The sequence below is a fragment of the Argopecten irradians genome, chromosome 7 (genome assembly GCF_041381155.1).
Source record: "Argopecten irradians isolate NY chromosome 7, Ai_NY, whole genome shotgun sequence".
NCBI lineage: Eukaryota > Metazoa > Mollusca > Bivalvia > Pectinida > Pectinidae > Argopecten > Argopecten irradians.
In genome coordinates this window covers 9,070,717-9,183,655 of record NC_091140.1, presented here as the reverse complement: position 1 = coordinate 9,183,655, position 112,939 = coordinate 9,070,717, and the positions used below count along the sequence as shown (strand labels likewise).

Sequence of the window (112,939 nt, the reverse complement as noted above, 5' to 3'; positions counted from 1 at the left end):
CAAAGTACGGAGCCCAATATAAGTTCAGCTGGACGACTGGTAAAGTTTCCTTACAAAACAAAGTACGGAGACTAATAGAAGTTCAGCTAGACGACTGGTAAAGTTTCCTTACAAAACAAAGTACGGAGACTAATAGAAGTTCAGCTGGACGACTGGTAAAGTTTGTTACAAAACAAAGTACGGAGACCAACAGAAGTTCAGCTAAACGACTGGTAAAGTTAATTACAAAACAAAGTACGGAGACCAATTGAAGTTCAGCTTGACGACTGGTAGAGTTTCCTAACAAAACAAAGTACGGAGACTAATAGAAGTTCAGCTGGACGACTGGTAAAGTTTCCTTACAAAACAAAGTACGGAGACTAATATAAGTTCAGCTGGACGACTGGTAAAGTTTCCTTACAAAACAAAGTACGGAGACTAATATAAGTTCAGCTGGACGACTGGTAAAGTTTCCTTACAAAACAAAGTACGGAGACTAATAGAAGTTCAGCTGGACGACTGGTAAAGTTTCCTTACAAAACAAAGTACGGAGACTAATAGAAGTTCAGCTGGACGACTGGTAAAGTTTCCTTACAAAACAAAGTACGGAGACTAATAGAAGTTCAGCTGGACGACTGGTAAAGTTTCCTTACAAAACAAAGTACGGAGACTAATAGAAGTTCAGCTGGACGACTGGTAAAGTTTCCTTACAAAACAAAGTACGGAGACTAATAGAAGTTCAGCTGGACGACTGGTAAAGTTTCCTTACAAAACAAAGTACGGAGACTAATAGAAGTTCAGCTGGACGACTGGTAAAGTTTCCTTACAAAACAAAGTACGGAGACTAATAGAAGTTCAGCTATACGACTGGTAAAGTTTCCTTACAAAACAACGCTCGGAGACTAAATGAAGTTCAGCTGGACGACTGGTAAAGTTTCCTTACAAAACAAAGTACGGAGACTAATAGAAGTTCAGCTGGACGACTGGTAAAGTTTCCTTACAAAACAAAGTACGGAGACTAATAGAAGTTCAGCTAGACGACTGGTAAAATTTCCTTACAAAACAAAGTACGGAGACTAATAGAAGTTCAGCTGGACGACTGGTAAAGTTTCCTTACAAAACAAAGTACGGAGACTAAAAGAAATTCAGCTGGACGACTGATAAAGTTCCCTTACAAAACAAAGTACGGAGCCCAATATAAGTTAAGCTGGACGACTGGTAAAGTTTCATACAAAACAAAGAACGGAGACTAATAGAAGTTCAGCTGGACGACTGGTAAAGTTTCCTTACAAAACAAAGTACGGAGACTAATAGAAGTTCAGCTAGACGACTGGTAAAGTTTCCTTACAAAATAAAGTACGGAGAATAATAGAAGTGCAGCTGGACGACTGGTAAAATTTCCTTACAAAACAAAGTTCGGAGACTAATAGAAGGTCAGCTGGACGACCGGTAAAGTTCCCTTACAAAACAATGTACGGAGACTAATAGAAGTTCAGCTAGACGACTGGTAAAGTTTCCTTACAAAACAAAGTACGGAGACTAATAGAAGTTCAGCTAGACGACTGGTAAAGTCTCCTTACAAAACAAAGTACGGAGCCCAATATAAGTTCAACTGCACGACTAGTAAAGTTCCTTACAAAACAAAGTACGGAGACCAATAGAAGTTCATCTAGACGACTGGTAAAGTTTCCTTACAAAACAAAGTACGGAGACCAATTGAAGTTCAGCTGAACGACTGGTAAAGTTTCCTTACAAAACAAAGTACGGAGACTAATAGAAGTTCAGCCAGACGACTGGTAAAGTCTCCTTACAAAACAAAGTACGGAGACTAATAGAAGTTCAGCTGGACGACTGGTAAAGTTTCCTTACAAAACAAAGTACGGAGACTAATAGAAGTTCAGCTAGACGACTGGTAAAGTTTCCTTACAAAACAAAGTACGGAGACTAATAGAAGTTCAGCTGGACGACTGGTAAAGTTTCCTTACAAAACAAAGTGCGGAGACTAATAGAAGGTCAGCTGGACGACTGGTAAAGTTTCCTTACAAAACAAAGTACGGAGACTAATAGAAGTTCAGCTGGACGACTGGAAAAGTTTCCTTACAAAACAAAGTACGGAGACTAATAGAAGTTCAGCTAGACGACTGGTAAAGTTTCCTTACAAAACAACGTTCGGAGACTAAAAGAAGTTCAGCTGGACGACTGGTAAAGTTTCCTTACAAAACAAAGTACGGAGACTAATAGAAGTTCAGCTAGACGACTGGTAAAGTTTCCTTACAAAACAACGTTCGGAGACTAATAGAAGTTCAGCTGGACGACTGGTAAAGTTTCCTTACAAAACAAAGTACGGAGACTAATATAAGTTCAGCTAGACGACTGGTAAAGTTTCCTTACAAAACAAAGTACGGAGACTAATAGAAGTTCAGCTAGACGACTGGTAAAGTTTCCTTACAAAACAACGTTCGGAGACTAAAAGAAGTTCAGCTGGACGACTGGTAAAGTTTCCTTACAAAACAAAGTACGGAGACTAATAGAAGTTCAGCTGGACGACTGGTAAAGTTTCCTTACAAAACAAAGTACGGAGACTAATAGAAGTTCAGCTGGACGACTGGTAAAGTTTCCTTACAAAACAAAGTACGGAGACTAATAGAAGTTCAGCTAGACGACTGGTAAAGTTTCCTTACAAAACAAAGTACGGAGACTAATATAAGTTCAGCTGGACGACTGGTAAAGTTCCCTTACATAACAAAGTAAGAAGTCTAATAGAAGTTCAGCTAGACGACTGGTAAAGTTTCCTTACAAAACAAAGTACGGAGACTAATAGAAGTTCAGTTGGAGGACTGATAAAGTTCGTTACAAAACAAAGTACGGAGACCAATAGAAGTTCAGCTAAACGACTGGAGAGTTTCCTTACAAAACAAAGTACGGAGCACAATATAAGTTCAGTTGGAGGACTGGTAAAGTTTCCTTACATAACAAAGTACGGAGACTAATAGAAGTTCAGCTAGACGACTGGTAAAGTTTCCTTACAAAACAAAGTACGGAGCACAATATAAGTTCAGTTGGAGGACTGGTAAAGTTTCCTTACATAACAAAGTACGGAGACTAATAGAAGTTCAGCTGGACGACTGGTAAAATTTCCTTACAAAACAAAGTACGGAGACCAATAGAAGTTCAGCTGGACGACTGGTAAAGTTTCCTTACAAAACAAAGTACGGAGACTAATAGAAGTTCAGCTGGAGGACTGGTAAAGTTTCCTTACAAAACAAAGTACGGAGACTAATAGAAGTTCAGCTGGACGACTGGTAAAGTTTCCTTACAAAACAAAGTACGGAGACTAATAGAAGTTCAGCTAGACGACTGGTAAAGTTTCCTTACAAAATAAAGTACGGAGACCAATAGAAGTTCAGCTGGACGACTGGTAATGTTTCCTTACAAAACAAAGTTCGGAGACTAAATAAATTCAGCTGGACGACTGGTAAAGTTTCCTTACAAAACAAAGTACGGAGCCTAATAGAAGTTCAGCTAGACGACTGGTAAAGTTTTCTTACAAAACAAAGTTCGGAGACCAATAGAAGTTCAGCTGGACGACTGGTAAAGTTTCCTTACATAACAAAGTACGGAGACCAATAGAAGTTCAGCTAGACGACTGTAGTTCCCTTACAAAACAAAGTTCGGAGACCAATAGAAGTTCAGCTGGACGACTGGTAAAGTTTCCTTACATAACAAAGTACGGAGACAAATAGAATCTTACATGGATCTGGCATGTTGACAGGGATATCTTCACTCTAGTAGAATATTTTGAATAAGAAACCAGAGACTTGTTTGATTCTTTTTATCCCATGCTTAAACGCAAATTGATGAATTCATGTTGGTTTCTATCAACCATTTCAGTGAACGCCATTGCATTGACGTGGCAACACGTCAAAATTAATTACGTCGTCGACAAGGAATGCTGCATGGTAGTCAAGTGTTGAGGGTACCGCAACAATCTTTGCTAAATCAAAAACAAAGTTTAAGAATAATGCGTAATTTATAATTTATTGAATTGTGTTTTAATCCATAATTATTTCTACATCAATTATGTACAAAACGTTGATGTATTTCCAGCTAAGTGGGACTGTATTGCACTATACATGTTACACCTCAATGTTCCCTTATACTGAATCTTGTAACATGATTAGGGTATAAAAAAGCACTTTTATCATTCAGTTGTCTGAAGAAATGACTTGCTCACCAAACAAAAGTGTAATTAAAGTATTTAGGGACCAGTAAAACACCATTCTTTATACATGGAACATTATTTTTGTATATTTACTTCATATAATGTTTTTCGTGATATATACCATATATAGTAATCATGCTGACGATATAAGACATGATTACATATTGCTTCCACGTCCATCAATAAAGCATACGCTTTGAAACAACCATTTATTGTCTATATACTGCTCTAACTAGTTTTGTAACAAACACATGTACTCAAATTCACTAATTGTTAAACATGAAAGATTTTTACTGCTTGGTGAAAATGGTCATACATAAATCCATAACTTTTGATTTAATGTACAAGGTTTATATGCGGACCTATTAAATATTTCTTTATTTTATAAATTATTATGAAATTTATTATAAATCCAATTAACTATACATTAAAGACAGGTGTTAAAGCATGCCTAGTTGATATTTTAACAAGTGCACTATAGACTATACGTCACAAACATTACCAAACATACTAAAAAGTCCATTTTAACTATCCAGCTTAGTTGTTGCCATAGCGATAAAGCTTTCATTTGTATTGCTGAAATTTGTATTAAATATACATACATATGTAACAGCTAAGGTTAATGGGAACAGGGTATAATGATATATACATAGACATGTGAATGTCATATTGATGTCATCAGAATTATAGCAGAATTATAGGTCATATTATGGAATATCTAGTCATTTTATGTATAAATATCTTCTATTGTCTAGTAGTAGTGATTGTAGCTTCTTTTATTCACATGAGAAAATCATATTGTTTTCCTACAAAATATATACATCACATTTTGTGAGAAAACAATATGGTTTTCTGACCCAACTGTAAAGACACATTATGATAGTTATACAGTAATACCTATGATGTATTAATTGAAAGTGATCAGATTTTATCAATGAGATTCTACAATCAGAAGGGATCAGATCAAAGTGACTGAGTTATCAATGATATTATGCCTGTAATAATATAACCTTATGGATTTGTGTCATACATTTATTATTATCAAAGCAAGCACCTTGCCTGGGAAAAAGTACAAGCGTATGAAAATAGAAGTCAATCCTGAATTGATTTCATCAGAAGTAAGCTTAAATGAAATCTCAATTCAGTCTTACATTTATTTATGAAATGGTTTCATTAAATATACGTACATATAATGTACATGAAAATTTGATAAAACACACACACACACACTACAAATATTTCACTACTGACAACCAGAATTTCTGGTTCAGACCAAATCTGATCCAGATTTAACAGCTAGGTATGTAAGATGGTACTTCTAAAACAATCCTTATAACTGGATAATACATACTAAAAGAATTTTTTTCCAACAAAATAAAAGGAGTTTTTAATTTCCTTCATGGCAACATGAGACATGTAATTATTATCTTTAGATTTGAAAATTTTATGTGTATTTATGTGCAAGTCCTGCTGAAATACTTACATCTTTGACTAAATCTTAAAGATTTGAAAAACACACCATGAAAAGTAAGATGAAATATTAAAAGTAATTTAAAGCTTGGTATTGAAATCCTATTCATCAAGATCTGGTATATATGTTTACTATCATAATTTCTATAATATCAAAATTATTAAAGAAATGTAATATATACTTGTTCTAAAAGTTTAAGGAAGACTATCATCATTTTACAAAACATGGCGTACAAAAACAATGGATATGATATATTGACTATAAAACGAGATAAAGAGGATTTAATCTCATTTTCCTATAGACTGTAGCTTGAGAGTGGCTACTTATAAGATTTATATTACTGGCCATTGGCCCTATAGTGGAGGTGTATTACACATGTCCTGAACAGACTGTTCAACACAAATTATCATACAAGTATCTAACTTCTGATATGAAAATGTGATTAAGATAGCATTTTATTTTGTTCTCATTTAAGTATAAAGAAGATTCCACATAAATATTCCATAAAACAATAAATAAACATTAGTTATATGTGGGCCATTTGAACACCTGAATTACTAAAGGTGTCATTGCTGACCTACATCATTACTGGTTATCAGGGTCTAAGGTTCTATAGTATGACATGGGGCTAGTGGATATTGTGGGTAAAAACAGTAGATTTGTTACAATTCGAATCCAACTTTGTTACTATGGCTAGGAACTGATAAGATTCATTCATGAACATGCATGCTAAGTCTTTCATTCATTCTTCTGCGTTTATGTAGCAAAATCTAGCAACTAGTAGATCAATGAATCTTTGAGCAGTACCACTGTCCTTATGACTGTGATCCCCCACCCCTAGTCAATGACTGTGATCCCCCACCCCTAGTCAATGACTGTGATCCCCCACCCATGACTGTGATCCCCCACCCCCTAGTCAATGACTGTGATCCCCCACCCCTAGTCAATGACTGTGATCCCCCACCCCCTAGTCAATGACTGTGATCCCCCACCCCCTAGTCAATGACTGTGATCCCCCACCCCCTAGTCAATGACTGTGATCCCCCACCCATGACTGTGATCCCCCACCCCCTAGTCAATGACTGTGATCCCCCACCCCTAGTCAATGACTGTGATCCCCCACCCATGACTGTGATCCCCCACCCCTAGTCAATGACTGTGATCCCCCACCCCTAGTCAATGACTGTGATCCCCCACCCATGACTGTGATCACCATGACTGTGATCCCCCACCCATCAATGACTGTGATCCCCCACCCCTAGTCAATGACTGTGATCCCCCACCCCTAGTCAATGACTGTGATCCCCCACCCCTAGTCAATGACTGTGATCCCCCACCCATGACTGTGATCCCCCACCCCTAGTCAATGACTGTGATCCCCCACCCATGACTGTGATCCCCCACCCCTAGTCAATGACTGTGATCCCCCACCCCTAGTCAATGACTGTGATCCCCCACCCCCTAGTCAATGACTGTGATCCCCCACCCCTAGTCAATGACTGTGATCCCCACCCTAGTCAATGACTGTGATCCCCCACCCCTAGTCAATGACTGTGATCCCCCACCCCTAGTCAATGACTGTGATCCCCACCCTGACTGTGATCCCCCCCACCCCTAGTCAATGACTGTGATCCCCCACCCATGACTGTGATCCCCCACCCCTAGTCAATGACTGTGATCCCCCCCCTAGTCAATGACTGTGATCCCCCACCCTAGTCATGACTGTGATCCCCCACCCTAGTCAATGACTGTGATCCCCCACCCCTAGTCAATGACTGTGATCCCCCACCCCTAGTCAATGACTGTGATCCCCCACCCCATGACGATCCCCCACAGACTGTGATCCCCACCCTAGTCAATGACTGTGATCCCCCACCCTAGTCAATGACTGTGATCCCCCACCCCTAGTCAATGACTGTGATCCCCCACCCTGACTGTGATCCCCACCCATGACTGTGATCCCCCACCCCTAGTCAATGACTGTGATCCCCACCCATGACTGTGATCCCCCACCCCTAGTCAATGACTGTGATCCCCCACCCCTAGTCAATGACTGTGATCCCCCACCCCTAGTCAATGACTGTGATCCCCCACCCATGACTGTGATCCCCCACCCATGACTGTGATCCCCCACCCCTAGTCAATGACTGTGATCCCCCACCCATGACTGTGATCCCCCACCCAGACTGTGATCCCCCACCCATGACTGTGATCCCCCACCCCTAGTCAATGACTGTGATCCCCCACCCATGACTGTGATCCCCACCCATGACTGTGATCCCCCACCCCCTAGTCAATGACTGTGATCCCCCACCCCTAGTCAATGACTGTGATCCCCCACCCATGACTGTGATCCCCCACCCCAGTCAATGACTGTGATCCCCCACCCCCTAGTCAATGACTGTGATCCCCCACCCCTAGTCAATGACTGTGATTCCCCACCCATGACTGTGATCCCCCACCCCCTAGTCAATGACTGTGATCCCCCACCCCCTAGTCAATGACTGTGATCCCCCACCCCCTAGTCAATGACTGTGATCCCCCACCCATGACTGTGATCCCCCACCCATGACTGTGATCCCCCACCCCTAGTCAATGACTGTGATCCCCCACCCCTAGTCAATGACTGTGATCCCCCACCCCTAGTCAATGACTGTGATCCCCCACCCCTAGTCAATGACTGTGATCCCCCACCCATGACTGTGATCCCCCACCCCAAGTCAATGACTGTGATCCCCCACCCCCTAGTCAATGAACACACAGGCCTGGTTAATACTGATTAACAGTCCTTGACCTTCACGTAAATCAACAATGTAAGCCCTGCAGTAGTAGTGTTAAGCTTGGCTGTGATGTGGAGCTGGTAGGTTACATAATGAACAAACCACATTCTGCTTATGAATGAACAGTCCTGCAGTTTCCATTCAGCAGTAGTGTGGGACAGTCTATCATTGTATTGTCCAGGTCCTACAGTCATTCCTGTCCAGCAACTTGTGGAGATTAATGAATCATTCTGCAGTGTTCATATAGTGGTGGCCAGTGACTGGTGGATCGGTGGCTGGAAACACCTCACATGTTCTACAGGAATACTGTCCGAGTCATTCGTCTTTAGGTATTTGTTCAACACAGCAAATATCTGATTGTTTAATATCTGGAATTTCCTTATCCTGTCCACCATCTTTTTCAGTTGCTGTAAAATATCAAAGATACTACTATGAAAACCAAAAAGTGATATCATTGTGTATCATAATTGTAATAACTGTATAAAGTAAGTAAATCCATAACACTTACACAACCAAACATCTAGAGATGCATTTCATTTGCATTTCGATTCAAACAAATGCAGCCAGCAAATTTTGGAAGATTTTAATGTGTTTTTTAAAGGCCCACTACCTTTCCGAAGCAAATTAAACAAGAGATCCCAGAGGGATCTTGGCGCCCACCAAAGAATGATCTATGTCTGACAACAGAAAGAGGGATCTTTTCCCTGCTTTTCAAACTTTTACTGCATACTATATAAATATATATGAAACTTGAGAAAGATCCTTCCAGTACTTTCTGAGATATGTAGCAGTAACTTCAAACTTCAATTATCAAAATCCAAGATGGCTACCTGTCGATCATCTTGCTGACCGAAAATGCACTAGACCCCTTGAGGAACCTGTACATGAAATTTGAGAAAGATCCCTTCAGTACTTTCTAAGAAATAGCGGTAACAAACTTTAATTATCAAAATCCAAGATGGCCGCCATTCGACCATCTTGTTGACCGATCTGTCTCAAAATGCAATATGCACAACTAGGGTCCTAGGGGAACCTACATATGAAATTTGAGAAAGATTCCTTCAGTACTTTCTGAGAAATAGCGGTAACAAACTTTAACTATCAAAATCCAAGATGGCCGCCAGTCGGCCATCTTGTTGACCGATCACTCCCAAAATGCAATATGCACAACTAGGGTTCAAGAGGAACCTACATATGAAATTTGAGAAAGATTCCTTCAGTACTTTCTGGGAAATAGCAGTAACAAACTTTAACTATCAAAATCCAAGATGGCCGCCGGTCGGCCATCTTGTTGACCGATCACTCCCAAAATGCAATATGCACAACTAGGGTTCAAGAGGAACCTACATATGAAATTTGAGAAAGATTCCTTCAGTACTTTCTGGGAAATAGCAGTAACAAACTCTAACTATCAAAATCCAAGATGGCCACCAGTCGGCCATCTTGTTGACTGATTGGTCCCAAAATGCAATATGCACAACCAAGGTCCTAGGGAAACTTACATATGAAATTTGAGAAAGATCCCTTCAGTACTTTCCTGAGAAATAGCAGTAACAAACTTTAACTATCAAAATCCAAGATGGCCGCCGGTCGGCCATCTTGTCGACCGATACACTCCCAAAATGCAATATGCACAACTAGGGTTCAAGAGAAACATGTATATGAAATTGGAGAGAGATCCCTTCAGTACTTTCTGAGAAATAGTGGTAACAAACTTTAACTATCAAAATCCAAGATGGCTGCCGGTCGGCCATCTTGTTGACTGATTGGTCCCAAAATGCAATATGCACAACTAGGGTCCTAGGGGAACCTACATATGAAATTTGAGAAAGATTTCTTCAGTACTTTCTGGGAAATAGCGGTAACAAACTTTAACTATCAAAATCCAAGATGGCTGCCGGTCGGCCATCTTGTTGACTGATTGGTCCCAAAATGCAATATGCACAACTAGGGTCCTAGGGGAACCTACATATGAAATTTGAGAAAGATACCTTCAGTACTTTCTGGAAAATTGCGGTAACAAACTTTAACTATCAAAATCCAAGATGGCCGCCGGTCGGCCATCTTGTTGACTGATTGGTCCCAAAATGCAATATGCACTACTAGGGTCCTAGGGGAACCTACATATGGAATTTGAGAAAGATTCCTTCAGTACTTTCTGAGAAATAGCGGTAACAAGAATTGTTAACGGACGGACGGACGGACGGAAGGACGGACGGACGGAAGGACGGACGGACGACGGACCACGGACGAAAGGCGATTTGAATAACCCACCATCTGATGATGGTGGGCTAAAAAAGTTTCTTAAAAACCTTAATAACATCAGAAAATATATGTCGAAGGCCTACGGAGGTTACAATGCCAAACATATGCAAGATTTCCTGCGTAATATAAGATAACGGTGGAGAGTCATTTTGCTGCTTTGCCGTCTGGAGCAGTGATTGCCAACTACCGCGCGGTATTTAGGACGACGGCGGGAAACATAGACGACCCGCGTTATGAAAATTATTATTTTATTTATTTTAATTAAATTGTTCAGAAGGTGATAATACGTGTAGTATTAACGGTAAGTTAATAACTTTTGCGACGCTACAAAATTATCGATCTCGTTTTACATTCCCATTTTAAAAATTAAAAGCTGTTTTGGAAAGGTAGTGGGCCTTTAATGGACACATTTGTCAATTGTTACCTATTAGGTAACATTTTGAGATGAAACAAACATCTTATACATGATGCCACTAAAATGTGAATTGTTTATTGAAGTTTGATACACTGTTAACAAACCAGAACTAAAACTGGAGACTCTTTAATTAATGTGATATTATGTGTACTAACAATTCCTTTGACATTTTCGTCCTTCATGTCCACCCGATTGACCTTGAGGATGTGGTAGCTGAAGTCGAGAGCCTCAAACCTTCTCTGCTGGTTAAGGAGGATAATGAGAGCACAACCTGCCCAGTTCAGACCCTCACCATACAACTCTCTGTAACAGTTCAATATTAATTACATAAAAACTTGTGTAATTTACTAATTTGTTGTGGTCAACGTAAATTTTAAGTTTGGGTGTGCTACAATGATATTGGAAGTTTCAAAATTTTATGGAAAAATTGTATAATTTAACAATGTTTACTGACATGTCTTTTGACATGTATTATAATAACTGCTAGGGAGAGGAAAGGTGGCTGTCCTTTATGTGTTCAGGGGAGAAACCTTATCTGAAAGACTAAAAGTTGGCTTGTATATGTGTATAAGGAACTATTATTTTCTGGATCCCCGGCATGTTTAACACTTGCTGGCCACACTTACTCAATAGTATACTCATTGTCTCCTACAGGGATACAGAAGACAAATTGTATGGCGCTCCACAGTCTGTGGAACTCTGTACATTCATCAATGTTCATCACACCGTTGGCTGGCTGCTGACCGATCCACAGCGGATCCTCTACAAAAGTCCGGATCCTGGTCAGTACAATCTCAAACATGGACAGACCACAGCAGAGTCTCTCCCTGGTCAACAGGTCACCTTCTGCGGCTATCTCACTTTGCTGTAACATGATAATATTAGGTTTTATTTATTTAGCACTAATAATATATATTTTATATAACCTAGCATCATTTTATGACCTTTATATTTTTTACTATTCTCCATTAGGACTGCATTTTTTAATTGATTTTACTTTACCTGCGATTGCCTAGTTTGGACATGACTGGTATCACCAGTACATACGTGACTATTGCCTAGTTTGGAGATGACTATTGCCTAGTTTGGAGATGACTGTATCACCAGTACATACCTGACTATTGCCTAGTTTGGAGATGACTATTGCCAAGTTCAGAGATGACTGGTATCACCAATACATACCTGACTATTGCCTAGTTTGGAGATGACTATTGCCAAGTTTGGAGATGACTGGTATCACCAGTACATACCTGACTATTGCCTAGTTTGGAGATGACTATTGCCTAGTTTGGAGATGACTGGTATCACCAGTACATACCTGACTATTGCCTAGTTTGGAGATGACTATTGCCTAGTTTGGAGATGACTGGTATCACCAGTACATACCTGACTATTGCCTAGTTTGGAGATGACTGGCACCACTTGGAGAGCAGCATACTTCGCCTCCAGTCTCTTCATCATCATCTTCAGTTCCTGTTCTTTCTCCTTTCTGTTATCACCCTCTGTAAAGTGATATGATATAGGTCACTACCAAACTATCTAACCCTTTAATGTACTGGTTGAAAATAGAAACTTTATTTATTTTACATCGATTACGAAACAAGTTATACAACTTATGAAAATTTCTCTCGATGGCCCGGATGTAAATGTGTGAGGGTCTTAGTGTGGGAGGAAACCGAAGTGCCCGGAGAAACCCCACGTGATAGGGCAAGTGACCCCTAACCTTTTCACGTCTGTGCTGGGGATCGAACCCCGGCCGGCTAGGTGAAAGGCGAGTGGCTTAACCACTACACCACCTGATCACTTATGTACTGGTTACTGTGTAAGTAGAATATAGGGGACATGGAAGTAATCCTGATCGTGAAGACAAAATATGTCAAAATAGGACAACATAAAAGAAACAGTCACATGATAAAGAAGAAAACAACAGAAAAAACAAGTATATTCATAAAGTTGAATGTGATAAAAACAAGTATATTCATAAAGTTGAATGTGATAAAACAAGTATATTCATAAAGTTGAATGTGATAAAACAAGTATATTCATAAAGTTGAATGTGATAAAAACAAGTATATTCATAAAGTTGAATGTGATAAAAACAAGTATATTCATAAAGTTGAATGTGATAAAAACAAGTATATTCATAAAGTTGAATGTGATAAAAACAAGTATATTCATAAAGTTGAATGTGATAAAACCTTTGGCAAGTGTACTTGTAGAATGTTAAGATGTCAGTATCCTTAGAAAATATTACCCTGGTCTCCCCTTGATTGTCTTAAATTGTTAGTAAAATGCAATGTCAATAACAGCTATCTTTTTTCTCTTTATCGACAGACAAGAAGTATCAACAAGCCTACCAAACAACATCTACATGACCAGAAGTCTTACCTTTTATTGGAATAAATGGTTTGGGTATGATGTTCTGAAACGGAGCTGCATGTTTCAAATCACACACCTCCTCTTGTGTCTGAAACAGTCAATGTAATCCTTTATAAATGCCCGTTTTATTTCTTTATTTGTAATCAATCCATCCCATAAGTCAGTATTGAAAGAGAATATTCTGAAAACATCTTTATACCCACTTAATTTTTTCCAGAAGTACAGTCAAACCTCAATGTATCGAAGTTGAAGGGACCGTCAGAAAAACTTCGAAACATCGAGACTTCGAATTATTCGTGGTTGAAATTAGACCAATGGTTTTTTTTACCATGACCAACTGTGGTAGTTGTATACATGTCGTCTCCGTTCCGTAAACTTTATAATCATTGTACCACAAGCAAAACAAAATAAAAACGAAGTATGCAATTAATCACATTTATTGCTATCGTTAGCAATTTTAGAATCTACAAAACGTAGATTGTAGATTCTAAAAGATCGATATTCTTGGTTTGATATAGGAGAAACTAATTGCTATCGTCAGCAGTACATACGTATATTATAAACAAGACTTACGTGTACTAGGCCTAACTCATGTACAAGTGTTCATTTGGTGACTATTTAAGCGATGGTTAATATTACGGAATGAATATAAAAAAGAAAACACGTTGTAAAAACGATACTAAAAAATAGGAACCGAAAGCGCTACAACACCTACAAAATACTTCGATTTAGAATGATCGATTTGCTCCAGTATTTATGCCAAAGTTGTGCAATGTAACCATTGAGTATGGGTTACTAATAATGTGGCTCGCTATTTACTGTTCCGTAAATTCTACAAACCGCTACCAATGGCGGCGGCGAACATAAAAAACGACTAACTGTATCTTTGCCATACTAATGATTTAATAACGCAGCTTGTAAAAACAAAGCACCGGGTATCGGCCTGATTAGTGATATTAATTATCTTGATGATATCAAGCTAGCAACACAAGCTGTCATAATCCCTAATGTCCGGCGAAGGGCAGTCGCGAGACAGCTAGGTGTGACAGCATGCCGCGGGGTATCGGCGAACACCTGATCTGTACAGGTAAATTTTTATTCGAATCATCGAGTGTCCGTTACCTATGATTCTATAACAAATGGTCCATGAAAAAAGTTCGATACATCGAGAAATTCAATTCATAAAACTTTGATTCATACATGGGTTAGTTAGTAATGTTATATAGTGAAGAAATTCGGGACCAGACAAAAAGTTCGATACAGCGAGAAATTTGATTCATCGAAGTTCGAATCATCGAGGTTTGACTGTATATATCAATATTAAATGTAATAAATCTAATTTCTCAAATGAATACATGTTGGTGAGATTTTTTTAGAAAATGTTTTAGTCAACATATTCTTTTCAAGCTAGCGGGTCATATCATACGTAGAACTGGAGAGGCAAACAATTAACTTCATGTTTCAAAGAATAACTAAATATGTATTAAAATCTATTCAAGAAATCAAACTCTCAATAATGTTTGGAAAACTGAAAGTTAGTATTAAAGAGGGTATGGAAATGAATCAATGTGAGTGGTAGACCTACATACCAGAGATTGTTCCACTAACATGCAGAAGAGAATAGCGTTGCCGACTTCGCGGAAACTCTGAAACACCTCGGTCCTCAGATCAGGGTACTGGATCAGGTCGTTTAGCTGGGCCTGGTAATACCCCATCACACCTGGGTCAACCAATTATTGAGTGATTAGTACCAGGTAGACAACACAATCAAAACAAAAGTATTTTCTGCTAACAAAACATGACAAATATTTCATCACTGAGACATATAACATCCTTATCAATAAAATACAGGATATCAACACCTAGATGAAATAAGGGTAAATATATTTGCATGCTCTCAAAATGACAAAATAATTAACTGAAATGCACAAATGATTTTACATCTGTATCAATTCAAGTTTTCTGTTCAGGTCTGCTTAAAGTCTTGTGGTGATTTATAACAGAGACTGATAACCACTAACCTGGTGATCCGTAGTCATATCGTAATAAACGACAAACATTTGGCATCACTCTCATCAAAGTCTTCACATATTCAAACAAGGTTCCCTTCAACTGTCAACATTACAAACCAAAGTGTTAAAAGATCATAAGTCATAGAACACTTATTTCTTTTTACTTTTTATTTGTTCCTAATACATTGTAATTAATTTTAGTTAAGATTAAAAATTCCAATTCTTTACTATTCATTTGTGCTTGTTCTTAATAATTAGTTTTAGTTAAAATCAAATATTTGTGTATCAAAATTTCTAATCATAAACATATTTACAGTTTTGCTTGTATAATACATATTAAATCAAATTTTAAAAAATAGTTCAAAAAAAAATATGCAATTTAAAAATCATTATATGTTCATTTATCTAAGAGTATAACAACTTGTCTTCCTGTATCATATTTCCAATTTTCTACGTACCAAAGCTTTGACTATCTTTAAAAGTTCTTCTATCACCACGGCGATGCCTTGATAGCCAATCAGACGGCAGATAGCCCTGAAATGTGGAGCACCAACAAATCCCTGGTACAGGTTGTAGATGGCACTGTAGGAAGTGGTCAAAGCCTGTCAGAATATAGAAAACACTTTATACAGCACACACTGTAGGAGGTGGTCAAAGCCTGTCAGAATATAGAAAACACATTATACAACACACACTGTAGGAGGTGGTCAAAGCCTGTCAGAATATAGAAAACACTTTATACAGCACACACTGTAGGAGGTGGTCAAAGCCTGTCAGAATATAGAAAACACTTTATACAGCACACACTGTAAGAGGTGGTCAAACCCTGTCAGAATATAGAAAACACTTTATACAGCACACACTGTAGGAGGTGGTCAAAGTCTGTCGGAATATAGAAAACACTTTATACAGCACACACTGTAGGAGGTGGTCACAGTCTGTCAGAATATAGAAAACACTTTATACAGCACACACTGTAGGAGGTAGTCAAAGCCTGTCAGAATATAGAAAACACTTTATACAGCACACACTGTAGAAGGTGGTCAAAGTCTGTCAGAATATAGAAAACACTTTATACAGCACACACTGTAGGAGGTGGTCAAAGTCTGTCAGAATATAGAAAACACTTTATACAGCACACACTGTAGAAGGTGGTCAAAGCCTGTCAGAATATAGAAAACACATTATACAACACACACTGTAGGAGGTGGTCAAAGCCTGTCAGAATATAGAAAACACTTTATACAGCACACACTGTAGGAGGTGGTCAAAGTCTGTCGGAATATAGAAAACACTTTATACAGCACACACTGTAGGAGGTGGTCAAAGTCTGTCGGAATATAGAAAACACTTTATACAGCACACACTGTAGGAGGTGGTCAAATCCTGTCAGAATATAGAAAACACTTTATACAGCACACACTGTAAGAGGTGGTCAAACCCTGCCAGAATATAGAAAACACTTTATACAGCACACACTGTAGGAGGTGGTCAAAGTCTGTCGGAATATAGAAAACACTTTATACAGCACACACTGTAGGAGGTGGTCAAAGTCTGTCAGAATATAGAAAACACTTTATACAGCACACACACTGTAGGAGGTGGTCAAAGCCTGTCAGAATATAGAAAACACTTTATACAGCACACACTGTAGGAGGTGGTCAAAGCCTGTCAGAATATAGAAAACACTTTATACAGCACACACTGTAGGAGGTGGTCAAAGTCTGTCAGAATATAGAAAACACTTTATACAGCACACACTGTAGGAGGTGGTCAAAGCCTGTCAGAATATAGAAAACACTTTATACAGCACACACTGTAGGAGGTGGTCAAAGCCTGTCAGAATATAGAAAACACATTATACAACACACACTGTAGGAGGTGGTCAAAGCCTGTCAGAATATAGAAAACACATTATACAACACACACTGTAGAAGGTGGCTAAAGCCTGTCAGAATATAGAAAACACTTTATACAGCACACACTGTAAGAGGTGGTCAAACCCTGTCAGAATATAGAAAACACTTTATACAGCACACAGAGTAGGAGGTGGTCAATTCCTGTCAGAATATTGAAAACACTTTATACAGCACACACTGTAGGAGGTGGTCAAAGCCTGTCAGAATATAGAAAACACTTTATACAGCACACACTGTAGGAGGTGGTCAAAGCCTGTCAGAATATAGAAAACACATTATACAACACACACTGTAGAAGGTGGCTAAAGTCTGTTAGAATATAGAAAACACTTTATACAGCACACACTGTAGGAGGTGGTCAATTCCTGTCAGAATATAGAAAACACTTTATACAGCACACACTGTAGGAGGTGGTCAAAGCCTGTCAGAATATAGAAAACACTTTATACAGCATACACTGTAGGAGGTGGTCAAAGCCTGTCAGAATATAGAAAACACTCTATACAGCACACACTGTAGAAGGTGGTCAAATCCTGTCAGAATATAGAAAACACTTTATACAGCACACACTGTAAGAGGTGGTCAAAGCCTGTCAGAATATAGAAAACACTTTATACAGCACACACTGTAGGAGGTGGTCAAAGTCTGTCAGAATATAGAAAAACACTTTATACAGCACACACTGTAGGAGGTGGTCAAAGTCTGTCAGAATATAGAAAACACTTTATACAGCACACACTGTAGGAGGTGGTCAAAGCCTGTCAGAATATAGAAAACACTTTATACAGCACACACTGTAGGAGGTGGTCAAAGTCTGTCAGTATATAGAAAACACTTTATACAGCACACACTGTAGGAGGTGGTCAAATCCTGTCAGAATATAGAAAACACTTTATACAGCACACACTGTAGGAGGTGGTCAAAGCCTGTCAGAATATAGAAAACACATTATACAACACACACTGTAGGAGGTAGTCAAAGCCTGTCAGAATATAGAAAACACATATACAACACACACTGTAGGAGGTGGTCAAAGTCTGTCAGAATATAGAAAACACTTATACAACACACACTGTAGGAGGTGGTCAAAGTCTGTCAAGAGTATAGAAAACACTTTATACAGCACACACTGTAGAAGGTGGTCAAAGCCTGTCAGAATATAGAAAACACTTTATACAGCACACACTGTAGGAGGTGGTCAAAGCCTGTCAGAATATAGAAAACACTTTATACAGCACACACTGTAGGAGGTGGTCAAAGCTGTCAGAATATAGAAAACACTTATACAGAAAAGCTGTCAGAATATAGAAAACACTTTATACAGCACACACTGTAGAGGTGGTCAAAGCCTGTCAGAATATAGAAAACACATTATACAACACACACTGTAGGAGGTGGTCAAAGCCTGTCAGAATATATAGAAAACACTTTATACAGCACACACTGTAGGAGGTGGTCAAAGTCTGTCAGAATATAGAAAACACTTTATACAGCACACACTGTAGGAGGTGGTCAAAGTCTGTCAGAATATAGAAAACACTTTATACAGCACACACTGTAGAAGGTGGTCAAAGCCTGTCAGAATATAGAAAACACTTTATACAGCACACACTGTAGGAGGTGGTCAAAGTCTGTCAGAATATAGAAAACACTTTATACAACACACACTGTAGGAGGTGGTCAAAGTCTGTCAGAATATAGAAAACACTTTATACAGCACACACTGTAGGAGGTGGTCAAAGCCTGTCAGAATATAGAAAACACTTTATACAGCACACACTGTAGGAGGTGGTCAAAGTCTGTCAGAATATAGAAAACACTTTATACAGCACACACTGTAGGAGGTGGTCAAAGTCTGTCAGAATATAGAAAACACTTTATACAGCACACACTGTAGGAGGTGGTCAAAGCCTGTCAGAATATAGAAAACACTTTATACAGCACACACTGTAGGAGGTGGTCAAAGTCTGTCAGAATATAGAAAACACTTTATACAGCACACACTGTAGGAGGTGGTCAAAGCTGTCAGAATATAGAAAACACTTTATACAGCACACACTGTAGGAGGTGGTCAAAGCCTGTCAGAATATAGAAAACACTTTATACAGCACACACTGTAGGAGGTGGTCAAAGTCTGTCAGAATATAGAAAACACTTTATACAGCACACACTGTAGGAGGTGGTCAAAGCTGTCAGAATATAGAAAACACTTTATACAGCACACACTGTAGGAGGTGGTCAAAGCTGTCAGAATATAGAAACACTTTATACAGCACACACTGTAGGAGGTGGTCAAAGTCTGTCAGAATATAGAAAACACTTTATACAGCACACACTGTAGGAGGTGGTCAAAGCCTGTCAGAATATAGAAAACACTTTATACAGCACACACTGTAGGAGGTGGTCAAAGTCTGTCAGAATATAGAAAACACTTTATACAGCACACACTGTAGGAGGTGGTCAAAGCCTGTCAGAATATAGAAAACACTTTATACAGCACACACTGTAGGAGGTGGTCAAAGCCTGTCAGAATATAGAAAACACTTTATACAGCACACACTGTAGGAGGTGGTCAAAGTCTGTCAGAATATAGAAAACACTTTATACAGCACACACTGTAGGAGGTGGTCAAAGCCTGTCAGAATATAGAAAACACTTTATACAGCACACACTGTAGGAGGTGGTCAAAGTCTGTCAGAATATAGAAAACACTTTATACAGCACACACTGTAGGAGGTGGTCAAAGCCTGTCAGAATATAGAAAACACTTTATACAGCACACACTGTAGGAGGTGGTCAAAGTCTGTCAGAATATAGAAAACACTTTATACAGCACACACTGTAGGAGGTGGTCAAAGCCTGTCAGAATATAGAAAACACTTTATACAACACACACTGTAGGAGGTGGTCAAAGTCTGTCAGAATATAGAAAACACTTTATACAGCACACACTGTAGGAGGTGGTCAAAGCCTGTCAGAATATAGAAAACACTTTATACAGCACACACTGTAGGAGGTGGTCAAAGCCTGTCAGAATATAGAAAACACTGTAGGAGGTGGTCAAAGTCTGTCAGAATATAGAAAACACTTTATACAACACACACTGTAGCAGGTGGTCAAAGCCTGTCAGAATATAGAAAACACTTTATACAGCACACACTGTCGAAGCCGGTCAAAGTCTGTCAGAATATAGAAAACACTTTATACAGCACACACTGTAGGAGGTGGTCAAAGTCTGTCAGAATATAGAAAACACTTTATACAGCACACACTGTAGCAGGTGGTCAAAGCCTGTCAGAATATAGAAAACACTTTATACAGCACACACTGTAGAAGGTGGTCAAAGCCTGTCAGAATATAGAAAACACTTTATACAGCACACACTGTAGGAGGTGGTCAAAGCCTGTCAGAATATAGAAAACACTTTATACAGCACACACTGTAGAAGGTGGTCAAAGCCTGTCAGAATATAGAAAACACTTTATACAGCACACACTGTAGGAGGTGGTCAAAGCCTGTCAGAATATAGAAAACACTTTATACAGCACACACTGTAGAAGGTGGTCAAAGCCTGTCAGAATATAGAAAACACTTTATACAGCACACACTGTAGAAGGTGGTCAAAGCCTGTCAGAATATAGAAAACACTTTATACAGCACACACACTGTAGGAGGTGGTCAAAGCCTGTCAGAATATAGAAAACACTTTATACAGCACACACTGTAGGAGGTGGTCAAAGTCTGTCAGAATATAGAAAACACTTTATACAGCACACACTGTAGGAGGTGGTCAAAGTCTGTCAGAATATAGAAAACACTTTATACAGCACACACTGTAGAGGTGGTCAAGTGTCAGAATATAGAAAACACTTAGGTGAAAGCCAGCACACACTGTAGGAGGTGGTCAAAGTCTGTCAGAATATAGAAAACACTTTATACAGCACACACTGTAGGAGGTGGTCAAAGTCTGTCAGAATATAGAAAACACTTTATACAGCACACACTGTAGGAGGTGGTCAAAGTCTGTCAGAATATAGAAAACACTTTATACAGCACACACTGTAGGAGGTGGTCAAAGTCTGTCAGAATATAGAAAACACTTTATACAGCACACACTGTAGGAGGTGGTCAAAGTCCTGTCAGAATATAGAAAACACACTTTATACAGCACACACTGTAGGAGGTGGTCAAAGTCTGTCAGAATATAGAAAACACTTTATACAGCACACACTGTAGGAGGTGGTCAAAGTCTGTCAGATATAGAAAACACTTTATACAGCACAACTGTAGAGGTGGTCAAAGCCTGTCAGAATATAGAAAACACTTTATACAGCACACACTGTAGGAGGTGGTCAAAGTCTGTCAGAATATAGAAAACACTTTATACAGCACACACTGTAGAAGGTGGTCAAAGCCTGTCAGAATATAGAAAACACTTTATACAGCACACACTGTAGGAGGTGGTCAAAGTCTGTCAGAATATAGAAAACACTTTATACAGCACACACTGTAGGAGGTGGTCAAAGTCTGTCAGAATATAGAAAACACTTTATACAGCACACACTGTAGGAGGTGGTCAAAGTCTGTCAGAATATAGAAAACACTTTATACAGCACACACTGTAGGAGGTGGTCAAAGCCTGTCAGAATATAGAAAACACTTTATACAGCACACACTGTAGGAGGTGGTCAAAGCCTGTCAGAATATAGAAAACACTTTATACAGCACACACTGTAGGAGGTGGTCAAAGTCTGTCAGAATATAGAAAACACTTTATACAGCACACACTGTAGGAGGTGGTGGTCAAAGTCTGTCAGAATATAGAAAACACTTTATACAGCACACACTGTAGGAGGTGGTCAAAGTCTGTCAGAATATAGAAAACACTTTATACAGCACACACTGTAGGAGGTGGTCAAAGTCTGTCAGAATATAGAAAACACTTTATACAGCACACACTGTAGGAGGTGGTCAAAGCCTGTCAGAATATAGAAAACACTTTATACAGCACACACTGTAGGAGGTGGTCAAAGCCTGTCAGAATATAGAAAACACATTATACAGCACACACTGTAGGAGGTGGTCAAAGCCTGTCAGAATATAGAAAACACTTTATACAGCACACACTGTGTAGGAGGTGGTCAAAGTCTGTCAGAATATAGAAAACACTTTATACAGCACACACTGTAGAAGGTGGTCAAAGCCTGTCAGAATATAGAAAACACTTTATACAGCACACACTGTAGGAGGTGGTCAAAGCCTGTCAGAATATAGAAAACACTTTATACAGCACACACTGTAGGAGGTGGTCAAAGCCTGTCAGAATATAGAAAACACTTTATACAGCACACACTGTAGGAGGTGGTCAAAGCCTGTCAGAATATAGAAAACACTTTATACAGCACACACTGTAGGAGGTGGTCAAAGTCTGTCAGAATATAGAAAACACTTTATACAGCACACACTGTAGGAGGTGGTCAAAGTCTGTCAGAATATAGAAAACACTTTATACAGCACACACTGTAGGAGGTGGTCAAAGCCTGTCAGAATATAGAAAACACTTTATACAGCACACACTGTAGGAGGTGGTCAAAGCCTGTCAGAATATAGAAAACACTTTATACAGCACACACTGTAGGAGGTGGTCAAATCCTGTCAGAATATAGAAAACACTTTATACAGCACACACTGTAGGAGGTGGTCAAAGCCTGTCAGAATATAGAAAACACTTTATACAGCACACACTGTAGGAGGTGGTCAAAGTCTGTCAGAATATAGAAAACACTTTATACAGCACACACTGTAGGAGGTGGTCAAAGCCTGTCAGAATATAGAAAACACTTTATACAGCACACACTGTAGGAGGTGGTCAAAGTCTGTCAGAATATAGAAAACACTTTATACAGCACACACTGTAGGAGGTGGTCAAAGCCTGTCAGAATATAGAAAACACTTTATACAGCACACACTGTAGGAGGTGGTCAAAGCCTGTCAGAATATAGAAAACACTTTATACAGCACACACTGTAGGAGGTGGTCAAAGTCTGTCAGAATATAGAAAACACTTTATACAGCACACACTGTAGGAGGTGGTCAAAGTCTGTCAGAATATAGAAAACACTTTATACAGCACACACTGTAGGAGGTGGTCCAAAGCCTGTCAGAATATAGAAAACACTTTTATACAGCACACACTGTAGGAGGTGGTCAAAGTCTGTCAGAATATAGAAAACACTTTATACAGCACACACTGTAGGAGGTGGTCAAAGCCTGTCAGAATATAGAAAACACTTTATACAGCACACACTGTAGGAGGTGGTCAAAGTCTGTCAGAATATAGAAAACACTTTATACAACACACACTGTAGGAGGTGGTCAAAGTCTGTCAGAATATAGAAAACACTTTATACAGCACACACTGTAGGAGGTGGTCAAAGCCTGTCAGAATATAGAAAACACTTTATACAGCACACACTGTAGGAGGTGGTCAAAGCCTGTCAGAATATAGAAAACACTTTATACAGCACACACTGTAGGAGGTGGTCAAAGTCTGTCAGAATATAGAAAACACTTTATACAGCACACACTGTAGGAGGTGGTCAAAGTCTGTCAGAATATAGAAAACACTTTATACAGCACACACTGTAGGAGGTGGTCAAAGCCTGTCAGAATATAGAAAACACTTTATACAGCACACACTGTAGGAGGTGGTCAAAGTCTGTCGGAATATAGAAAACACTTTATACAGCACACACTGTAGGAGGTGGTCAAAGTCTGTCAGAATATAGAAAACACTTTATACAGCACACACTGTAGGAGGTGGTCAAAGTCTGTCAGAATATAGAAAACACTTTATACAGCACACACTGTAGGAGGTGGTCAAAGCCTGTCAGAATATAGAAAACACTTTATACAACACACACTGTAGGAGGTGGTCAAAGTCTGTCAGAATATAGAAAACACTTTATACAGCACACACTGTAGGAGGTGGTCAAAGGTCAGAATATAGAAAACACTTTATACAGCACACACTGTCAGAAATATGAAAACACTTTATACAGCACACACTGTAGGAGGTGGTCAAAGTCTGTCAGAATATAGAAAACACTTTATACAGCACACACTGTAGGAGGTGGTCAAAGCCTGTCAGAATATAGAAAACACTTTATACAGCACACACTGTAGGAGGTGGTCAAAGTCTGTCAGAATATAGAAAACACTTTATACAGCACACACTGTAGGAGGTGGTCAAAGCCTGTCAGAATATAGAAAACACTTTATACAGCACACACTGTAGGAGGTGGTCAAAGTCTGTCAGAATATAGAAAACACTTTATACAGCACACACTGTAGGAGGTGGTCAAAGCCTGTCAGAATATAGAAAACACTTTATACAGCACACACTGTAGGAGGTGGTCAAAGTCTGTCAGAATATAGAAAACACTTTATACAGCACACACTGTAGGAGGTGGTCAAAGCCTGTCAGAATATAGAAAACACTTTATACAGCACACACTGTAGGAGGTGGTCAAAGTCTGTCAGAATATAGAAAACACTTTATACAGCACACACTGTAGGAGGTGGTCAAAGTCTGTCAGAATATAGAAAACACTTTATACAGCACACACTGTAGGAGGTGGTCAAAGCCTGTCAGAATATAGAAAACACTTTATACAGCACACACTGTAGGAGGTGGTCAAAGCCTGTCAGAATATAGAAAACACATTATACAGCACACACTGTAGGAGGTGGTCAAAGCCTGTCAGAATATAGAAAACACTTTATACAGCACACACTGTAGAAGGTGGTCAAAGCCTGTCAGAATATAGAAAACACTTTATACAGCACACACTGTAGGAGGTGGTCAAAGTCTGTCAGAATATAGAAAACACTTTATACAGCACACACTGTAGGAGGTGGTCAAAGTCTGTCAGAATATAGAAAACACTTTATACAGCACACACTGTAGGAGGTGGTCAAAGTCTGTCAGAATATAGAAAACACTTTATACAGCACACACTGTAGGAGGTGGTCAAAGTCTGTCAGAATATAGAAAACACTTTATACAGCACACACTGTAGGAGGTGGTCAAAGCCTGTCAGAATATAGAAAACACTTTATACAGCACACACTGTAGGAGGTGGTCAAAGTCTGTCAGAATATAGAAAACACTTTATACAGCACACACTGTAGGAGGTGGTCAAAGTCTGTCAGAATATAGAAAACACTTTATACAGCACACACTGTAGGAGGTGGTCAAAGCCTGTCAGAATATAGAAAACACTTTATACAGCACACACTGTAGCAGATGGTCAAAGCCTGTCAGAATATAAAAAACACTTTATACAGCACACACTGTAGAAGGTGGTCAAAGCCTGTCAGAACATAGAAAACACTTTATACAGCACACACTGTAGGAGGTGGTCAAAGCCTGTCAGAATATAGAAAACACTTTATACAGCACACACTGTAGGAGGTGGTCAAAGCCTGTCAGAATATAGAAAACACTTTATACAGCACACACTGTAGGAGGTGGTCAAAGCCTGTCAGAATATAGAAAACACTTTATACAGCACACACTGTAGGAGGTGGTCAAAGTCTGTCAGAATATAGAAAACACTTTATACAGCACACACTGTAGGAGGTGGTCAAAGTCTGTCAGAATATAGAAAACACTTTATACAGCACACACTGTAGGAGGTGGTCAAAGTCTGTCAGAATATAGAAAACACTTTATACAGCACACACTGTAGGAGGTGGTCAAAGTCTGTCAGAATATAGAAAACACTTTATACAGCACACACTGTAGGAGGTGGTCAAAGTCTGTCAGAATATAGAAAACACTTTATACAGCACACACTGTAGGAGGTGGTCAAAGTCTGTCAGAATATAGAAAACACTTTATACAGCACACACTGTAGGAGGTGGTCAAAGTCTGTCAGAATATAGAAAACACTTTATACAGCACACACTGTAGGAGGTGGTCAAAGTCTGTCAGAATATAGAAAACACTTTATACAGCACACACTGTAGGAGGTGGTCAAAGTCTGTCAGAATATAGAAAACACTTTATACAGCACACACTGTAGGAGGTGGTCAAAGCCTGTCAGAATATAGAAAACACTTTATACAGCACACACTGTAGGAGGTGGTCAAAGTCTGTCAGAATATAGAAAACACTTTATACAGCACACACTGTAGGAGGTGGTCAAAGCCTGTCAGAATATAGAAAACACTTTATACAGCACACACTGTAGGAGGTGGTCAAAGCTGTCAGAATATAGAAAACACTTTATACAGCACACACTGTAGGAGGTGGTCAAAGCCTGTCAGAATATAGAAAACACTTTATACAGCACACACACTGTAGGAGGTGGTCAAAGTCTGTCAGAATATAGAAAACACTTTATACAGCACACACTGTAGGAGGTGGTCAAAGTCTGTCAGAATATAGAAAACACTTTATACAGCACACACTGTAGGAGGTGGTCAAAGTCTGTCAGAATATAGAAAACACTTTATACAGCACACACACTGTAGGAGGTGGTCAAAGTCTGTCAGAATATAGAAAACACTTTATACAGCACACACTGTAGGAGGTGGTCAAAGTCTGTCAGAATATAGAAAACACTTTATACAGCACACACTGTAGGAGGTGGTCAAAGTCTGTCAGAATATAGAAAACACTTTATACAGCACACACTGTAGGAGGTGGTCAAAGTCTGTCAGAATATAGAAAACACTTTATACAGCACACACTGTAGGAGGTGGTCAAAGTCTGTCAGAATATAGAAAACACTTTATACAGCACACACTGTAGGAGGTGGTCAAAGTCTGTCAGAATATAGAAAACACTTTATACAGCACACACTGTAGGAGGTGGTCAAAGTCTGTCAGAATATAGAAAACACTTTATACAGCACACACTGTAGGAGGTGGTCAAAGCCTGTCAGAATATAGAAAACACATTATACACCACACACTGTAGGAGGTGGTCAAAGTCTGTCAGAATATAGAAAACACTTTATACAGCACACACTGTAGGAGGTGGTCAAAGCCTGTCAGAATATAGAAAACACTTTATACACCACACACTGTAGGAGGTGGTCAAAGTCTGTCAGAATATAGAAAACACTTTATACAGCACACACTGTAGGAGGTGGTCAAAGCCTGTCAGAATATAGAAAACACATTATACACCACACACTGTAGGAGGTGGTCAAAGTCTGTCAGAATATAGAAAACACTTTATACACCACACACTGTAGGAGTTGGTCAAAGCCTGTCAGAATATAGAAAACACTTAATACAGCACACACTGTAGGAGGTGGTCAAAGCCTGTCAGAATATAGAAAACACTTTATACACCACACACTGTAGGAGGTGGTCAAAGTCTGTCAGAATATAGAAAACACTTTATACAGCACACACTGTAGGAGGTGGTCAAAGTCTGTCAGAATATAGAAAACACTTTATACACACACACACACTGTAGGAGGTGGTCAAAGTCTGTCAGAATATAGAAAACACTTTATACAGCACACACTGTAGGAGGTGGTCAAAGTCTGTCAGAATATAGAAAACACTTATACACACACACTGTAGGAGGTGGACCAAATCAAAAACATGTCATTATGGCAACACTTACCCTTGGAATATATAGTAGTCACTTAAGGTGGTAGTTCACATTCAAATTTCTGTCGTTCAATATTTTCATATTGATTTATAAGACATACTGTAGGAGGCATGGTCAAAGTTTCGAGAATATAGAACCATCATTTTTACTAAATAAACACTTAAAGTGCCAAAGTAGTTCAGAATATAGAAACACATTAGTCTGTACTAAATCTGCCCTGTAAATGAAAATAATTAACAAAATGTTCTACGATATATATATTGTTTAATTGATGTGATATATATCAATCCTTTTTTGAAGAAAATGCTTTACTTCTCGTCATAATTAATTTCTAGTGATCATTTTTGGAGGAAATTAGGTAAAAAAGACGCAAGTAAATTACCTAAAATATTCTCACCAAAATGAAAATAAATCAAAATTGTGAAGTTCAATTTTTATAGAAAAATAACAGACAAAAAAGTGACAAAGTTGCTTTTAATCAGTCAATTTTCAAGTAAATTGAACCACAATTTGTCAAGATAGAGCATTTTTAGCACCAAAAAACCTTCATTTTTCATTGAAAAAGACGAGATTCACAATAGAGTTATCTCCCCTAATATGTATACTTTTTATACAATCACTGCAGAATTTTCTGTTACAATATAGCCTAGATGTCAATACTTTTAGTTTTAAAATCATTAACAATGTTTAATTAATATATATTTACCAGAAAATAGCAATTTAAGATTGATAGGATTATTTGTGTTGTTATTTTTCAAACTAATAAAATAATTTATTCATAAATTCGAACTTCAGAAAAGGGGGTATTAATCAAATCGCGGTCATTCAAATGCTTGAAGAGCTTGGGGCACTGTCATAACTCAAGCGTCTGTATGAAAAAATCATGATCTATCTCCCTTACCACGAGACTACATTCTTAAGCAATGATTTTACTGGGAAATTTCATTGAATTAATAGCAAAATTAATGTGTTAAAATGAGATTTTTCATTAAAGTCAATATTACAGACATATTTACCACCAAAAATGAAATAACTGGCTATAAAACATTGTCAAAAACGTTTTTATTGACAAAGTTTTTGACAATAAATAAATATGCTTGCTAGTATTTCTGAACAGCTGAAATACAAAATTTACCTTTGTACCCCAAATGTAATGTGGTGAAGCATTGGGAGGTTTCTCTCGCTGGCTTTCTGGACCGAATGGAAGCTTGGTCTTCACAAACCTACATAAACACAATATGGGATACAATTTTGTTGAAGTAATCAATGACTTTCTCTTATCTTTTTATATCTCTTGTATTGAAAATCTATCGTTCAAAGCCAAACCTATGCATTTTGACCTTACATATGAATATTGATTTGTTAATGATCACAACCTTAGCTTGACCTATCTACGACCTTATAACCTTACACTGACCTTGTCATGACCTTCCACTAACATTTTCTTATAACATAATGTTACTGAAACTTCAGATAAATTACCTAGCCATGACCTAACATTGACCTATCTATAACCCAATATTGACCTTGCCGTTAGCCTGCTTTGACCTTGCCCTATCTGTACCCTAACCCTATGATCTTGCCATCATCTTACCTGTTTGTGGCTGCGTTGTAACAGTAGTTAGGTAGGAAGTCGTAGTTAACCTCCCAGAACACGTGGAGAGTTGTACGACCGTATGGAGCTGACACATTGTGGTTGGCTTCTCTAAGCATGGCATCAAAGTCATTCAGTGTAAGATACTTGGCCAGCAATTTGTGTGTTAGTTTATTACACTCAATCAGGCCCTCCAGCTCCTGATGGGGAAAATAATAGTCAGATTAGTATTGTAGTTATATAAATAATAGTCAGTGATGTCTGATTTTAAAATATCCAAAAGATATTGTGATAATATAATTTGTTTTTCCTTCCATTAAACAAATCTATTAGAAATGGTCAAACAAGTGAAAATTAGTTACTGTAATATAATTTCCATTTGAATTCATATAATGATTAAACAGTTGTAATAATAAGCCTTACTTAAATCACAAACAACACTGAATCTTATTTTCTGAAAAGTTGTCTGAATTACATCTACATCATATTACTGAGTTACTCACCACAATACCCGTAATGTCACCTCCCTCAAACCTGGCGATGGCCACGTCTAGAGCTTTCTGTAATGCCGCGTTCACTCTCTGACCAATCAGCTTGTTCAGATCAATGAGACGCCCAAGGATCTACAAACACCACATATAAGAAATGTGTTAACTTTACAGAGTATGGAAACACACTGTTCTGTGATATCATTAGGCAAACCATACGATCTACTGTAAACCACTTATTGTCATGACACACACATTTTTGTGAAATTTCATAAGGAAGACTGAACGCAAATTCAAATATTACATGAATAATTGTACATTTGTATATGAAACCAGTAAAGTCATGCAGTAAATTCCCTTGATCGAGAATTTAAATATTCACGAATATGTCGACAATAAATGAAGACATCTGACTTACAGTAATCAGAATCACTGTGCATTATAGAAATGACTAATACATACCTGTACGTGTCTCTGTCTGAGTAGAGTCTGGTATCTGTTAGCTACAGGGTAATTTACTTTCACACCCATACTGGCACACTCGGAGCGGAACCGTTTATCAAGCATTATACTGAAACACGACATTTCACCTCATCATCTGGAGTTTATATTTGACACCTTCAATTAGGTATCTTTTACATAGGTGCAATTTAATCTTGACCTCAATTAAAGCTGAATTTCTCACTAAATTTTTAGCATTTGTTGGTGTCAGATTAATTTCTTAGTACATACTTAAATTACTTTGATTCAAACAATAGAACATGTATAACTGAAAGTTTTGTCAAGGTTTCGCTAACTTAGATTACATGGTCTGCTTCTTGTATGTGCATAGATTTGTCAAAACATGCTTATCATAAGCCTCAACTTGATTAAACCTTTCTTTTAGTAATTAATAATGAAAAAGAGTAGTATAGAGTAGAAGAGATCAATTATTTTTCGAGTTGATAAATCAAATTTAGCACTTTACCTTCCAGCCAGATGCTTGTAGTAGGCAAATATCTGGTCACTCAGTTTATACACAAACTGATCAAAACATAGATTCACCTGGAAGTAAAAGAAAAAACCACAGCTTTAACTTTTGATTTGTTTTTCAAAGAGAAAATAAGTATTTAATCAGAACCCAGATAAAAGGCAAAGAATTAAATCTAATCTTCTGAAATTGAATTGTCGCAATATGAGACTATAGAAAGACTTTAAGAGATTCCAAATACAAGGCAATAATTATTTATTTCATATTCTAAAGTTATCTTGAGAGTATCCAGAATGACTTAATTACCTCAGCCTCAACTTCATCGTAGAGGAACTGTTTGTGGAACTTGGTGAGAGCATAGTGGGCACTGTCGTTGTACAGGTCCAATGGGTAGAGGATGTATCTAGAAATGAACAGTAGTGTTATAGACACTCCTTAAATGTATGACTATGTTATTGCCTCCTGTTTTAATTTGTAGAGCATATTTTACACATTGATGGTCAATGGTAGGTGATCAAATTGATGGGGCAGTGATTTTGAAAATCTCCATATTGATTAAAGGCATTATGATTCCATCAAAAATCATAAACATGAAGTAAAACTTTTAATTCACTATCTCCTTTTATTCCAAATTTGACGACTATATCCTAGTATGTTTAGACCTCCTTTACAAAAATATTTAGGCAGTATATCATGTTGGATTTGACATAATTTGCCATTTAAATTCTGATGTTCATGAATCGACCTTTTATAGCTACATGCCCATGAGAATTATTTTACACAGTACTCAGAACAAGAAACATGATCAGACTTACTCCATCATTGATGGTTCTTTGGTCTCCAGTATGTGGTCAGTGAGCACCCACGGTAACGACATCTCTATAGGAAACTGTAACAATAAAACAATATTTCTATATCTCTATAGGAAACTGTAACAACAAAACCATATTTCTATCATTTATCCAATTTAATTTATACAATAAATGTCTGAATGGTTAAATTACTTCTACAGAAAACATGAGGATTAGACGAAAAAACTACCAGTTATAACTTACAAGGTAACTTGTAATCATATTACCTTGTCTATTAAATATTAGCTGTGTGTCAATAGTCATTTTGTAAGTAAACCACATGTGTACCTGTATCCGTTTGCCCATTGTCATCTCCAGGAAGAATTCTCTGTACCAGAGCTGGGACAGGTCACAGCATCGCTGGAGGGACTCTGTGAAACAGTAAATGATTCAGTCAAAACAATCCAAATAATCTCTTATACTATGTACTATAATCCAAATACTCTATTATACCATTCTCTATAATCCAAATACTCTATCATACCATGCACTATAATCCAAATACTCTATTATACCATGCACTATAATCCAAATACTCTATTATACCATGCACTATAATCCAAATACTCTATTATACCATTCTCTATAATCCAAATACTCTATCATACCATGCACTATAATCCAAATACTCTATTATACCATGCACTATAATCCAAATACTCTATTATACCATGCACTATAATCCAAATACTCTATTATACCATGCACTATAATCCAAATACTCTTTATACCATGCACTATAATCCAAATACTCTATTCTATATACCATGCACTATAATCCAAATACTCTATTATACCATGCACTATAATCCAAATACTCTATTATGCCATGCACTATAATCCAAATACTTTATTATACCATGCACTATAATCCAAATACTCTATTATACCATGCACTAAAATCCAAATACTCTATTATACCATGCACTATAATCCAAATACTCTATTATACCATGCACTATAATCCAAATACTCTATTATACCATGCACTATAATCCAAATACTCTATTATACCATACACTATAATCCAAATACTCTATTATACCATGCACTATAATCCAAATACTCTATTATACCATGCACTATTATCCAAATACTCTATTATACCATGCACTATAATCCAAATACTCTATTATACCATGCACTGTAATTAATTTCTTACAACTGTATCGGTCAGTATATATTTACATATTTGTTATGACAATATTTTGTACATTGAGAGAATGACTAACCATTGAAGTTGAGGAGGTAGTTCCAGAAGAAGGAAGTTTTGTGGAAGTTGTCGATAGTTAACAGATGCTGATAGTCTATATCCTTCCTCAAGGTCTTCTTTCCTCCACTCTTCTCAGCAATCAGGGACTCCAACATACCTCACCATGTAAGCTCATATATACATCTGTAACAGCAATGTCATAATGGATGTATATAACAGCTGTTATCGTAGAGAAAATGTGCATCGCGATATCGTCAAAATTTGACGATATCGTCACGATAATATCCGATTTTTGCCAAGTAAATATAAAAGGAATTTATGGAAATATAAGTCAGTTTGGGGGACCAATCATGAAAGTACAATATAATGTAATTTGTAAATAAATAAAGTGAAAATTCATCAAACAAACATTTATTGTTATACTTTAATTGACTTACAAGTCAATCAATGTCATGCAATGTTTTTGAACTGATGGGTTATACGACGATATGTAGATATAAGTTTTTTTAACGATATCGTCGTCTGTTCTCTACAATCGTGATATATCGCGATGCCGATATATGATAACAGCTCTATATATAACCAAACAAATAAATAATGGTATTATAGAAATCATATAAGGCCATAGAGATCAAATATCATTAAATAGGTCATTTAAAATAGAGGTCATCCCCAGTCACAGAAGTCAAACAATGTCATGAAGGGTACACTAATGTTACAGAGGTCATAACTACTTTACCAGGTAATTATATAGTATAATTTAGGTCAAACAAGATGGCCATAAAAGGGATAAAAGTCAAAACTGATATTTCAACTATTAAACTAATTTCACAAAACAAATCTGAGTTCAATTCTCATTTCCACTCTGAAACTGAATAGAAACAGCTGTTTGTAAGTTGTATATAACCGAGACCTAATGATTACCTGTGTTGTAGAGGGACCAACATTCCTCCTTGGGACTTTGATCATGAACCCCTCGTCTGGGTCCTTCTTGCCCTTGAGAGAGGGATCGTCCTGAGGTTCTGTTCCTCTAAACCAGTCCACACAGGTGTCTCGCACAGCCATAATTATTCTGTGTACACAAAGGAGTCACACATTCATATCTCAACTGTTGTACACATAGGAGTCACACATTTATATCTCAACTATTGTACACAAACGAGTCACACATTTATATCTCAACTATTGTACACAAACGAGTCACACATTTATATCTCAACTGTTGTACACAAACGAGTCACACATTTATATCTCAACTGTTGTACACAAAGGAGTCACACATTTATATCTCAACTATTGTACACAAACGAGTCACACATTTATATCTCAACTGTTGTACACAAAGGAGTCACACATTTATATCTCAACTATTGTACACAAACGAGTCACACATTTATATCTCAACTATTGTACACAAAAGGAGTTACACAATTATATCTCAACTATTGTACACAAAGGAGTCACACATTTATATCTCAACTATTGTACACAAAGGAGTCACACATTTATATCTCAACTATTGTACACAAGGAGTCACAATATCTCAACTATTGTACACAAAGGAGTCACACATTTATATCTCACCTATTGTACACAAACGAGTCACACATTTATATCTCACCTATTGTACACAAACGAGTCACACATTTATATCTCACCTATTGTACATAAACTTTAAAACACTTTGTACAGTTTTGTATTTCAATATAGATATATAAAGGTTATTGTAGCAAAAATTACTCATGATCACCATATCAACATGATACAAGCTAATGGAATTCTACATCTATAGAGAACCCTAAAGTTTTTCAGGAAATCAAACAAGCTTCGACGACTTCAAATCAATAAGTTTTGAATTCTATAGATAATGTACTCACACTTTGATGACGTCACTCTTTTTCTTGATGGATTTGCGGAGAGGATCTCTTAAGATAAGTTGTACAAAATCCTGAAACATGGTGATATTAACTAATCATTTGTTCATGTCTAATGCTAAAACAAGAAAATTTGGCACAACTTTCAACATTCATATACAATATGGTGCAACATTTTCAGGTTTTTTTACATGTTACATCACAGAACTATTTTTTCTTATTATGCCATGGACGATATTCTGAAAACAGCTGAAAATATGTCTGAATCTGTCATTTGTATTTTTCATATTCTTTATAAGATACATGGTATTATATAAAGTGGTAGCAATACATACTTGAAGCTCTGCGTATATGTGTCGTCGTATGGCGTCCATAAACACGGTTTCCATCCGAGCCATCAGGAGTTGTAGCCCCTTGATCATCGCTATTACTTCTATGATGGCAAACTTCTCGTCACTGTTGTAGTTATATCTGATTGACTGTAGACACAAGAATAATGTTCAGACATCAAAACTAGTCACCAAGAATGTCTAGTAAGAATCTTGTGAAAGCATGATGGATGAACTGTTTAAGTCATTAAATAGCTATTAGAATTATGCCAACACTGAAGAAACTTACCCGTTCATACTCCTCTGATGTCTGGGGACAGTCAGGATTCTGGTGGCTGTCTGTTGGGTGGAGCAACTTCCATGAATACTGAAACATTACACATAAATCACAATTATTGTCATTCTTTATAGAGAAAACAATGAATCTTAATGAAATCAGAGTTACCTCCCCTCGCCTGTGAAATGTGGCAAAATATTGTCAACATCAACAGATATATTCACTATATGATTTCATGGGAAACAGAAGTTGAGCAGCTGTAAGACTTGGTACTAACAATTACATTAACACTGGTATAAACACACAAATATATGTTTTTCATATCTCCATGACACACAAAATACCATTGTTGAGAAGTAACTGCAGATTTCCTCTCAGCTTTGATACTTACCAGCTCCATGACACACAAAATACCATTGTTGAGAAGTAACTGCAGATTTCCTCTCAGCTTTGATACTTACCAGCTCCATGACACACAAAATACCATTGTTGAGAAGTAACTGCAGATTTCCTCTCAGCTTTGATACTTACCAGCTCCATGACACACAAAATACCATTGTTGAGAAGTAACTGCAGATTTCCTCTCAGCTTTGATACTTACCAACTCCATGACTTGTTGTGTCCAGGCTGACATGAGGTGAAGGCCACGAAGGGCAAGGTCACTCAATTCCTTGTTCTCTGAATCAGGTCGCGGTGACTCGCGTGTTGTTGTAATAGCCTAGTGACATACAAATGTGTACAAAGCTATACATAACATGTTTCTTTTTTTTTCAGTTGATACAAGTTGAACATGCAGCACCTTAAATCAGTATGAAGAATAGTCAAATGAGATAATCACTACCTCTAACATTTCTTTATGTCACACACCTTTCCCTTAAGCACCCCTCCTAACCCCCACTCACTCTGTTCCTGCTTTACTCCTTTGAAACTATTATGACACACACATTGTCTGTTGTGCTTACAAAACATCAAGTTTATGGATGTCACGTTCAAAAGTAAGTGTGACAAGAAATATAGTCAAAATTTAAAGCAACTATTCACTTAATCCATAAACATATTTTGTTAATTTACTAATTGTTCTTTATCACAAAATTTTAGCCCTGACCCCTAATTACAGGGACCACAGTATTTACCTCGTTACTGTGTTTAGAGAGCTGGCTGATGTAGGCCATATGGTCCTCTCGGATCGCCTCCAGGTTAGCTAAGATGTTAGACTGAGGACTGGTGTGGCTTGACTCACAGAAGGTCCAGCGGGAGGCGTCGTAGTTACAGCTACCTTTGATGTACGTGTATGGGTTTATCTGCATGTCTCCATACAGAGGAACAACCTCCAGTTGCTGGAATTACAATGATAAATCTGATTTACTGGTATCTGATTATAAAAAAGTTTAGGTTATTAAATTCAGTTGCCATCCTCTTCGACTTCATTCATCAACTGATTTACAAAATCAATAGATTTAAGAAACGCTATTTCATTAAACAATGTTTTTGTTGAATGTTTGTTTATTTAAAGACATATTCTTAATAATTCCATTCAACTTCATTATCAAATATCAAAATATTTTCAAATAGATAATACTATAAAGCAATAGGATATAAATGTACCTAGTAATTAGATTGTTTTGAGAATCAAATATCTATTGACCTCTTAATCACTTTATACAGCTGTACATTAGAGATACAGACCTTAAGGATCTTGTCAATCTTGGAGATATTGATCCTCTTCCTTTGGTCCATCTTATAGATACTACAATCTGGCCTGTCCAGCAAGTAGATTCCGAACGCCATTACCTGATAATTCATCAACATATCTTTTCTGTGATATCCATGGGAACATGATGTGATGAGAGGATGTGACAGAACTAGGATGGATATGCGTAACTTTCATGATCAATGTAAATTCGTGAAAGTTCACAACTTTATATTAAACTCACTTGTAATAAGAATTTACTTCATTAACTTTTTAAATTAGTGAAAGTTAATCTCCCCCAACTCGTCTTAAAATGGAAACAGATTAATATAAGGTTTATAATTTGTTTCTGAATTCAATTCATGTCATACTGTTTCGATTGTGTACTGTTTATATGTTTATTAACGAAGGAATAAAAATGGAAATAGTAAAATTTAGAAGCTTCAAATAAAGTTGGTGTACAGTAGATGTCATCTGACCAATCAATTATTTTATCTATCATTAGTCAACAAAATATTTTCCAGTAATTATAACCTGAGCTTGACTATCAATCTAATAAATAACCGTCCCTTTATATAATTTCTTCACTGGACCTACCTTGACTAGCATGTACTTTTCACTGGGCTCCAGAAACAGGCGGTTCTCGTACATGTTCACACAAATGTTGATGATGTCGGCCAGGAGCTCCTCACAATTACCAGCTTCCAGCAGGGCCTCCTTCAACATCTCTCTGATCTTGTTCTGTGTGGCCAGGAACATGGACAGGTTCTGGGACTCCTGTAAGGCCTGGGGATCAGCCATCACTTTCAGAAACATGGCGGATCTGTATCACAGAAGATTAATTACTTTATTTTAAACAAAAGAATTTCTTCTTATTTATTCTACTGTTAATCAGATAATACTGTACATATTTTAGTGATAGATAATTTATATAATAAAATAAAGAATTCTGTGATTTTAATACCCAAATGGAAGATCTTATACTATATATATCTATAACAGTAATTTTCTATACTTTCTTTATCATTACATAACAGGTAATATATAATATTCTTTGTTTTTTTATGATGAACTTAATTAAGAGTGTCACAACAATAAATGAGATTGTAGTAAATACCTCTGCTGTGCATAATTCAGTTTTTCTATTAGTAACAATATTTATCAAACAATCATTCAAACAAAGAAATCAATATATATCTGGTGTCAGCTATGCCACCTACCTTCTATAGGCCGAGTAATCATTCCTGATACCAGCTTTCATGTTCTTCAGCTCGTCCAGTTCAGCGAACATGTTTATGAATTTTCCAAGTGTAACTAAGTAGGCCTCGGATACAAAATCGTTTCTCTTTTGGTTGTGTGAAAGTCGCTTCACCTCACTGCCAAACCTTTGTATAGCTCGTCTCTGTAAATAGGAGGATGAGATGACATTAATGGCTTACAAACTGTGATGACAGTCATGATCAGAGGACGAGATGACATTAATGGCTTACAAACTGTGATGACAGTCATGATCAGAGGACGAGATGACATTAATGGCTTACAAACTGTGATGACAGTCATGATCAGAGGACGAGATGACAATACTGGCTTACAAACTGTGATGACAGTCATGATCGGAGGATGAGATGACATTAATGGCTTACAAACTGTGATGACAGTCATGATCAGAGGACGAGATGACATTAATGGCTTACAAACTGTGATGACAGTCATGATCAGAGGACGAGATGACATTAATGGCTTACAAACTGTAATGACAGTCATGCTCGGAGGACGAGATGACATTAATGGCTTACAAACTATGATGACAGTCATGATCAGAGGACGAGATGACATTAATGGCTTACAAACTGTGATGACAGTCATGATCAGAGGACGAGATGACATTACTGGCTTACAAACTTTGATGACAGTCATGATCGGAGGATGAGATGACATTAATGGCTTACAAACTGTGATGACAGTCATGATCGGAGGATGAGATGACATTACTGGCTTACAAACTGTGATGACAGTCATGATCAGAGGATGAGATGACATTAATGGCTTACAAACTGTGATGACAGTCATGATCAGAGGACGAGATGACATTAATGGCTTACAAACTGTGATGACAGTCATGATCAGAGGACGAGATGACATTAATGGCTTACAAACTGTGATGACAGTCATGATCAGAGGACGAGATGACATTACTGGCTTACAAACTGTGATGACAGTCATGATCGGAGGACGAGATGACATTAATGGCTTACAAACTGTGATGACAGTCATGATCGGAGGATGAGATGACATTACTGGCTTACAAACTGTGATGACAGTCATGATCGGAGGATGAGATGACATTACTGGCTTACAAACTGTGATGACAGTCATGATCGGAGGATGAGATGACATTAATGGCTTACAAACTGTGATGACAGTCATGATCGGAGGATGAGATGACATTACTGGCTTACAAACTGTGATGACAGTCATGATCAGAGGATGAGATGACATTAATGGCTTACAAACTGTGATGACAGTCATGATCAGAGGACGAGATGACATTAATGGCTTACAAACTGTGATGACAGTCATGATCAGAGGACGAGATGACATTAATGGCTTACAAACTGTGATGACAGTCATGATCAGAGGACGAGATGACATTACTGGCTTACAAACTGTGATGACAGTCATGATCGGAGGACGAGATGACATTAATGGCTTACAAACTGTGATGACAGTCATGATCGGAGGATGAGATGACATTACTGGCTTACAAACTGTGATGACAGTCATGATCGGAGGATGAGATGACATTACTGGCTTACAAACTGTGATGACAGTCATGATCGGAGGATGAGATGACATTAATGGCTTACAAACTGTGATGACAGTCATGATCGGAGGACGAGATGACCTTAATGGCTTACAAACTGTGATGACAGTCATGATCAGAGGACGAGATGACATTAATGGCTTACAAACTGTGATGACAGTCATGATCGGAGGACGAGATGACATTAATGGCTTACAAACTGTGATGACAGTCATGATCGGAGGACGAGATGACATTAATGGCTTACAAACTGTGATGACAGTCATGATCGGAGGATGAGATGACATTAATGGCTTACAAACTGTGATGACAGACATGATCAGAGGATGAGATGACATTAGTGGCTTACAAACTGTGATGACAGTCATGATCAGAGGATGAGATGACATTAATGGCTTACAAACTGTCACCATGATAATTTATTGTATCAGTAAGGTTTCATATTAAAAGAAGGTTGTTTTAAATAAGGAAAACATAGTAAAAACAAAAATACTTCAATTCAAACATTAGTTTTGAGTTATATGGTAATCTGTGCTACTTTTCAATCCATTAGATAAAGTTGAGGTATCTAGCCAAGGCTGGGGAAATGTACTCGTCCGTTTGTCCAGATGAGTGGATTTGGCCATCGGACGAGTGAATATTGACATCACGCTTGTCCGTCAAATGAGTAAAATAAATCTGACACCGACTGTGACCTAGACCTTAATCATATTATCTAATGTGTGTCTAGTTTTTTTTGTAATGGTTTCTTAGAAATACAACGATGCATTGATAAACTTTTGCTTTCTGCATCATTCTTGGAAATCCTCGACTTTTGTTGTCATGCACATGCTTGTGTATAGCATTATAAAATGATTAACATAAGGTCTCTTGATGTCGTTATGAAGGGGCTACAGGTTTATCAATAACAAGATGTTGCAGTGAAATCTGCTTTTTTGCGATGTTCGCCAAAGCTTACATGAAAATAATGGAGTTAAAAATAAAATACCTACTACATTGGAAAGTTTAAGTTAAAATATCGACCTTTAAAAAGATGTCTTTTTTATAACACTGCCATACAAAATTAATTTCTAATTAAAATTTCATGTCGGTCTTCTTGTAGAAGTATCTGCTAGTCTTGTTATCCCGAATCAGCATCAATACAATTCTGAGAATCAACTGGATACACCTCAAACAGCTGTATGCTTATATATACAGTCACATATACTTATTTATCTGACAAATATTGTGGGCAAGTGACAATGACAAGATTTTCCGCGGCCCTGCTTCCCTTGAAACCAAATGTTATAAAGAGTAAATGAATGCCTTACCGTGAAGTACATGAGGTCCATCAGTTTGGAGACCTGTGGATCTAGTACTTCAACAGTCTTCTGGTAAATCTCAGTCCTGTTGGCCTGCTCATTACTCTTCACCTGCACACATCAATAATTAATAGCGACTTTAATTAATATGTTTATGGTTCTAGCTCATGTTTTATGATCAATGAAGTGAGAATTGAATTTTACAATAAAAGACGACCTTTACAGTAATATTCATACTTCCTATCTATTTCAGAAAAATATCTTGGCACACTTAGGCATTGAATAAATGAAGCTATGTCTATTGGCCAAGAGTTTCCGCCTGATGCGCCTATGCTATGGGTCATAAAATTTGTTGATGTTTTCACATTGTTTTAATCTTAATCGTCTGTCTTCATTGTATTGTAAAATGTTTGTATATACATTCTTGTACATGCAAGTATAAACCTAGATATACTAACCATCTGCTACAGGACTGGACTATATATATATACATGTAGCTAGTCTACAGGATCGTGTATACACAGAACTGGGGGGAGGAGGGATGTCACTGTATAGTGATTGTGTATGTTATATACACATATACACAGAAAGAGGTAGGGGAAGGGTTTAAGTCAGACTGGGCATATACAGTAAATCAAAATTTAACAGTACATTTGGTCCTAAAACAGCTTTTTGAGAATAAGAAGTGATAGATGTTGATCATTGCACAGAAATGTAAACATCACCAAACGATTCTTTTTCTCATAAAACAGCCAAGTCAACAAATCACTTTGTAATGGCAACATAATTTTCTTTTGTCTATACCAATGAGGTTTAATTTCTAACAATATGCACCTCAATGGCGACCCAATGCACTAGGTTATCAGTATAGCATAGCGTAGTACATGGGCCTCGGACAATACAATATACATCACCAGTAAAAACAGCATACAATCGGCTATAGCAAGATGATGGAGAGCATAAGCTTGTCTATTTATGTTAGGAAAGAAATATGTGTTACAAAATGAATGTTTTCAGTTTAATGATCTGCTAGCAGTTCATGTTATCTTAGCAAATGCTTTAGCAGTAAAGCTAGGAAAGCTAACATCAGATGAATGTTAAAGATAAATACACAGTTATCAACTTTTGTAGTAAAACAAAACAGTTTGAACATTTTAAAGGTAAGTAATGTGCAAAAATGTAAAAAATAATTCATACTTTAATTAATTAAATATTTTCATGGCAATATATAACAAAATATTAAATTACAGTACGCAATTTTACAAGCCAATTATTGAATGAATGTAAATCAAATTTGAACATCATAAATTGGGTTATTTCTGTGAAGTTATTTATTTTGTAGCCGATGATATTTCAGTGAGAAGGTGTTAAAGCAACGTAAAAGGAAACTTTCATACGATTGTAATAAACGGTTATAAGCATAAGTTTATGCAAAAATTCATAGGAACTCTTTGTCAGAAAACAAAAAATTAAGGGACAAATACAAAACAATGACAACTGAACTTCACTATCTAAATAATAACACTTAACATATGTTACCTTCCAGGGAAATACACATGCTGATTTTATATAAACTTAATAAAATAACTTGAAACTCTCAGTCTGGATTCCAAATACAAATATCATCACACAACATTAGTGTTGATAAAGTGTATTGTATTTGTTACGACATGAAAAGGAGTGCATGGACAACAAAGCATACACTTAAACTATGACTGCTAAAAATCTAGAAGTTTGTCACTTAACTTTTACACTTCACAATTCTCTAATGAATTTCAGCAAGGAAGCAATTGATTTATTTTGAAAATTTAAAAACTCTTGAGTAATAAAATTCATTTTATCTAACTTTTCAAACATTTACAGGTACATCTGTCTTTAACGTAATATGACAAACACGTTTCCTGGTTGTTCGACCCTTACAATCTACCTGTTTAAGCTCAAGGAAGCCGGAGTTTGTGTCATAGTTTAAATGTGTTTTGCACAAAAAATAACCCAATTTACAATAAGGGGTTCATAACCTAAAGTTGAGAGCAAAGATACCCACTGGTGTATATTCACCCAGAAGAAAATTGTACTGAAAATTAAAATCAACATTTTGTAAATCTTTTCACCCTAACATTAAAGATGAGTCACTGTCTCTGTTCACAGCCTATTATTACTCTCTTAAAAAATATCAATAACAAAGTTTGCAGCAATTACTGTGGCTATAACAGGTTTTTTTGTGAGATGCAAAAACATACATTATTTCTAAAATGCTGACCAATCCCAATACTAATAGAGATGGTACAAAGATCTTAATCATTCAAATGTTCCGAAGGATAAAAATAATTTGATAAGGAAATAATTATTTAACTACTTTTAGCATATTACGGTAACAACCAGACATCATTTTGTGTACAGATACGGAAAAAATTTCACTCAAAACATACATTAACACATTGAAAACAAACTACAAAGAATAAATGGACATTTGTATACTTCAGCAAACATGATGCAGAAACTCCAAACTTTTAAAAGTCTATTTGTTGGAATACGTCCTTCCGAAGCACATCATTGTTGAGGCTTATAAATTGTAAACATTGTTGGTATTTGTAACCTTCTCATTGTCATTTTAGGCTATAGGTACAGCAGCATAATGAATGATGTCAAAGAAAGACATTGAAAATTAACCATAGAAAACCTGTCACATGTCACACTAAATACCAAAATTAGTAGGTAGTTTTATATTGCTACCAGAAACAGTAGATATGTTAATTATTTGTAAAAACTACTAAAATAAAAAAACATATTAATAAATGAAAAGATATATAAAAAAAATAAGAAGAAAATGAGTAATTAGAATCATCTCTTGCTGTTTTAACCAAGATTTGGTTACCACTCATATCTGTTATAAAAAACATTACCCAGGTAAGCTTTCTTTTCATATATCGCATAACAATAATTAAATTTATTTCTTACATATCGCATAACAATAATTAAATTTATTTCTTACAAGAACTATGGCAGGGAAATCAAATTAGCCATCTGAAGGAGTAGCGTAAATATACCTGCCAATTATAAATATTTTCCAAATACACTCATGAAAGATGAAGAATTTTCATATGAGATACATTTTATTAGTTGTGGTAATACTCCAGAATGAGTTACACACCTGTGGTAGGGCACGGGAGCAGCATCTCCAGGTATACAACATCACAGCATGTTCCTGGCCTTCCTCTAGTAGCTTGTTCTACAAAAGAAGCATGAATATTAATTGACAGGATGTCTTACACAGCTGGTTCAATGTCCATTTCATTTCAATGTAAAATGTGAGAAAAATATCAATATGAAGTTATTTCCAAAATGTATGTTTCACATTTCTTATTTTAGCTTATACAATATTTTTTTACCTACTGGTGATAATGTATTCTTTGTTCAATAAAGTATTGCATCTATGAGTAAGAATTCTTTTTTTTTTGTGAATGATATCGACATAAATGAATTGATTAATTTGGCATTAAATAAATCAGTATTGCCAACTCATCCGATTTCCTCAGGTTTACCTGGTTTTTTTTAGACATTTTAGGATACATGACCCATCAAATAACCTAGCTACTGTTGTAGCGGAAAAGATATCATCTTCTGACTGACTTTTCAGTCAGAAGGTGATATATTTTCCGCTACAACAGTAGCTACAAATAACCTGGTTTTCAGCACAAAGACCCAAGTTTCAAAAAGTTCACAAAAATGACCTGTCAGATCAAGCCATAATCGCAGGTTTAACAAGATCTAATTGTGACGGGTGCTGTCACATAAAGTTACCCCATTCTCCACAAATCATAATTTTACAAGAGTGACCTCCCCTGAATGACAATGTGACATTGTTTTACCAGGCAATAAATTTTATTTCGCAGAAGTAAAATGCTTTTTGAAAAGTCACATCATTTAAAGTTAATATTAAAAAAAATGGAGCTTATTTCATTTTCTATCCTTTAAAACTATATGAAAATGGTATAAATATTATATAACCTCTGATGATGCTGTGAGCCTGTGATGCATATGATACTAAATATTACCAGTTCAGCATGGACTGTGGCCTCCTCAATGTACCGAGCAACCCCTGTGACATAAGCGTTCCTGTCCTCAAAGTTGGTGTCAAAGTTGGCTTGGTAATGGATAGACAGAGACATGCCCTCTATACAGGGCTGCTGGTCTGGCAGAGGAAGCTCATCCAAAACGTCCACATTCTGAAGAGCATCAGTCAAAGTGATCTTCTCCCCGGCAGCCATGTTGAATAATCTCAACGGAACCTAAAATCAAAGACGAATGGTAGAGAGTCTTCTGCAAAAACAGGATGGACACTATCATACTTTATATTAGAATATATATAATTAAATTGTTAAATTGAAAATGGAAACACTGAAATTGAGGCTCGTCGTTACTTATATATATGTACTTTTTTATAATATATTGGTTTTTATATGTTTTTGCTATACATTCACAAAATGGCATGTTCCTGTGGACATACACTTAAAGTAATTAAATACACTTTAGATTTAGTATCTTTCAGAGATTCTGTGTCCCTTAGTCACATCGGGTCACTTCGCAACACAAAATAGACTTGTCAGGAATACAGGGTATGTCCACACACTGTTAGCATAACACTTTAGTACAAAAATATATGTAGAAATCCCATTTATGATGATAATCAAGCAAGAGAATGATTTCTATTGCAACAAAATCTAGGCATACAGTCAACACCCAGACACTGAGTCATATCATAACATTTGCAGAAATCATCATCGCAAGCACAGTGATAACACTAGCCTGCATACTTTATTAAGCATATATCAGTGCATTGAATACTATGAACAATATTGTACTATAAAATTATCTCAAACCTGTTAAATACAGACGTAAAACAACAAAACTTCTCGATTTGTATCAGCCCTGCCCCATTTCCAACTTTACTTCCGCTTTGCAACTTTTCGCCGATAGAAGGCGCTGAAAGAGGCGTGACTAAATTAAATCAAAACGAATCATATAGCGGTAATATAATTCCGGATTTATTATCCATTGTAATGAGATAAAATCGGGTATAATCATATGGTCATGATTTTGTGATAATCTCGATTCATTTGTTTTTTTCGGAATACAACCCGGCGAGATTGGACAGAGGTCCTTCCCATGCCTAGGATTGATTTATCCAAACCCAAATCCAATATAATTTTGTCGTAATATTCAATTTTCTTAAGGTGGTTCAATACAGTTAGGCCTAAAAATTCCCCCTCGTTTAATTTTCTTTAAAATTTGCTCACTGAAAGATTGGTTGATAAACTGTTTATTAAGGCTTTTATCTAAAATTTGACCGTGCTGTTTTGGAAATATTGTACTCTCAATAACCCTACTTTACCGTCTCTTTTTCTCAAAATACAATTTTACACACATATTTTTAAAGCATGGTAATTGACTGAAATATTACAAACAACAACATTTTTTATCTTTAATATGTAAGTTTATATGGCTATCAAAGACCTCAATGTCGTTTCCACTCTTAAAAATACAACAATTGTGAAATGTTAGGCCTCATTTACACGAATGCGTGTAAATGAGGCCTAAAAAGGGCCAATTCTTGCATTTGAATATCAACTTAATTAAATATCGCTTCTTAGGCAAAAAAAAAAAAATAAATATGTCTGTTTAGGGTTACCGACCGACCTTAATTTTTTTTACCTCTGACCCTATTTCTTTTTCACTTTTCTACGAAAAAGAATCAAAAGTGGGGATTTCGATCTCAGACTCCGGTTCCGGCCATTATTTTAGTGTGAAAGACCCTTAAAAAAATCCCCCCCTCCCTACCGACCTTATTTTTTTGCCAATGTAACCCTAAACAGACTTTTGTTTTGCCTTATGCAAAACTAATGTGATTTAACAAAGTTCTATTGCACAACTGAACTACGAGCACGCGATCACAATATTATCAATTGAAAATTTGTCGTTATTCAATATGTAAGCTTAGTTGTTTTTGTTGTATCAGTCCCGTTGAAGTCTCATTTAGGCATAGATCAAAGAAGTCATGAGATTTTCAAATGAAAAATTATGATAATTATTTTGCATATTAATGGTATTTATATATCTCCGACGATCCGTAAAAATGACGCTTTTGAATAAAAAATCTACCTCTTTTTGACTATTTGCAGCAAGTTGTCATTAGCAAATTTGGTAAAAAAATATTTTTCTCTTCTAGTAGAGATTTTAAGAAATGATCCATTAGGTGGCCATTTTGAAAAATTAATATTATAAGGCACTTGCCCCTTGTTTTAACCATTTCATTCTTGTTGTCAAGGGTGATCAGCCGATTTTCCTCATCAGTGGTTGGCAATATTGGTGGTAATTAAAGCGTTACATAATAATGTGCGCATCATGAAACTCATATGCCTTTGCTGACGACAGAGGTACCTATGACTATGGTTTATGAATATTTTTCATGTTTAACTACTTTAAAGTAGACTATATTAATGTAGTTTTAATTTTTTTTTGTATAAATGATGAGTTTAAACTCTATATTTTTGTTTTGTTTTGTATTACTAGTTTTTCTGATCAAGATGTTTTAGTGTGATTTTTTGCAACCATGAAAATAAACAAGTAGGCATAACGTCTTTCGTGTAGGAAGATTCCTGCTGGGTAATTCACAAACTATATGCTGCTGGAGAATTCACAGTGGACAGCGCCGTAAAGAAAGAAGCACCACCTGAGGACGGGATAATAGATAATCAACATCACGATATATTGAGGTAACTGTGGACTATATCAGCTAATGTTGCTGCCTGTTAGAATACTATGCGTATATATATATAGTAGATAATGGATGTTGTGATTTTGATGAGGAAGACAGTCAAAAGAATATTGTACTTTCACAAATATCTTTTTAAATAACAGCATCCACTTTCCATTTCCTTACAATATATCACAGTTGTGATTGAGTTCAAACTTTCCCGAAGAAGTGTTTAAAAACCCCGAATTTCAAGATGACAGGCGTCTCATTTCAAAGTTCTAAATTAATATAATATACGCATTTTTAAGAAATGATTCTGACCACATTCCAGTATGTGTTAAGGAGTTGCTCTTGCATGACTGTGAGCCAGATTGCTCTGTCCTTTAGGCCTCTTAGTTTAGACGATATATAATTAGGCCATGATTATGATTTTTTTCTGTTTTCCGTCCGCTTGCTAGTAGGTTTTAGACGACATCTCATCAGGCGATGATTATGTTTTTATTTTCTGTTTTGCGTCCGCTTGCTGGTTGGTTTTGGTACCATGGCTGAAATGGATACACAGAATGTTTTAGGAACGGAGCAATGAGAGACATGCGCAACTGTGAAATCATTATTCCCAATATCAACAAAACTCTCCAGGCCCTCTAAACATCACTTTCTACAATGAAACAACTTCTTTTTGGAGAAAATTGCCTATTGGCCTTATCTGTTGTATTGTACCGGATTTACGTAAACTCTGGGTCACACTCCTAGTACACTTGTCCTAAAGGAGAATTTGATTCATAACATACTGTCAAAGAAACAATCAGATTATAAACGAAGCCTCTTTTACATAAATATATGTTAATTTATGGATTTCTTTATCGTATTTTACTTGCAAAAGCAAAATACAATTTTAAGTATTTATACAAAATTGATTTAAAACCATAAATTTCATTCAATCTTCATCAACATTTTACAGACTACAATGCCCCCTGTTGCCATGAAAACTTTTTTAACAAATATGTGAATCCTAATAAGGTTGAATGGAATGGCTCCACAATTCTTTCCATAACGTGACCTTTAGTGTACATCTGTGTCAGCCGTTATATAAGCATTGTTTGGGCGCAATATCTGGTTTTATTTGTTGAGAAGAATTCGTTGGCATTGAACGGTATTGGATGAAAAAAATATTATTCAATATTGGAATATTTGGTATTTGGAATGTTATTTGCATTTAAGCTCACCTGGCTCAAAGGACCAGTGAGCTTACATGTCATTGCGCAGCGTCAGTCGTCCTTCGTCCATTCCCTTTAAATCGCTACTAGTCATATAATTCTTCAAGAATTGTAACCAAACTGGCCAAAAGCATCCTTGAGAAACGAAGTTGTATAAATTCTCGGGCAATATTTCTTCAATCTCATTTCAGCCGGACCAAGGCAAATCGAAGTTCATCTTAAGAATTATTGCCTGTGTATTCTGTTCTGATGGCATTTCTATTAGTCATAGCAAATTGAAATCTGTATCCGCCACTATTTACCTATTGGTGCATCTTAGCCCTTGACTAAATCTTTTGTTTAAGTTTGTCCTGACGCAGAATTTACATAATTATGAGGTACAATTTAATTTCTTAAAATATGCGTTTTAGTAATTAACGTTAGTGATATTTTCAGTAATAGCCATAATGTTACTTGTACGGAGTCAGCAATATTTCCATGTAAACCTTTCTTTTAGACAGATATTGTGTGAAATCTTGAGTATTGCGATATCGTTCGTGATTATCACAAAAATATAGGAGGATAGAAAGTGTGTAAAAGGATAACTATCTGAGTCTCGTGTGCTTTACCTTAGGCTAGTGTATAGACGGTAAATACTTAGATATGTATCAGATATGTATATGGGAGGCTCTATAATATGTATATTGGGGGGGGGGGGGGGAGGCTCTATAATATGTATAAGGGAAAATTGTCATTAGCTTTATATAGTGAAACGTTAAAGTGTATCCAAATACATATTTAGTGCTTTTGTGAGTGAATTAAGTACTCCGCTAATGACTATCCAAGCAGTTGTACATATATAGGATCTACATGAATACATAGATTGACGAGGAGAAGAAAACTGTTGAGAAAACTAAAAAAATCGCGTTTCCATGCCGAATGGCGTTATAATTTCGTATTTCCTTGCCGAATGACTTTATAATATTTCGCGTTTTCATGCCCACTCACGTTATAATATCGCGTTTCCATGCCCAATAACGTTGTTATTTCGAGTTAACTGACCAGTGACGTGATAAATTCACATTTCCATGCACAATGGTGTTTTAATTTCGCGTTTCCATGCTGAATGACGTTATAATATCGCGTTTCCATGTCCAATGGCTTTTTAAGTTCGCGTTTCCATACCCAATGACGTTTTAATTTCGTGTTTCCATGCCCAATGGCGTTTAATTTCGCGTTTCCATGCTGAATGACGTTATTATATCGTGTTTCCATCCCCAATGGCTTTTTAATTTCGCGATTCCATGCTGAATGACGTTATAATATCGCGTTTCCATGTCAAATCACGTTATAACTACGAGGTTCCATGCCCAGTGACGTGATAAGTTCACGTTTCCATGCCCAATGACGTTATAATTTCGCGTTTCGATGCTGAATGACGTCATATTATCGGGTTTCCATGCATGCCCAATGACGTTTTAATTTCGAGTTTCCATGCCCAATGACGTTTTAATTTCGAGTTTCCATGCTCAGTGACGTTATAATAACGCGTTTATATTCCCAATGACGTTTTAATTTCGAGTTTCCGTGCCCAATCACGTTATAATTTTGCATTTACATGCCAAGTGACGTTTAAAATTCGCGTTTACATGCCCAATGACGTTTCATTCATTTAATTTCGCGTTTCAATGCCCAATGATGTTACAATTTTTTCGTTTCCATGCTGAATGACGTTATGCTCAAACGTTATCGCGTTTCCACGTCCGATAACGTTTTATTTTAGCATTTCCATTCACGTTTTAATTTCGCGTTTCAATGCCCAATGACGTTACAATTTCGCGTTTCCATTCTCAAAGACCATTCAATTTCTTGTTTCCATGCCAAACGGGGCCGCGGTGGCCGAGTGGCTAAGATGTCCCGACATATTACCACAAGCCCTCCACCTCTGGGATGCGGGTTCGAATCCCATGTGGGGTAGTTGCCAGGTACTGACCGCTGGCCGGTGGTTTTCTCCGGGTACTCCGGCTTTCCTCCACCAACAAACCTGGCACGTCCTTACATGACCCTGGCTGTTAATATGACGTAAAACTAAACAAACCAAATTCCATGCCAAACGATCTTTTAATTTCGCGTTTCCATGCTCAGTGACGTTATAATATCGCGTTTCCATGCCAGACGATGTTTTTTATTTGTGTTTCCATGCTAAGTGACGTTATAATTTCGCTTTTCCATGCCCAATGACGTTATAATTTCGAGTTTCCATGCTCAGTGACGTTATGATAACGAGTTTTTATGCCCAATGACGTTATAATTTCGAGTTTCCATGCTGAATGACGTTATATTATCGGGTTTCCATGCATGCCCAATGACGTTTTAATTTCGAGTTTCCGTGCCCAATCACGTTATAATTTTGCATTTACATGCCAAGTGACGTTTAAATTTCGCGTTTACATGCGCAATGACGTTATAATTTCGCGTTTCCATGCCCGATGATGTTATAATTTTGCGTTTCCGTGCTGAATGACGTTATATTTTCGCGTTTCCATGCTGAATGACGTTATAATATCGCGTTTTCACGCCCAATAACGTTATATTATCGCATTTCCATTCGCGTTTTAATTTCGCGTTTCAATGCCCAATGACGTTACAATTTCGCGTTTCCATTCTCGAAGACGTTACAATTTCTTGTTTCCATGCCAAACGGTGTTTTAATTTCGCGTTTCCATGCTCAGTGACGTTATAATATCGCGTTTCCATGCCAAACGATGTTTTTATTTTGTGTTTTCATGCTAAGTGACGTTATAATTTCGCTTTTCTATGCCCAATGACGTTATAATTTCGCGTTTCCTTGCCCAATATTTTTGCTATTTACACATTTCTACTTTTCTACTCGATGAATCTTTTGTGTGGTGATTTGTTTTCTTGAATTCTTATCGACCGCGAACTCAGCAAAATAAAGTTGGTGGATGGTATCGTAAAACATATTCCAATGCTGTTCCCTGTTAAACTGACTACAATCGCTGAGGTAAGTTTACGAAATACAAACAATTACTTTAATGACGTCTTTTCTGTTCAATCAATTTTGTTATTTCAGTATTTCATCGACAACAATTTAAAACTTGCGACAAGAAAATGAAACAAAATGTGCCTAAAATGTGTACGATGTTGTTGTGGAAATAATCATACCGTATACATACTATTTTAAATGAGTGATTTAGTTCTCATTTTGCGAGCATTGGCGGCGAACAATAACAAAACTTGGAGACGAGTTTCATAATATCTAACATGACATGAACACAAATTTCAGATACTTCACATTACTACAAAAAACATATAATTCAAAGATACTCACGTCACGTCAAAATGTACTGCGAAAAGCCAACATAGGCCGCAATTTTGTCCTGCCGTCCTCGAAATCCTAACGTCACGTCATTTTTTCAGACATCATTTTATTGTTTCTGTCTAGAAGTCACAATGGATTTCCAGCCAATGAAAATCGCCCCAGGTCATATTACACTAGTGAAATATGCAAAAATATTATACGGGCAAAATCATTTGATATCAGGCGGATTATGTAATAAAATGATATATTCAACGTTAGTTGTTGTATTTATATTCCGGTTTGCATAACAAGCAGGAGAACAACATCAATTTCTACACAAAGAAAAGTTCTTAACATACGTACATTATTTAGCTTAAAATGATAAACGATCTTGGCTATATGACCTTTAATCAATGCCGTTTAGAAAGAGTTACTAATTACTCTGGGAAGGAGTAAAGGTCACCAAAAGAATGTCTTATAAGTGCATTACCATGCAAGATAGGTGAGACTTTTTAAGGTAATTTATAAAAAAAAAATGTATGTTGTCTTTCCGTTTAATATCACAAGCGGATATACAGTCTGGCTAAAGGCGAATTTCTTTTTCAAATCATTATGCAAGATTAATATAATCTTTCCATACTAAGAGGGTGTGACAACAAAATCACAACCAGAGGGGTAATTCATGAACGTCTAACCCGAGGCTTGCCGAGCTGGATTGGACATTCAGAAATTGCCCCGAGTGTTGTGATTTCGTTGTTATACTTTCATAGGTAGGGAATGATTCTTTTTCTCCTACATACAAAAGAAAAAGTAGAGATAATATCCTAAAATGCAGCATTTTCACGGCGACATGAACATGGTTTCCGTCGTCTGCACGTCGATATTTATGACGTCGATGACAATGCAAGACAGAGACACCGCATGAAGTCATGACGTCAGTAATTATCTTATGGTTCAAAAGGTTAGCGAGCGCATCTGTCATAACCTAGGGGTTGACAGAGAAATCTCTCACGTCTAAAACCGATGACAAGTCAGTGAATCAGTGGGATAACTTTTTTTTTTCATTCGGCTGTACTATTCAGTAAACAGCCATGTCGCCTGCTGGTGGTGGGTTCATGTTGGTGGATTACATAGTGTTCGTCTGTTTTATCCTGATATCTATAGGGATAGGGGTGTACTACGGGATTGTGGGAAGGAGCAGCAGTGTGGAGTACCACCTGGGTAAGAGGAGGATTCAGACCTTCCCCCTCATCCTCTCCATGTTAGTCACCTCACAGTCCTCCATACTTATGCTGGGTATCCCCACAGAGACCTATCTGTATGGAGGAGTCGTACTGTGGGCGTCAGCAGGCCTATGTCTGGCGTTCCTGATTGGGGCACGGATAGTGGTACCGATGCTGTTCCCTCTTAAACTGACTACAGTCGCTGAGGTAAGTATACGAAATACAAACAATTACTTTAATGACGTCTTTTCTATTCATTCATTTTTATTTCAGAATATTTTATTGACAACAAAATAAAACTTGATACAAGGAAGTGAATCAAAATATGTCTTAACATGTATGTTTTCATTTGACAAATCTTATATGAAATAAACCCAAATTTAAGATACGTTGATCATATATTTCCATCCTACTTCAAGTCTTCGGTTTACTCTATGTAAACCAGATTGGAGTATATTAGGCCGTGAACGCCCATCTGGTTAATCATGTGACCAGATAGGCGTTCATAGTTTAGTATAGCCCATTTGGTTTACAGAACAAATGGTATAGCTTATAATAACTTACAACAAACTAACACAAACAACAGAGTAAACAGCAAAATAAACAGTCAATGATTTGTTTTACATTTCATTAAAAACCCGAATATTCACATTTTCCAGCTGAAATACTCTAGACTGGGCGCCCAATGTCCGTCGACATTTCCATCTCTGAAATCGGTTGCAACAGTATACTATTTGACAATTGCTTTATAGAGGTGTTTTGGTATTCAAATACTCTCATTGTTTTCAAGATATAAAATAAATCAGCATAAAATGGTTGTTTTTATCACCTATATTGCGACATATAAGGGTTTAAAAAACAACATTAAGGAAAAGGCGCAACTAAGCATCAATGATTATAGAACTATTCAAGGTGGTCAAGAGACGAAACTAAAAGATAACTAACAGACCAAAACCCAGGTAGGTAGGTAGAGGGTTGAGTTATAGACCATTCAATTCATTGAACCTGGTGGCGTAAACAAAACTGCAAGCGGAAAATAAAAACTATATTTTCCTTTGAATTTTTATAAATGTTTTGAATGAAAGTATAAGTAATAAATGAAATTGAAACCAATTATATCGGAAAATAAATTTCCACGAGGACGCTATTCTATTTACATTTATTTTCCACCCGTATACATTTTATTGCTTAAAGATTTTACACTTTCGAACTCATTGGATATTAAGCTGATTATGTGATGAATATTCTTTCATCGCGTAAAGTATTTGCATTTCTATTCTATAAATAGGTTGCATCAATAGAATATCAAACATTTGTCACATTTGTGCTCTTCTGAACAATATTTAAAGTAATGTTAAGCAGTGCATTTAAGCCCTCCAGTGACTTTCTCGACGTAGGTAATGACAGTAATTCAAATAGGTAGAGATGCCTACAGCTTAACCTCGACGACAGGTAACAGGTAGATTTTATAAATGTCTTGAGACCGTTTTGAGATATGTCAGAGTTAAATGGAAATCTGAACCATAATTAACTTTTATTTCCGATCATAATGATTCGTTAATCGCTTTTGCTTTCCACATCACAGGGGGCCAACTCAATAAAAATGGATGTTGTCATGGTGGATGGACTGATGAATATACATGTACATGACAGTCAAGTGATTTTTTTCAGAAAATACGAGATTTGAAAAATTATTTTAAAAATCGGGATATTTACTGTAAACTGTTTTAATTTTTAAGTTTAACTTCCACAATGTAACATAAAACGACGGAGTCATGATGCAATGAAAGATGTTTTATTTGACTGTAGTTTTACTGTGTTCTTAATTTTCATAAAAAAAACTCCAAGGGTTATCTACCAAGTTCCACGTACACCATTGTATTACAAGTATTTGGGGTTTTTTCAATACCGCTTGATGAAAATTCTATATTTCAGTCGTAACTTAAAATACAATTGAAGTAAGTATCAAAATCTTCTTAATGCCTGAATATCTTTAGCCACTGTTATATTTACGTATAACTTTTCAAATGTTACATTAGACAATCTGCTGATATCATGCTCTTGTAAGAAGTCGTTAATATAATCATGTCTGGTAGGAGTGTTTTCTGATTGCGTTTGGAAATTTTAAAACAATCTCTTTTATTCAGTTTACTTTAGATGATGTTGGTTTTTCGTTTTTTAAATGCCTTTAGAATGCCTTTGGAGTTTTCTTCTCATATAATTCAGCATGTTACCCTGGAGACTTGTATAGTCTTCCTTAAGTATACATGAAGCCTTTCTATACATTATTTCTTGTTTGACAGACGGCGACGGTTTTCGGCATTTTGAAAGGGACTAAATCGTTAAAAAATCATGTAATAAAAGATAAAAAGAATTATAGAACTAAAAATATTTGTAACAGTTGTGTACTTTGTGTTAATAACAAAATTAAAAAGTTTGTATAACCATTTTGTTCAAAATGGAGAAAAACTGAAAATTAATAGAAACTACCTAGTCAATATTTCATATTATTATCTTTCGGCGAGTGTAAACAACCCCTATGTGCATGAGCGATGTGTGAACATTCATAACATCCGATTGAAGGAAATCTCATCTGTCTAATGGACATATCTGCTATCGAATGAAAACACAAATTTATCGACTACAGGTTCCTGATTACTGTGTTAAATCTAAAAAACGTTGAAACGTATGCAGAAGTTTTGTGAAGAGTTTCTAAGTGTATATAAGCCTATACTATACAGGTTTTTGCAGCCATAAAGAAGAGTTTTCATTATATTATATGGTTTTATACTTGTTTCTACCATTATTTTATTTTCATTTGTCATGATATTAGGTACTAGTCCGCTAAACCTGCCAATATTATTAGGCTTTTTGAAAAAAATTTGCCTCATATACAGAGTTTTAATAAGGAAAAAATGGGACAAAACTAATAATACAGGCATATTTAGCGGACTAAGTAAGTACGTGTATTTCTTTATCATTATATCAATATTTGACATTCCCTATACATTGTATATCCTTAGTTATAATGTCTATCCGTCTAATGGACATTCCCTATATATCTTTAGTTATAGTCTTTATCCGTCTAATGGACATTCCTTATATAGCCCTAATATTATAATATATATCGGTCTAATGAAAATTCCCTATATATCCTTAGTTATAGTGTCTATCCGTCTAATGGACATTCCCTATATATACAGTACCTAGTAATAGTCTCTATCCGTCTAATGGCCATTCCCTATATATCTTTAGTTATAGTCTCTATCCGTCTAATGGACATTCCGCTACATGTCACCAGTTATATAACCTTTTCCATCTGATTTACTTAAAAAATCAACCTAACTATATATCTAAATTGTATATGTAATTTTATGTATTAAAAGCAAAAATAAACCTTACATATACATTGTAGACCTATGTATATGTTTGCTTAATAACTTACATGTACACCTGTATTCATGTATAATATATATACATAATTAACGGGTGAAAATACCTCTCACTTCTTGTCATATTTCCATCAAATACTCTAAACCTTCATAGAACGTGTGCTGTTTTACTTGGCAATGTAGATACAGGAGCGTAAGAAGCGGGTTGTGTGGGGTGGGGGTCAGGGGGGGGGGGAGGCAATTGTCTTCCCGTTCCCCAGGACGGGGGCAAACTTGTCGTCCCCCCATTTTCGACGACTGAAATGTTCTAAAATTGCACATTTGGAAGAAAAAATGGTCCTCCTGCACATTTTCATACTTTACTTTAGACAATTTTCCGCTGCGTGGCGCATTTCCTTAAACGTTCATATGTATGCATATAATGTTGAGACGTTTAACAGTAAAAATTCAATGCACATGAACTAGACTAAAAATATCAATCAAGGGATTCTATGTACTATTTAAAAATGTCTCTTAAAAGATTCATTTGTTTATATGACTTAGCAAGACAATTAATTCGTTATTATTTTGTGTTACACAAAAATGCGCCGATAGTGTGAAGCCGGTATGTTCAGATCGAGAAGAGTTGCATAATGATATGACGGCATTCACAATTATCATTTCTAAATGTAGGTAACTTTAAATAAAAAGTATCATGTTAAGAACGCTTTAAAATCATTAAAATACATCGTAAAACTCATCACAGCCATTCTAAATCGTGATATTTTACCCGGGGGAGACCCTTGGACCCCCTCAAACACCAAAATCTCGCGCCTTCGGGCGCTCCAACATTCATCAAAATGCATCGTAAACTTCTAAATCGTAATATTTTCCAGGGGGAGACCCCCGGACCCCTCAAACACCAAATTCTCGCGTCTTCGGCGCTCGCAGATTTATCAAAATGCATCGTAAAACTCATTCTAGCCATTCTAAATCGTAATATTTTTTCTTGTAGGAAACTCTTGAATTGTAACCGATAAAATATAAGTGGCCTCTTAGTGTTGTTATTACATCTATATCCATTAGCCGGATGATATTTTCAGCGACCCCGATTTGTTATTTCGAACTCAATAATGCACTCGGTTAATTCCGCTATAAACAGCCAATGCCGACAGATACAGTTCCTTGTTATGTTTGGCGATATAACGTTGATAAACATTGCCAATATTTCAAATGAAATGTTGTGATTTTGAAAACTTTCTAACTTCAGGTATAAGAACGTTTGTAGGAAGTAAAAAACCATAGGAAATCTATGTAAATCTAATGATTTGTTACCTTTAAGGTTATTTAACATGTAAAGAGCTTTTTTGATATTCACTATATAACCTCTAACAAGTGTTATCAAACCATTCATTCATTCATTTCTTTATTCCTCCAAATTGAAAATTTACATAAATAATAATGAACGGGATAAAGAAGAACAAAACAAAAGTAAATGCGAAAGGTAAATATACAAGAAAAAAGAACAAACAAAAAGACAAAAATATATATATATATATATACATGTATAAGCATTAGTTCACTTTCAGAAAGAGTGGAATGCATATTTAACAATTAAAGGATTGTTAGATTGCATTCATTGGAGATATAAATGCAATCTGGGTGGCAGAAAAATAGAATAGCGCCCGTAGCGATATGGGTGGCAGATAAATATTCATAGCGCTCTAACTATCTATTTATCTGCCACCCAGATTGCATTTATATCTCCAATAAATGCAATCTAACAATCACTTAATTGTTATATTTACATTTTACTTTCTAGTTCAAAGTAAAACATAATTTAGATGCGAGTGAACATTTGAATTTCCCGCTTCAGCCATTTAACCTCAACAGCCAAGTTCGATATCCCTGCTCGATTCGTCAAGAGGGTGCGCCCGCCGGCGACCCGGCGAGTCGGCCAAGTCACTTGATTCAAAGAAAAAGTGCGCCGGTGGTGCGACCGGCGTACGCCGGATCAGCCGGTTTAGATTCACCGGCTAACACCGGCGCAAGATGGCAGAATAAAGGTTAGATATTTGTCGACGAAACTCTCTTTAAGCAAAACTCATTCCGTTCAGACATAAATTCTCCAAACATTATGATTTTCTTGTTGTATTCATTAACGGGCAGGAATTGAAACCTCTTTTGATACGCACAGGTATGAAGATATCCATTTATGAAGCGAATACATCGAAAAGAGAGGTGATGTATAGACTTAAACTGTAGATATATGTACCCCAGACATTTTGTTCTATAGATATTTTTTCTCTCTTTATAATGTAATATGTACTTTGTCACAGCATTTTATAGAACCAGATGCCTGTGCATATACATTCTATTAGTCTGATTACAATAAAATTAGTTAAAGTAATGTATATAAAGAAAATGAAAGTTTTATTCCAAGTGTATGAAATTTTAATGACTTCTCTTGGACTGTTTATCACTAACAATAAAAACATATTTTAAGGTTTATTATAAGCAACACATTTTAAGTTTTGATTAATAGTTTTCGTCAAACACATTTATATGTAATTCAGAGTGAAACATAAGAAAACAGATTTATATGTACAGTATTATACCTACATATACATTGTAAATACATAATTAAGAAATAATGCTCAAAAGTGAACATGATTGTCCGGGCATTCTGATAATTCCTACATTTGTATGACAAGACATGAGAAAAAGAACTCTACTGGTGACATGTAGTAAGAAATAAATTAATAAAATAGTTTACATAAAGTTACAACATTGCCACACCAGGGAATCAATTTAGACCCATTTTATTAAGATTACTCATGCTTTACAAATCAGTGCTTCAGCGATCTCTGTAATTTTAGTTAGAACAAATAATGATTGGCGTGTGGCCCATTGCAACAATGCATGGACCGACAGTGCTTGGTGCGACAAAAATTCCCTGCCGAACTCACATTGACTGTGCGATAAAAGAAACATATCACTCTGTCGCATAAGCGAGAAAATGAAATTTGTCGCACCGACAGTGTATTTTATTTATTTATTTATTTATTTTTTGCAGTGTCACTCTACGCATTATCTCACTGTTGCTTCGTGTATTGTCTTGTGATGTGTAATTAAATTCCAAGCTGTAATGCTAGAAAACCTCACGATCTCATATTATACATTTTTGTATGTATACAATCCTCCAATACAAATTACAATGCACCATACATTACATCAAATGTGCATGACACCATGAATGCGCGGAGCGATTTTGTGAGGAGCGACAATGCGACATGGCCGAAATAGGCCACCATACATGATTTCTATTTCATAAGAAACTTCGACACAATAGATTGATGCAGTATGATGCAATTTCTTATATTTGTTTTCTTTTTATGTGAATGGTAGTATGTGTAAAAAGTTACTTGTAAATATATGTATGTATTTACGTTAAAATATTCAATTTGAAATAACTCTACAAATGTAACTTCTATTGTACTTGTCTTCCATGTATCTTCTGTATTTGTTGTGATGTGTATATTTTTTTGAAAAAAAAATGAATAAAAAATAAATAAATAAAAAAAGTTCAATGTGATAAAAAATAGTCCCTATAACAAATTGAAAAGACAACAAAATTTCAATGTTTTTCAATAGCTTTTCAGTTTACTTTCAATTATCCAGACATTTAAAAGACTTTTGATAGTTTCACAACCAAACTGATTCATTGAACTACAATGTCAATATTCCCGCGCGGACTAACGCATGGTGTCAGTAAACAAGACTCACATCCATTTATATAGATATTACTACATCAAGTCTAGGCTGCATTTATTGGCTCATAATGCAGATCACGATTATCATTAGAGTAATGGGAGTCGCTGTGGCAAAATGTAAATATAACCCTGTGACGTAACAATAGGTTGAATTAATATGAACAAAAACTCAACTTTAAGTGATAACATATAACGTCAACCTTACAGAAAATTGACCCAAGGTTTGAAGAGAGACTTCTACGCTAGAATGCTCTAACATAATATAAAAAATAGACAACTGCATATTGAGTTAGATTAAAAAAAAATCTAATTGCAATGTTAAAGCTGAGACCTTGTCAGCAAAAACCAGACAGTCACGTATGAAAGACAGAATTACATTGTCATCACCAAGAGCGAGAACAATGTCGTCTGAAGGACGACCAAGTATGGTGGTAATTTGATCTTCTCTTTCTGCTTGGTCTAAAGTTACATAGTTACATATTCATGAACTGGGTAAACATTTACTATATTTGTATAGAAACTATCTCTAAGTGAGGTTACTTCAGGACTGTTGCAGTCTAAAAGACAGTGGGCGACAGCATCTGAGGCAAATAAGCTGCAACTAGCACAATGTAGTTCGCAGTCATGTGGAATAATCCATTGCTTAGAAACCCGTTTACAAATTTCAGCTAAATTTGGAAATGCCTGTGACAGGCGCCAAAAAATAGAAACTGATAATTGTCTGTGAATTAACTTAAATCTGCACAGGTCACAATTTAGACTCAGACGCTGTTCCCATTGCCCGCTTTCTTTTGCAAACACATGTTTTACAATATTCTTCCACATTAATTTACTTGGGATACAGGTAGATTGTAAGTAATCATACAAGTGTGACTGTAGATCGTATTCATGGAATAAATACCGTGAATCGGGTATATACCCTCTTTTGACTTGTAAACACTGAAATACATATGAAATAAACGTATTAAAACAACTGATTTACGGTATATTGAGACTTTTACATAAGACAGCAAAAAAGCGTAATTTGCATTGTTCAACATAAGATGAATTCGAAGTCAGACCTAACATACCCAAAACGATATCAGATCTAGTACGAATAGGGAAGTTTTGCATAAGTTTAGCGCACAGATGGTGGTTAATCTTTAAACGACGTGAATCGTTAGAGGACAACGAGAACAAGAGCTCACAGCCAAATAGCGCTCTTGGAAGAACCATAGATTTGTAGAGTTTCAGACTTGTTACCGGATTAATACCCGGACCAAGTAAATCACATTGCATCAGAGCAAAGCTTTGCCCATGTAACTTTTTTCGATTGTCACTATATAACCATTAACAAGTGTTATCAAACCATGGTTTATCATCATAATATTTTGCAGTATTAGTATTATTAATATTGCCACCTGTAACATTCTTAACACATGAACAAAACAACATTACAATCTTGTTAATTTCACATGCAAGAGTATTTACGCTTGCATCATTGCATTAATCTTACTTAGAACGCTCACCTCGCAAATATCCATTACACTTGTGATATTAAACAACATAATTTCGTGTGACAAAATAATATATACATTGCACACACACCCACATATATATACTATGAACACCATTCAGCACTCTCTTTTGCTTTATTTGTCAACAGTACTTCCAGTTGCGGTACAAAGGCAAGGCGGTCAGGCTATTTATAGCCACATGTATCCTACTCCTAAATGTAAGTAATAATCCATATATGATCATTTACTTGGTAACAATAAGATTACTGGCAACGCATGTTTTATATTTAATCTTTTAACCTGCTATACGAATTATAGCAACAATGTAGATATATATTTTATTGTGTTAGCCATTTTATTCGCTATATTCCTACTATATTAACTAGGATTAGGTTATGTGCGATATCATTTTGCCTTTTGATATAAATACGTTTTATTATATCAAAATATGCATAGAACATATTATCCAAATATTAACCCTTTTCTGTTGAATTATCCGTCATTTTAAGTATTGAGATGATGTCACCGTTTTTTATTGGAAATTGTTTTCTCGTTGAAATCCTATCTAAATATAAGGTGGATTGTATCAATAAAGTCAGTGGCACATTTCTTGCAACACATATAAATTGTTCTCTCGATAAATCCTCTAGATTAAAAGTGTTAGTATCTGTAATATTCAGCGATATTGTTGATTCTGATCACCTTACAGGAGATATATATCGGCGTCATCGTTATGGCACAATCGGTTGCTATGGAAAAGGGTAAGTTAATAATAGGTTGCTATGGGAAAAAGTTAGTCTAAATATCGGTTGGTATGACAGGAGGTAAATCTAACAATCAGTTGAAAACATGCATCAATACAAGTTTGAAACTCAGCAAAATGCATGTTTTACGATGTACGTTTACGTTTTGCCAAATTGATTTAATATAATGCAATCATATGTGTAATGTTTACCTAATGACATTATGCTTACACAACAGTTATCATGCCTTTGAAAATTGAAAATATCGTTATATTATCATTATTAATTGTCCTTTGATACTGTAACGATAGTGACACGGATTCCAAGCTGGGTTTCTATTCTGGCTGTTTTCTCCTCCGCCATATTGTATACCGCTCTGGTAAGTATTATAATACTCTTTCATATGTGGATATGAAGGATAGGGATATTCTAAAAATCATAATACTCTTTCATATGTGGATATGAAGGATTGGGATATTCTATCCGGCGTAGAATATCTAACTATGATGCTGTATTGCATGGGTAGCCATGTAATGCAGCCTGAGCCGACATGAGTGTATTACAACAGTACTAAAAGCAACTTTATTTAATGCTTTATTGCATCCATACTTTTTTTTTTAATTTTAATTTCAACAAATTTTATTTCATAAAAATATGAATAGGGATTGAACAACAGGCTAAGCCTATACAGATTCTCTCCCAGATAACACAATGCATTTAATATCATATACATGTAATTTACAAATATACCCTTTTAAATATAAATTTATAATATCTGAACAACTTATATATGATGATCTAGATAATCAAAATTTGTAAATTATATGATGTATAATTTGACATATGTTTTTCTTGAGTTGAAATTGTGAATGTGAAAGTTACTCCTTCCAGTCATGAGATACAGACCAAAACAGTACAAAAATACAAAAGGATTCTATAAGTAAGAAATAAATAACACACAATCAAATTAAAAGCAAAACACAAAGACATCAACCAAAGCCACCTTTCCTCAGTACAAATGAATTATTTAGAAATAAAGAAACCTTAAACTGTTGAATAATTAGCAGATTATTAAAAAAACCAATATATCGTTTTCATATACCTCAGTTTTCCCCTCCGCGTGTATCGGTTTGAGCACAAATCGAAACAGGGGGACTTTTTTGTTTTTAACTTTACCTGAAAGTGGAAATCAAACATAAAATGTTACATGTCCCCCCCCCCCCCCCCCCGTGGGTAAATGAATCCGTTAATCTATGTGTAATACATTTTTATAAATTTCCTATAGTAAGTCAAAATATGTTATAGAGGGAAATTGAGAAAAAAATTCGATACTTCCCGCATTATCTTTTACGTTAAAGTAAGGTAGTCTCGAAGATATACACTAAACGTTTGTAATTCTACCCAGTATCAAGTTTAGCTATTGTTGTTTAGGGGGAGTTACATAACTTACTGGTACCACTTAACGATTCAATCAGGTTTTATTCCATGAGGGATCAATCCCGTAACAACATAATAAACAATAATTTGGGAACAGTTAAAGTGTAGGACGCATTGCCATGGATGATGAATAGGAAATGGGGGTTCTACGCCACTCCGTCCCTCCCTCTATATTTATAGTAAATCCCTCCCTGGCGGGATGGATTGGTGAGGGACCAGTGAGGGATGAGGGACTGACCTCTTGACCTTTCATAGGAATTTCCTGAGGGAGGATGACCTTTATTGAGATCATCTTATTTACATATGTGGAGGGACCGGTGCTATTTTTATGTGCATTGCGTCAGCCGTACTGTAATCTTCCTAACAAGTCGAGACCTGTCCGCTTTCATCATGTTATTTTTTTTTGTTTGGTCTTTCATGGTATAAGAAGCACTATGTCATGCTATATAAATACTTTCAGTTACTCTATTTTCATTTCTCAATCATGAGTTGGAAGGATCACGTGAAAGGCATCTACTTTGACTTAAATAACCCAATTAGCTATGCAGGGCCAGAAAAAATCTACAGATATTTAAGAAAAGAAGGAAAGTACAAGGTTGGTCTTCATGCCATTCGTCGCTTCCTTCAGGACATCGACGCCTATAGCTTACAACGTCCGCTACGATACAAGTTTAAGACTAGGAAAGTAATATCTCAAGGTATTGATGTCTTATGGGACGTAGACCTTGCCGACGTGTCCAACCTTGCAAAAGAAAACGATGGAATACGATATTTATTTGTTGCCATCGACGTGTTTTCACGTCATTTATGGGTAGTTCCGTTGAAAAATAAACACCACGAGTCCATCATAGACGGATTCAAAACAATATTCAGTCAAGGAAGAAAACCAGAAGAGGTGAGATCAGACCCAGGTAGCGAATGGAAAAATAGATGGGTCAAACAGTTTCTAGACAAACAAGGAGTACAACATTACGTCACCCATAACCCTACACACGCAAACTATGCCGAAAGAGTAATCAGAACATTGAAAACGCTGATGTACCGCTATTTCACTCACAATCGGACTCACCACCACTTGGACGTTTTACAGGATATTGTCAGGAATTACAATGACCGACCTCACAGTGCTTTAGATGGGAAATCCCCTGATGATATCGTAAAGTCGAACGAAGCACTCCTGTGGAAACACTTATATGTCGATTCTAAGAAGCCAAGAAGGGTGAGCAGAAAGACAACTACAAAGCCTTTCAAGTTCAAAGTAGGTGATGTGGTGCGTATTTCGAGCACAAGACGAACTTTTCAAAGAGATTACGAACAAAAAATGGACAGAGGAAGTGTTCACTATTAAAACACGATACTTACGTCAAGGTATACCTATCTACAAAATTATAGACTATGATGGAGATCCAATAACAGGAACATTCTACAATAGCGAGCTACAAAAGGTTAGTAAAGGGAGAGACTATCTGTTTAAGGTGGAGAAAATTTTGAAACGACGTAAGAGAAATGGAATAAAGGAAGTTTACGTGCAATGGCTCGGCTATCCTAAGTAATTTAAAAGTTGGATTAAAGAAAGCGACGTGCAAAGCCTATAAAAGAGAGATCATTACGACTCTGTTTTCAGTTTTTATTTCGTCAGCCATGCAGTCCATATCGTGCCCAGAGTGTAACAGAAGTTTCTCACGCAGAGATGCTCTCTCCAGACACATGAAAACCATCCACGGAGGCAGTCAACCATATCCACAAATCACTCATGCGTATCCACCCACCACCACCACCACCACCACCACCACCACCACCACCACCACCACATATCACTCCTATACCACCTCCACTACCACCACCACCACCACCACCACCACCACATATCACTCCTATACCACCTCCACCACCACCACCACATATCACTCCACCACCACCACCACCACCACCACCACCACCACCACCACCACCACCACCACCACCACAACAAACAACAACAACAACAACAACAAACGGGATTTTGTTTTTAAACATCCCTTCACAGCTAACGTGTCTGGCCCTACTTCATGTGGTAAAACCTATTTCGTCAAGACTTTACTTCAAAAGTGTTTGACCAACATAACACCAACTCCGCAGAGAATTTTATGGCTCTACAAAAGATGGCAGCCTCTGTATGACGTCATCAAAACAACTGTCTACCCTTCAGTAGAATTTGTTCGGGGTATACCTCTTGATTTAGATCAAGATTCGTTCATCGATCCGAACATGAGAAATATAATCATTCTTGACGATTTAATGTCAACAGCCTCCAAGGACCCAAGAGTCAATGAGTTGTTTACGGAGGGGAGCCATCATAGAAACCTTTCCGTCATCGCCATTAATCAGAACTTGTATTACAATAAAGACCCTACACAAAGGAGGAATTGTCACTACTTAGTGATATTTAATAACCCCGTTGACAGACAACAAATTATGACGTTGGCACGGCAAATGTATCCGGAGAATCCACAGCATTTAATCAGACACTTCAAAGAATCTACAAGTATACCTTATGGGTATTTATTGGTGGACCTGAAACCCACAACTCCCGAATCTCTACGTTTACGTCGTAATGTTTTCACGGAAGAGCCTATAAAAGGACCGGTTTCTGTTTTCAACGAATCATTTTGAGAAGAACACTCCAACCGTACAGACGTATTCGGAAGAATCTGAAGAAGACACGATGAAACATTCACTTGAGGAACCACATAGCAGTACAATCAGCTGTGGAGATTGTGGTATTGTGTTTGAAAACTTACATGACCTTCAGAAACACATAAAAAGTTGGTGTCCCGATAGATACTCATTAAAAAGAGGAATGTCTGAGGAAGAAGAGTTACCTCACAAAAAAGTTAAAATAGAGAGATTTATCTCCGAAGATAATGAATCCACGACAGAGGCACACGATGAAGAAGATAATGTATTTGCAAATTTTGTAGAATTAGCTAGAGAGAACAACGAAGAGCGTTGGCAAAAGAAAGTGGAGAAATATGAAAATGAAGGAATGTTGAGCTCTGACGCTAAAGCTAAGGCTGACATGAAATTTAAGGACGATGACCTTAAGGAGTTCTTTGATTCCTATAAGACACTTCTATCCAACCTGTTGCAGTTAAAGCATGGGAGAGATTACATACAGAGGTGATGGAATCCATCGAAAACTACATAGACGATGGTATGGACAGAGAAAAGGCCATTCGAGTGACTCTCAGACGGTTCCATCATCGATTTGAAGACTACTTTACAAACAACACTGATGACGAGGGATCAGATGAGGAGGATGAGGATGAAACTGAAGACGATGATAGCGAAACTGATGATTAGATATTCCTCGTAGACGTTCTCGGTGTATTTTTGTACAAAACATTAGGGATGTGTGTAAATTTTCTATTGTTTCTGTAAATAAAATTTGTAAATATGTCTAATGTTTTTTTGTTATTTTATCAATAGAGGAGGATACCATCGACAATTTTAAAGATTTTATTACAATAGACAAGCAAAACACAAATAGTACAAAATTAATAAACAATAAGAGCCAACATTTCATTGTACATACAAGCTAAGATACTTTAGGCGTAACATATAGAAAAGTTTATTATATTTACAAGCAAAATAAAGAGTAGCTGTTTTAAGCTTAGATATACAATAGTTTATTATACTTACAAGCAGTGATAAAACTTAAGACTTAGGCTATACAAAATTCCTCTGCATTAGTAGATACACATATGGTGGAACTTTGACTCACAAATTGATGACTATTAGATACATGTTTGATAAAACTGAAAGCATGAAACGGTTCATCATTGCGGAATTTTAAAATGACCATAAGCCAAGCTGTCAATGCCTGTGAAATAACGTTTGTCATCGTAAGGAGACAAACTGGTCTTGTTAACAGTAATACTGTAAAGTTGATGGTCAAAACTACGTATAAGGTTCATCTTATGTTTACAACTACTTTGGTTAGACAGACAAAGTAAGTAAGCTTGATGTCTCAAATGTTTTTCAATGACGCTCTTCTTTACCCCCTTGGCCGTACGTTTCTCTATACCCCCACATGTCAGGCTGTACATTTTTGGTTTTAATCCAACAAATTGATCCATGATCTGACCTTTACATTCGTCTTTCATTTTGCCGAGGACTTTGCAATTGTTCATGCTGTATAAAGGACTATCTTTCGGAAAATTACTGGTGTCAAACAAGTCGGCGTTGTCATGCATGTCTTTGTACCAGTCATGTGTCTCTATACAGTATGCCAGTGAGTCAGTATCAGTAAAGAGCAACTCGGCTTTAGACCCATACTTTTGTTTGATGAAGTCATAATGGAATTGATACATAAAAATCTTTGAGACTTCTAAAATACAGAATCCAGCATAAATAGGTCGATTGAAAACGATATTTGTTTTCTTCATGTTGACGGCTACGAGATCTTGATTAAAGATTTTAAATGACTGAAAATTTGGCTTGGCACAGACCTTTCGCAGACGTTTTGGTGTATTGACCAACTCTACACTGACTCTCTTTTTCATGTTTTCCATTGTTTTGCCGAAAACGGAGTTATTCATGAGTTTGAAAAAGTCTTTTTCGAAATCGTTTCTAGCAACCATTCTTTTAGCAGTATTAAAATCAATGTAAGGCTTCAGCCATGCCGATTGAGTGAATTCAATGACTCGGTGAATTTTCGTGAGAACCATACCTTTTGAAAGGTAATATTTCAAGTTCCTGTAATGGAGGACATACTGCTGCTTGGAACAGAGATTTGGAACTAATTTTCTGGACGGTTTTCCCTTAATGTTTAATTTCTTCCTAAGGTTTTGAGAATCTGGAGAGAGCATGTCTTTTGTTACACATGTGTTCTCGGGGGCTAATGGGTAACAATTATGTTCATCGTGTAAGGATGTCGGATATTCAAGGTCAATTTCCAAAATATATCCCATTTCTGAGTTGTCATCAATGTTACAAATGTCCAATTGGTCAATTTGTTCAGGTGTTAACCACGCAAAGTCTTTCTCTGGTAATACTTCAGACATGCTTGTACCATACAAATTGTTCATGTCTAGGTACGTAAGCCAAGTGTTTGGTTTTGAAGGGTCATAGCCCGGTGCTTTGGGGTTATTTGCCTGAGCAAATTTCTTTGAAATCATTGATACACCACCACGAACACCCTTTTCAACCATTAAGACCATGTCAATATCATCCAAAAGTTGAAGTTCTACCCCGGTCATTTTTAACATGGCTTCCCAGGAAAATCCAGGAGCCGTGTAGTAGTGTGCTGGGTCCAGGTGATAATAGTCGAGACTAATGGAGCGGAAGTTTTCAAACACATCTGCCAGCAGCAATACGTCCGTCTTTAGGTATAGGTCATGATACTCACCAAAACATGTCATGTCAAATGTTTGCCATACTGATTGTGCGTGTTTGTAGTCTGTATCTGACAAATCACTTTCTGCTAGTTTATTGTAAAACTTGTCTTTCCCGGCAAGGTCTTTTCATCAAACTTTTCGGGTGATGTCGCGTAATCGTACGGATACACCCCTTTCCTGAGAAGAAGTTCAAGATGCTGTTCATCAGGAAAGTGTTTTGACAAGTTTGAAAATTTACCCATTCCGTCTACTGTAAGATTTGATACCAGTGTATCAAGAGAAGCATTCAGAAATTGTAAAGAATCTATGAATCTGAGATTCCCCAGAGAGAATGACATGTACTTCTCCATATTGTTGGGAATACAAGACAGGGGTTTCGATTTAAATTTTCCCGCCGATTCCATCAACAGATGCATGTCATAACTCGTAAGTTATGAAATATCACAGGAATGTAAAACTTTGATCCTTGTGATCTTTTGCCTTGTCGAAACTGAAACTGGAAGTTACAGTTACTGTGGCTTGCGCCTCTAAATGACCCGTCTAGATGATCGTGATCTCGAACTCTGTCATCTCCTAATTCCTTTTGACAAATGTGACATGTAGTTGCATGTTGAAAGGATGACTCTTCGTACTGTGTCAACCTCATTGGTTTTACATTTTGTAAAATGTCACAAATAGTTTCTTCTTCCTGGATTAATTGTTTGAAAAAGTTATCGACTACATCAGGACCTCGATAGACCTGTGCGGGTTTAGATAGTTCGTCTGAGGAACATTTCACCATGTAAGAAAAGCCTGAAGGTTCGTGTTTTTGGTATCGTGTCGTAGACGATGTCTTCGGGTCAGGCTCACATGTGCTAATGGGGCGAACAAAACTTTCAAAGTCGGCATAAATCACGAAAGGGACCTTAAGCTGTTTATGAATTTGATTAAATTTGACCCACTGTTGTTCTTCCTTTTTAGGAAAAACTCAGCTTTTGTGGGCCGTGTGGGGAGCAGTACGGAACATGATCAACTAAAAGCTGCTGTGTCGTGTAGCCATGGAGACAATAGTTACAATAAAAAGTTTTACATTTATGTGCGGTTCGGTCCCCGAGCAAACGGCTGAGATTTCTAATGAGACAGTAATGTCTGCTTTTCCCCTTTTGAAAACAATAGGAGATTCACATGTTTAGTGCTTCGAAGATCAGTCACGTGTAATGGATATATTTCACCCCTTCTAAACCAAAAAACATTGATGGAGATGTCATTTTGTTTTTCAAACTTCGAGACTTGAGACAAAGGAAGTGGAAATTCAATACCATCTATATTTAACTCCGATTCGTATTGGATATAATTTGACACGCGGTCTGGGTGGTTTTCAAAGGGAAAATGATGAATGGAAGCTAAGACTGACCAGAGGAAACACTTTTGGTCTGTGTTTTGTATGTTAAGAACGGCCTTTTTCTTTTGAATATTTGATGGCAGGGGGATATAACTACTACCCTCAAGTGGCGTGTACTCTACGGTGTTAACTTCCAATTTCAAAATTTTGTCTATTGTCCACCCACTCCCATCCGCTCGAAATTTTGATATGCATTATGTAGGTTATGGAAAGCCTCAGCGAGTTGTGCTTTTAATTGGGATACATTTGTACATGTTAGATTAACGGACCTGAAGGTGGGTTCAGCATGAATGGCTTCATTGTTTTGGTCATACTTTACAAATTTTATAAAAAGCGTGATAAACCATTTCATACCTTTGACATTTTGCAGCCTTTCTTCTAATATGTCTTTGATCAGTATTTGATTGTCACTAAAAAACTGCAACACATCCCAAAGGTTTCCCGGGTTTGGTTCTAATGTCTCTGTTTGTGCCGTACCATCCAGTGCAGAGATACCAGCACCCTGCTGATTGCGAGTTTTCCATGAATCACGTCGCTTCACACACCTTTCACATACATCAGTTCTGTCACCATAGAAAACGTTCTGGGAGAGGTCGATGACACCATTTACATTCTCTCCCTTGTTCACCACACTGTTGACAGAATTTTTTCCCTGGAAGCAGATCTTTATGCTTCATACACCAGTTACATTTATTCTTTGTGTTAGTCTCCGATACAATTACTTCATTGACTATTTTCCTTTCTTTTAAAACTGGAATATCGCCATCCTCATTTCGTGCAGCACTAGCTTCAGACGTTGAACCTGCTTTCCTTTTTCCCTTTATATCCTGAATCACAGGTATATTTTCTTTGTGGTGTTTTACATGTCTTTCAAAGTTATCTTTCCTGTTAAAACTCACACGGCAATGCGAACATGTATATTTAATAGAATCGCCATGAAATGTCCTTTTATGTCTGAGCAAATGGGATTTTTGTTTAAAACATTTATCACAGATATTGCATTTGTTTTCATCGGATTTATTGATACTGGAAGGAGCAGTCCTATTGTCAGTAAGGAGGGCGAGACGTCGGAGACTTAATTCTGTATCCGTAGATAATCCATTGCAAGTAGCCCACTCATCCAACTCGGCTACATTCTGTATTGTGTACATACGACCCCTGTCCATCTTACAGTTCACCTGTGTAGATAAAGATGTATACACCTTGACAGCTAGCGAGATAATGACACTCTACAGGTAAAGTTCCGCTCGATAGGTTTTCACTTTTTTCACTGTTTGTCCCAATCTGTATGTTTCACCTGTATTTAATCCGCCGTGTATATATACACACGTCCGTACACCTGGAGCGATACTTTTCTACTGATAGGTAAATGTTACTTCTTATTACTTACATAAAGGCAACGGAAAAACCAAGAGTGACTAAAAATAACCATGATGAAAGCGGACAGGTCTCGACTTGTTAGGAAGATTACAGTACGGCTGACGCAATGCACATAAAAATAGCACCGGTCCCTCCACATATGTAAATAAGATGATCTCAATAAAGGTCATCCTCCCTCAGGAAATTCCTATGAAAGGTCAAGAGGTCAGTCCCTCATCCCTCACTGGTCCCTCACCAATCCATCCCGCCAGGGAGGGATTTACTATAAATATAGAGGGAGGGACGGAGTGGCGTAGAACCCCCCATTTCCTATTCATCACATGGAATCAGGGGATACATACCTGGGCCCAAGTGTTCAAAGGGTGATGAGCCTAATCACAGCTTAATGACAATTTTCAAATCAAGATAAAATAATTTCTGGTAATAGTTGAGTTAAGTAAAGATATAATCACAAATTTTGCAGTAAATGAGAAATGAAAATATGATTAAGCTAATCAAGCTTTGAACAACCGGGCCCTGGTTAAATAGTTGATTTTTACCAACTGTAAATCCCCCTTATGGAGTATTTCGTTATCATTATGCTTTAAGTTTTGTTTAGACACACTACATTCTGTTTCATACCTAGGGCGGAATTAAGGCGGTGATTTGGACCGATGTGTTCCAGTGCGTTGTCATGGTAACTGGTATACTGTCCGTCCTCATCAAGGTATCGTGTTTTACTTTGACGTACACTTACTAGATCTGATGGTTATAGGTTACTACAGTCTCCCATCTCGTACACTTTCAGTATAACATAATATGTATTGTAATATAGTGATTGTATTACTTCAGGATATACCGGTATCTTGTATGACAGTATTTTAAAGTTAAGTTGTTATAAGTGACCTTGAAAAATGTAATAATGATGAATTATATAAGACACACCATGGACGTTCATGGGTTAACTGTTACAGGGCACCATGGACGCTGGAGGGTCGGCCTATGTGTGGGAAGTGAATACAGCTACAGACAGATTGGACGTTTTCAAGTACGTAAGCTCATGTTCACCGTATTGGTACAGTGTTGATTAACGCGATTTCTAAAGATCGATTTAAGTATACCAGCTTCAATCTGTGAGTTTTATGTTAAAGTTTTGATCCTGACCCTCTGGTACCGTATACCATTTGGAGCTTTGTGATCGGTGGGACGCTCAAGTTCATGTTTAATGCTCTGAAACAGACCGCTGTCCAACGCATGAATTCCTGTCAAACACAAAACGAAGCAACACTGTAAGTTGTACAAACAATTTATTTAGTTTTTTTTTTGTTTCGTTTTTGTTTTATTTTTTGGAGTGAAGGAGAGGGAGCGTTTTTACTTTTGTTATTTTAATGTAGATTAAGCACGTGACATTCTCAACTAAATTTTGCCTTTATTGTGTTCATTGTGTGACGTTTGAAACTTGCTTCCAGTTCAAATTCATTGGCATCATTTTTTTCTACGCATCTGTTACTGGAAACCACTGATTTTCACGTAACTAATGTATCGCAATATCTTGTTATTTCAACATAAAAAATTGTAACCAAATGTAAATATAAGCATTGAACATCCTTCAGTTGACATTTATAGCCAATATGAATGCCAACTGGACAGAGGCAAATCAACATGAAGCGCGCTAGCTTCATATAATTTGCATCTGTCCAATTGGCATTCACATTGGCTATGAATGCCAACTGAAGGACGTTCAATGCTTAAATTTGTATCTAGTGAAAATCAAGTCGTTTGCAGTATAGTGGTATTTCTGTCTTTCAGCGTTTACCTGATAACTGGACCGTTGTACCTGGTATCGGTTAGTCTTGCCTGTGGGGAAGGCTTGGTAGCTTACGCTTACTTCACAGCCAAGGGATGTGATCCATTCGTGTCAAAACTGGTGACCAACCCCAACCAAGTAAGTTACCAACCCCAACCAAGTAAGTGACCAACTCCAACCAAGTAAGTGACCAACTCCAACCAAGTAAGTGACTTACTCAAACCAAGTAAATCCCCAACCCAGTAAGTCACCAACCTGAACCAAGTAAGTGGCCAATCCCAACCTAGTAAGTGACTAACCACAGCTAAGTAAGTGACCAACCCCAACCAAGTAAGTGACCAACACCAACCCAGTAAGTGGAAAAATAAGTCAATGTAAAGTCATACGAATGCCAAATCCAACAAATATATATATGTTTATGTTATAATTAATTAATCGTTTGAAAACAAAACAGCTATGCATTAATATGCTTTTAGTTTCATCTGTATCAATAAATCATGTTTACATAATCAAATATTGAGGTATTTCAGAATACCGTTACTCTTTGTACAGCTAATTCCTGTCATGGTGGTGGAACTGTTCCGGGACTATCCGGGGATGTCGGGGATGTTTCTGGCAGCCGTGACGGCTGCAACTCTAAGGTTTGATACATTCCGTTCTCAATATTGCTGTAGTAACAAAATTTAAAAAAAGGAAATTAAAACTCAAGTTTATTTAAAAGTATAAATGTGGATTTTCCTTTGAATATTAGATAAAGTCGACTCGAGGGGCAACTGTCACCATTTGCCAACACTTTATTTTCGCCAAATCATAGGTTGTTAAGTTTTTATTTTATCCAAATTCATGTGATAAACAATACAGTGCGCTGCCGTATAATTGCCATTTATATTACTGAACGGGTTGTACTGACTTAAATAATACAGTGTACTAATCGTACTTAATCACTTCTAATATCGTATAACTGTTTTTCACGGGTAAAACTGCATAGTTTTATTTTAAACTATAGATTAAACCACTGCATTGTTTGACAGTTCTGTGTCCTCTAGCCTGGCGGGTATGTCTTCCACCACGCACGAGGACATCATCAAACCACACTATCCACGAATGTCAGATGCCATTGCAACCCGTCTGTCTAGGATTTCAGGTGAGAAGAGGATGTTGTGGAATCATTGAAAAGAGATCTCCCTTATTATTACAATTGATGTAGTGTAGTTGAGCGGCCAAAGGGTCTGACATTCTAGACTTACCGCATTCTGATTTTCCAAAAAATACTTGTTGCCTCATTTTAGTACTGACAGAGCGAAAACTCCATCAGTACTGATGGATTGAAACGAAAGGAAGTATCTCTAACAGACAAGAAAGAAAATAGCCGTCTCATGTTATTTTTGGGATGCCATTAAGCTTCTCTACGGGAAAATGGTAGTGATTTTAGATTTGCGTTTGTTTTTTGTTTCTTTTTTCATACCCGATAAAACATGTGCTACAATTACACACGCTTTCTTCTTTGAGCGAATGCCATCATATCTATAATTTTATATTGTATCTTATTTAAGCATTGATGTTACTATTTTTTAGCTTCATAGGGTTCTGAAAGAAATTTTGTTTGCAAACTGTGTAAATCCGCGTAGCAATGCTTTGCGGGCGAACGCATTCCTACGACTATGAAATTGTTTGTATTTGTCTCGTATGCAAACGTATTGGGCAACGCGCAATAGGTAACTATTCGTACATCGCTTTTTTGTTATTTCATTATTTTTTTCAAATTTTATAAATCATTTTATTGTTATATTTATTTTGAATTTTCAAATTAAGCTTTTATGCATTGTTACCAGACATCGTAGCGAAAGTACTACAGAAAGGAAAAATATTCAAGAATGCATATTCGTCCAACCATTTGAAATACTACTTATTGATCGGCACGATTGTTGTGTTCACAGTCGTTGTTTATGGAGGAGTAGGTGTACTAATAGCGTTCCTGACGGCAGAACTTCCGGGCTCTGTGTTCAAGGTAGGCTCAAACACTTGAATTAATAAAGAGGATATTGTGTTAGGATTTAATGAAACAATATAAAAAATAAAACATGTACCAGAAGCATTTTACTATCCGCGAAAACTGGTTTTAAAGCTGACACAATTGAGTTATAATACTGATGAATTGTTTTGTTTTCTATGTTTGTGTTTTACGGCCAATCGACAACTAAGGTCATTTAGGGCCGAACTACAAGTCATGCAGCAGGTTCAAGGACAGAAGTAATTATTGTATCTAAAAATATGTTAAGACATAGGCAAGTAAAAAACACAGATTGTAAATTTTTGATTTAAAAAATGTATGGAATAAAATAGTTTTTGTTAAAACACATGAGAAAACTCATGCACAACATTGATGTAACGATAAAATGTTGATACGATGATAAGATGGGAAAAACAATACTGATGAAACTACCTCAAGCCATCATAAAGTCTATATACTTGATGCAAACATGACATATATCGATTTGTTTGATGTGAGAAGTACTGAATTTTCCTTGATTCTTTATTCAAATTTACCGAAATATTTTTTAGAAAATGTTACAAACAGATCAAGATTTAAACATTGGTTATGATTATCCATTATTTGTACATGATGCTCCTCTATATTTCTCAGGTAGCCACCAGTCTGATGTCCGATATTGTGTTCGATACTCCTCCATATATATCAGGTAGCCACCAGTCTGATGCCCGATATTGTGTTCGATACTCCTCTATATGTATCAGGTAGCCACCAGTCTGATGTCCGATATTGTACTCGATACTTCTCTATATTTATCAGGTAGCCACCAGTCTGATGTCTGTTTTCGGAGTACCTTTAACCGGAATTTTCCTCTGTTCCATATTTTGTCCATCTGTAACTCAAATCGTAAGTAATAGAAGAGTGAGTTTACCTTGTACGCTCTCTATCTCTTGTTCAGTACAATGTATCACGTCAGTATTTTTAAGGATATAATATTTTAATTATTATGGATTAACAACTAGTTTCATATTTATGTTTGGAACTCTTAACTGTTATTCGCGAATCCCAACTTGACAAAAGGGTTATTGAGTGCATAAAAAAATTTATAGTTAGAATCTCATTAAGATTTTGAAAATATTTATCAATTTTAAGAATTCTTTGCGTTAACACAAATTAAAAGATGTCATATATATATTTTTACGCATGCCTGATATGTTGACGAAAATTGCACGTTTTGTTTACGTGTTTGAAATAACGTAACATTTTATATACTAATACAGACGCGATAATGCAGGCGCCTGGTCTGAAGAGTATGAAACATCTTTAGATTTAGCCTAAGACTTTCTAAAATTTGGACTTATTGATTCATTGACCTTGAACTAGCAATCTATACATATCTTAATTCAACCACACTTCCGAAAATTTTGACAATTATCTTCAAAAAGTGTATCAATTTGGGTAGCGTCACCTAAGAATGGTCATGAACGATATGTATTTTGTAATATCTACATTACCACTGCACAGTGCCTTTAAACCTACTAAACCCAATAATTGCTGATTTCCACTATTAACATTGTCAGTTAGGTTTCGGCGTACTTATAACTTTCCCAGAGTTCAAAAGGTCAGGAAAAGAGTTAATGTCAGTGTGATAATTCACTGAAGAATACTATTATTAAAACTGATCAGTATGAAAATATACCACAATTAAACTATTTGAATTTCATTGGATTTCTCTATTAATCTTTGTGTATCCGGTTTATCAACAAGACTATTTCATCTACTGTTATAGTTTAGTTAGTTATTCAACGGAAGCAAATTCCCACCAAATCGTATGTTGTTAAGGTTTATGTATTTTCTTTTTAAAACGGTAATGACTTGTGAAATGTAACTATAGGCATCGGTTTTCATATTTTTAACATTCATTAACGCGCACTATTGGATATACTAGAACATCCAATGTATACAACACACCAATGCATATTAAAATATGTCAGCCAATGCGTAGATATTAAATAGTTATCTCATCTTACGGCAGATGCACTTTTAATGCATCACAGCATATATTGTATACAATATAAGTAAAACAAGCATATGGTTCTATTTTACTTCATCCATCAAATGTTAAGAAATCGCGATAATGGTTTAATAATTCTATCCTTGTTTTGTTATAGTAAATAGACTATATAACATCATCTGTTCATGGTTTGTTATAGTAAATAGACTATATAACATCATCTGTTCATGGTTTGTTATAGTAAATAGACTATATAACATCATCTGTTCATGGTTTGTTATAGTAAATAGACTATATAACATCATCTGTTCATGGTTTGTTATAGTAAATAGACTCTATAACATCATCTGTTCATGGTTTGTTTATAATAAATAGACTATATAAACATCATCTGTTCATGGTTTGTTATAGTAAATAGACTATATAACATCATCTGTTCATGGTTTTGTTATAGTAAATAGACTATATAACATCATCTGTTCATGGTTTGTTATAGTAAATAGACTATATAACATCATCTGTTCATGGTTTGTTATAGTAAATAGACTATATAACACCATCTATTCAAGGTTTGTTTGCTGCCTCCGTTATTATCATTACTAAGCGTATTACGTAGTAATGAAGTCACCAATAGATAATTTGAATAAGATAGGTCATCGTTCTCTTGTCTGTTAATAAAATGAAAATGATCTCCATAGTAATGGATGGGACATTGAAATCATCATAGTTATAAAGCGATACATTTACAAAATGAGATGTTTTCACATTTCACTAAGCATCAACGAACCTTATCAACACATTAAGATCATTATACAATTCAAAAATATATTTCAAAAACTGAAGAAGTAAAACTATTTGAAAATGAATGGAGAAATTGATAAAAATCAATCAAGTAGAAATTGTATATTTTTGAATTATTATATTATACGGTATTAAATTTATCAGATTGTTCCCCGTCTCTTTCCTACCTACACATGTTCAAACTTTCTTCCTATTTTTTTCTTTCTTTCTAACTCTATCACTCTTTTTTTCTTCTAATCCTGACTTTGATTCCTTTCCTAAATATTCAGTGCAATATATTTGATTTTTTAATCATCTTCAAACTCCAAATTTGTGTTTTTTCCTCCTAATCTACTACTACCCACACAATTTAAGCCTCATACTTAGTTGGTATTGTATGTGTGTGGATGTATATACTAGCTATATTAGGATATTTATCAATAAAATTAATGTAATCGTTGTGGCAAGCATTGATATAAAAATACTTATAGGTGAGCGTAAATGATGTATAACATGGAAACAGTAAAGAAATTATGTGGAGGTTAGAATGCGTATATCTGAATGCTTCAGGTATATGCATGTTAAATATAGGTTTTTTCCAGTATGTGTGTAAGTGTTTGAGAGTCTAATGAGCGTATTTGTATATATATATTCTATTCAATGAAAATCCGGTATAAAAATATCACAATAAAAGAAAGATAACTAATCTATGTTACCTTATGAAAATTAAAATACTAAAACATAAGTCACTGTTTCAGAGTGTTTTAGCAGGAGGGGTTGTGAGTGGATGTTTGATGTTTTGGATCAATTTAGGAAGTGCTTTTACTGTGAAGCACAATCCTAGGCTTCAGCCAGTACCCATTGATCAGTGTTGGAATTTCACACTAGGAAATAACACAATATCAGCTAACAATGATGACGTCAGCAGGTGAGATAAGTTAAAACAGTTAATCAAGACATAATTTGTAATGTTAGCCTGTAACACATCATTAACATGCTATCAATTAGAACAACTTACATGCTATGCAATCCTGGCTGCTTACTATGCATGGTGATTTTTTTGCATTCCGGTTGCCGTGGTGACGTGGTCTCTGTACACTGATATTTCTAAAATGTGTCCGGAACTACTGGGTCGTTAATAAAACTTCACAGCAATGTTTGAGGATTACGTGTAGAATTGGGAAATGGGAACCAGGTCACTATACGCAGGTTTTAAATAACTGACAACATATTTACTTTTTGGTCAGTTTTATTCATATTTGGCCAATTGGTGTAAGATATGTATGCCTACAATTTGACAAATCGCATGTTTCAATAACGGTTACCATGGGAGCTTTACATTTGATGTTCTTATTTTGTTTCATTTTTACCAGAAGTAGACCTGAAGGTTTGGACGCTGTGTACTCTCTTTCCTACCTTTGGTTTGACACGTTAGGATTTCTAGGTTTTGTACTGGTCATATGTCTGGTTCGTTTAGTATTGGGTAAGTCCATATGCACATTATCAGGTACATGTACATAATGCGAATTGCTTCATATACTGGTAAGTTTAGGTTGGTTTAGTTGTACGTCCTATTAACAGCCAAGGACATGAAAAAAGGAAATTATGTGTCGCATTCCCTATCGGTACCTTTAGGCAGAGTGACGCTATGATTACTATCCTTTTAGATCGTAATTAAGGCCGTGGATATATATTATAGATATAAATGACATCTCTATTGTAATTTTAGATAACATTGTCGCTGTAATATAAAGTGTCATAAATAAGGCCTTTTTGGCATCGGATATTTATTTACACAATCAACAGTTCAATTGTCTGTGATTCCCTTTTCCAGTCATGATAATTTAACCCCTTCAACTCCCAAGAATTTTTAGCAGAGTTCTCGAAAATCTGACATTTTCTTGCAAAGTGATTTTTCACCCTTTTGCAGCTAATATTTTTGGTAATCAACCCTTATATATTTTAGAAACTTCAGATCACAACCTTTTTCAAATTTTTGTAAGAAAAATGCGGTTATCACATTAATTACGGTTACCATGAGCAACCGAAATTTTGGACTTTTACAAAAAAGTTAAAGTTTCTTAAATTATAATTCTTAAAGACAATGAAAGTTATTTAGATGTCAATTTATCAACCTAAACAATCAAGTCATATTAATGTCTGAAAGGGTTAAAAGTTTTATCGAATGCCAAAATTTCAATTCCAATTTTGAAATATTACCATGGTTACCAAACAATTAAAAACCTATGATTTTTGAAAATGCTTAAATTAGTGTTTCACCTGTTTGCTTCATCTAGAGAAAGTTTGTTTCTTTATTTACAGACTGACTGATCTTTTACCTTTCGTTTTTACTTCAAAAAGAAACCGTGGTCAGAATTGGTATCAAATCCATTAATTCTTTTGCGTAACAAATTGTTTCCTGGCAACCAAAAATATAAACTAGGCAAAAATTGCGATTATACATGATAATAACCATTTTCACGGGCTTCAGTTGACTAAAATATCGAAAAAATGTAATGTGTTGCAAACTCGTTTGTTTGAACTTGTTACTGTTTTATAATATTTAATATTTATATTCATATCAGATCATTTCAATTTTTTGGAACGCAAAAACCAACCTCATAACATGTATGTCATTGTAGCAAGTGGCTTACACATAAATTATCACGGATGTTAGATTATATATCTAAATATTATATTTGTAACACAATAAAAAAGTGCAATGGCGGTACTCTCATTATGTATACTGCAGTAATTTGTAATTACCAACATTGTATAATGCCAGTTGCTTTAGTTTATCCACGACAAAAGGATCAATCATCCAACAAGATAATCAAATGAATACAGAGTAAAAGACTAGCAAGACGAGCTTTTGTTTTTTGTCTTGACAAAAAAATTGTGATATCTACTTCACCATGTAACTCATAATAATTTGCTGTTATTTTTTAAGAGAAAAACGCATATACATATTCTACATTGATAGAATTACAAACCATCCCTAATAATCATTTATTATTGTGTGTTCTTGTCCAGTTCTAATATTGTCTTGGTGACCAACAAGACAACCTTACATATATATATATTATGGTAGGATAGAGCCCTCACTTTTTTCCCAGATATACATCTATATACATTGCAAAAAAAATGCATCGTACATATATGTGTATATGTGATGTATACCCTTGTCCTATTGTAGTACCATGTAATGTATGCTAAAACTGTTTATATTGTTAGGCTTTTCTTTTAATATTTTTTTGTCTATCTTATTTTGCAAAAATTAATATAAAAGAAAGGCTAATTAATATAGGCAGGTTTAGCGGACTACATATATGCACCATACTTGGTGTTTTAGATCTTGCACATATTGCATACATTGGTACATACATGTATATGTGTAGTCTTGACCATAGGTTTAGATACACTGTTGCGGGTCTATATATATATATGTGTTATCTCTTGCCATATTGGTAAACAAGTGCAATGTTACAAACATGCATATGTATATGAGTAAAATTATGTTCGTTGACCATAGTGTTCGATAATGTACACGTCGTGTCCTATACATGTGTATGTTACGGATGTACTTTACCATATTATATTGTAGGATGACTGCAATGACTACACATGTATAAGTCTATGTCTCGTGACCATAATGTAGATACACTGCTGTGTTCTACAGATATTGTGTTATGTTTGACCCATATTGTAGAGACCACTGCAGTGTCAACAGATTATGTGTGTTATGTACTGACCATATTGTAGGTACTCTCTGCTACGTGTCTACTTATATGTGTGTTATGTACTGACCCTATTGTAGACTACTCTGTGTGTCTATACATGTATATGTTTTTATGCAATGAACCAATTATTGTAGATAAACTGCTAACATGAATAATTTACGCTGCGAGTGTCTACATATTGTTGTAAAAATTTGACAATATATGGATTGTTAGTCTTGAACATATTACAGTATCTAATATGCTGGGCATTGCATGTACTATGTCGTATTCAGATTGTAGACACACTGCTGTGTCTAACCTGTTATATATGTTATGTATTGTATACACGTATGTGGTCTTTGTTTAGTCTTACTTGTGTGATAACAATTCCATAAGAATTGGACTTTCACTTCTACTTGATGTGCAACTTTTTGATATAGTACTAATTAACTCCGCTAACATGTATGCTGAAATCGTTTCTGACATATGCTCTTTTTACAAATGATTTGCTAAAGATATAAAAAAAAAAATGTATTTTTCAACAAGAAACAATTCAAAAAGTATATATTCTTATTTTTATAAAGCAAGAGCAGAAAGACATTGATGAAAATGCTGAGTTCATTTTAAGGGTCCACATGTTAACTCATCAGACCCCTTTCAAATTGTTATTTTAATAATTTACTTCCCTACATTTGTGTAACATACATGTTACAATTTTTATGCCTAATCTTTTTTGGACAAATATCAATAATATCTCTATCACAGGCATTAATATTTTACATTTGTGTCAATTGAAGCCAGGATAGAACTGTACAGGCAAAATTGTTTATACATTTTGTAATCTCTGCTCAAGTTGCCTGTGTCACCTCACATCAGAAAACATTAATTTGGATTACATGTAAATGCATAGCAGTATAAAGAAATGATGTATAAGATTCAGTTGACTTATTTGGTGTGATCAGACAACCTGCATTTTTATGTTTCTTTAGTGCAAAATTAGTATATTGCATGTGTCAATCTTAATTTGAGGATTAAGTGCAGAATTTTTATTGATACTGAATCTACTCTGTACTTATACATTGATGCTTACATGCATAGGTATGTATATGGAACAGGTGTCATGATTCTAAAGTGCATTGTATATCTGCAACTACACTACATAAGTTAAACATGATTATCCAAATTGGAACTTTTTTGACGAATTTTAAAAAAGTTAGAACTTTGATCCCCTAAAATTTCAGACATAGATTCCTTGTTTTCATAATGTTTTGTTTACAATTAATATACTATTTTTTTCTAACTGTAGGCAGAGGACGTTTGTATTTGAGAACAATGGATAATTAAATATCAGTTATAGAATATCTTATATTTTGTCATTGACACTTGAATTGTTTATTTCAATTACTTGTAATCAGTTAATTTTCTAAATATCAACAAAAATGTATATTTTTAAGATACAGATATTATCATAGTTATTTGAGTTTATTCTAGTATTTCAATCACAAAATATTTATGTGTATATATTCGTATCAATGCATAGCTTATGTAGAATATATGTGTTTAGTTCTATTGGTATTGAGGGGGGGGGGGTGGGGGGGGGGGGGTACCAATTAATATTTACGATGAGGCTACGGCATATTAGGTACAATGTATGTGTGTATTTTTGGTGTTCAGGAAAATCGCATCGTGTCCGGCATACTTAACGGCATGCACATTGTACATGTGTCACACGTACATATGTAGTAAGTAGATCTACACGTATATCGCTGATACACAAAAACGATTGTTAATTTGGTCCGCAGTGATTATGACAGTGTCATCATACGATGTCTAGTCAATCAATACAACAATTAAGCTACGTTAACAAGCGAGCACCATAGGAAACTAATCGGCGTCGGACACGTGTGCTTCATACATGTAACTTTTTAGAAATGAAAGTCCGGGAAATCCGTTACTATAATAGTTTTATCTGTCGCGGCAAGATTTATTGCTGAATTAATTTATTTTTTGGAATACAGTCAAAGAATTCCTGTAAACATGTTTCTTGACATTTTTGCGTAAGAGTTTAGACGCTTTTTTAACTGCAAAATTGAGGACCATTATCCGTGTGTTTGGTAAAGTCGCCGATCGGTTTGCACAGGTGCTTGTGAACGATCACGTAAGTCGAGGGAATGCTGAGCAATTTTTCCGTGGATGCATCTGTTGATTTATGTAGTCGTTTGTATTGTTATATGGTATTTTATGGAATGATTAAATATGTGTTTTTCTTCAGTATTTTCCCGACTTCATCGTATCAATCAGTTATGCCAGATTGGTGAGAAAAAATGGTTTTAAACTGACAACATATTGCTATGTCTCGCGTAAAACAAATCACACGTACTTTTTAGATGAAATCATTGTTTTTGAAAAACTGTTATGTAGATATTGCAAGATAAATTATAAAAATGGGGGATACTACGTTACGCACTGTAAGAAGTACAAGACATTAATGTCAGTACTTTATGATTAGCCAGGGATTCATATCGGGTCGAGCACTGAATGTTACGCGACGAAAGACGAACGTTAACTTAAATGATACTATTCCGTCACACAGTTTTGTGACTAGTACCAAAAAACTAAAACTGTTTAATAAATGATTTTACCCCTAACAGGTAGAGGTAAGGCGTAGGGGACACTGACCCCAAGTACGTATTTAGTTTTGGGGAGAGAATCTGTCCCTGTCTTCTTCTAAAAATCTCTCCGTCCGGGCAGTGTGCTGTGGGAACACATTAGGACAGGTACCTACTCACTTCAGTCCGTTTTTATTTAGTATTATGTTGACTCTGCTGTGCATTAGTTTTCATTTAAATAACGTTTTATCTTGCACACTTCGCTCACTTAAAGCGTGACATCTTGTTTTGGTATTTATAAGTTTACAAAAGAAAGTGAAAATAAATGCAGAATGGATTATGAGATACACTGTCGTATTTTTGGTTATATTTCGCTAACCATTTCGAAGAAATTTTAACATGCAAAAATAAAATATCAAAAAATAGACATTTCGAGATCTGGTGTTAGAATGCATGGCATTAACTAAAAAAAAAAGCAAAAAGGAACGCAAAAAAAATCAAAAATCCGGTAAACGTTATATTTCGGTACATATTGATTCAGTCATGAAATGTATTTTTATGTGATATATGTTCGGTTACAGAAACGCCAAGACAGTGTTACGGACGAGACAATGAACTCTGAAGATAAACCATCAGGACATCTTCTGGATATAGCGGAAAGTTAAATAGTCTGAATGCTACTGGATATAGCAGAAAGTTAAATAGACTTAATGCTATTGGATATAGCAGAAAGTTAAAAATAGAATGATACTGAATAAAGCTGAAATAGACCATAATTCACTGAATAAATAGCGGAATTTAAATAGCGGTAAATAGACCTAATACTACTGGTTATGGCGGAACATTAAATAGACTGAATGCTACTGAATATAGCGGAAAGTTAAAGATGCTCCACCGCCGGAGTAGCATAAATGATATTCATTATTTGAACAATAATTCGTGTATTATCGTGTATATATATGTCTTATTCACACACAAAAATAATATAAAATAATTAATTTTGCCTTTGGTGCATGCGCTATCAGTACTTCATTCCATATCGGATATAGTGTCACGGATTTTTTTTCGGGATGCAACTATTTATTTTTCATATTTTGAACTTGCAGTTAAATTAGAAGCTCATACTTTTCAATGTTGGTAATGGTGTAAAGTAAGTACCATTTGTAACTGAAGAAAAATAATAAATTGTCTTCTCCTGTTTTTGATAGTGAAAAAATACATCTTTAAATAGACTGAATGCAACTGAATGTAGCGGAAAGTTAAATAGATTTAATACTACTATATATAGATGTATACGTGTTTGTCATTTTCGATGAAACAATAGACGCAGATAGGTATGGTAAACACGTGATTTTATAATCATTTCAATGAGATATTATAATAAAAAAGATATATGTGCCGTCGTTTTTATACCCATGAATTAAGCTTTATCATGTTATTCACCACCTTTGAGAATTGTGATGCTTACAATGCATAGATTTTAACTTTATATTACAATTAAGAACTAAAAATAATTTCCATCAGGGCTGCCAAAAAGCATTATTTAAACAGCTACAGTGCAGTGAAATAAATACATACAGTCAGGCCATGAAGCGGGATGGTGGACTACAGTTTCAATTTCACATTTTTAAGTCTTATTAGTAATTGTAAAGAGATATCTGCAGGTATTTTTCCAATAAGACACGACATAAAAAATAAAGTTTTTACAGTGCATAAATTCAGTAGTGTAACTAGCCCGAGATACTCTGGCCCTGACATCAGACTTACACATACTGACAAATAGCTGAACCAGAAATCTATCTGTCATAATGTCTAAGTCTGTCGTCAGGGCCAGAGTATCTCGGGCTATGTTATAACTAATGTCTACAAGGCATCATACATGTTTTTGTTCATTATTATAATTTTCGCAATTCATCAACATTTCTTGTTTTCGATAGATCACTGGAGAAAAAAAATAACATGTTAAAACTTTCGCCAAATAACTCAAAATGCGTTCATAATTATCAAGAGTATATATATAAGGTTGGTTTTAATCAACAGGATACATGCACTGAGCTGAAAACTGAATTAGAGTGGGTTATGTGTCTCGGGAAATGTGGTATTTTCCATCATTCGTAGGAGAAAAAAATTTGACATCAGATATAACTGCTATAATTATTATTAGCTGTTTTATATCAAAGTAATGTATTAACTCTCTATGTAGCATGACACGAACTTGTGTTATGTAGGTCAAATCTCACCAGCGAAGACCTTGAGATACCATGGTAATAAAATAAGTTTTATCCTATTCCTGTCCTAGAAAAAATACACATGCCCAAGTTATTATCATTTAGAGATATTGTATTACACTTTATCCTGACCTAGTTACGTCAGGCATTTTTATTTTAGGAACGGGCGGACATGTTACATGTTAGAAGGTGAGGAAAGCCTGGAACTCCCGGAATTAAGTTTCCAGATGTGAAGGGCTACAGGTAGAATGTCATCCCGCGGTCACAACTTATGTAATATTGATATATTCTACACGTATTGATTTTACTGCACTTTTTTGTGAAAAATAAGTATTTTGTTGTAATTGCATATTTTTTAAATTCTTTTTCTGGATGTACAAATTTAAAAAAAAGACAAATGCACCCATCTATCCTTGACACATCATCATCGTCATCTCCATGACCACTATCATACTATCATCATCATAATCACTTTTATCTTTATCTTCATCAGGGTTATTATCACCACCATCATCATCATATAACCATCCTCATAATCTTCATCCTTCTCATCATCATATACATATGAAATAAGCATTTTCTTTTTAGTTACAAGTTTTCTCATGTATCAACCATTAAACGCTCATTATAACAGTAAGCATTGGCTTATATGTTGTCCTTTGTATTATCATCCCACAATAACCGAGAAATAAAAACAAAATGGTAGGCAAAAGGGTAAAAATTCTATTGCAATATTTCAAATGATATCATGTTGCCCGATATCAAATAAGCACGTATATCTCCATGAAACTTTTATATTATAAAACCATCATTTCGAACATAATAAAACTGGACCTTAGAAAGACATGGGATTGGGTGAAATATTTCCTCATGCCTGAGGCTGAATGAAAACATCTCTCCATTTTAACAATGCGTATCTCTACCAGAAGCTATGGACATATACAAACCATCTAAAATCAACAAAACGTGATAATAATATCAACCTCACAATTGGCTAAAAGCCTGAAATACAAAGTGATAATATAGTCTTTAACGTATTATTGAACCATGCATTCCGGAAATTTAAACGGTCTTAATTCAGACTTTCAATCGCAAAACGAACAAGATTAATATTGCGATGAGATAATCATGCCGACTTTTCCCCCATCCACATATTTTTTCCGAACACTGGTTAAGGCCATGTCCCCACCAGAGTTCCATAGAAAGTTACTGCTATTAATATACATCATCGGATCACTTCGTGACGGAAATGAATAAACAACCTGTTTTAGTGGTGCAGACGTAAGAATGTTATTTTGTAATAAAAACTCAACAACATTCAAACTGAAATGTGTATATCCTTGTTTGTCTCGGTGTAAAAGTCAATAACAAATGACTATGGATAACCATTGGACATGGTCGGATACGTGTTTGTTATTTATAGGTAAAACATTGTTATATACATGTACAATATGTATGATTTTATATTAAGAATATTTTGTTAAATACATTGCTTTATTTGCTATAATTGTTAAGGATGTTAGAGTTCACCTTTTTTGTTCATTTTTTAAATTTTTACTACAAATGTTGGTATCTAAAATTATTATGTGATATACAACTGGATACACGGTAAGGACTTACTTTGAAAATTGTGATATGATCTTAGATAAAGAAAGTTTAATATTGAAAAAACACACACAATAAAACATAAAAAATTAGAAAATATAGATCTTCTCTGGTCAGGTTTCAGTCTTGTTTTATTCTTGATAAAAAAGTTCGGTGATTTTCAAAAAGAACAACTTTAGCAGACAGCCAAATAAAAACTGTGTGAAACATCATTTGTCTGTTGAATTTTGTTAATTTTGTTATACGGGAATATAAAAAATGACCTATTTGGTTATTATCTTTAAAATAACGTCATTATGTGCCTCAGATGCTTCGTTGAGAGTCGAAATGTCATAATTTTACTTCATAATTTCGCCTTGAATCACCAGTGAGAGGATGGTTAATAGTACCAAGGCTATGTCTGATGTTGACCGTTCACTGTAATAAAAATAGTTAGTATAAAAGTAATCTAAAATAGTAGCAAGGTTATGTCTGATGTTGACCTTTCACTGTAATAAAAATAGTTAGTATAAAAGTAATCTAAAATAGTACCAAGGTTATGTCTGATGTTGACCGTTCACTGTAATAAAAATAGTATAAAAGTAATCTAAAATAGTACCAAGGTTATGTCTGATGTTGACCGTTCACTGTAATAAAAATAGATAGTATAAAAGTAATCTAAAATAGTACCAAGGTTATGTCTGATGTTGACCGTTCACTGTAATAAAAATAGTTAGTATAAAAGTAATCTAAAATAGTACCAAGGTTATGTCTGATGTTGACCTTTCACTGTAATAAAAATAGTTAGTATAAAAGTAATCTAAAATAGAACCAAGGTTATGTCTGATGTTGACCGTTCACTGTAATAAAAATAATTAGTATAAAAGTAATCTAAAATAGAACCAAGGTTATGTCTGATGTTGACCGTTCACTGTAATAAAAATAGTTAGTATAAAAGTAATCTAAAATAGTACCAAGGTTATGTCTGATGTTGACCTTTCACTGTAATAAAAATAGATAGTATAAAAAGTAAACTAAAATAGTACCAAGGTTGTGTCTGATGTTGACCGTTCACTGTAATAAAAATAGTTAGTATAAAAGTAATCTAAAATAGAACCAAGGTTATGTCTGATGTTGACCTTTCACTGTAATAAAAATAGTTAGTATAAAAGTAATCTAAAATAGTACCAAGGTTATGTCTGATGTTGACCTTTCACTGTAATAAAAATAGTTAGTATAAAAGTAATCTAAAATAGTACCAAGGTTATGTCTGATGTTGACCGTTCTCTGTAATAAAAATAGTTCATATAAATGTAAAAATATGTCTGATGTTGACCATTCACTGTAAAAAAAAAAGAAAATAGTTTAGTATAAAAATGTAATCTAAAATAGTAAAAAGGTTATGTCTGATGTTCACTTTTTGAAATAACGTTGAATAAAAATAGTTAGTATAAAAAAGTAATCAATACAACGGTTATGTCTGATGTTGACCTTTCACTGTAATAAAAAATAGTTAGTATAAAAGTAATCTAAAATAGTACCAAGGTTATGTCTTAATGTTGACCCTTTCACTGTAATAAAAATATTTAGTTAGTAATGTAATGTAAAATAGTAAATGAACATTTATTAAGGACAGTCATATTAGCTTGAAGCTATCATCAAGACTGGAAAAACAGTGCGAACAGTACATTACACGGCAATATATAGTTTATTTGTCACTTTAAGTTGCCCGTACATAAATAGATCTATATTATCATTATATTTTGTAATTTTATGTTGATAGATTTGGTACTTTTCCCCTTTCAATATACCGCAGTTGTCGATAAACAAAAGACAGAACTCCCAGTGACAGATCAAGGGAGGAAAACGTACGTACTAAAAAACTATTAACTTTTACTGCGCAATAATATCTCAGATATAGTTCGTCAATACAACCAACACAAAAAACTTTATAAGCGTTATAAGAACTTTCTTTTGCAGTTACCTTCCTTACATTTGATTACAATAATCGATCATTAGCATGAATTACGATAAAATTTAAATAAAACATACACAATATCGAAAAGTCTGTCGCGGAGGAAGACAGCGAAGAAGGCGTTGTTCGTGATTTTCGGGAGACCAGTGTTTCTCGGAGTAATACAAATATCATAGAGTCCCAACTAATCTAAAATATTGTGGGGTTTTATTTTTTCATACTATCAAGGTAGTACCAAGGTTATGTCTGATGTTGACCGTTCACTGTAATAAAAATAGTTAGTATAAAAGTAATCTAAAATAGTACCAAGGTTATGTCTGATGTTGACCGTTCACTGTAATAAAAATAGTTAGTATAAAAGTAATCTAAAATAGTACCAAGGTTATGTCTGATGTTGACCTTTCACTGTAATAAAAATAGTTAGTATAAAAAGTAATCTAAAATAGTACCAAGGTTATGTCTGATGTTGACCTTTCACTGTAATAAAAATAGTTAGTATAAAAGTAATCTAAAATAGTACCAAGGTTATGTCTGATGTTGACCGTTCTCTGTAATAAAAATAGTTAGTATAAAAGTAAATCTAAAATAGTACCAAGGTTATGTCTGATGTTGACCTTTCACTGTAATAAAAATAGTTAGTATAAAAGTAATCTAAAATAGAACCAAGGTTATGTCTGATGTTGACCTTTCACTGTAATAAAAATAGTTAGTATAAAAGTAATCTAAAATAGTACCAAGGTTATGTCTGATGTTGACCTTTCACTGTAATAAAAATAGTTAGTATAAAAGTAATCTAAAATAGTACCAAGGTTATGTCTGATGTTGACCTTTCACTGTAATAAAAATAGTTAGTATAAAAGTAATCTAAAATAGTACCAAGGTTATGTCTGATGTTGACCGTTCACTGTAATAAAAATAGTTAGTATAAAAGTAATCTAAAATAGTACCAAGGTTATGTCTGATGTTGACCGTTCACTGTAATAAAAATAGTTAGTATAAAAGTAATCTAAAATAGTACCAAGGTTATGTCTGATGTTGACCTTTCACTGTAATAAAAATAGTTAGTATAAAAGTAATCTAAAATAGTACCAAGGTTATGTCTGATGTTGACCGTTCACTGTAATAAAAATAGTATAAAAGTAATCTAAAATAGTACCAAGGCTATGTCTGATGTTGACCGTTCACTGTAATGAAAATAGTATAAAAGTAATCTAAAATAGAACCAAGGCTATGTCTGATGTTGACCGTTTACTGTAATAAAAATAGTACCAAGGTTATGTCTGATGTTGACCTTTCACTGTAATAAAAATAATTAGTATAAAAGTAATCTAAAATAGAACCAAGGTTATGTCTGATGTTGACCGTTCACTGTAATGAAAATAGTATAAAAGTAATCTAAAATAGAACCAAGGCTATGTCTGATGTTGACCGTTCACTGTAATAAAAATAGTATAAAAGTAATCTAAAATTGTATTAAGGTTATGTCTGATGTTGACCGTTCACTGTAATAAAAATAGTTAGTATAAAAGTAATCTAAAATAGTACCAAGGTTATGTCTGATGTTGACCATTCACTGTAATAAAAATAGTTAGTATAAAAGTAATCTAAAATAGTACCAAGGTTATGTCTGATGTTGACCATTCACTGTAATAAAAATAGTATAAAAGTAATCTAAAATAGAACCAAGGCTATGTCTGATGTTGACCATTCACTGCAATAAAAATAGTTAGTATAAAAGTAATCTAAAATAGTACCAAGGTTATGTCTGATGTTGACCGTTCACTGTAATAAAAATAGTAGTAAAAAGTAATCTAAAATAGTACCAAGGTTATGTCTGATGTTGACCATTCACTGTAATAAAAATAGTATAAAAGTAATCTAAAATAGTACCAAGGTTATGTCTGATGTTGACCATTCACTGTAATAAAAATAGTATAAAAGTAATCTAAAATAGTACCAAGGTTATGTCTGATGTTGACCGTTCACTGTAATAAAAATAGATAGTATAAAAGTAATCTAAAATAGTACCAAGGTTATGTCTGATGTTGACCTTTCACTGTAATAAAAATAGTTAGTATAAAAGTAATCTAAAACAGTACCAAGGTTATGTCTGATGTTGACCGTTCACTGTAATAAAAATAGTAGTAGTATAAAAGTAATCTAAAATAGTACCAAGGTTATGTCTGATGTTGACCTTTCACTGTAATAAAAATAGTTAGTATAAAAGTAATCTAAAATAGTACCAAGGTTATGTCTGATGTTGACCTTTCACTGTAATAAAAATAGTTAGTATAAAAGTAATCTAAAATAGTACCAAGGTTATGTCTGATGTTGACCGTTCACTGTAATAAAAATAGTATAAAAGTAATCTAAAATAGAACCAAGGCTATGTCTGATGTTGACCGTTCACTGTAATAAAAATAGTATAAAAGTAATCTAAAATAGTACCAAGGTTATGTCTGATGTTGACCTTTCACTGTAATAAAAATAGATAGTATAAAAGTAATCTAAAATAGTACCAAGGTTATGTCTGATGTTGACCTTTCACTGTAATAAAAATAGTTAGTATAAAAGTAATCTAAAATAGAACCAAGGTTATGTCTGATGTTGACCTTTCACTGTAATAAAAATAGTTAGTATAAAAGTAATCTAAAATAGTACCAAGGTTATGTCTGATGTTGACCTTTCACTGTAATAAAAATAGTTAGTATAAAAGTAATCTAAAATAGTACCAAGGTTATGTCTGATGTTGACCTTTCACTGTAATAAAAATAGTTAGTATAAAAGTAATCTAAAATAGTACCAAGGTTATGTCTGATGTTGACCGTTCACTGTAATAAAAATAGTTAGTATAAAGTAATCTAAAATAGTACCAAGGTTATGTCTGATGTTGACCGTTCACTGTAATAAAAATAGTTAGTATAAAAGTAATCTAAAATAGTACCAAGGTTATGTCTGATGTTGACCTTTCACTGTAATAAAAATAGTTAGTATAAAAGTAATCTAAAATAGAACCAAGGTTATGTCTGATGTTGACCGTTCACTGTAATAAAAATAGTTAGTATAAAAGTAATCTAAAATAGTACCAAGGTTATGTCTGATGTTGACCTTTCACTGTAATAAAAATAGTTAGTATAAAAGTAATCTAAAATAGTACCAAGGTTATGTCTGATGTTGACCTTTCACTGTAATAAAAATAGTTAGTATAAAAGTAATCTAAAATAGAACCAAGGTTATGTCTGATGTTGACCTTTCACTGTAATAAAAATAGTTAGTATAAAAGTAATCTAAAATAGTACCAAGGTTATGTCTGATGTTGACCTTTCACTGTAATAAAAATAGTTAGTATAAAAGTAATCTAAAATAGTACCAAGGTTATGTCTGATGTTGACCGTTCACTGTAATAAAAATAGTTAGTATAAAAGTAATCTAAAATAGTACCAAGGTTATGTCTGATGTTGACCGTTCACTGTAATAAAAATAGTTAGTATAAAAGTAATCTAAAACAGTACCAAGGTTATGTCTGATGTTGACCTTTCACTGAAATAAAAATAGATAGTATAAAAGTAATCTAAAATAGAACCAAGGCTATGTCTGATGTTGACCGTTCACTGTAATAAAAATAGTATAAAAGTAATCTAAAATAGTACCAAGGTTATGTCTGATGTTGACCGTTCACTGTAATAAAAATAGTTAGTATAAAAGTAATCTAAAATAGTACCAAGGTTATGTCTGATGTTGACCTTTCACTGTAATAAAAATAGTTAGTATAAAAGTAATCTAAAATAGTACCAAGGTTATGTCTGATGTTGACCGTTCACTGTAATAAAAATAGTTAGTATAAAAGTAATCTAAAATAGTACCAAGGTTATGTCTGATGTTGACCTTTCACTGTAATAAAAATAGTTAGTATAAAAGTAATCTAAAATAGTACCAAGGTTATGTCTGATGTTGACCGTTCACTGTAATAAAAATAGTTAGTATAAAAGTAATCTAAAATAGTACCAAGGTTATGTCTGATGTTGACCTTTCACTAATAAAAATAGTTAGTATAAAAGTAATCTAAAATAGTACCAAGGTTATGTCTGATGTTGACCTTTCACTGTAATAAAAATAGTTAGTATAAAAGTAATCTAAAATAGTACCAAGGTTATGTCTGATGTTGACCTTTCACTAATAAAAATAGTTAGTATAAAAGTAATCTAAAATAGTACCAAGGTTATGTCTGATGTTGACCATTCACTGTAATAAAAATAGTTAGCATAAAAGTAATCTAATATAGTACCAAGGCTATGTCTGATGTTGACCTTTCACTGTAATTAAAATAGTTAGTATAAAAGTAATCTAAAATAGTACCAAGGTTATGTCTGATATTGACCGTTGATAAGTTTTGGGAGAGAGAAATTAAAAATTGCGATCTGAGTTACTGAACTTACATATTAGTTTGAGCGTCCAATACGATTTCATCAGTTATGCTAACTAACACAGTACACAACCTATTCCATCTCACTCGTCACTGTACACATACATACATTTAGTGTGTAGTCTCGTTTCTAGAATTGAGTATATTGTAGCACAAGTAGTGTAGGACGCCTAGTACACTCGCTCAGCCTGACTGCATCATGTCGTCTGCTCTAGAAGATGACCCTCCCGGCTTTGTGGTCGTGGATTATGTATTGTTCGCTTGTGTTATTGCAATTTCCATTGGAATCGGAATATTTCATGCGTGTGTTGGAGGAAAACAGAAAACTGGACTTGAGTATCATTTGGGGAACAGGAACATGAAGACGATCCCTCTCATTCTCTCCATGCTGGTCACCACGCAGTCGTCCATCTTGATGCTTGGTATTCCCGCCGAGACCTATCTGTATGGCGGGGTTGTTTTATTTTCGTCCTTTGGCTTCTTCCTTTCCTACCTGATCGGTGCGAGGTTCGTGGTTCCAATGTTGTATCCACTGAAGTTAACAACCGTTAACGAGGTAAATAAATGCTAACCACATGGCAAATAACAAGTTTATTGATTTGGATGTCTTTTGATTTATACATGCACATGACTCCAGATAATAGAGGAGTTCCGAAAAAAGTGAAGAGAGGTCATGAAATAGAAAGTAGATCTAAGGATATTTATATCTGTTTGATATAATTTTATAAGTATTTATATGTAATAAACTGGTTACGTAACTCGTATCTTGAAATAATTTTGTTAATGTTTTATTTCGAATGTATGCCTGTAGGGTTACAGAATTGAATAGTAATTGAGGAATTACTTGCTATCATCACTATTTCTTTAGATAGCTTTAAATCTTCAATAATAAGGAAACAAAACAATAAAAACAAGTAAAAGAGCAAATCTTTTCATGAAAAAAATCCGTTTCATTGTAACGAGTTCGACATTGTCAATAACGTATGTGACATTTTGAAACCTTTGAGATATCTCAGGATTTATTGTATTGTGCATAACAAGACAATTTATAAAAGGAAATTTAAATTGTACTGCTCTTCATATCATAAGGCTTCAATTTGTTAACAGTGGATTGATTCCACCAAAATAGGCTACTGGACCCCGCTGATAAACTACACTCTTGACCGATGTTCAATCTTTATCCGTCGACACATCTAATGGACACTTATTTCCTATTTAGATGTACACTACAAGAGTTGTAAATCATTGTCTCATTTACATATTGTTGACAGGTAAATACGTGTTACCTTGGACATGAAAGATTGACCTAGTTCTGATTTAATAGGGATTTTTTTTATTTCTGGAACGCTGTTAAATGTTGTGAGATAATGTTAATGTCGGTAAAAAGCATTAATTATGGAAAGAAACAAAGCAGAATATGACACTGCTTAATTTACATCAAGAAAAATACAAAAATAATGGGGCAATTTCTTACCGACATTATCAACACCTATTATTATTTTATTATTAAATTACGAAATCTCATAACCAGATGACGACCTAGTTTTAGTTCAAGACAGTCACAGATCTGTTCGTATGTATATTGTACTGTTTGAAGTTTTTATGTATATAAAACGAAAATATGTTTCCCAATAAGGTTGTTTTATTGTGGTAATCCTTTGTTTGTTAGCCTATGATAAAACAGGTATTATCAAATTGGGTATTGTAAAAAGGGAAAACATGATAAAAACAATAAAATGAGGATAAGGACTGTTGGATGTTAATGACGGGTCACTTTATGATTGTGTGTTATATCAGATAACTTGTGTCAGCATTTGTCTTTTTATGTCAGTATTACCAACTGCGATACAAGGGGAAGGCCGTCAGGCTGTTTATAGCTACATGCATGATACTTTTGAACGTAAGTACAATACTGTAAACACCCGCACACGTAAATAAAAGTTATGGAACTTTCAGTGGTCCGAAATGTAACTTTTTAATATGACCGATAAGGTTTTTATGTTCACTTCAAAAACATATATTATTGTGAAAGCACATGGTGTCAAATTTACTACAAAGAGATCAAAGTGTCACACTTCAAACACATATTATTACAATGCATAACACCATTTAGATAAAATGATTAGATAAATATACTATCATGTATATACATGTATTATATAGATTATACAACTGTCACACAGTTAAGATGACGTTTTGGGTTTTTTCGCTTCGATTCTATCTGTCCTACTTGATGCTAAAATTTATCTGACATGTATTTTCGGACGCTTACCTGGTCAAAATTACATAAAATAAAAAATTGCTGATAATTTCATACATACTTTTCATTTAATTTATTCACTCGCATAGTATACAAAAAACAACATTTACATAGGGGAATTGATTAAAAATAGCTTGAAATTGATTACAGGGTATATACTCGGGTGTCGTGGTGATGGGACAAGCGGTTGCTATGGAAGGAGGTAAGTATTCTGAATTACCAAATATATAGGCCAAATGGTTACTATTGATGTATGACTAGTGGTTACTATGGAATGATATACGCGTTAGATTAACTACACGTAAATAACTATTGGAATTTAACTAAACTTAGATTCAAGGAAGAATAAGGTCAATCATTACGTTCAAAATCATCAGTGTGTCTTCCATTTGATAACATTTATTTTTTTGAATTTTTAATAATTCATATTTATTATCATACTGTATCCAGCTTATTGAAGTACTGTACCCATCCATGTTTGAATTAAATTGACAAAATAACATGTTTCGTTATATGTCTAATGGCAGTGATAACGCCATCAGCATAAATTGAATATGTGAACCATGTGAATATTTTTCAGTAACTCGTATCCCTAAATGGGCCTCCATTCTAGCTGTATCGTCTGCCGCTGTTGTGTATACGTCTATTGTAAGTATACCGGACACTATCAATCCACCTTATCATGCATTTCTGCAGAAGTTTGATTTTTAGGTCATCTGACTCGAAGGGCCAGGATGACCTATTGTCATTGTGCACCGTCGGTCGTCGTGCGCCGTCCGCCGTCCGTAAACTTTTCATTCAAACGGCTTCTTCTCAATAACCGAAAGGCCTAGGGCACTGATATTTGGCTTGTAGCATGCTAGGATGAAGGGCTACCAAGTTTGTTCAAGTGAATGACCTTGACCGTCATTTAAGATCAAAGGAGTCAAACAGGCGAAAATATTTTAACTAAGAAGCCTAGAGAGCTGATATTGAGCATGTGACATGCTTGGACGAATGGCTACCAAGTTTGTTCAAGCGAATGTTTGATTTGTAGCATGGCGGGGATCAAGGGACCTTCATTTATGGTCTAATTCATCAAAAACATCATAATATGAACTTCCTCTAATAAAAGAGTTCTTTTGTATTGCCTTGATTGTTTGTTACTACTATATTTTTCGAGTTATTGTATTGTGCCAATAGTCAGATGACCGTAAAGGCTTATGGGCCTCTTGTATGATAAAACAATTATGTACACACGATATGATATCATATATTGAGGTCAAATTCGATTATGGTTTTGTTTTACTTAAACAGCTTTCTTTAAGTAAAACATATTATTACCTCATTCTTGTTGAGGTAAAATCGTTATTTTCGACGAGTCCGAAAAACTATCAAATTCAATTCTATAAATGGTATTTTGCTTAATATGATATATTCATTTTATTATTTCTGCTCTTGATTCTCAGGTCAAGAATTATGCATTAAATGATAATTAGTATCTTTTAATCTAAATCAATGAGAGTCTACTCAAAATGCCTTATGACTTTACTACAAAGATTTAAGCCCTCGTGGGTAGGTGTAACGCTTGTGACGTCATATTTTGTGAACGAATATGACATTAAATGCACAAAAATGTGGCTTATTACAAAAATTACCTTGTAATATGCAAATATAGAAAAATGCGTTTTGTTTTGACAGGGTGGAATTAAAGCAGTGATCTGGACCGATGTTTTCCAGTGCTTCATTATGTTGTTCGGGATTCTATCGGTTACCATTAAGGTACTTATCTCAAAGAATTATTCGGAATAGTATCAGACAAAATTTATCTCCTACAAATAACTATTCGGAATAGTATCAGACAAAATTTATCTTCTACAAATAACTATTCGGAATAGTATCAGACAAAATTTCTCTAACATAGCTGTTCTGAATAATATAGGCCACGGTTGATGTAAGCAACGGGCTTTCCGGGACACTGGAAACTTTTTTCACAATTTCTCAATTACAACTATCCTATGAGATGTAAGATACAATCGAGGAAACCATAAATTCCAATTTTTCCAACAAAAGTAATAAAGGCCACTGTCGAATAGATAAGCATCTGAAAAATACAATCATCATTTCTTTGAACGACAAAACAATTACAGAAATCATTGAAAAATGTTTATTGTACTTCAAGTTGCTGGTGGTTTAAAAGAACTTTGTAATTGAAATCACAACTGATGATCTTGGTACTTTACTGTATAAACTGCCGATAGCGATAAGCTACCAATGATACAGTTTCACTGGAGCTACAGGAAAAGCAGTAAATGTGTGCAAGTAGGACAGATGTGTATTTTAGGATATGTAGCCTGATACTCCACAGTTGTGATAACGTGATCAGTGTTAATCTAAGTTTAAGGCCATGGGGTGCTGGGCACCGGATCACTTCAGTATTGTGAAGTGCATATGATGAATAATTAGGGAAACCGAGAAAAAAGCAAGAAGATATTGATATGATATTCCTATACACAGCTGATAGTGCACTGCTGTGAATAGGCATTTTATTAATGGAGTTTTGTTTTATTTTTTTCTTCTTAATTTGCTAATGATACATATGTACTTTCCTTTTGAATACTAGGTTACAAGATTGTGAAGACAAATATTGTACTTTACTCCGTATTAAGTAACTGGAACGTTTTAGCAGTACTTTTCTGTTAGACATGCTGGCAACCCATTCTTACATATAATGGAACGTTACAGTGAACATATTTGTTACACAGTAAACCAGAGACATATATCATTTCATATTTAAATCTCTGAGAAGACTAACTTTTTTCACGTCGATATCTTTTTGCGATTTATAATCATATCACTTTACTCTACTTATTCGGATAAGATTAATTATTTCTTGATTTTGCTCTAATTGCTGAAATACGTGAAAATAAACTGGTGTAACAGTGCTATTCATCCACTGTCGCTGTTATGTTGTACAGGGAACCATAGACGCTGGAGGATCGGCCTATGTTTGGGAGGTCAATACAGCTACAGACAGGTTGAATGTATTCAAGTACGTATCTTTATAGGACTGTGTTATCAGAATAGTTACGTCAAGGACGTACAACGATTTGTGGTCGAAATGGTGTTTTCTTCCAAAAAGTACAACGTCCATGCGTCTTTTAGTTGGCTTACATCGTTGAAAAAAGGCTCGTGTGATGAAACCGTGTAACTATGCGAAGATTACAATTTACATGATGAGAATGGATGTTTGGGGTAGCATCCCTGACGTAGGTGCAATACAGGATTACTTGAAATTCTGGATTGATGTAAATTTCTATCATCTGGAAAATTAATCTTTGACGCTTCAATTTAGTCCAGTGCATCGTTAGTCCAATAATCTTTGACCTTGACCTTTTTATGTTGCAGTTTTGATCCAGACCCGTTGGTCCAGTACACGTTTTGGAGTCTTGTGATTGGTGGTACATTTAAACTCTTTTTCGTGGTAGTCAAGCAGAGCGCCATCCAACGGATGAGTTCCTGTCAAACACAAAGGGAGGCAACCAAGTTAGTTTTTCGTTTATTTTTTTTAAATTTGCCATGTTATATGAAATGTATTCTACCACTAGTGCCCCCTCTTTTGTCAGACAATCAAGTATATGTATAATATTAAAGTAGCACACCTTAAAATTCTTCATGTTTTTTGTCGATCTTATCATTTTTTACTTTGCGTTTGTCTTTAAAGTGTGTACCTGTTATCGGGCCCAGCCTTCCTGGTGACCATGAGTCTGGCCTGTGGGGAAGGGTTGGTAGCCTACGCTTACTTCACAGCCAAGGGATGTGACCCTCTGGTATCTAAAACTGCACCTAACCCTAATCAAGTAAGTGCAATCAAATGTCATCTCTTCAAGTCTAGCGGTCGAAGGTAACGGAATAATGTATTCAGATGATGTAAATCTTGTTTAAACCTCTATGTCAGCCTTTTCCCACAAATAACATACTTAAAGTTGACGTCAGCAAAGTCAAGACTGAGTTTGCATCTTTTCTTCATGAATTTTGAAACTGAATACCTGCTTTACATGTATTATAAGTTTTCATTATTTTCAATTTGACACCTGTCTGCATACGGCATATGTCTAGGTTTTAATGGGAATCTATTTAGTTTTCATTATTTTCAATTTGACACCTGTCTGCATACGGCATATGTCTAGGTTTTAATGGGAATCTAGAAAATTAGCATTTCACATGATATAGATGAAGTTCTCCTGTCGTACTGATTAACATCATATATAGATGTTTACTCCATATATATATAGCTCTTGATTGTTCTCTGTATATGCCGTAAATTGATGGTAATATATGTAACGAGGACTAAAATCTGATACTCCCCGATATGCCACATTTTTGCAAACGTAGCCATTGTTGAATGACCTCTTCTTTTTGTTGTGTGGGACTAGGTGTTTTCTCGTTCATACACAGACTTACAAACTCCGATATATTCACATCTAACTGTTACAGTTGTTGCCGCTAATGGTGGTCGACATATTCCGGGATTATCCGGGAATGTCCGGAATGTTTCTGGCGGCCGTCGTATCTGCATCATTAAGGTATATTCAGTTTGATTTTCTAATAATCTGTGTTTGGTTAGTATTTTTCAAAAATATGTATATAAGATGGATGTTGGATGTGTTACCTCACTTTATTTTATTTATTAACATTTAGTGTAGTATTTGATTTTGAAACCCATATCAACTTTAAGAAAACGTTTTGTATTTACTACAAATATTGCAAGCTTCGTGTGAATTAATGCTCCAATTAATCATAGTGTAGTAAACAACTATGTAGTAGAAACTGCATATTTTCAAAAAAGTTGTATGCTTATTATTAGAATATATAATGCTCATATGAAGAAATGTGATTTGATTCCCTTTACTTTATATCTCGTTTATAATAATAAAAGCATTCCTCCCCCAACCCCTTTCGAATATACAAGTGTAACTTATAACAGCACAAAGGATATTTGTCAATACATGTTTCTTGTATTGTATTGAAACTTGTGTCTGTTCACATTTTCTTTGAATTGTAAATGAAGTAGACTCTAGTTTAAACACCATTGTATTCATAATTTAATAACATAATTCAATTGTAGATACCGTTTTATGTAAAGCATATTCTGCGTTTGTCATTTTGTAACTCTTTTATCGGTAATTTGATGTGTGTTTGTTTATGTCTTATAAACTAAAGTGTTGTTACGATAAGACCTCGGTAACTCGAAGTCGACAGGAAATAAGTACAATTTCGATTTGTCTGAGTATTCGAGTTCAGTTTGCATTTATGATTTATGTTTCGGGACCAACATGATACGTCGAGTAGATAGGGGCTTTGAGTTAACGTTGCTCTGTCTTTCCAGTTCTGTATCATCTAGCTTAGCCAGTATGTCTTCCATCACACACGAGGACTTCATCAAGCCGCACTTCCCTCGTCTCTCAGACGCCACCGTTACACGCCTGTCCAAGTGTTCAGGTAAATACTAAACAGCTGCTTATTTTCACGGTTTTTGTTGCGATTTTAACTAAAAATAAATGATTTAATTAGACGGTTTCACGTTCCCGTGACCAAGGGTATAATATGATTCAATTATTTCTCAAAATTTTCGAGTACCACTTTTTCGCATTGACAGAGACGGTATAATGGTAGGGTTTTTTTCAATATGCAATGGTTGAAGATAAGATACTTGTTAAACAAAAGAGTAATGTTCAGAATTGCACTTTATACAGCTGTAAAAGGAATAATAATCCTTCCGTAAGTCATCTTTTGCTGCCGCCTAAACTATTTGTACGTTCTTAGAAAAGTGATTTCCTTACCGATTCGAATCCATCTTCTGATACCTGATATTACTCTTCTTTACAGTGGTTATTTATGGTGCCATTGGTATCAGTATCGCCTTCATGGTGGCGGAGTTTCCGGGATCAGTATTCAAGGTGAGTAAATCATCTACAAAAAAGGGCCTAAAAGTAGTCATGTCTTCCTGATCCTAGTCTACTAATGAGATAGGTGTTAGTCTCAACCACGAGCCCCGTACATCTGTGACCGACATCTGTAATACCACTTACGGATGTCCACACATATTATTCGGTAAAAACGTCTTATGTACTTTTCTTACCATTATCTCACTGCAATGCGTTATCAGCTTTCGTGTAGTCATGAAATGTGTTGGCTATTCACACCCACTTTCTTAAAATGAATTTCTATGCATTATATATTACATTTTAATGATTGAAATGCAAGTTGAATTATTAGATATGCAACCGATTAATTTAGAATATCCATTTCTAGATACTTAAGTACCAATATGCAGATTCTACATAGTAATCCACGTGAATTTCTCATGAATTATTTTTGTCGTGAAAATCATGTGAATTTCATATGATTTTTACAAGATATTCCAAGATATACAACATTACTAGTTGTTGGCATATTTCTAAACTTTGTGTTTCTATCTGCCTCTAGTATGCTGTCGGTATTCGGAGTACCAGTTGTTGTATTTCAATCTGCCTCTATTATTCTGTCGGTATTCGGAGTATTAGTTGTTGGAGTATTTCGCTGTTCTGTATTTTTTATATTACAGGTTTCTCTAGTATGCTGTCGGTATTCGGAGTGCCAGTTGTTGGAGTATTTCTCTATTCTGTATTTTTTATATTACAGGTTGCCTCTAGTATGCTGTCGGTATTCAGAGTACCAGTTGTTGGAGTATTTCTCTATTCCGTATTTTTTTGTATTACAGGTTGCCTAGTATGCTGTCGGTATTCGGAGTACCAGTTGTTGGAGTATTTCTCTATTCTGTATTTTTTAATCACATAATCTGTCTCTAGTATGCTGTCGGTATTCGGAGTACCAGTTGGTATTCGGAGTACCAGTTGTTGGAGTATTTCTCTCTTCTGTATTTTTTAATCACATAATCTGATATCCAATGATTTCGCCCGTGTAAAATTTTTGCATTTGTCACTAGTGTAATACGACCTGCAGCGATTTTCATTGGCCGAAAATTCATTGTTACGTCAGACAGAAACAATAAAATGACGTCAGGAAAAATGACGTGACGTCAGGATTACGAGGACGGGCCAAAATGGCGGCCTCTGCTGGATTTTCGAAAAACATTTTGTCGTTAAATTCTTTGTTATGTAGGTTTTCGTATTTATGTGATAAAAAGTATCTTAAATTTGTGTTAGTTTCATATGAGATCTTATGAAACTCGTCTCGAAGTCTTTTTGCTCGCCTTATTCTGTATTTTTTTTATATTACAGGTTGCATCTAGTATGCTGTCGGTATTCGGAGTACCAGTTGTTGGTGTGTTTCTCTATTCTGTATTTTTTCCGTCCGCCACACCGATCGTAAGTAATTAATCTCAGTCAAAAAGTTATAACTTTGCCTTGAGCTTAGATAGTCATAATAGAATTACGTCGCTTATCCTTATAACTACTGTATATTGAAATTAAGAATATATTCTTCTGAGGTTTCAGTCCCGTTGAAGTCTCGTTTTGACTTTGATCAAAGAAGTTATGAGATTTTTAAATACAATTTATCAATACCTGTAGCAAGTTTCCAGTTGTAAAATTTTCAACAAAGGGCTGAAAATTTTGTAGCTCAAAATTAGCTTAAATCTCTTGTATTTATGGTCAAAACGGCAAAATTCCCATAAAATTCAATATTTTGTCAATTAGGTATCTTTGAATGACAAAAGCTCAAAAACGAGCACACGGACATATTTGTTTTGTCTTCCCTTTTTTATGGTATGAACTCCTATTTCCAAATAAGTATATGAGAAAAAAGTTTAATACAAGAAAATTTTGACTTCTCAGAGGAGTACATCCTTAATACAAAAGGTTATAATACTCTATTAAAGGACTAATATTTTATGTTATGAATTAGATGATGTATTCACATATTTATGAATTTTTTTTATCACAATCATTAGAAAATATTCAACCCTAAACAGCAAATATGTTTGCTATGCTATTATACCGTAACCAAACAAATAGCACCACGTTTCACAGTGTCACCTCTCATTTGCATTGGCTGCGGCGGAATAATTTCTCAGTAAATAGTCCTTCGAGAAAGTTTCATTGAGCTGGATTAAACTACAAAGTATTAGGATTAAAGGCCCACTGCCTTTCAGAAACGGTTTTTAATTTTTAAAATGGGAATGTAAAATGAGTCGAATAATTTTGTAGAGTCGCAAGAATTATTAACTAAGTGTTAATACTACATGCATCATCACCTTCTGAACAATTTAATCAAAATAAATAAAATGTTAATTTTCATAACGCGGGTCGTCATATGGTTCCCGCCGTCGTCCTAAATACCGCGCGGTAGATGACTATCACTGCGCCAGACAGCAAAACAGCGAAATGACTCTCCACTGTTTTCATATCTTTCATATATTTTCTGATGTTATTAATGTTTTAAGAAACCTTTATGTTTTGCTCCGGAAAGGTAATGGACCTTTAACGAAGCGGTCGATTTAGAGTAAACTGTTTTTTTTTAATTATATTTTAATAATATAAATCATATTAGATGAAACCTGAAATAGATGTCAATTATATATTGTAAACAAGAACACTTACAAAACCGTGATTTCATAAAGTGAAGAGTTGGTATTGTTCCAGGGGGCTATACTGGGAGGAGTGGTGAGTACGGGTATAATGTTCTGGATAAACCTAGGTAGTGCCTTCAACAAGAGATCCCATCCTAGTCTCCAACCCGCACCTATCGATCAGTGTTGGAACAACACGCTGGTCAACGTCACCACACCCGTAATTAGTGACGTCACGAAGATAAAAGCCAGGTAGAATATATAAACAGTTTGAATCTCATTAACATTTAATTAGCTAATCTGAGAATAGTGAAAATCCAGTTTTATCAACATTCCTTGATTTTAAGGAACATTAAGGAAAGTTCACTAACTTCAGATCTAAACTTTGTTTTTTACTGTAGAGCATTTGAAGTTAAAGAATTCCTTAAAGTTAAAGTGAACAGTAAATACGTGAGAACTTTTGGAAGGCCAATGATCGCAATTAGACTGGTTTTCTTTGCCCGACTATTCACTTTAAGGAATGAGGATGAACCTGGACCCAAAGTTTGGTCATGGTGTTAAACTTGTTGATAACTAGAAGGTCTATGGCATTGAACACACTTTTGCAATAATGGCCACATCAGTAATACGTAAATCTGACTTTGTTGTAGACCGGAGGGTTTGGAAGCTTTGTATTCTCTCTCTAACCACTGGTTTGATGCATTAGGACTCCTCTGTTTGTTACTTGTAGCCATTACAGTGAGTTTTATAGTAGGTGAGTATGCTGGAACAACATCAAGGTAAAATGTTTGTCAAATCTTGTATTTTCTAATAAATATCACATGACTATTAGGTATATTTATCAGTCCATCAAATACATAAAATGTATGACAACATCCATTTTCATTTAGTTGGCTTGCCCCTGTGGTCAGAAAGCGCAGGTAATTTTGGATTAAAATATTGCGTTCTACTATAAAGACATCGTTTATATGCTTTTGCATGGTATGTGTGTGATTACGGATTATCGGAGGACTGACGCGTGACTATGACTCTAAGAAAAAAGGGTATACTTTTGTGAAAAGAATACCTTTATTCGAGGCGGGGGTAAACATTCCAATATGGCGACTGTCGTCCTGTTTTCTGTTTTATAATTAAATATCTCGATTTTTTTTCAAACCCGTATTTTATGAAAAACAAAAAACTGGACTGTTAGGTATAGTCACCTATTCAGTTTTGGGGAGAGAAAATGTCCTTGTAGTAACTGAGAATTATTTACAATGTTTTGTAGGACGGTCGCAATATACGTCCCGGCCTATGTAGCCTCGCAATATTGTAGCTCAAAAGACTTTTAGACAGAAAATGGTGTCGTCTTTAGAGCTACAATTGGTGCCTATTACTGCTAATGGAGCAAAGCAATGATTATACAAACCATTTTAAAACGTTTCTTTGCATTTTATCGTACTTTTTTGATGTCGCTTACCTACAAGGGAATAGAACTGAGCTATATAAAATATCAAATTCTCATCGATCATTATGTTTTTACATAGTACATATGAAGATCTTTCTGAAGGAAATTTATACGGCAAGTCCACAAGTTGTGAATTTAACGTCTTGTGAGCGGTACGGTATATATCAAGAATGGTAGTTATGTTTGTTTCCGACAAAAATAATATATAAATGCATGTATACGCTTAAAATAATTAGAAACCTACAAAAAAGTGAAGAAAACTGTGCCCGAGTGAATTTCGGAGGCAGTGCTCCACTACGACACATAGGGACCAATTCGTACCCGGCCGAAAGGTATAGTAGGCCGGGTACGTATATTTAAAACGACACCATTTTCTGTCTAAAAGTCTTTTGAGCTACAATATTGCAGCTAGAGTACACGGACAGTCGTTACCTATTCAGTTTTGGAGAGAAACATGTCCTTGTAGTATCTGAGAACTATTTACAATGTTACAGCTCGTAGGTAGCTAGAGGACACGGACAGCCGTTACCTGTTCAGTTTTGGAGAGAGAACATGTCCTTATAGTAACTGAGAACTATTTACAATGTTACAGGCCGTAGGAAGCTAGAGGACACGGACAGCCAATACCTGTTCAGTTTTGGAGAGAGAACATGTCCTTGTTTACCGGTTTCTGTAAGGCGTGTCGTCTGCTGTGGGGACAACATAGAAAATAAGGTAAGTATGTACAAGATATCGATTGCGTTGATTTAAAATTAGCTTTCTAATTACAAATCGAGTTTTACTTGGCATTATCGTTAATAATCACATGAAAATACCGCTTCGTTTGATAAACTGTTGACTATGTCTCGGACATCATCAACATCGTTGTTTTTTTAACCCAGCTTATTTCATGTGTCCAAATAAAAGTCTTTTGATAACGATTCGTAAAAGATAACGTAGCTCAATCCGACGAACTCCAATGGCTGTGACCACCAGCAGAAAATTTAACTTCTGTTTACCTGATAAACAATGTAAAGTCGCACAATAAAGATCTTTTTGTACCAGTGTCCTAGGCTCGGTTATAACCGGAACAAGGACGTTAAGCCCCATCAATCAATCAATCATTTTGTGCCATCACAATGACACTGACATCGCCGATTTCACGTTCCTTTTAAATCATTGTCATTATCCATGTTTTAGATCGATGTTGTTCCTAATATTTCTAAAATCAATTTATTTTAGGTGCGCTGATAACTTTCTAGAATATCACTTTAGATAACTTGTGTACAACGGAGTCACTATGCAGTCGCTAAAGTTAAAATATATTTCATTTATTTCCTTTCAGAGACGTCAGGAGATTATATACACGAAGACGCTACCAGAGACTGAAAGTGTATCGGCAAACAAAGACAGTATTTCAGAAAACACAAATGTTTGATAGATATTTCGATAATAGTGTACAAAGTTCAAAATTCTACTGCTTTAGCACGGTTTTCTTTGTGTCTGTTGTATGACGTTTTATAGTTGTATCTAGACAACAGCCTGTAAATGATTTTGTTTTTCCTGGGAGAAACCTCCTGAGGATCAGACTCGTCCTACAATATTTTATATGTGGCAGCATATCTGAATAGTGTATTTGCGAGGAAGCATGCGATGTTGCCAAAAATCTCTAAATACTCCCTTTGGGTTTGACTTGTTTGAAGATCAGGAATACTAATACGACCTGATGTCTTAAGGATGTACACCTCTGAGAAGTCAAAATTTTCTTGTATTAAACTTTTTTTCTCATGCAGATTTTTGGAAATAGGAGTTCATACCATACAAGAAAGTGGAAGAAAAAACATATGTCGGTGTTCTTGTTTTTGAGCTATTGTCACTCAAAGATACCGAGTTGACAAAATTCTTAGATTTTTGGGGATTTTTGCCGTTTAGACCATATACACAAGAGTTTTAAAGCCATAATTTCCTAATGCGATGTTTGATATGTATGTAAGTTTGAAGAATTTATTTTTTGGGGATTTTTGCCGTTTTGACCATATACACAAGAGTTTAAAGCCATAATTTCCTAATGCGATGTTTGATATGTATGTAAGTTTGAAGAATTTATTTTCCTGTAGTCTTCTTTAAAAATATACAAATTTTGATTGATAAGACTCATATTTTTTCTCATAATATCAACATATGCTACCCCTACCCCTTAATTTTGAGCTACAAAATACACCATTTTCAGCCATTTTTGCCAAATTTAACCCTTTATAGAAACGTTGTGGTATCAAACTTTTGTTAATATTTTGCATATCAATAGGGAATGGGTTGTTATTTCTAAATTATGCAGAAAAATGGGGGTCAGTGTGCTTACTTCTTGCCCCATTTTCATTTTTGTGTAATTTTTCAGTATTTTAGAGTTAAAAAAAAAAAGTGCTCAAATTACCATAAAATATAAAAATAAAGTGACAAAAGCTTATCACTTCACGCAATAATGCTCAATATTTTAATAACCACGAACCTAGTAAAGATTAACAGTAAAAATTAGCTCGATACAGCTAAAAATGCTGATGCAGTGATGATTTAAGTAAAAACAATTTCAGTAAAAAATGGTTAAACTATGGCTCTACTCAAAGAGGAAAAAGACACTATTTCAAAATGGCCGCCAGATGGGCCATTTCTTAAAATCCATGTATAAAATAATCTACTGAAAATAGAAATGCAATTTTTTGACAAAATTTGCATCTGGCAACTTACTACAGATATTGATAAAATATATTTGAAAATCTCATAACTTCTTTGATCTTTGTCGAAACGAGACTTAAACGGGACTGAAACCTCAGAAGAATACATCCTTAACTCAATCATCGCACTCCGCGTTAGTAAAGAGGTGTAACACATATAGTATCTCGGATTTGGAAGGTGTTCTTTAGCCCATATAAATCCTATTGGTAGTATATACATGTACTAGGCATTAAGCAGATATAAATAAATGGTCTACAGTGGCTGGAAACGAAACTCAATGCTACACTATTGAGTTGCAACGTTTTTTTTTATATTTTGTTGTAAATAGTTGCGTCCGTGGACATGTATTCAAGTTCATTACCGGTCAAGAAAATTTTTATCCTAGAACTGAGAAACAACATGTTTTAATAGAATGCTATTGTTTTATGTTTACTATGCATCGACAAGATATAATATTATTCAGGTGTAAAACGAACATTTTAAAATGTAAGAAAAGAAGTTTAGTAGTTTCACGGCTATATCCAAGCATTTACTCAAAGAATTCAAGAATTTATTTAATTTTATGCTATAACTTAAATATTTAAAAGATGTTATATTTATATATACGTTTGTTATTTTTGACGGCTCCCTTGACTCTGGGCCTTAAAAGTGTTCTATACTAAATAATATGGACACATACTAATTAATAAAGACACGCAATATTATTCACAACAAACAGTTTATTTGGGAATGTTTGATTTTATCCAAAAACAAAACATAGACTACACTTACAAAATCACTACCACAGTATTCACAATCAAGCAAATAAAAGTCGAAACATCGTGTGTAAAACCAGACGTATATTGAACATCAATCTAACACGTAACACTGACCGCTTCCAATACAGAGAAAATGGAACCATTGATAACGCCAATAGTCCTGTTTATATTTAAAGTGTAAAATGGGTAGGTGATAGTAGACCTTACTTCTGATAGCACTATGTACAATACCGTGATGGCGACACATGAAGTCACTGGTGTCAGTTTACACACGACAATATCATCGCGAACTCTAGTACGTTCAACAATAAAAACAATCCCTACTCCGTGTTACGTATTAAGTACAAATATTGACACAATGCATTAAATCTGAATAAAATAAAAATCACCGCCAGTATTAAAACTTTTTTAAAAATACTAACACACCTCCATATACACGTGTTTTACTAATATAAAATTGGACATCAAATATTCGGAAGGAAACGTCGATAAGCGCTCTCTGCTTCCATGCACTTCAGACAAACATTTAAGTTGGCAAGAAGTGTGACCGTGAGTACGTGGTATGGTGTTAAATAAACACAATATGGATTATGTCCAAGGTGTATTGCACTTTGTTACCTAAACACGCTAAAACAACAAATATAAGCTAAAACAATTGTAGAACCAGTAATTACATTATATAGTAATCAATACTGTAGATTGTAAATCGAGTAAAATGCACTTCATGAACACAACAAAAGCGATAGCTTCACAAGATACAAAATCATGACATATATCACAAAATTCCCTGTGTGGGTCATAAACAACATATATTAAGACGAGATCATTTGTGCATTGTCTAGAGTCATCACAATGCGATAGCATTATAGTCTGTTGTAGGAGTCCATGTGACGTTGATTTGTTGACGTCAAGCAATTACATGTACTTGAATAAAGAATTTGATATCGTACAATGGAGATATGTCGTATTATTAAAAGGAATACGAACATAGATAGATTCCACGATAAAAATATATCAATCAAAATAAGACAGATTTGATTAAAATATAATTTGATTATACAAGTAATCAAAACGTATAACGTTCTTGATATTTAAAGCGTTTTCTTAAAAAGGATCAAGGGTTCATCTACAATATGCACCAAGTGTGACACAAAACAATAAAA

At 35.3% G+C, this 112,939-nt stretch overlaps 3 protein-coding genes and 1 pseudogene across 3 annotated transcripts; 2 read left to right on the top strand and 2 right to left on the bottom strand.

The window, feature by feature from the left end:
• Positions 1–8,385: 8,385 nt before the first annotated feature.
• On the bottom strand, positions 8,386–46,492 carry LOC138327488 (cytoplasmic FMR1-interacting protein-like). Its single transcript, XM_069273613.1, is given in 30 exon segments — positions 8,386–8,859; positions 11,288–11,435; positions 11,759–11,997; positions 12,519–12,634; positions 13,521–13,599; positions 15,101–15,231; positions 15,533–15,623; positions 15,982–16,125; positions 29,214–29,301; positions 29,673–29,872; positions 30,176–30,295; positions 30,623–30,731; positions 31,128–31,204; positions 31,437–31,533; positions 31,946–32,019; positions 32,270–32,352; positions 33,214–33,364; positions 34,119–34,266; positions 35,072–35,142; positions 35,404–35,547; positions 35,687–35,764; positions 36,276–36,392; positions 36,808–37,011; positions 37,361–37,465; positions 37,962–38,187; positions 38,585–38,766; positions 41,499–41,600; positions 44,641–44,718; positions 45,545–45,778; positions 46,370–46,492. Coding segments are annotated over 29 exon segments (3,783 nt in total). The 5' UTR covers positions 45,758–45,778; positions 46,370–46,492; the 3' UTR covers positions 8,386–8,691.
• A 7,360-nt stretch (positions 46,493–53,852) lies between these two features.
• LOC138326869 (sodium-coupled monocarboxylate transporter 2-like) lies at positions 53,853–81,214 on the top strand. Its single transcript, XM_069272856.1, has 14 exons — positions 53,853–54,191; positions 62,774–62,875; positions 63,334–63,385; positions 63,679–63,746; positions 73,569–73,649; positions 73,897–73,970; positions 74,074–74,211; positions 74,732–74,867; positions 75,282–75,370; positions 75,761–75,873; positions 76,667–76,737; positions 77,539–77,625; positions 80,272–80,441; positions 80,887–81,214. The coding sequence occupies exons 1-14, from the start codon at positions 53,853–53,855 to the stop codon at positions 81,032–81,034; spliced, it is 1,668 nt and encodes a 555-aa protein (XP_069128957.1). The 3' UTR covers positions 81,035–81,214.
• Positions 71,293–72,815, bottom strand: LOC138326737 (uncharacterized; annotated as a pseudogene).
• A 14,868-nt stretch (positions 81,215–96,082) lies between the features above and the next one.
• LOC138327487 (sodium-dependent multivitamin transporter-like) lies at positions 96,083–110,276 on the top strand. The gene is made up of 16 exons (XM_069273612.1): positions 96,083–96,607; positions 97,883–97,951; positions 98,462–98,513; positions 98,892–98,959; positions 99,992–100,072; positions 101,269–101,342; positions 101,699–101,836; positions 102,015–102,150; positions 102,788–102,876; positions 103,680–103,792; positions 104,180–104,250; positions 105,574–105,660; positions 106,936–107,114; positions 107,513–107,616; positions 108,902–109,023; positions 109,634–110,276. The coding sequence occupies exons 1-16, from the start codon at positions 96,251–96,253 to the stop codon at positions 109,724–109,726; spliced, it is 1,833 nt and encodes a 610-aa protein (XP_069129713.1). The 5' UTR covers positions 96,083–96,250; the 3' UTR covers positions 109,727–110,276.
• Positions 110,277–112,939: the final 2,663 nt, after the last annotated feature.

Bases quoted from the DNA above. Each gene is read 5' to 3' on its own strand.
- LOC138327487 (XM_069273612.1), top strand. From the start codon at position 96,251: ATGTCGTCTGCTCTAGAAGATGACCCTCCCGGCTTTGTGGTCGTGGAT. The intron at 98,960-99,991 runs GTAAGTATACCG...TTGTTTTGACAG, and splicing joins CTGTTGTGTATACGTCTATT to GGTGGAATTAAAGCAGTGAT. The intron at 101,837-102,014 runs GTTAGTTTTTCG...TTGTCTTTAAAG, and splicing joins ACACAAAGGGAGGCAACCAA to TGTGTACCTGTTATCGGGCC.
- LOC138326869 (XM_069272856.1), top strand. From the start codon at position 53,853: ATGTCGCCTGCTGGTGGTGGGTTCATGTTGGTGGATTACATAGTGTTC. The intron at 73,971-74,073 runs GTACGTAAGCTC...TTTATGTTAAAG, and splicing joins GACAGATTGGACGTTTTCAA to TTTTGATCCTGACCCTCTGG. The intron at 75,371-75,760 runs GTTTGATACATT...ATTGTTTGACAG, and splicing joins GTGACGGCTGCAACTCTAAG to TTCTGTGTCCTCTAGCCTGG.